General features: G+C 39.9%; 2 protein-coding genes across 2 annotated transcripts; one reads left to right on the top strand and one right to left on the bottom strand.

Annotated features, from left to right (window-relative positions):
- The first annotated feature begins 2,004 nt into the window (after window positions 1-2,004).
- On the top strand, window positions 2,005-89,020 carry LAMB1 (laminin subunit beta 1). Its single transcript, XM_060196405.1, has 33 exons — window positions 2,005-2,216; window positions 3,278-3,447; window positions 6,336-6,471; window positions 9,188-9,261; window positions 16,467-16,655; window positions 16,750-16,813; window positions 21,149-21,351; window positions 24,218-24,338; window positions 26,306-26,494; window positions 26,896-27,075; window positions 27,190-27,302; window positions 29,805-29,884; window positions 40,441-40,576; window positions 43,723-43,881; window positions 46,102-46,229; window positions 46,443-46,566; window positions 47,451-47,655; window positions 49,280-49,423; window positions 49,618-49,849; window positions 54,799-54,962; window positions 56,461-56,685; window positions 57,332-57,546; window positions 58,560-58,656; window positions 72,770-73,139; window positions 77,294-77,478; window positions 79,174-79,415; window positions 80,634-80,837; window positions 82,027-82,171; window positions 84,126-84,333; window positions 85,271-85,412; window positions 87,284-87,460; window positions 88,379-88,538; window positions 88,667-89,020. The coding sequence occupies exons 1-33, from the start codon at window positions 2,180-2,182 to the stop codon at window positions 88,801-88,803; spliced, it is 5,355 nt and encodes a 1,784-aa protein (XP_060052388.1). The 5' UTR covers window positions 2,005-2,179; the 3' UTR covers window positions 88,804-89,020.
- A 1,537-nt stretch (window positions 89,021-90,557) lies between these two features.
- DLD (dihydrolipoamide dehydrogenase) lies at window positions 90,558-117,271 on the bottom strand. The gene is made up of 14 exons (XM_007528304.3): window positions 117,137-117,271; window positions 114,659-114,737; window positions 104,262-104,341; window positions 103,692-103,760; window positions 102,820-102,889; window positions 100,331-100,431; window positions 99,503-99,646; window positions 98,159-98,260; window positions 96,023-96,213; window positions 94,716-94,886; window positions 93,181-93,370; window positions 92,044-92,181; window positions 91,204-91,293; window positions 90,558-91,113 (listed from the first exon to the last, which is right to left on the bottom strand). The coding sequence occupies exons 1-14, from the start codon at window positions 117,173-117,175 to the stop codon at window positions 91,048-91,050; spliced, it is 1,530 nt and encodes a 509-aa protein (XP_007528366.1). The 5' UTR covers window positions 117,176-117,271; the 3' UTR covers window positions 90,558-91,047.
- Between the last annotated feature and the right edge of the window lie 4,625 nt (window positions 117,272-121,896).

Genomic DNA, 121,896 nt, shown 5'->3' with positions numbered 1-121,896 from the left:
CCCCTCCCTCTTGATTTCTGGCTGTCTCTATCCAATACATAAAGATAATAATATTTTTAAAAAAAATTAAAGAAAAAAGTTCCACAAGGGACAAATATTTGTCTTTTAATACTCCTCTTTTAATTAAGCCCTGAAGACCCTTCTTTGTAATATTAATTAAGTTCTCACAATAGTGCCAGCTTCTGGGTGCACTTGGGGCAGTCCAGCCAGCATCAAGGATCCTGAGCATCTGAGGCAAAGTCTCCCCATACTGTAGCAGGGCAAGTGCTGATTTGGTGAATAATTCATCACCAGGACCTGAGGCCCCTGCCTCTCTCAGCAGAAAGGATGTTTATATTATGAACTCATCAGGCAGCTTACTCTCTGGTCTAATGATTAAACTTCTCTGCACATTTTCTCATTGAGCTAAGTTAAAAACTGACCAACTAGCCACTTAAACTCTTCTCCCTGGGGTGAGTGATTAAAAAGCAAGCAAAATCTCTGGACTGGACTAACAACTGTATTTCCCTCATTCTGGGCACTTTTGCCTAGAGCAGAACTAAAGGTTTAGTCCAACCTTTGACTCCGTTCATTGCTAAGGCAGCAGAATTGGGCGAATTCACAGAAAAAAGGGTGGTGGGTAGATACTACCACCAGTTATCTTTTTACCCACTCCACTCCCGTCCTTCCCTTCCCACCCCACCACCCAGTATATCACGTACTTTCTAGAAAGGCTGAGGTGTTTTGTGGGCATGTATGTTTCAGAAAAGAATACCAGATTGATTCAACCCTCATTTCAACGGCGAAATGAGAAACGGGAGTCGCAAATAATAGCATCCTTAGAGAAATTACCCGAACTAGAGTGATCCTCGGGATTTAGGTAGAGAATCAAATATATACATATGGGGCCAGCTGGCTGGGCGTTGCTCCCGGTAAGAGTGCACATGTTGTAAAGCGAGAGGACCCCCTGTTCAAGCCCCGAAGGGAAGCTCCAAGAGCAGTGTCACAGTGCTGCAGGTGTCTCTCTTTCTCTCTCCCTCCCGATCTCCCCATTCTTTCTATGTACTAAGAAAATAAAATTTAAAAAGTAAAATATGGATGGGTAGTTCTATGGTAAAGCGACCTGGGAGGCAAAGACTAGAAGACAGCGCTTGAATAACCAAAGAATGAGCAAAGAGAGTAGTAATAAGTTTCCTTCCCTGACACGAAGGCATCACAGACGCTCAGTGGTCCCCAAGTGTTTGCTTCTTTCTCTGAAACAAACCTGACAGGTAGACCCTCTTTTTGTTACTTATTTGTTTGTTTATTAATTTATTTATCTTTGGGGTTTCATCACTTTTCCAAATAGAGAGAGACATGAGAAAGGTTTCACCACAGCACTGACGCTGCCTCCCAGTGCAGCTGGCTGGAACCTGGGTTGCGCCCACCTCAAAGCAGGCGCAGTCCAGGTGAGCTAGCCTGCCGACCCTCTTTCTAAAGGGTTAATTATCCAACCGCCTCCAAGCCTAGGGTAGAGAGTTGTAGCCTGGGGCACCTTTTCCTGACTCACTCCTAACAAATGTAAATGCAGGAGTGCGCGGTAGATCTGGACCAGCCCCCTCACTTAGGCGATCTGCCCACCTACCTCGGAGATACCCCTACCCACACCACCCCCAAGACCCCCTCCCCACGCACCGCAGGAGACCCACACCCCGTCGCGTTCGAAGCCCCCAGCCCCCAGAGTCCAGCCGGGAACTAAAGAGCTAAACTCCACCGAGGCCAACAGACTCAGCTCTAAAACAAAAGAAGCGCCCCGGGTGGGTGGGACACCCCTCCTGGCCAAGTTGTGGCCTCCCGTCGCCCGCCCCCTCGGCCCCTACTCCCTGTGTGCGCATGAGCAGAGACGCCTCCCGGGGTTCCTCCCTGGGCTAAACTTTCTAATTCCCTTCTTTGGGCTCCGGGGGCTGCAGGCAGCGGCGAGAGCGCTCGTCGCTCCGGGTAGGAGAACAAAGTGGCTGCGCGACTTTCCCCCTCCCCACTCCCTGCTTCCGTGGGAGCGGCAGGAAATGGAAGGGCCTCTCTCCTCTCTCTGATTATTTGCTTTTTTTTTTTTCTTTCCTCTCTCCACCTCTCCAGAAAGGAAGACGGGGGGAAAAGATCCGGCTGCTTGGCGGGTGTGTTCCCCCTCTTCTGCCGTGTCCTCTCGGCTGCAGGGACAGACATGGAACTGCTGCAGGTGCTCGCTTTCAGTTTCTTAGGTAATTCCGAGGCACCCGGGGGATGAGGGAGGTGCGTTGGCATGTAGGGGAGGGAAACCCTAAATCAGCTTCGACAGAGAGCCTGGGGGATCGGGACCAGGGTGGAAATTATTCTCTGGGATTAAGCGTCAGCGCCCTCGGTGGCGGCCGAGGACCGTGCGCCAGGCTCACCGTGCGCCAGGCTCACCGCGTAGCCGCATCCCCAGGCTCTGCGCCTTGGGTTCCAACCTCTGTGCGCTCCCCGCTTTGCCCCTACGGTCTGTTCACGCGGGGGCTCTCCACTGCAGGAGGTGGACAGCCCGGGGTGGAGGGGCTCGCCGCCGTGGGCTTCCTAGGAGTCCATTTCCTAGGAAAGTGCTGGCGCTGAGCGCAGGCTTCGTCCTGGGGACAGATTGGAGCCATGTGGCTTTAATTAGTCTTCGCCGTTTGCCCCCGGGTGGCGCCAGAAACAGCTGGACGCGGAGCTTCCCAAGAATGGCGTGTTTCAGCTACTACGAAGCCAGAGGAGGGGTTGTCCCCTAGCCCCTGGCTCGGGAAATCGGCGTCTTCCAGCCAAGCGCCTGTGACCTTCGCGCGTGCCCGCACACACTCACGCGCCCCCAACCCCCTGCCTATAATTTGCTACGCGCGCTCACTCTCAACACCAAGGATTCTGTGTGCGGTGTACACACACCCACCCACGCGCGTGGATGAGCGGCTTCTGGCCTCAAGTTTCCCTGCGCCCGGGCATGTCGAAGTGGTGGTCTGTTTGCGTATCCACCTTTTTTCTGGTGGGAACTGCTCTCCTGGGCAGATCTGGATTAGCTAGAAGATTTGGGTTTCCCGGGAGTGATGCTTTTGGCGACTGAACAAACCTGATGTGTCTTTCTCTCCGAACCCTTCTCTTAATGTCTCTGCCCTCCTTGGCACATCTCTCCATTGTTTTCTTTTTACTGTGCGTTCTGCTTTCTATTCAATCTGCTGTGTCCCCTCCCCTGCTCGGTCCTCTCGCTCTCCCGCTGCTCCATCTGGTGCCCAACCCCCCCCCCCCCCACACCTCTCCCCTCGCCTGCGCCCTTCAGCCCTGTGCGGAGCCCAAGCTCAAGAGCCTGAGTTCAGCTATGGCTGCGCGGAGGGCAGCTGCTACCCGGCCACTGGCGACCTTCTCATCGGCCGAGCCAAGAAGCTCTCGGTGACCTCGACGTGCGGGCTGCACAAGCCCGAGCCGTACTGTATTGTCAGCCACCTCCAGGTGAGGGCAGAGCGGGTTGCAAGCTCTTTGCGTGCCTCCAGTCCTGACCTTAAGGGCAGATAGATTCCAGGCCCCAGTTAGCTTTCTATCTTTCCAGATAGAAAGTGCAGCCGGCCTGGGAATCCCAGGATTAAGCTGGTAGCTCACCCCTTTGCTCCTTTTCAGTTTGTACTGTTGCATCCGCTAAACATTTCCTGCAGCCACCGGACACAATCTCCACTGCCACAGTCTAGAAAGAGGCTGCCAACTGAACTGAAGTTGGGTGCTCCAGCCTTAACGTGTTTTTTTCTTTCTAGTTTTCTTTAATCTTTCTTCTTTGGAAATGTATAAAAGACAGGCACGCTTGTGTATACACACACACACACACACACACACACACACACACACACACACACACCTGAATTTTCTCCAAATATTTCACTTCTATAAATATGACAGATGCCTTAACTCTAATCACTGAGGCTCATTTGGTGTCTTAAGGTTACTCTAATCACTGAGGCTCATTTGGTGCCTTTTTTGTCTCCATTACTTATCAGGATCAGATGCTTCCTTTTTCAGAATACCCTGGTTGCTATGATACCCTGATAGCAGAGGACCAAAATGAAATTTCAGGCTGTTATCTGCTTCTAAAAAGTATATGCACATTTTAGACTTTACAACTCACATTATTTATTTATTTTTAAGAATTTATTTATTCATGAGAAAGATAGGAGGGAAAGAACCAGCCATCACTCTTGTACATGTGCTGCTGGGGATTGAACTCAGGACCTCATGCTTGAGAGTCTAGTGCCTTAGCCACTGTGCCACCTCCCGGACCACACAAGTCACATTTTTAAAGTCAACACTAATTTTAAAAGAAAATACAAAGAGTCTTCCCAAGTCAGAACCCCTGTCCCTGACTTAAAAAGAAAAAAGGAAATCACTTACTGCCTAAGCAAGCAAAGGTGTGTTAGGCTCTCAGTGTGGGACAAGTTCCAAGCTAAAATTGTTCCAATTTTGGTTCTTTGTGACCTTATATGCTTTGCCTGAGTGGCATAGTACCGAGTTTTGTGTAGTTCAGCAAAGAGAACCCACTCTAGCAATCCTATAAATTAAACCAAAGGAATGTGGTAAAGTAGATTCCATTTATTTGCTTCCAGTTTTATACAGCGATGTCTAGACTGCTTCCTTCTGATTAGGAGGGAAGCTGTAATTAACTTTTTTCTTTAAGCTCTGGTAATTGTTCTCCAGTGTTAGTTTCCTTGACTACAAATTAATGAGGGCAGTTGATGTTACCTTGTCTAATATTAGCATGTAAATTTTAGCTAAAATATAATACTCATGTTTACTTCAGAGTCCAGGACATCCTGCAGATGAATCATCAGATTCTAAAGCCAGGTTTGACTAGAATGAGAACTGAACTTTTTTTTTCTTTTTTGGACTTTTTGTTTTAAAAGCAAATAGAGCCAAACGCTTATATTATTAGTCATGAAATTATGAAGTGATCTTCCCAGATAGTTGAGTCTAAAAAAAGAGAATGGACATTCACTTTTCTAAAAATTTAGTCAGTGTACAAATTGAGGAAACTAGCTTAACATATTTTGTCCAGTATCCAATTGGATTCCTGATTTATGGTCTTTACTTTTCTTGGTTAGTATACCATATCACTCTATAAATCCTTTTGAGAAACAGGTAGGAACTAGTAGTTGACTACAAAAATAGAAATATTGAAATATGATGTCTGGGAGGTGGCACAATGGATAAAGCACTGGACTCTGAAGCGTGAGGTACCAGTTCAATCTCCGGCATCACATGTACCAGAGTGGTGTCTGGTTCTTTCTCTCCTCTTATTTTTCTCATTAATAAATCAATAAACTCTTTAAAAAGAAACAAACATGATCAGTTGATTTATCCTTACAAGAATAACAACAACAACAACAAAAGTAATATATTTGTGAGCTTCCATATAATTCAGCTTTAGGTTCATTTTGTGAAGAAGATGCCAGGGTGTCTGCAGTGTTTTTTGGGAGAAGGAAAATGAAAAGAGAGATTTAAAGCTAGTCTGTAATTAAAGTATATCTTAAATCAAATTGAGGTTTATTTCATTTTTAATGATGGTCATAGTTTATAGCTCCTTAAACAGTGAGACTGCCTGGTATCTCCAACTCAGTATGAGTAGATTATATACATTAACTGCATGTTGTCACCCCTGATTTAATGCTTGGGCACTTTAGAAGTTAAATTTAGTTCTTTTTTTAATTCTTTAATATTTTATTTTAAGGAGAGAGATACAGAGAAGAAGACAGAGAGAAAGACCAGAGCACTGCTCAGCTCTGGTTTATTGTGGTGCTAGGGATTGAACTTGGGACCTCAGAGCCTCTGGCATAAGTCTTTTGTATAACCATTATGATGTTTCCCCAACCCAGAAATTTACTTCTGTCATTTCAAAACCTCTTCAATATTTTTGCCCAGTATTTGCTTTCTGCCTAATGTAGGTTTTAAAAAATCAGGTCAATTGAATTATCTTTTTTTTTCTTTCATTTTCAGTTTACTTTGAGTCAGCAGAAATATTAATACAGCTTGCGCATTTCATAAGCTTCTTCAGCTATATATTGAGATTAAGGCTTAAGTCTAGAAATTTCACTATGATTAAATTAATAGTTGTGGAAACAAAGCTGCCTTTTACTTTTGTCCTTGAATTCTCAAGAGGGAAAAATTTCAGAAGTATTTCATATTTAATAAATTAAAAAGTGAAAAGTATCTGACACACCAGTTAAGTGACTTCACATTTCTTTTTCTTGAGACAAGTAGCTTTCTTTGATAATTACATTTAGGAGAGAAGGAGGGAGGGAGGGAGTTAGTGAGTGAGTGTTTACTACCTAGACTCATGAAACTAATTTTTCTTTCAGGAGGACAAAAAGTGCTTCATATGCAATTCACAAGACCCTTATCATGATACTCTAAATCCTGACAGTCATCTCATTGAAAATGTTGTCACTACATTTGCTCCAAACCGCCTTAAGATTTGGTGGCAATCAGAAAATGGTATGTGTGTGGGGGAGGGGAGGTAAGGGGGGTAGAGTAGATAGCATAATAGTTATCCAAAGAGAGCCATGCTTGAGGCTCCAAATTCCCAGGTACAAGCCCCCATACCACCATACACCAGAGCTGAGGAGTGCTCTGGTTAACAACAACAACAAAAAAATCTTTTGAGACACAGAAAATGGTATGTGGTTGGTGTGGGAACCAGTTCCATGGAATGTGATTGGTCACCTGAAAGGGTTGATACATTCTGGGGTGTTTGTAATTACTTTTGATGTTTCTGTCTTCTAATCATAGACTTCTCGGAGTAAAATCTGATCTTCCTGAAGCATGCATTTTCTGTAACAAAGCAGTATTTCATGTTATAGCAAATGAGAATTTCCTATTACTTTTCTGAAGGAGAAGGAGGGCCTTTGAGAAAGTGTGTATGTGCTAAGGACAGTGAATGGGGGGAGGGTTATGGGAAAGTCCTTTGCTATCATAGGCCCCTATTTCCCATAAAATACAGCTTGTTTCATTTTGATCAACCTCCAAAGGAAGCCAAATGCTTCCTTGCTGATACTACTACCTTCCACTTAGAGGAAATTTAATAATAGAACTGTGAATAGAGACAGTTAGAAATCAAGAGGGAAGGGAGTAATAGGGCGAGAGACAGAGAGACACTTGCAAAACTGCTTCACCACTCGCAAAGCTTTCCTCTTGCAGGTGGGGATGAGGGCTCGAAACCCCTTCCTTGAGTATTGTAACCAGGTGCACATCCACCTGGCCCCCAGCCTACAGTTTATAACAAACAAGGATCAGAAGCATTTTCTGGGTGCTTTTGTTCTTCCACAGAGATAGACTTTTAAAAAAGCAATGCCTCAACATTAAGATCAAGACTATTCCTGTTGTAAGTAGATAAAATAGTTTATCTTTGCTGCCATTTCTAGAGGAAGGTTTTTCTTGATTACGATAGGAGTTAATCAATTCCTACAACTTTATGGGACAAGAGAAGCCAAATACCAGAAAGAAGTGTTGTTCAAAGAGAAGGGCTTGACTTTTCTGTCAGTCTTTAACCAGACATTAGATGAGATTAGACTGGTGGAATTTAGTCTTTAGAAAGTCAGACCAGTTGTTACCAGCCCTTATCTCTCTTTGTCTGATAGTTCACAGTTAAAGGTTTTTTTGTAATCGTGATTTTTATCTGTTTTATGTGTTTTGCACATGTTGAGCTTTGTTTGGAAGCATCCTTTATCAGTGCTCAGTGCTTAGGTACCAAAATGACTTTGGAGATACAGCTGCTTTTAACTTTCCCTCCTAGGACTGACAGAAATCAAATACACCAGAGAAGAATGTTCCTGTTTCTTTTCTCTGCATTTTTCTTCTCTTATTAAGAAAAAAAAGTCTGCAATGCTTAATCAGGTTACAAATCTAAAATGGAATGTGCTCTTGGGCACACATTGTAGCATATGTTCTTATATTGCAAAGTGGTACTAGTCTTGTTTGTATTTTACATTATTTCATTACCTCTTAATTTTGAACAAATAATGCAGGGTTTTAAAAGCCTGGGAAATGAGAGACATATAGTTGCTTAGCTAACCATTTCACTCAAAAATAAATACTCAGAGAAGATTTGCAATGCAGTTCTTTTTAGTGAGTTAGATAAGGTTTGCTAGGGTGAGTATGTTTTTCTTTAGCATTCCAACTAACTCATATCCGTTCCAGTGACCACTTTTTCCCCCCAATTGACTTGGCAGTTTTCCAGAGGGAAAGTTTATTTCATATGCCCTACTGAATTCCTGAAAATACACTGGCGTGTGATGTGATTCATTTTGACACATTCCTATCTTTCCCCATTCAAGATATCTTTTGATGGACCCCAGAAGTATAGGAAGTATACTTCTCAAGTATAAAAAACATGAAAATATCTCTTTTACCAGAGATGCAGACTTTAGGACCTAGCAGTATTGGGGAGGAGTTGCTTTTCCATCCCTGGAATTCTAGCATCCTATTCAGCCCTATTGACATGGTGCAAAAGCTCATTTGTTTGTTCAGGCTTTCCCCTGAAAGGGAAGATGTTAGTATTTGTTCTGGGCCAGTTTATTTATTTGACCCCCCCCCCCTTCAGCATTGTTTTACAGCTGTAGAAATGCATCTAAAGGCTTCCCCTTCAGGAATGGGTTTTTCCAAATTGGAGTATAACTAACCTATGTGGTAAGCCCCTATTTATTTTCTTTGCAGAGGAAAAAGGAATACTTGTGTTTCTGCTGGAAAAGGATTTTATCCCTGGGCTTCAGACTGAATCTGAACCCCTACTGTGCACAGGAAGTGCCCCTTCTCTCTACTTTAAGAGCTGCTTGGTTTTAGAAGTCTGGGAAGATGTTTCACTTTTTTCTAAGTCAAAGATATCTTTCTTGACAGCAAGGAGACACATTCTGGAAGATGTCTTGTTTCAGTGAACAGATTCAATATGTTGAACTCCAGGGTGATTTGTAGAAAATAGAAGAATCATTCTGATTTGTGTTTTACTGCTTAAATCAAGACAAAAGTTTATTGTTGTTATGTTAACTCTAACTTCAAATAGAATGCAAAAAGAATTTTATGAGGAGCACAAAGATAACTTAAGAATAAAGTCCCAGCTTCTGAGACTCAAATTGTATTTAAGTTTCAATAGTCTCAAAACATTCCCTACTTACCTTACCGCTTCTTTTCCTTCTCTTTCCTTTTTTTTAATCTATAGGTGTGGAAAATGTAACTATCCAACTGGATTTGGAGGCAGAATTCCATTTTACTCATCTCATAATGACCTTCAAGGTAAGGCATTCATAATTTTCTTACAAATGACATGGGAAAATACTGCAATTCTCCTTTCAAAATGAATATCTGTTGCGAATTGGCCTAATGAGAACTTAAATATTATTGTTAACATAAATTGGGATAATTGAGAAGCTTTTAAAGCAGGGACATAGATAACAAAGTTTAACTAATAGTCTCATCTTTGTGGCAGTAAGTTGAAAGAGCCACTTTTCTAAGGTAATTCAACTGTAAACTTTTAATTAGGTATCTTTTTTTTTACTTCCCTGTGGGAGAGAGACAGCTTTGACTCCCTCCCAGACCACAATAAAACATCTGGAGAGTAAATCCCTGATCTCTTGTGTTTATGTTTTAATATTGAGTTTGGTAACTGAGAGGAAGTGTATTATCTTTAGTTTTCAAGGTTTTGCAAAAGTTGTGGGAACAGGCTACAGATTCTTGAGAAATATGTATGCCTTCTTCAGTGTAGATTGTTCTCATCCTTTTTCTTTTTAGAGACGTAAAATGATTCCAGGACTAGGGAATGTCCCTGTACAAAGTCTCTTTGTTTCTTCTTTAAGCAATTGGCTAGAAACAGCAGACTTTCTATGGCCTAAAGTACATGTTGGTGCACATAAAACCCATCATTTACTTATTGCTCCTCAGATTAAAATCACTTTTGAACAGTTTTCAGTTGCAGTTGGGGGCATTATCTATGCCTGCCCAGCCTAAGAAAAAGTTCCAGGGATAGATTTACCATGTGGGCAGGCAGCCATGAAAGTTCCACTTGCACCCTCTGCTAAAGCTTGAGAGACTAAGGAGCCATGGATGGGTGGGGAGGTCAGAATATGACTCAGGCATTTTGGGTTCCCAGGCCTGAGCCCCTTTCCCCTCCCCCCTTCACAGGAACCTGCTGGTGGTGCAGGGAAGGGAGGTTTACATTGTGACACCTGATATTGTGAGATGGGTGGGAGGGCTTCCCCTAAATAACTCATTACTTACTCTTTGTACCACCATTAACAGCACACTCACTCAGCTTGGTGGCTAGAAATGAAACTCAGCCAAGCAAGAAGATTATTAAGTGACACCTAAAAGTGCTCTAAGTCATTCTTACATTGGGTTTTGTCAAAAAAGTCATGACGCATTTTTACATTGAAAAACATAGACAAATGGGAGTCGGTGGTAGCGCAGCGGGTGGCGCAAAGAGCAAGGATGGGCGTAAGGATCCCAGTTCGAGCCCCTAGCTCCCCACCTGCAGGGGAGTCACTTCACAATCGGTGAAGCAGGTCTGTAGGTGTCTCTCACCCCTTCTCTGTCTTCCCCTCCTCTCTCCATTTTCTATGTCCTATCCAACAACGATATCAATCATAACTACAACAATAAAACAAGGGCAACAAAAGGGAATAAATAATAAATAAATATTTTTAAAAAGCTTTAAAAAAAAACATAGACAAGGGAGTCGGGCTGTAGCGCAGCGGGTTAAGCGCAGGTGGCGCAAAGCACAAGGACTGGCATAAGGATCCCGGTTCGAACCCCGGCTCCCCACCTGCAGGGGAGTCGCTTCACAATCTGTGAAGCAGGTCTGCAGGTGTCTATCTTTCTCTCCTCCTCTCTGTCTTCCCCTCCTCTCTCCATTTCTCTCTGTCCTATCCAACAACAACAACAAAAATAATAACTACAACAATAAAACAACAAGGGCAACAAAAGGGAATAAATAAATAAAATAAATATAAAAAAAAACATAGACAAATAAATCATGAATTTTCTGACAACCCAGTAAATGTTTATGTTCCTGTTCTTAACTTTGGATAGGGCATTTGCATGCATGGGTAGTTCCTAGGGTGTTTCTATCCAAAATTCCTTGGGACAACTATTCTGGAGTTGAATACTCATTCAAGTGGACACAATGGGCCAAAGATGAAACTCTGCACAAAAATTTAGGAGGTCAAAGAGAGGAGGCAGTAACTGAACTTAGATGTGAAGAATGGGTACAAGTTGTCAGACTTCATTTTTTAAGAGGAAACTCATTGTTTGGACTCTTAACTCATGTAAGAAAAACATCTGTAGCGCTGAACAGACTTGGGCATGGAGCCTTATTCTGCCTCTTTATTAGTGTGTATGGGCAGAGCTTTGGCTTCCTCATTGGTAAAGTGGGAAGACTGATCACACCTTAAAGTTTCATAACATGCCTCTGCCCTGGGAATAAGGCATGCTATCCTGGCGTGTAATGAAAATGTGGTTGAATGATGTTGAAGCGTGGCATGTTGTAATTGATCTCCCATTAAGTGCTAACCAAGTGAGCAAATGGACAAATGAATTCAGCCATTTTCTGTTTGTAAGACTACCCTCGACCATAAGGGAGATATTAAAGCTAAACGTGATCACTGCTCACTGGGAGCTTTGTGTGTGTGTGTGTGTGTGAAAATAATGTATAATTCACATGAGAAGGTGCTAACTGCAGTAGTGGGGATTCAGCTAATGTACATTAGTATAGAGGAGGAGATAAGATTTTAGCCTGGGTTAAAGGAGAAAGCTTCTCAAGAAGAGAAAGGACAGTGTCCTTGACCTGGACCTGGGAGAATGAGCCAAATTTCAGCAGGAGGAGGTAGAAGAAAAGTCATTATTGGCAAAGCTCTTGTGGTGGGAAAGTAGGGGGGGGGGGCAGCATTTGCTCAGCACACACTATCAAATTGTGCATGGAGCTTGGGATAGTTGTTGATAGTTGTGAGTGAGTGCTTCAGTCCTTGCTGAAGAGTGTGAACTTTATAAGATATGGAGGCCATTGACAGGGAAATGATGCCTGTGTCTTAGTGAGGGAGCCCCAAGGGAAAGACCAGCCAGAGCTGAGATATCAGGATAGGAGACAACATTAATAGAGTGATAATGTAGGAGATTGCTGTGTTAATGTAAAGGTGGACTATGATTATCAGGTACTAAGCACCTTCCTCCTGTAAATTAAGAGCCTTAGAACTATAGTCTGAGAAGCATTTTCAAATCACACTAGCCCATGGCTGCCAAATTTTTATACCCTTTGCTACTGCTACCTTTGAGAATCATTGCTAAAAGAGAGGAGCCTTTGTTTTTAGCTCTTCAGAATGGAAGGTTAAACTATGAATTGGAGAGAGTGATAAGAGACAGAACAGTGTAAGGGAGGGGTGGATAAGGAAGGGTCAACTCATAGATTATGTAGCTGAGTAACTTAGAGGATGGTGGCATTATAAACTGAAATGAAGAAGGAAGAGGTTAAGCCTGAAGGAGAAAGACAAATACTTGATCTCACTCATAGGTGGGATTTAAGAAACAAAGAAAGGGAAAACACAGGTTCTATTGCAGCAGATCCAAGGACTAAAGCAGGGAGGTAGGAGGGGGCTGAAAACCCAGTATTTATGGTGGAAGAAGACGATGTTGGTGGAGGGTATGGTATTCTGACACTTAATCATGGAGAGATAAGAAAATGTGTAATAATAACTTGTAAATTTGTTACCCCAATGGAGTGACTTAATTAAAATAAAACAAAAAAAAAGTAGTGTGATCCAGGAGGTGGCATCAAGTGTGATGTCTTGAGTTCAATCCCCAGCATCACATGTTAGAGTGATGCTCTGTTTCTTTCTCCTTTTTGTCTCATTAATACATACTAAAAAAAAAACAAACCAAAAAAACTGAATGAAGATATGTTCCTTTTTATTGTGTTTTCCATAGATATGGCTGATTGCACAGCAGATTGGATTTTCTTAAGCTAGCAAAACTCATTTAGCATATAGACTTAGTAGGTTTTTGAGTAAAGCCAGATGTTTCCAAGCATATAGCTCTTTTATTTAGCATAAATTCTGAAGCAGCTGTGGAGCATTGTAAAGCCTAAGACAGTTGATAACTAAGCAAAGAACACAAACTGCTTCTGCTCTGTAGGTAAATTTGTTGTTCCAGTTTCTAGCAGCTTCTTGATTTCACCGGAAATTGGATGACTCTTTTGAGTGGCCCATTGGGATTCCAGAGCTTCCAGAAGGGAGAGAGGAGGAAGTGCAACCAAAACAGTCTGGAAGGTTCTTTTTCGCGTGTGTGTGTGTGTGTGTGTGTGTGTGTGTGTGTGTGTGTGTGTGTATATCTTCACTGTCATTGTTCTCCAAGTAGGTTTTTTTTGTTTTCTAACAGGGCACTGCTCAGCTCTGGCTTATGGTGGTGTTGGGGATTGAATCTGAGACCTTGGTGCTTCAGGCAGGAGAGTCTCTTTGCATACCATTATGCTATCTTTCCCCACCGCAACTTTAAAATTCTTCGTCTTTTAGTGGGAAGCACTTGGAGGTTTTGAAAACTGGGCCTGTGAAATAGCTCCCAAGTCCATAGCTCAAGCTCCACCCTCAGCACTGTGTGCCAGAGTGCTATTTCTATCTGTTATTAGCATCACTGTGAACTCACGTGCATTTGCTTGCAAACCAAATACTCTTGCTCTTACTCTCTCTTTCAACAAAAATATTATTGTCGGGGGTCGGGCGGTGGCGCAGTGGGTCAAGTGCATGTGGCGCAAAGCGCAGGGACCGGCGTAAGGATCCCGGTTCGAGCCCCCGGCTCCCCACCTGCAGGGGAGTCGCTTCACAGGCGGTGAAGCAGGTCTGCAGGTGTCTATCTTTCTCTCCCCTTCTCTGTCTTCCCCTCCTCTCTCCATTTCTCTCTGTCCTATTCAACAACGAATTGCGTCAACAAGGACAATAATAATAACCACAACGAAGCTACAACAAAGGCAACAAAAGGGGGGGGGGGGGAAATTGGCCTCCAGGAGCGGTGGATTCATGGTGCAGGCACCGAGCCCAGCAATAACCCTGGAGGAGGAAAAAAAAAAATATATATATATATATATTATTGTCAACGTATTTTATCTTCACTAGATTTTAAAATATATTTTATTATTTACTTTCATTTATTTTGAATAGGACAGAGAAATTGAGAGGGAAGGGAAGATAGAGAGTAAGAGAGAAAGACCTGCAGCACTGCTTCACCACTCTGCAGGTAGGGCCTGGGGGCTTGAACCCTGGTCCTTGTGCATTATAATATGTGCACTCTACTTAATTTTAAGAGACATCAATTTCTTTTTTTTTTTATGAGGGAAATAATGATTTACAAGAGAGTTACTGTCACATGGAAACACATGGTTGTTTTTTATGAAGTATACTTCTTTCAGTCCAAGTACAACTTCTAGTTCTACTCCAACCAAGTTCCCCGCCCCCCAGCATTCCCACCCTTTAACTGGGAAATAAACTAGTTTTTATTGTGAGGACATATATGGAAAACTATTGCTCAGCTGCTTTCCCTAGGCCAATTTCCTTATTAACTTACTTTAGAAAGAGGGAGAGAGATAGATACAGAGAAGAGAGGCACCACAGCATGGCTCTACCATCACGGAGCTCCTCTATTTTCATCCATAGTGCTTTTGTGTGGTGCCAGGACTCATAGTGCATGGTAAAGTGTGTGCATTCTGCCAAGTGAGCTATTTCCTGACTCTTAAGATCTAGCTTGATGCCACTTTCTTTTTGAAGTGTTCCTGATATGTGTGTGTGTGTGTGTGTGTGTGTGTGTGTGTGTGTGTGTGTGTGTGTGTGTGTGTAAAATTATACATACCACAAAGTTAGCCATTTTACCCATTAGTAAGTTTGCAGTTTGGTGACTTTAGGAATATTTGGGTGGAAGTATATAGCATAATGGTTATGCAAAGAGACTCTCATGCCTGAGGCTCCAAAGTCCCAGGTTCAATCCCTTGTACCACCATAAGCCAGAGCTGAGCAGTGCTCTGGTTAAAAAAAAAAAAAAAAAAAAAGAATATTCAGAGACTGCAGCCATCTCCATTATTTTCAGATTTCTTTCTTCACCTTGAACAGAAAATCTATTAAAGAATGACTTTATTATCTCTTCCATCCAATTTCTGTTAACCTTTAATATACTTCTTGTTTCTAATTTTAAGACATACACAAAACATCATGTAAGTGGAACATACAGTATTTGTCCTATTTATTTTATTTTATTTATTTATTAATGAGAAAGATTGGAGGAAAGAGAAAAAGAACAAGACATCACTCTGATACATGTGCTGCCAGGGATTGAACTCTGGATCTTGGGTTTGAGAGTCCAATGCTTTATTTACTGTGCCACCTCCTGGACCACGTATTTGTCCTTTTGTATCTGGTTTATTTTACCTAGTATAAAATTTCCTAAGTCCACCTAGGTTGTTGGAAGTATCAAAATTCCTTACTATTTTATGGCTAGACAATATTCCATTATTTATATATACTACATCTTGTTCATTCATTCATTCATTCATCTTTTGATGGACATTTAGCTTGTTTCCACATTTTGGCTATTGTGAGTAATCCCACTCTGAACATTCAAGTACAGATATCCATCTGAGTTCCTGTTCTCTTTTGTTGTTGTTGTTGTTGTTGTTGTTGTAGTAGTTGATGTTGTAGTTGTTGATGTCGTAGTTGTTGGATTGATGTCGTAGTTGTTGGATAGGACAGAGAGAAATGGAGATGGGAGAAGACTGAGAGGGGGAGAGAAAGACACCTGCAGACCTGCTTCACTGCCTGTGAAGCGACTCCCCTACAGTTAGGGAGCCGGGGGCTGGAACCGGGATCCTTAAGCTGGTCCTTGCACTTTGTGCCACGTGTGCTTAACCTGCTGCACTACCGCCTAACTCCCCTGTTCTCATTTCTTTTGGAGTGGAATTGTGGGATTCCCCAGCTTCAGTTAGTAAGTCTTTCCTCTTATTTTCCTAAACACCTGAAATCCTACGGTTATGCTTGGCATATGGTGTATTTATAAGTGATAAATATCTGTATATGTACTGCCTTGCAATATATGATTGATACTGAGTAGCAGCCATTACACCTCCATTGAATGTTTACATAAAAGAAAGTTAACTCTAAGGATCATTATGGGCACGCTGATTATTCCAAAATGTGTTTGCTATTAAGACCTGTTTATTAGTAGCTCCAAAAGGAAACAGCTTACTAGTCTCTGGTAAGGTGGGAGAAAGTATAATCTTAGAGACTAGGTAGATACTGTGCTTGTGAGAAGAGGCTTTGTAGAGCAGCTTGGAGTGTTTGAAATCTAGCCACCATCTGAAATACCAACCACATGCTGTCAGGATTTGTGGCACTCAGTTTTGTGATGTTTTCATGAGACTAAGAAGAAAATACAGATAGGAAATATCAAATGAGCTTTTTTCTCCCTTTCTTTAGACATTTCGTCCAGCTGCCATGCTCATAGAACGCTCATCTGACTTTGGGAAAACCTGGGGCGTCTACCGATACTTTGCCTATGACTGTGAGAGTTCATTTCCAGGCATTTCAACTGGGCCTATGAAAAAAGTTGATGATATCATTTGTGATTCCCGATATTCCGACATTGAACCCTCGACAGAAGGAGAGGTTTGTTTGCTTTTTTTAAAAATTTGCTTTACATTCTACTTTCAAATTTATTTTGTGATAATTACAAATACTAATTATTCTTATTTATTTTTAGGTGATATTTCGTGCTTTAGATCCTGCCTTCAAAATAGAGGATCCTTACAGTCCAAGGATACAAAGTAAGATTATTTTCAAAGAAGAGTTTTGATGGAAACTAGTAACCATGAGAAATTCTTAGCCAGAGCACACTGCATAAAATCTAAATATCCAACGCTAAATTCACCTCATCTTCTTTCTGTGCCCCCCTCTTTTTTCCTATAGTACTCTCTACTTACAGGGAATACATTTTGATAAGAATGAAAGATTTGTGTCATACTCAAAAACACTGTTGACCATAATAAGTTATTGCTCAGTATATTAGAATATAGAATATACTGTTGTAAGAGGTGTCCCTCCAAATACAATGGTTCTAACAAAATAGATGTTTAAGTCTCTCACACAGTCACTCAGGAATTTCCAGAAAAGAAATGTGACTCAATTGCCATAAATAGGCTAATTAAGTAAAAATACAGGGTGATGCCCAGGTATATTTGAAATACAGATTAGCAGCAAATTGATTTTTTTTTTTGTATATCCTATGTAATAGTTGTGACCAGTACGAGAATATCTTATACTGTCTAGTGGTTAGTGTACCTATGTCCCATGCGATTTAGGATATACTTAATAATGATTGCTTATCTGAAGTTTAGATATAACTGAGCATCTTGGATTTTTGGAATTTGTAAATCTGGCAGCCCTAACCACTATGTCACCTTGGTTCCTATTGTCTTCTTCTTCTAGTGTTTGCCCTTCTTCCGTAGCCAGTCAACAGCGTCAGGTTGAGCCTGATGTAAAGTTTCGAGACCTCCTTTGAATCTGGAGAGGTGACAGTCTTTGACTATGTGGGTCATAGTCTGTCTGTAGCCGCAGGGGCAGTTCAGGTCGTCTCTGGCTCCCCAGCGATGGAACATAGCGGCACACCGGCCATGGCCTGTTCGATAGCGATTGAGGAGGGCCCAGTCATAACGTGCTAGGTCAAAGCCGGGTTGACGCTTGCAGGGGTCTATGATGAGGTGTTTGTTCTTTACCTCAGCTGACTGCCAACTCTGTTTCCAAGAGTCTGGAACAGAGAAGTTCAGTGTAGGCGTAGGAGACCAGATTGGATGACGAGATGTCAGGCGTTGAACAGGGTGGGCGAAGATATCTGCGTATATTGTCTTGTGATCTTTATCTATAGGGGAAGTACTGAACCAATACTACCATGTCCTTGTTTCAATTCATGGGAGGATTCAATCTGAAGGAAAAGTGGTATGGAAGTTGCCATATCACTTCTGTTCACACCCAGTTGGCTAAAATTTAACACAGTAGCCACACTGTAGGAGACACTGGGAGCATCTCTAACTAAGTAGCACATGTTCTCTGCAACTCTTGGGTCCAGCTCTTCTTGTAAAAGAAAGGAGAGTAGGATAGTTGGAGAAACTAAGAAGTCTCAACAATGCTCAATATGGTCAGTTAGGTGAAGGTCACATCACCATTCAACTGATGAGTAAACTAAAGCTCAGAGTTGGAATAAAATAACGTGGTGACATGGCTTTTACCCTAGTGAAACCTGAGCCTCTGTGTTATGATTCTCAGTTCAGAGCTCTTTCCAACATTCAATAAGTATTTTTTAAAATCTTTTTATTTTGATTTATTTACTTATTATATAGAGATTGAGAGAAGGGGGTGATAGAAAGACACCTGTAGCACTGCTTCACCACTTATGAAGCTTTCTTCCTACAGGCGGGGACTGGGGGCTTGAACCCGGATCCTTCCACACTATAACACGTGCACTTAACCAAGTGCAGTACCACCCAGCCCCTTCTTCTTCTAGCGTTTGCCCTTCTTCCGTAGCCAGTCAACAGCGTCAGGTTGAAAGCTGTCAGGAGCTGCTTGTTGCTGGCTTTGAAAGTGACTGGGATCCATGTGGATTCAGTCGGCTAGGAAGGATCGTCAGTTTCCCCAATGAATGGGTACTCACGGGATGCACCACGAGAAGGTCGATCCAACCCAGCCCCTAATAGATATTCTTATGTTACTAGGAATTGCATTTTGATGTTCTTGGGAAATGGGATGTATAAAGTTTAAAAGTTAGATTTTTTTTTTTTTGAGAACAGACATAGGTTTAAATCATAGCTCCAGAGTATTGTAGCTGTATGGTTTTGGATGAATAATTTATTTAAACCTTTTACAATGTATCCTCTATTTTTCAAATCTCTCAGGGTTAGTAATGTTGATCTTTGGGTTGCTATAGAGGGAAATGAGCTACCTACCAAAGTGCCTGATATATAGAGACTGCTAAATCACTTGAAACCACTGCCACTACTCTGTTAATATTGCCACTGGCTGTGATACAGGTCTTGTGTGGACCTTGTTCCCATTGCTGGGGTGAAAGGACAAAATCCCCCTTTATGCATAAAGGTGCTATTAGTTGAGTAAAGGGAGAGCTAATTCTTGCTGATATTTCCCAGCTGTGCTTGGTCCTATTTTTAACCAAGGCCATAGAACTTCCCAGCTGGAAGCATGGAAAACTAGAATGGAAGTAGTCCAGGGAGTAATGCCAGAAAAGTGCTGTTTCCCCACTGAAATTAATTTTACATATGGTCCAGACTGTCTCAGGACTGTAATTGGCTCATTCATTATATTGTAAAACTAATATTTAATGACACATGCAGCTCTGTGTTCATTCCCGAGTGAGCAATGTTGAGTCCTGCCCTTCCTGTTCTCAGAGATCAACTGTGAGAATCTTTCGCATGACCAACACCTCCTGATACTCTAAAGGGACTCAGTCTGTTCCTTTTTCAGTGAAATTCATAGCAACTGGGGGAATGTGTTGCCTTTAGAATTCTTGTCATTTGTTGTTAGGTGGCATCAGGAAATCTATTTCTATATTAAAGAAACATTCATTTTAGCTGTTAGTGCTTTTGTTTTACTTTGTGATCAAGGGAACAATACTTCTTTAGTCGTCCCCATTGTTGAGACCCCTGAGACTCACTACAAAAGTGATTTTGCCTCTTAGAACATCAGGCTGTATGAGGCTTGGTTGTTGTTAAATATGGTAGGAGAGAGCAGAGTGAGCATATTTGCTCTTCTAAGGGCTTCCACAAAGATCAGTTCAAGGGTTGCTAAATACTCCAGCTGCTCCTCCAGCTTGTTGTTTGGTTTCTTCATCAATAGGCACTTGTGCTCATTCTGTGCAGGAACATTTGTGCAGGAGGAAATGTCGGCATTCACAGATTCCATTCAGCTCAGTAGTACCACAGTTTCTCTGTTCAGTTTTGGATTCTACAAAGAGCCTAAGTTTAATGCATAGACGTTCTTTCAACCCATAGTGATTTCTAAACTCTTTGATGTAAGCTATGCATGTATTATAAGTATTTAACATTGCATTTGGGCTTTGAAAGTAACTGTTTCACTGGGCCAAGACCCTGTTGTCCCATGGTGTAAATTATAAGACTGCATCAGCAGAAAAGAAAGCAAAGCTGAGCAGTTAAAAGCTGTAGAGCTACATGGGAGGGCAAATGCACTGATCAACCTTTGGGGGGTGTACTTCAGCAAAAGCAACTTGGAAAATAGTGGAAACACTGATGGAGAAGAGAACTTGGACTCTTAGCTTGGCAGGTTACTAGATAATGTAACATATAGCCCAGTTTCTCTAATACACATGTCTACAGATCCTAGAAAAATAAGACAAGACAAAAATAAAAAAATTGATGTTTCAGTGACTGATACTTGGGAAAAGAGCATTTTTGCCTAGTTTATATTATTGTTATAATGTTTACTTCATACATACTAATACTAATCATCTTATTCCTTTGTATTAGAAATTATATTAATAAATTACATAGCATAACTAGGATTAAAAGTTGTAGTTTGGAACACTGCTTAAAAACTTGGCTGAGTTATTCTCTCTTTGAATTGCACTTATTTGGTGACTATTTTAGTAATTTGGATTTCATCAAATGGAGGGGGTTTGGTTTCTATTTTCCTCTCTGAAAGTGGACGTGAAATGTTCCTATTCATTATAATGAAATATCGGAGTATTTTGATAAACCTTTTCCCTCCTGAATGGAATTTTCTGATTTTAAGATTGATGTTAGTTGCTGTTAGAACCAGCTGGTCTTGTATTTTAGATGACGATATGCCAGTGGGTTCTGGAAGTCAAGCATTCTTCAATTTCTTAGCTTTCACATTTCTTCCTGAAACATCATCTGCCAACAAATCATCACAGAAGAGATTCTCTTAATAAAGTGATAGGAAGGTAGTAACCTTTCTTCCAGGGACTACCACATTATGTTAGATTTCACTGTCATAGAATCTAGCCAGTACAAGGGATTGAGGAGTTAAACTTTATTGAAATCATCTTCATGTCGCACCTCCATTTAAAAGAAGCAGTAAAAGAAGAACATTTTTCTTTTCCTTGGTAACCTTCATAGATCTCCTCAAAATCACAAATCTGAGAATCAAGTTTGTGAAACTACATACTTTGGGAGATAACCTTTTGGATTCCAGAATGGAAATCAGAGAAAAATACTACTATGCAGTCTATGATATGGTGGTTCGAGGAAATTGCTTCTGCTATGGTCATGCCAGTGAATGCGCCCCTGTAGATGGCTTTGATGAGGAAGTAGAAGGAATGGTAAGCAAATGACCTGTGTGGCTTTTTCCTTCATAAAGTGATTCTACAAAGCAAAATGAAGCTAGTCTTAACCTTCCACCTTTCACATTTTCTACCAGTTAACTTTTGTAGATCTTTGCTGAGTTTCTTGGATAATTTGGACAATGAGAATGTAAGGACAGCTCATTTCATAGACACTGAATGGATATTCTGACTTTGTGGCTGTAGCTTGCTGCTGAAGTAGATGTTTTAGTCAACAAGGATTAAAAAGTTGTCTAAATAACAATCACATCTTTCAATACATTGGAGAAGATTAAAAACCGCGAACATTCCAGTCTTCATGCTAGACGGCATAACCTAATCTCAACTCAAAGAAACTGGAAATTTGAAGCTAGAACTACAGACTGTCCTCTAGGAATTAATTAATTTATTTTTTCAATTTCTTTATTGGCAGGATTAATGTTTTACAGTCGACAATAAATACAATAGTTTGTACATGAATAACATTTCTCAGTTTTCCACATAACAATACAACCCCCACTAGATCCTGTCATCCTTTTCCAGGACCTGTACCCCCCCATCCCCCCAGGTACAACACACACCAACTCCAGTTCAGGTTCTACTTGTGTTTTCTCTTCTGATCTTGTCTTGCAACTTCTGCCTGTGAGTGAAAGAAGGAATTAAATTATTTCTTTATACCTTCTAGTTTCATTGTTTTCCAACTTTCATATTGTGATTTTTAATTAGGGATTCCTAAAAACATCAAGATTCAGATACTTTGTGAAATATATAAAATAAGGGCATTTTACCAGTTTGGAAATAAATTGGTAATTTTAAAGTTAGACAGGTTTTTACTAAACCAACTCTTTATTAAAAGAGACCAGTGGCTAAGTAGTTTGCCAAAGGATGCTAAGTAACTAATTGGCACTTAGAAATTAATTGACACTTAGAAACTCTTACTTCTTTTTTAAAATTTCTTTCTTTTTTTTTTTTTAGTAATTAGATAGAGACAGTCAGAAATTGAGAGGGGTAGGGATGATAGGAAGAAAGACCTGCAATACTGCTGCTTCACCACTTCAAAAGCTTTCTCCCTGCAGGTGGGGACCGGGGGCTCAAGCCTGGGTCCTTGTGCATTATAGCCTGTGCACTCAACTAGCTGACCCCAGCTCTCTTTAATTCATCCCCAAAGTTCCTTCCACTAAAAACAGGCCTCCTTTCTTGCCTTTACAGAGATTGTTAGTTCTCACCCTACGCTATTGAGTGTATTCAATGCTCTAAAATGTTTGCCTTACTTGTATTCTAGTTAGAACATTGTTATAGAGGAAAAGTTGAGTTTTTAGAGCTTGTAAGGAGGATGATTTTCCAGTCCTGCTGCTCATCTCTCAGACAGTGTGTGATAAATTATATCACACATTGTATTATAAGTGTAATAAGTCTGCTGTGTAGCTAATGACATGTTGTGCTGTCACTGTTACTTGTTTCATAGTACCTTGTGCTGTTTATTCAGACACTGGAGAGTTCTGTAGTATGCTTTGTGGAACTATTTTTCAGTCTAGGTAAACCAACTTGTACTAAGAGAATTTTAATCTTCTACTAACTGCACTCTTGGTAAGGTGGGCCCAGGGTGAAATGTCTGCTCTGAATTTCATTCTAGAGAAACCAGTATTAAGCTGAGATGCCCATGTGCATACATATTTGGAAGATTGAAAGAATTTCTATATTAGTTTTATGCCTCAGGAGCCTTTAGCATGTGTTGCCACAATACAACACAAAGTAGTTCATTAATGGTCCTCTATGGTGTCAATTTATTTTTAAATTATATTTATTTATTTATTTATTGGATAGAGACAGCCAGAAATTGAGAGGGAAGAGGGTGATAGAGAAGGAGAGAGATAGATAGACACCTGCAACATTACTTCACCACTAGTGAAGCTTCCCCCTGCAGGTAGGGACCGGGGGCTTGAACCTGGGTCCTTGTGCACTGTAACATGTGCATTCAACCAGGTGTGCCATCACCCAGCCCCTCTTTCTTTTTTTTATTTCTTACATTTTGTATTTATCTGAAACAAAAATATGAATTTGTTAAATGCTACCTTTTAAAAAATTATATTTATTTTATTTTAATGAGAAAGAGTAGGTACAGAGGAAAAGATATCAAGAGAGAGAGAAAGAGACCAGAACACTGCTCAGTTCTGGTTTATGGTGGTGCTGAGGATTTAACCTGGGACCTCAGCCTCAGGCTTGAAAGGCTGTTGCAGAACTACTATGCTGTCTCCCCAGCCCTAAATGTTACATTTTTAAAATATTATTTTAGCAGGAAAAAATTGCTGTGCCTATAGTTAAAAACAAAGCAAATAAGCAAGGTTGTTTGGATATAGGATTGCGATACAATGGAAAATATATACCGTCAGTTTCAAGATCACTTATATATATATATCATTATATACATGACATAGTTGCAAAACCTGTAGTAGATTGGTCCCCAGATGGTGTGCATGTGTTTAGTTCTGCATTGTAGCTTGTTGATTTTTACCCTAATGGACTTTTAAAAACTCTGAATTACTTGTTTTTAAAAGTTCTTTAGTCACTAATTTTGTTTATTTGAATTCTCAGAGATAACTCTATAAAATATTAAGTTTAGTATCAATGTTGAAATAGGGACAATTCCTAAAGTGGAAGTTGTAGAGCCATCATCAGTAAGAGAGTGAAGCTCATTAGGGGAGTGAACAAAATTTAAAAAGGGAATACAACACCTTAACTATGATGATGCAGAAATTCATTTGAAATGGTGTGGGGGTTTGCAGCATATTTTTCTCCTTGATTGCAGCAAACGCTGGCCATGATTGTCTCTCTTATTTTGTTCTTTCCTGTTTTAATAACTTTCAAGGTCCATGGACATTGCATGTGCAGGCATAATACTAAGGGCTTAAACTGTGAGCAGTGCATGGATTTCTATCATGATTTACCCTGGAGACCTGCTGAAGGTCGAAACAGCAATGCCTGCAAAAGTAAGTTTCTGTCAGAGGGACATTTTGAATCAATCTGGGCTCCATTATATCCATTTTCTGATTAGAGTAGAGGTACTGTAGAAAAGTCACTACCCTTTTCTTTTTTTCTGTCTTTTTTTTTTTTTTTTAGAGAAGAGACTTTTTAAAGGTTTTATTTATTAATGAGAAAGATAGGAGTAGAGAAAGAAGCAGATATCACTCTGGCATATATGCTGCCAGGGATTGAACTCAGGACCTCATGCTTGAGAGTCCAGTGCTTTATCCACTGTGCCATCTTCTGGACCACCATGACTACTTTTTTTTTTAGCTGTGGTGTGATATTCCAGGGAAACCAATACTATCCATTTGATTAAATTAATTGTTCTTACTAAATACCTATACCTTTGATGGATTTAGTAAAAGACTGTACTGTTATCCCTGATGTTATACCTGCTTTTAAAGCAAGATGACCATGAGTGTAACACATAACATGGTAGAGTTTTAAGGCCTAAGAGATGGGGTGGGGGCTAGGTGGTGGTGCACCTTGTTGAGTGCACATGTTACATGTGCAAGGACCCGGGTTCAAGCCCCCAGTCCCCACTTGTAGCGGGAAAGCTTCACAAGTGGTGAATGAAGCAGGGCTGTGGGTGTCTCTCTCCCTTTCTATCCCCCATTCCTCTCGATTTCTGTCTGTTTCTATTCAGTAAATAAATAAAGATAATTTTAGAAAAGCAAACTAAGAGACAGGGTAAAACTTTTTAGCCTTGTTTCTATGCCAGCCCAGCTGCAGTTTCTGGCAGACATCATTCATCCCACTGGAATTTTCTGGGCAGAGGTGTAGTCTGAAACACCATCACTTTCCTCTCCCTCCCCCCGCCCCCCCACACTGACTGATATACTGCCCTCTTGTCAAGGATAAGACCTTTTCAGCCCATATTCTAGAAGTTCAGAAGCCAGTGAGAGCTGGAATGGTCAAGGTTTTCTTAGAAAGGACAATTCAGCCAGCCCTTGATAGATAGTTAAGGTTGCTGAATTAAAAAGAAGAGAAAGGGAGGTGTGGCAAGGGGGTACACATAGTGAGGAGTGAGAATTTAGATAAGAAGTGCATTGTGAAGCACAAAGGCTCAAGGACAGTCTCAAGACCACTGCAAGTCTAAGCTGGGAAATTATTCCAAGGTATCATTCAACCTATGTATCAAAGGTGCTACTCTGCTGGCCACTGAGGACATGTCAGTAGCTAAGACACAGCTCCTATATGCAGAATATTATGTCACAGAGAAAAGACAGATAATGATAGAGGGTAAAGTCTTAGAAGGACTAGGTTGAATTAAGCTTCAATGTGAGAAAGAAACTAATGAAGACTTTTTTGCTCATTAGAGATGATTAAAGCTGGGTTGGATCAAGTCTCTGCCAAATAGGCAGGAGGAAGGACTGATCGCTCTCAAAGCTGGCTAGATAGTTGTTTAACAGACCTTAATTCTAGTTCAACAGACCCTAGCTTGGTGTGATGGGTACAGAGAAAGGGAAGTTAGGTCTTCACACCAGGTTCCTCCAGCTAGGGAACCCAAATAGGTTTTCCGGATAGCATATGCCTAGAAAACCCTCTGGAAGGATATACTTCCATGCATTCTCATCCTGAGCCAGACTAAAGATGGCTTCCACAAATGACAGAATTCCAGTCAGCAAACTTCCAACAGGTACTTCTCTAAAAGTTTGCAGCTTTACAGCCCATTCTCTTCCAGAAAGAACAAACCCTTGAGTGTCTTCCATAAAGTTCACACTTTGAAGGTTCCTAGCCTCATTTAGGACTTAAACTGATGTCATAAGTGACTACTCTGTCCTTTTTCACCATGGTTGCTTTCTCATTAATTTCCATTTTGCTTGAACTTTGTCCCTAGTTTGCAAAATGAGCTTCCCCCTACCAACCTCAATCCTCCATTGGAAAATAGATTTTAAGAGCTTTTCTTGATGTTTGTCTTGTCACACAGAGTGTAACTGCAATGAACATTCCAGCTCATGCCACTTTGACATGGCAGTTTACTTGGCTACTGGAAACGTCAGTGGAGGAGTGTGTGATGAGTGCCAGCACAACACAATGGGACGCAACTGTGAGCAGTGCAAGCCGTTTTACTATCAGCACCCAGAGAGAGACATTCGAGACCCTAATGTCTGTGAACGTACGTGGGGGGAAAAGGCATGAGGTGGGACCAACTATAGGCCAGCTTTGAGTTTGACTCATTTGGAAATTTTCACCCTCTTTTCAGACTCAGCAGATTCCACATTGCTCTTTTCTTACTACCTAGGAAACTCAGTGTGAAATTTACTTTGCAGTGTAATATTTATTTATTTATTTTTACCGAGCACTGCTCAGCTCTGGCTTGTGGTTGTGCTGGGGATTGAACCTGTGACTATAGAGCCTTAAGCAAGAAAATCTTTTTCCGTAGCCATAATGCTATCTCCCTAGACCATGCCCAGTCCTCTTTAGCCTATCTTTGTAAGAATTCAAGGGATGAAAGGAATATGCAAATTTTTACAATCATGATGTATTTCTTGATACATTTTTTTTCATTTTTCTTAGAATGTACTTGTGATCCAGCTGGTTCTCAGAATGAGGGAGTTTGTGATAGTTACACTGATTTTTCTGTTGGCCTCATTGCTGGCCAGTGTCGGTGTAAGTTGTATGTGGAAGGAGAACACTGTGATATTTGCAAAGAAGGCTTCTATGGTCTAAGTGCTGAAGATCCATTTGGTTGTCAATGTAAGTACATTTTCTAAAAACTCTGGGAGTTCTCATGTATACATAATTCCCATTGTATCTCAATTCTAAATCCAGACTGCCTTAAATTCACTTTATTTTATCTTCAATATAAAGCTTGTGCTTGCAACCCTCTGGGAACAATTCCTGGCAGGAATCCTTGTGATTCAGAGACTGGTTACTGCTACTGTAAACGCCTGGTGACAGGACAGCATTGCGACCGGTGTCTGGTAGGTGAACTCCAAGTACATGGGAAGGGGAAAATGTGAATGTGACATGTTCTAGGAGAGAAAGCTTTACACTGTTGTCCTTTCCTTTCCCTTACATGTAACTATTATAAAGACATAAGTTGGCAGATAACAAAGAAGGAATTACTAAGGAATAAGTAAATTATTTTTTATTAATAGAACCAGAGCATCACTCTGATGCATGCAATACTAGGGACTGGACTGGTTACCTCATGCTCACAGGTAACCACCTCCAGGGCTGGCTGAGTAATTTGACAAGATAATCATCAGAGCTGTTAGAACTGTAAACGTGAGGGAGTCGGGTGGTAGCGCAACGGGTTAAGCACACCTGGTGCAAAGCGCAAGGACTGGTGTAAGAACTGTAAACATGAAACACCATTCTTTACAGACATACCAACAAGTTAAAAATAGGGGTGCTTACTATTAGAAGAGACACAGTGAGGGTCTGGTGCTATTCACTGCTGATGGAAATACAAAGTGACTCAGACTTTGTGAGACACATTCTGGAGATATGTATCAGCAGCTTGTAGAAATATGCATAATCTTTGACCCAGTAATCCCACTTCTGGGAATCTGTCCTAACGAAATAATCAGAAAATGGACAAAGACATATTCAACAGAAGACTCCATCTTTTATTAATCATAGCAAAGAATTTGGAAGCGGCAGTGAGGAAAAATTACTAAGTAAATTTTGGAGCACCTATACTGTGTAGTATCTGGTTGCCCTAGAAAATGACAATAGTGGGGGGCTGGGTGGAAGCCCAGGGGTTAAGCGTACATGGTGCAAAGAACAAGGGCCAGTGTAAGGATCCCGGTTCAAGCCCCAGCTCTTCACCTGCAGGGAGAATCGCTTCACAAGCAGTGAAGCAGGTCTGCAGGTTTCTGTCTTCTCTCCACTCTGTCTTCCCCTCCTCTCTCAATCTCTCTCTGTCCTATCCAACAACAACAACAGCTATAACAATAATAACAATAATAACCATAACAAAGGCAACAAACTGGGAAAAATAGCCTCCAGGAGTAGTGGAAACATACAATAACCCTGGAGAAAAAGAAAAAAAAAAAGATGGCAATAGCAGGCAAAGGGTAGATAGCATAATGCTTATGTAAACAGACTCATGCCCGAGTCTCTAAAGTACCAGGTTCAAGCCTCTGCACCACAATAAGCCAGAGCTGAACAGTGCTCTGGTAAAAAAAAAAAAAAAAAAAAAAAGAAAGAAAAATGACAATAGCATGAGAAAGTGCTTATAAGTATCTTGATGATATAAGGAACAGAGTCATCAAAATACATAAAATCTGAAGAGGAATACACTAAAAACCACTTATAGAGATTCAGGGTGGTGGTCCAGGAGGTGGTGCAGTGGATAAAACATTGAGGAAGCATGAGGTCTTGAGTTCAGTCCTGGCAGCACATGTACCAGAGTGATGATCTGGTTATTTCTCTCTCCAACTATCATTCTTAACAAATATGTTAAAAAAAAGAAGATTCTGGATGGAGTAGTTTAAAAGATCATGCCATATTTTTATAGAATCTTGTGATTGCTGTTATAATTTGGGAGGGGGATATCTACTGGCCCCAAATTATGTTTCTCATCAGTAAATAAAAATTTGCATATTTATCGTGATACATTGTTAAATTTCTAGAGTTTGAATTTTCATTGGTGAACCTGCTTTTTGCCTGCTCATTAGGAAAAATATATATATATATAATTTATTTATTATTGGATAGAGACAAATTGAGAGGGGAGGGGGAGAATGAGAGAGAGAGACAGACACCTGCAGAACTGTTTCACCACTTGTGAAGCTTCCACCCTGCATGTGGGGACCAGGGGCTTTAACCTGGATCCTTGCACACTATATGTGCTCAACCAGGTGCACCACTGCCTGGTCCCGGACGTATATATTTGTTAATGTACAATAAGGTCTTCTCCTGAATGTAGATTCTGTGCTGTTGCTTTTTATTTCACTCCCACTGCTTGCAAAACTCATTGATCTTGTCACTTTTCAGTTGTGAAAACTGTCCTTGCTTTATACTATTTCCACACTGATAAGTCCTTGAAGAGCTTCATTGGTATAGCTTATGACAGACAGAACTTAGTGAAATTTTAAAAGTCTGTCAAATGTTTGCCACAATACTCTTACTGCTAGAGTAATTCTAATGAAGAAAATTGGCATCTTTACTGCCTGCTTATACTAATTACTGAGTGCAGGGCACAGAAAGGACTGTGATGTGGCATTATGCAATTATGCATAGCCCTTTGGGACACCAATGACCTACAGCTTGGATTTCTCTGTTTCAGAATATTCACATTCTTTGTTGTTGGCTTTCTGCTTTTGGTGAACATGAACCTTTTGGTGGACATGAACCTTTTGGTGAAAATGAACCTTTTGGTAGACTAACCCAAACAGGCTGTAACTTGTTTCTTGCTGAGTGTGTCGGGTAATTAGAGGAAACCACCTTAAGACATTTAATCTTTTGTTTTGCAGCCAGAGCATTGGGGCTTAAGCAATGATTTGGATGGATGTCGACCATGTGACTGTGACCTTGGGGGAGCATTAAACAATAGGTGAGTCGAGCTTTATTTGCTTCAGAAAGGCTTCATGACCACCAGAAGTATTTTACTGATTTTATTTTAATGAGAGTTACAGAGGTAGATAGACAGACAGACTGACACCAGAGCAGTGCTCAGCAGCTCTGGTCTAGGGGATGGATCTCAGAGCCTCAGGCATGAAAGTCTTTTGCATAAACCAGTATGCTATCTCCCCAGCCCTATGCAGTCTCTCTTAAGAAATATATTCACCTTTGAACACTTGATAATCCCTGTTAACCTATGGTCTCAATGTTTTTAAAGCTTTATTCATTCTAAAAGTTAGACTGGAAGCTTCCCATGTATGCTTCTTGGACTTTAATATTGTTATTTGGTTTTGTACTATTACTTTTTAATACTTTCAAACTGTTGAAACAGCAAATGTTCAGATTTTAAAATAAATATTTAAGCAGTTTATACATATATCTAGGTAATTTTCTCCCCTAGATCTACAACTTAGAAGTGCCGCCATAATCACTTTTATATCTTTAGAAATTAACAATAGTTTTTAGAATGACTATTTCTTTCTTTTAAATTAATATGTGAGATCATTTTAACATAGAAAAAACTGGACCATTATTTCTCACTGAATTTTAGTGACAGTTTTGAAAATCAAAATAGTAAATACATTTTGTACTTACTTCTGCAACTTTTTTTAAATCTAGAAAATCTTTTTTCAGATCAACATGTATTCATCTTCTGTTTTCAGTAGTTTTTGGTGTTCTGTCATGTAGATATGTCATGATTTGTTTCTAGGTTTTTGGTTCTTTTTTTCTACTTAAAAATATTATAGTGAATGCTCTTGTAGATAAATCTTGAGGAGTGCTTGTAGAGATAAAGTGGGTTAGGTTCTCCTGATAGGACTGCTAAGCCAAAGTACAAGTGCATTTTTTATTAACAGATTGTGCTAGTTTATTTTCCTACCAACTAGCTACAAAGTACTTTCCTTCATGTCCCACTGGTAGTTGGTATTATAAAACATTTTATATTTCACCAATCTAATAAATGGAAAGTGGAATCCCATTTTAATTGTAAATATTTTTTCTTTTATTTCTTTAGCTTCTAAATAGTATTTTTCATATCAAATTTGTGAGAATTTAACTATATCTGAGTCAGAGAATATCAGTCTCTGTTCCTGGATCAGATGAAGAACATCTGGTAAAGAAAAGTGACTGCAGATGTTTCCTTGAAGTTCTAAATCTTCACTGAGAGAACATGCTTAATTCATTGAGCAAGCTTCATGTGCTCAAGGGGGAAAAAAAGTCTTTTACAAGATGATTTCCCAACACCATAGCAGTTGGCTGGGAAGGAATGTGATTTAGGCAGGAACATGTTCTGGTTGGCCTCTATATCTGATTTGTTCTACTCCAGTTCGTGCATAAACTCAGTACAGCTTGTAGTCTCTGACACTCTGGGACAAATTACATTCTTAGAAAACCTCCAAAGGGGAGGAAGCACAGAAAAAAAAAAAAGAAACAAAAACCTTCTGATCTACTTCTGGAATCAATTCTCTCACTTTCCTTTGTGACTCCAGAATGTATGTTTTACTCCTTTAGTAACTGATGCTTCGATTCAGAACTGTCATCACTCCTAAAGTCATTGTTGATTAGATGAAAAGGGGGTGGCTTATGTAATTATCCTACATATGTTGTACACTTTGGGACTCCATAGTCTGGAAGGTGGCACAGTGGATAAAATGTTGTACTCTGAAGCACAAGGTCCTAAGTTCAATCCCCAGCAGCACATGTACTAGAAAGATGTCTGTTTCTTTCTCTTTCCTCCAATTTTTCTCATTAATAAATAAAATCTTTAAAAAATATGTATTTAAAAAATTCTGGAACTCCTGGCATTCTTTCACCCTAAAAGGTTTCTGTTTGAGGGCCAGATGGTAGCGCAGTGGGTTAAATGCACATGGCACAAAGCACAAGGACTATGTAAGGATCTTGGTTCAAGCCCCCGGCCCCCCACCTACAGGGGGGTTGTTTCCCAAGTGGTGAAGCAGGTCTGCAGATGTCTATCTGTCTTCCCTTTCCTCTCTCAATTTCTCTTTGTCCTATCCAACAACACCAATAACAACAAGGGCAAAAAAAGGGGGGAAAATGGCCTCCAAGAGTAGTGGATTCATAGTGCAGTCACCGAGCCCCAGTGTTAACACTGGAGGCAAGAAAAAAGAAAAAAAAATAGTTCTGTTCCTTACACTGTCGTCATCTTTTGCTCTATTCTAAGCACACCTCTTGTCTCTACATCCACCCACACAGTTCATGGCCTGTCAGCCCTAGTCTTTCCTGAAAAAATAAATAAATAAATGCCACAAAGTACTAATAAAGAAAACTTGAGAAGTAAAAAAAAAAATAGTGAAGATTTTAAAAGTAGCTCTCTCTAGCGTAACTGAGAAGCCTTATCTTTTGACATCATTGATTGAGGAAGGAAAAGACTTAAAGATGCCTCCAGTCCAGTGACTTCACAGTGTTTTGTAGAGAGTTTATAGAAACTGACTCTACCAGGATAATGCTCACTGCCTAGGAGACACTTAAGAAATACTTGCAGATTGAATGATTTGTTGCAGCCATTTATAAATACCTTGGGCCTGATAAAATTCTTTGCTTTGCCTTGAACATTAAATAACATAACTCAAAGCCAGATTAATGAAGTTTTGCTTATTAAATAACCTGTTTGATGAATAAGAATTAGTGGCAGTGGTTGCTGTTTCAGTGTTATTTTTATGTGTTTAAAACCATTAAAAACTACAGAACACCTTTAGGGCCAGATGGTAACATAACCTGGTAGCACACCTATTACCATGTGCGACAACCTGGGTTCAAGCCTCTGTTAGCTTCACAAGTTGTGGTATAGTCCTGCAGATGCCTCTCTTTTTCTGTTTCTTAACCTTTGCAAAAAGAAAGAAAAAGTGAAAATGTAAGTATATGTGTATGTTTGAAAGATCTGCAGCATACTTCAAAAGCATTCATCAGTTTATACCTGGTGAGCAGTTTGTCAGCTCATCATTTATTTTTTAATTTTTTTTTTTTAAATTTTATTTACTCATGAGAAATGATAGGAGAGAGAGAAAGAACCAGACATCACTCTGGTACTGGGAATTGAACTGGGAACTGGGAATTGAACTGCTGGGAATTGAACTCGGGACCTCATGCTTGAGAATCCAAAGCCTTATTTATCCACTATGCCACCTCCTGGACCACTCAGCTCGTCATTTCTTTAAAGACCCCCCTTTTTTAAAAAAAAATTTTCTTTTCTAAACTGAGGTCTCCAACCTTCCCTTAATATTTCAACACCTTATTTCAACACCTCTCTTTTTTGTTCCTACCTCTCTATTTGCAATTTTTTTTATTCTCTTCTGTACTCTGGCATTTGAAAGATCTCTTGGCTAGAACTTAGGTCTTACTTGCTATTGTATCTCCCGCTGTACGCAGCACAGTGGTCTTTGGAGGTACTTAATAATTGAGAAGTAGACATCAATAGTTACTTTCATCAATACTTTGAACGATCATAGTGAATTTGGGAACCCAGTTAACCTTTGTTGATTATTGTGGTAAGGGGCATGAATGGTAGTGGGGCTTTTAGAACAAAGCCTGCCCTTTAAGGTTAAGTTTCCTAGTTTGATGGGTAGCCCTGAGTAAATTAATGCTGCCTGCCTATCAATGTGAAATCAACTCTAATTTGCGATCAGAATTATGAAGAGGTCTGTGTTAAGCACAGTGGTGGTTCTTATAAATGAGGGTTATCTTATTCTTTCTCTTCATAACAATAGATACTTAATCCATTTTGATTTGTGGTATAACTTGATTGTTTCACTGTTTAGCTGTCCATTTTGATTATAAGATCTTTAGAATTGGATTTTTATCTTTCTCCATTTTCTTTATATTATTTAGAAATAATGAACTGACCAAGGCAGTAAGGATTGATTCAGAAGAACATAGACAATGGACTAAAATGTGAGGGTGCCAGCAACAGGAAGCACAGCTTCCATGGCCAGTGTTTGCTCAGTAAATATTTGCTGAAGAGTATGAGGAGTGTGCTCATCCGTAACTGTAGAGCAGACACCAGAAAGAGAAGCAGTTATTTTCAAATGATGACTTATGGAGAATGCTAGAAATTGGCCACAGTCATCATGATTTGATATAAGAAGAAACAATTGTGAGTTTTTGTGAAATGGTGAAAGATATATAGGGGTCCATGCTCCCAGAGGGATAGAGAATGGGAAAGCTATCGGGGGAGGGGGTGGGATATGGAGATTGGGCGGTGGGAATTGTGTGGAGTTGTACCCCTCCTACCCTATGGTTTTGTTAATTAATCCTTTCTTAAATAAAAAATTTAAAAAAAAAAAAAAGAAAGATATATAGGGAGACTAGTTTGACAGTGGAAGACAGGCAGGGGATAAAGAAAAGTTTGGGAAGTTGCTAGTATAATAGACAGTCTGGGATGATGGCATACTGGGCTAGAATCGTAAGTGATAATGAGAGGAAAGTAAGGAAACTTTTAAAGATTTTTGTCATTTCCTGGGGGTTCACCACTTCGGGCTGACTTTTGAGATAGATAAATACACACACACACACACACACACACACACACACACACACACACACTACAGCCATGGGGACTAGGCTCAAAACTTGGATTTTACATATGGCTGAGCTTATGCAAGTGAGCTATTTTGTCAGCTGACAAACTTCTTGAAATAAGACTTTTGAGGGCTGGGCAGTGGCTCATCCAGTTGAGCACGCACATTACCATGCATGAGGATCCGGGTTGGAACCCCTGCTTTATACCTGCAGGGAAGAAGCTCCATGGGTGGTGCAGCATGTCTGCAGATAGCCTTTTCTCTTTCCTTTATACCCCCTCCCCCAATGTCTATAAAATTAAAAAAAAAAAAAAAAGGAAAAATGTCTGCCAGGAGCAGTGGATTCTTTCTTGCTTTCTTTCTTTTTTTTTTAAATTTCTTTATTGGGGGATTTATTTCTTAGTTTTTAAAAAAGATTTTATTTATTTATTAATGAGAAAGAAAAGAGGAAAGAGAGAAAGAACCAGATATCACTCTGGTACATGTGCTACTGGGGATTGAACTCGGGACCTCATGCTTGAGAATTCGATGCTTTATCCATTGTGCCACCTCCCGGACCACAGGAGCAGTGGATTCTTCACCAAGCCTCAGTGATAACACTGGTAGCAAAAACAAAAGAGAAAAGACTTCTGGTGCTCTGCAGATAGAGCATAGGACTTGCACTTGTGAAGGCCTGGGATTGGTCCTGGCACCATGTGTCAAAATGGTGCTCTGGTCTCTCTCTCTCACACACATACGTTCTCTTTTTTGAAGAATAAGGCCTTGAGGGGCTGAGAGAGTGCTTATTTGGTAGAATGTACACCTTAGCGTGCATAAAGATCTGGAATCGAGCCCCAGCACCACATGGGCGCACCATGAATGGTACAAGGTAAAGTTCCACAAATGGTGGAGTAGTGCTATGCTTTATTCCTCCCTCCCTTCTCCCTTCCCTCCCTTCCTTCCTTCCTCTCTCTCTCTCTCTCACTCTCTCTTTGTCTGAAATAAAAAGAATAAAAAAGTTATCCTGGGAACAGTGGTGCTACAGATTTGCAAGTAAATAAAGAATAAGATGCATGGATATCCATGTGAAGTGAAGAGAAGGTGGGGCAGGGGTAGATAGCATAATGGTTATGCAAAGAGACTCTCATGCCTGAGACTCCAGAGTCCCAGGTTCAATCCCCTGCACTGCCATAAGCCAGAGCTGAGCAGTGCTCTGGTAAAAATAATAATAATAATATGAAGGGGAGGTTATGTTTCATTTAAAGCACAAGAAGAATTTAAAATGTTGGGAGTCGGGCTGTAGCGCAGCGGGTTAAGCGCAGGTGGTGCAAAGCACAAGGACCGGCATAAGGATCCCGGTTCGAACCCTGGCTCCCCACCTGCAGGGGAGTCGCTTTACAAGCGGAGAAGCAGGTCTGCAGGTGTCTATCTTTCTCTCCTCCTCTCTGTCTTCCCCTCCTCTCTCCATTTCTCTCTGTCCTATCCAACAACGACAACAACAATAATAACTACAACAATAAAACAACAAGGGCAACAAAAGGGAATAAATAAATAAAATAAAATAAATAAAAAATAAAAAGAATTTAAAATGTTGCCACAGAAATAGAGTAGAAGAGAAGAAGTCTGTGAGGACAAGGCCATGGTACCCCAGGCTGAGCATATACATTACCATGCACGATTACCTTCTGCAGGGGGGAAGCATCACAAGTTGTGAAATAGTGCTACACTCATCTCTCTTTTTCCCTCTCTATCTCCCTATCTCCCCTTCCTCTCTCTGTTTCTCTGTCCTATAAAAAAGAAACATAATTCTTTTTTTTTTTTTTTTTTCCGTTTTTCCCTTTTTTTTTTTTTTTTTTTTTAACCAGAGCACTGCTCAGCTCTGGCTTATGGTAGTGCAGGGGATTGAACCTAGGACTTTAGAGCCTCAGGCATGAGTCTCTTTGCATAACCATTATGCTATCTATCCCTGCCCAAACATAATTCTTTTAAAAGTCAGTGAAAAGTGAGAAGTGTTTTGGGACAAGAACAATTAGAAGTAGCATCCAGGCAAACCATGAAAATGTCTTATCGATAGCTGGGAATATGTGATCAGAGCACAGCTGAGAAAGAGCTAAGAGCTGTAGATGTGCAGAGCAAACACGATAGGCTCCCAGCTTAAGTTCACCGAGGAGTAGGTGTTACATTGGAGCCATACCTATCAATGACAATCACTCAAGTCTGTGGACACAAAGAGGTGAGTGATGCCAGGGTTGATGTGAAGGGGACTCTTTTCTCATGAGTTGTTTCTTCTCTAGAATCATGTTATAGCTGTAGGAGTCTGCCCACTAACCCTTTGTCGGGTTGTTCTCATGTGTTGGCATGTAAAGGACCCAGTTGTTTTCTTCAGTTGCTCATGTTTGGATATTTGTTTTCTTGGTAAATATCTGCTGGCGAGGAAAGAAGGGTTTTCCATTGTCCATATGATGTAATGTCTCAAGCCTGAATGGCTGAAAATGGCTTTTGTTGCTGGACTGTGCCAAAAGAGGGCTAGGTCCTAATTGGAACAAGCTTTCCTCTGGGAATTGGCTGCAGGATGTTGAGAAGTCATACTTCTTTTGGATAGAACTGATTTGCATGACCTACAGGAAAAAAGACATTAGTTGGACTATTACAGGACTGTCAGGGATTTTTTTTTTTTAATTAACCTGAGTATTCAGTCTTCCTATTAGTCAACTTGCCTTGGTTACTTTGTTTAAAATAGATGTTGGGATGTGATGAAAACAAAATTACTCTGGGTTTAAAATCATAATCCTAAGCCACATTTTGAGTTTAATAGATGCATATAATAGTTTTATCCTGTATGCAAAATTATGATACTAAAGTAAAAGAGAAGCATAGACTGAGGGAAAAAAAAGTGAATATATTATATCAATATCCAGAAACTTTTATTACCAAAATCAATAGTAACTTGTAACAGTTCTATTGTTTATTTCTTATGTGCCAGAGAGTGAACCTACGGTCTACTGCTAATCGACATCCCTGGATCCAATTTTTTATGAGACGATGAGAGAGACAGAGAAAGCAAAGAGAGAGAAAGAGCCAAACACCACTCCACCGTCAATGGTGTTCTGTTTACTTTGTCTTTGTTGCTCTGATGTGGTGCTAGTCTGGAGTCCAGGGCCTCACACATGCCACATGCAAGGGATACACTCTACCTCTGCATCACCACCCTAGCCCACCCATATTTTAATAACCTTAATATTATATATTTCCTTATTTTTTCCTTATTTTTATTCAGAACATTTCTTCCTCCCCCCCCCCCCCCCTTTTCCTCTCTTCCTTCCTTCTCCTGATTCTTCTCCTTTTTTCTCACTAGAGCACTGCTTAGCTCTTCTTTATGATAGTTCTGGGGATTGAACTAGGGAATTTAGAGCCTTGGGCTTGAAAGTCATTTACATAATCTTTATGCTGTCTTCCCAATCCCCAAATGTATGTTCATAACATATTTATTTGTACAAACAATGGCTGAGTATAATCTGTGTGCAGGGCAGTGGGCTAGACCTTCCAAGAAGGGGGAGTGGTGACCAAGGTAAATAAGGCACAGTTGAAGCCTGCATGGAGTTTATAGTCTAGTGGAGAGTTAGGTCTATTAATTACGTTACAAAAGGAAGTAATCTATTCCTTAGCAGTATACATAAGGGGTAGCTGCTGCCTTAGGGAATGAAATTTGTGAATGGTAGAGGGGGGACAACATAAGATTTTTATACTATGTGTGCCTAACTCGGTGCTTTAGCACCCACTCCCAGCATTAAGATTTTTTTTTTTTGGTTCTTTTTTTTTTTTTTTAAATTTTTTATTTAAGAAAGGATTAATGAACAAAAACATAAGGTAGGAGGGGTACAACTCCACACAATTCCCACCACCCAATCCCCATAACCCACCCCTCCCATGATAGCTTTCCCATTCTCTAGCCCTCTGGGAGCATGGACCCAGGGTCGTTGAGAGTTGCAGAAGGTAGAAGGTCTGGCTTCTGTAATTGCTTCCCCGCTGAACATGGGCGTTGACTGGTCAGTCCATACTCCCAGTCTGCCTCTCTCTTTCCCTAGTAATTCCAATTCTCTGGGAAAGCTGAGCTCCAGGACACATTGGTGGGGTCTTCAATCCAGGGAAGCCTGGCCAGCATCCTGGTGGCATCTGGAACTGCAAACTCTAGTGTACTTCTGCTTTCAGGTATATATTTTGCAGTAGTTTATGGATACGTGTGAACATAGGCTCTCTCTCACAGAAACTGGTGTATATCTAGGTTATGGGACTTTGTTAGAAAGTGAACCACCTGAGATGAAATTAGAGTGTACTATAAAAGGAAAGGTCTCACCCGAATAATGAAGCTGAAGGGTTGTCATTCCACACGTGAAGTCTCTGGATACAGTCTGAGGTGAAGCATGTTGAGGTGGCAATCGTTGCGTTGCTTAGGTTGTGATCGGCGGATGCAATATTATTTGGTTTGGATTGGGAGATGCATACGGGAAAGTGGGCCCTATCCAAGGGTTCCAGGACTGGGGGAAGTAGGGGCTCTATAGTGGAGATGTGAGGTTCCTGCTGTCTTAGGGTTCAAAAAGACAATCGATAGTTAATATTATCATCACATTATTTGTTAATTGGGTTAACTTTGAAAAGTTCCTTTGTTATGGTTTGCTGTACAGTATCCAGTATCTTGTATATAGCTGTGCTATTGGATGCTTCTAATCTACTTGGTCTAGGCTTTTGAGAGAGTCTGCATATCAAATACATAGCCTATTTATTAAAAAGATTCAGTTTGTCTTTTGAGAAACTTTGAGACATACAATTGATTTCCCCCCAGCATTAAGATTTTTATGAAGGAAGTTGAGCTAGATTTTGAAAAATAAAACGGACTTGATTCCATGGTGTGTGTGTGTGTGTGTGTGTGTGTGTAATGGTTAGGAAATACCACAAGTCTTTTGTAAGCTGACCCTTTAATAGATAAATCTTTCAATCTTTGCTGGGGGACTAAGGGAGAGAACATCTCAAGCTCCAGAAACAAGAGAAGCAAATGGAAAAGGGTCATGACTCACCTAGCCAGCCCATTTAAGAAATTCTAAGTAGTTCAGTATGGCTGGAGACGCAGGGGTTTACGAGGCTGCAGTGGTAGAGAAGAAACAGATTGTGAAAGAACTAGGGCACCTCCCCAAGGCTGGTATGTCAGGAAGTGGTGTGATTAATGCATCTGAGAAAGGACATTGGGGCAGCTGTGTAGGTGATGGTTTGGGTTGCGAAGCTGGAAGAATACTGTCAACTAGGATCTTGTTTAGAAGAATAACTGCTTTCACTGTAATTGAAAAGGAAGAATTCTCAACATAACATGGATGATGGAAGAAGAAGAGATACATAAGATGCTAATGTGTGAAGTCCCAGAATTTGGTTCCTGATGGGAGGCACAGAAGAAACCTAAGAGACGATACGTTCTAGGTTTCTGACTCTGTTGACTGGGTTGGGGTGGTGTCTTTGACCCTTGTGAGTTTAGAACCTTGTGAGTGTTGCCTTCTTGAATCTAAAGGTTTTCTGGTGCCTGTGAAATAGCTAAAATGGAGCTGTCCTTCAGTTGGAGTTGAAAGTTTAAATCTGAGGCCCAACTACAACCTGAGAAGGATTGTAGTTGAAACACTCACACAATAGAAGATATCAAAGCAAGAATATTTGTGATGACTGATAATCTCATCAGGATGTGGATGGAGGTTAATTGGAAAGAGAAGCAAAGAGACAATGTGCAAAGGCTGGGTTATGGAGAACTTTCAGCTTTGCAGTTTCATAGGCAATATTATTTTTCCAGGTATTGAATACTTCTGAGCAGAATAAGAAAGCCATATGTGAATATTGCACCCTATTTAAGGTTTATTAGTAGTGAGTACAAAACTGCACCCAGAGGCTCATTTATAAATGTGGTTAAGCGCCACTGACCCACACTTTGCTTCCCTCATAGCTGCTCAGCAGAGTCAGGCCAGTGCTCCTGTCGACCCCACATGATTGGGCGCCAGTGCAATGAAATGGAGTCTGGTTATTACTTTACCACCTTGGATCACTACATCTACGAAGCAGAAGAATCCAACTTTGGGCCTGTAAGTAAGGGAGTTCTTGCCAGATGGTAAAAACTATTTGACTAAGCAAACTTGGACTGGAATTGGTCATAAAGGACTCTAGGGCTGGGTAGAGGGTTTAGGTCCTGGAACACCCTGGTGAAGGAGGATCTAGGTGGGGGGTGGGTTAGACTGTTATGTGGAAAACTGAGAAATATTACATATGTGCCAACTTCTGTATTTTTTTTTTGCCTCCAGGCTTACTGCTGGGGATCAGTACCTACACTATGAACCTACTGCTCCTGGAGGCTACTTTTCCCTTTTTGTTGTCCTTGTTGTTTATCATTGTTGTTGTTACTGTTGTTATTGCTGTTGTTGTTGGATATTGGATAGACAGAGAGAAATCAAGTGAGGATGGGAAGGCAGAGAGGGGGAGAGAAAGAGACACCTGCAGATCTACTTCATCACTTGTGAAGCGACCCCCCCCCTGCAGGTGGGGAGCGGGGACTTGAACCAGGATCCTTAATGCCAGTCCTTTGTGCTTTGTGTCATGTGCATTTAACCCACTGCGCTACCACCTGACCCCCTGCAACTTTTGTATTTTACTATCTACTATAAACCATTAATTCCCCCCTAATAAAGAAAAAGAACAAAACAGTGTTTGAGGGGCAATAATGGCACCTACACATTTTGTAAAGAAACCATTTTGGGGCCAGGTGGTGGTGCACCTGGCTAAGTGCACATATTACAATGCATAAGGACTCAGGTTCAAGAATGCTGAAGAAGGGCTGCAGGTGTCTCTCTCTCTCCTACTCTATTTGCCCCACCCCTCTGGATTTCTTTCTGTCTCCATCTAATAAATAATTAAAAAAAAAAAAAAGACCATTTCAGGGAGTTGAGCGGTAGTGCAGCAGGTTAAGCAGGGAGCATTGGATCGACCTTCTCGTGGTGCATCCCGTGAGTACCCATTCATTGGGGAAACTGACGATCCTTCCTAGCTGACTGAATCTACATGGATCCCAGTCACTTTCAAAGCCATTTAACTGGCTACGGAAGAAGGGCAAACGCTAGAAGAGAAGAAGAAGCGCATGTGGCACAAAGCACAAGGACCGGTGTTAAGTATCCCGGTTCAAGCCCCCGGCTCCCCACCTGTAGGGGAGTCGCTTCACAGGCAGTGAAGCAGGTCTGCAGGTGTCTATCTTTCTCTCTCCCACTCTGTCTTCCCCTCCTCTCTCCATTTCTCTCTGTCCTATCCAACAACAACGACATTAATATCAACAATAATAATTACAACAACAAAAAAACAAGGGCAACAAAAGGGAAAATAAATAAATATAAAAAATTTTTTAAAAGACCATTTCAGAGGCATTGTTATAATGAGTAGAAAATTAGCCATAGAGAGATAATACACAATATGTAAATAATATGATCAGCATTATGATCATGCATCACTTAACAATGGACTCTTGCTTTGAGGAATGGTTTCTTAGGAAAGTCCATTATTGTCTGAATGTCCAACCCAAACCTATATAGTATACTACCCTTCCAGGCTAAATGGCCATAGCTTACTTGGACCACTTCCCAGTATATATGCATTGTTGACTAAAGTGCTAAGCAGTTCATGGCAGTATTTTACTGGTGCTGTATGATAAAGTGTTTCCATGATGATCATATGTGGCATGTAAATGTATCAGACTAATATACTATACATCTTAAACTTACCATCCTAAATCAAGAAAGACTTGGAGCTTCATTAAGAGCATGCCTTCATGGGAATAGTCACACTAAAGCTAACTAAATCAGGTTAAGGGTGATACCATATGAAACTCTCGTGCCTGAGGCTCCCATGTCCCAGGTTCAGTCCTACCACCACCAGAAGACAGAGCTGAGTAGTTATCTGGGAGAAAACACACACACACACACACACACACACACACACACACACACCTGTAACTCACAAAGAGACCAGAACATTCACTAATGAAGATTTTAGTGTTTAGAGTTTTATTTTCTTTTCCTATATTCTCTATATCTGGGCTCCAAGTTTTCCTTGATTTAGGAAGATGGATAATCATAGAATAATGTTTCTTTTTTCTATTGCTGTATAAAAATGTTTAATAGCTAAAAATGTGTATCTGGTACTACAGCTGGGATGCCTGAACCAGTTGGGAACACTTTTCTCTCTGTGACATCTCCAGGTCCATCTTGGGTTCCCTCACAGCATGGCAGAGTCAGATTAGCAAGAGTCTCACATGGCCTTTTACTTCTAAGTAAGAATTAGAGATCTAGAATACCACTTCCTCATTTTTACTGGTCACAAGTCTCAAGACCAAAGTATATTCAAGGGCTGGGTAACATATCTTCCACCTCTTAATGGGTAAAACCATACTTGCATACATTAAAGGAATGATGGGATTTGTCTTTGGACATGACTTAGCACTGGTGTTACATGGTAATCTTGAAAACAAACTCAAATACATGCTTGTGTTAAACAAATACCATTCTAGTGGTTATCAGAGTTCACTCACCAGTAATGAACATTCTTGACTGAGTCATTTCTTCACTTGGAGATTGACACAGATACCTTATAGGAAATGTGGGAAATACCTCATCACTCTTAGACCTGTTTACAATAGCATTTGGGATACTTTCTTTCCTTCCTTGGTGCTCATTTTGCTGGTTACACAGAAGGTATATCTTGACTTATTCTCTTGATACTATAAGACTGCCTCATCCACAAAACCAACAAGGATCAGTTTCCTGTTTGCAGGATGCTGAGAAAAATTTCTTAACTGAAAAAATTATGGTAACCTAGTTTGGAGGGAGTTGGCGGTAGTGCAGCGGGTTAAGCACAAATGGCGCAAAACGCAAGGACCAGTGTCAGGATTCCGGTTTGAGCCTCTGGCTCCCCACCTGCAGGGGAGTCGCTTCACAACCTGTGAAGCAGGTCTGCAGGTGTCTATCTTTCTTTCCCCCTCTCTGTCTTCCCCTCCTCTCTCCATTTCTCTCTGTCCTATCCAACAACGACAAAATATAGGGAAAAAAAAAAGCTCATGTGCTATCATTAGTTAAAAAAAAAAGAGAGAGAGAGACATGGTAACCTAGTTTGGGATTTTGAATTTCTTCTATTACTACATTGAATTAAATTCCACTTCAAGTCAAGTCTGTCTGTTTTTTCTTGTTCTCAGGGTGTCAGCATAGTGGAGCGGCAGTATGTCCAAGACCGGATTCCTTCCTGGACTGGAGCAGGTTTTGTCCGAGTGCCTGAAGGTGCCTATTTGGAGTTTTTCATTGACAACATACCTTATTCTATGGAATACGAAATTCTGATTCGCTATGAGCCACAGGTAAAGAAATCCCTTGATGAGTAGATTTCAGGGTGGGTAGAAAAATCATTCTTCTACTGGAGACTGTTTTTGTGAAATTTGGAAGCTAAGAAAGAAAAAGAGAAAACAAGCTAGCTTCTCAGAACAGTGGAGTCATGTAGACAGTAAGCCCCAGAAATAACCCTGGTGGCAGAGCAAAGATGTAGAATTAGGTCACTTTTAAATTTCCTGTACATACACTGAAATGTGCAATTTTATTCTTTGAATTTAATTTCACAGACATTTAGTGATCTCTTGTAAGGCAATCTTGATGGAAACTGAGGTAGTGGTAAAAATGTCTCCCTTGGGAGTCAAGCGGTAGTGCAGTGGGTTAAGCACAGGTGGTGCAAAGTGCAAGGACTGGAGTAAGGATCCCGGTTCAAGCCCTCAGCTCTACCTGCAGGAGAGTTGCTTCACAAGCGGTGAAGCAGGTCTGCAGGTGTCTATCTTTCTCTCCCCCTCTCTTTCTTTTTTTATTTATTTATTTATTTATTTTTTATTTTATTTATTCCCTTTTGTTGCCCTTGTTGTTTTTTTTATTGTTGTAGTTATTATTGTTGTTGTCGTTGTTGGATAGGACAGAGAGAAATGGAGAGAGGAGGGGAAGACAGAGAGGGGGAGAGAAAGATAGACACCTGCAGACCTGCTTCACCGCCTGTGAAGTGACTTCCCTGCAGGTGGGGAGCCGGGGTTCGAACCGGGATCCTTATGCCGGTCCTTGTGATTTGCGCCACCTGCGCTTTCCCCCTCTCTTTCTTCCCCTCCTCTCTCCATTTCTTTCTGTAATATCCAATAATGACGACATCAATAACTACAACAATAAAACAAGGACAACAAAAGGGGAATAAATAAATAAATATTTTTTAAAAAAAAGAAGAAAAAGAAGAATGTCTCCCCTCCTGTCATGACTTGCAGTATCCAGCAATGGACATGTGCCCTGAACTATAGTAAGAAGCCAAAGTGAAAGAAAGTAAAAACAGATAATATTGCAAGAAGATGGAGAGGCTCATACCAACCATACTGGGCCAGGAGCTACCCAAATATTTTATAAGGAATTATATTTTAGAAGGGAAAGAGGGAGAGGGAGAACATGAGATTCAGATCTAGATGTTGAGGTCTTTTTAAAAAATTTTTTTTTCTTATTAATTTATTTATAAAATTATCGACAAGACTGTAGGATAAGAGGGGGTACAATTCCAAATAATTCCCACCACCAGAACACCACATCCTATCCCCTCCCTTGTAAGCTTTCCATTCTTTACCCCTCTGGCAGCATGGATCCAGGGTCATTATGAGGTGCATAAGCTGGTAGGTCTGGCTTCTATAATTGCTTCTCCACTGAACATGGGAGTTGGCAGATTGATTCATACTCTCAGCCGGACAGAATACTTTCCTTGTAAAATTGGTAAGGAAATTTTGAAAGAATAGCAATCAGGGTTTTGAAGAGTCCTCTCTATACATTAAACCTGATGGTGAGCATATATATTGAAGAAATTTTGTGGAAGGCAAGTTAGCAATACACATCTGAAATTGTGCACTGTGATGTCTTTTCTTCACACCCTTCCTTATTTGAAATCGTCCCCAGGAATAATAGATGTTGAAGTCTTGATTGGAATTTTGACATGAAAGAAAATGAGAAGGGTTGTGGTGCACCCGGTTACAATGTGCAACAAATGACCCAAGTTCAAGCCCCTTGTCTTCTCCCTGCCCCCAACGGGGAAAAGTTTCATGAGTGGTAAAACAGTATTGTTGGTGTCTCACTCTTCTCTAACTCCCCCTCCCACTTAATTTTTCTCTATCTCTATCCAATAATAAATAAAATAAAATGTTTTTTTTTTAAAAAAAGAAAATAAGGAATAGTATGAGTAGGAAAGAGATGATTTGAGTTCTCCAACATAGCTAGAGATTATGAATATGGTAAAGAAACTTGGACTCCCTATTAATAGGAAACTATTAGAGGATTTGGAGCAGGGGTTTAACTATGTGTTAAAGCAAACTGAAAGGGTGTTTGAGAAGGTAGTGGAGGACATTTTTCTGTTCAGGTGAGAAGGGACATGGGAACATTAGTAGAGGAAATAATAAAGACAGAAGGGAAAGCAGGCATGTGTTTTCCATTTAAACTTGGCCAGTGGTCAACTGGGAGAAGTTTTCATAAACAGACAAGCAATGTAGGTGGTCTTTTTTGATTGTTTCTTAATTTAGCTACCTGACCATTGGGAAAAAGCTGTCATCACAGTGCAGCGACCAGGGAAGATTCCAACCAGCAGCCGCTGTGGTAATACTGTTCCTGATGATGACAACCAGGTGGTGTCCTTATCACCTGGCTCCAGGTCAGTGTGACTGTGGTTTGCAGCTCAACAGAACTGAACATGCAAATCGGCATCTGTGCTGGTATCTTGCATGGTGCATTGTAGAGGTGCCATTTCAGAAATAGAGCCAGCCCTTGATAGTTGGTTTTCTTGCCTTGGAATGATCTATGTAGAGCTCTGACTGAATGTTTAAAGGTTGATTTCCAGTTGTTTTTCTCTTTTGATTTGTGTTAGGTATGTTGTTCTTCCACGCCCTGTCTGCTTTGAGAAGGGAGTGAACTACACGGTGAGGTTAGAGCTGCCCCAGTACACCTCTTATGATAGTGATGTGGACAGCCCTTACACGCTCATTGATTCAGTAAGTAGAGAGTTTTGAGTTGCACAGACCCCGAGGGTCTGTGGAGGTGTTTTGTTAAGTAAGTAAATGGAATAATGCTTTCTTGTCTTCAAGACTGCTTTACTTATTTTAATAAAAATCTCATCTGGATAAAATTTATTTAAGCTGATGCTTTCTGAAAAAATGAAATTCTTTGAAAGTGACATTTTGGGGCAGGGCAGATGGCTTATTTTACTGAAGCACAAATTTGCTTATCTGACACTAGAGAAGCTGCAAGTTCAACCCCTGGCACTACTTCTATGCTAGAACTGAGCAGTTCTCTCCTTATCTTCTCTTCTCTTCCCTCCCTTCCCCTCCCCTCCCCTTCCCTCCACTTCACTTCTCTTTTTTATCCCTCCTCACTTTTTCTCTCATAATAAATCTTTTTAAAAAGTGCCATTTTGGATGATCTCATTCATAGAAGTTGAAAAATAAAATCAGAAGGGGAAACACTAAACAGGTCTTGGACTGGAGTTGGTGTATTGCACTAAAGTAAAAGTGTGGGGAGGGAGGTCAGGTCCTGGAACATGATGACAGAGGAGGACCTAGTGGGGGTTGAATTGTTACATGAAAAACTAGGAAATGTTATGCATGTACAAACTATTGCATTTTATTGTCAACTATAAACCATTAATTCCCCAAGAAAAAATTTTTAAAAAATTCCATTTTAATTTTATCAAGCTACATAAGATCTAGCTAAATGTTTCAGGCAAGCTTCTCTAAGAATAAAACTTGCATTTTGTTGAATGAATCTAATTTTTTCTTTTAAATGTTCAAAGAAGTATGTTAGTTTTCTATGTGTAGATCACTTTCATTAGTGACATAAGACACCCTCATAAGAACATTTTGCTCTTGTTTCTTCGTAGCTTGTTCTGATGCCATTCTGTAAATCACTGGACATCTTCACTGTGGGAGGTTCAGGAGATGGTTTGGTTACCAATAGCGCCTGGGAAACCTTCCAACAATACCGATGCCTGGAGAACAGCAGAAGTGTTGTGAAAACACCCATGACTGATATTTGTAGAAACATAATCTTTAGCATTTCTGCCCTCCTACACCAGACAGGCCTGGGTAGGTACTACCATCTCTTCTTTCTCAAGCTGAGTTTACTTGGCTTCACAGGGTGTGTTAAAATGCATAGTTTATAGGTGTTTTTTTTTTTTAGTTTTTTTTTTTTATTTTTCCCTTTTGTTGCCCTTGTTTATCATTGTTATTATTGTTGTTGTTATTGTTGTTGGATAGGACAGAGAGAAATCGAGAGAGGAGGGGAAGACAGAGAACGGGAGAGAAAGACAGACACCTGCAGACCTGCTTCACCACCTGTGAAGCGAACCCCCTGTAGCTGGGGAGCGGTGGCTTGAACTGGCATCCTTACGCTGGTCCTTGTGCTTTGTGCCATGTGCACTTAACCCGCTGCGCCACCGCTTGGCTCCCAGTTTATAGTTTTAATTAGGTATTCAATATAAAGAAAATTGTGCTCCAACTACTTTGTCTTTATTATTATTTTCTTTAATAATTTAGTAACAGGGCTAAGTGGAGTCAATAGAGCTGGCAAAAGAACTTGGATAGTGTGCTGCTTTGCCATGCACATGACCCAAGTTTGAGCATAACTCCTGCTATACTGGAAGAAGCTTTGGTGCTGTGGTTTCTATTCCTCTCTCCTTCTGTCTTTTTCCTGTGTCTCTACAAAGCCCTAGAAATGACAAAAGAGGAAAAGAGAAATAAAGAAAAAGAGGAGAGTGGTCTGGGAGGTGACGCAGTGATAAAGCTTTGGACTCTCAAGCATGAGGTCCTGAGTTCAATCCCCGTCCTCACATGTGCCAGAGTGATGTCTGGTTCTTCTCTCTTCCTATCTTCTTCATTAATAAATAAATAAAAATTAAAAAAAGAAAGAAAAAGAGGAGGAAGAAAATGGGACTGCTGTTCAAGCAATACACACACACACATGACTAGAAGAAAAATCCAGGAGGCTGTAGCATCCATTGACAGGATGAGCATTTGGGATGGAGCCAGATATTTGCCATAGCTGAAAATAGGCTTTTTCTCTCCGAAAGGTCAGGCCAAAGGTCTCTGTACTTTTGTTTTAAAGTCCTATGATATTTGAGCTTTGAAAGCAAGGGAAGAAAACCTTAGGACCTCCTTTCTAGAAATTCTGCTTTTGGGGAGTCGGGCTGTAGTGCAGCGGGCTAAGCGCAGATGGCGCAAAGCACAAGGACCGGCATAAGGATCCCTGTTCGAACCCCAGCTCCCCACCTGCAGGGGAGTTGCTTCACAGGCGGTGAAACAGGTCTGCAGGTGTCTATCTTTCTCTCCTCCTCTCTGTCTTCCCCTCCCTCTCTCCATTTCTCTCTGTCCTATCCAACAACGACAACAACAATAACAACTACAACAATAAAACAACAAGGGCAACAAAAGGGAATCAATAAATAAAATAAATATTTAAAAAAAAAAAAAAGAAATTCTGCTTTTATCTGCAACTCTGTCTCTGATGACTCCCTTGCTTTCATTGTGGGGATGATGCTGTTTTCAGTGGAAATTCTGACCAAGCCAAGTTGGCAAAGGAGGAAGGAGCAGGGTGAGTTCAAGGAAAGGGCCAGGCTAGTTCAGAGCCAGGTGGGACATGCTACTCTCATTTCTCTTGTGGGGGGCTTACTGACCCATGCATCAGATTCTGACCTTTTTCTTCTCTCTGCAGCTTGTGAATGTGACCCTCAGGGCTCATTAAGCTCTGTCTGTGACCCCAACGGAGGCCAGTGTCAGTGCCGGCCAAATGTAGTGGGAAGAACCTGTAACAGATGTGCTCCTGGAACCTTTGGATTTGGCCCTAGTGGATGCAAACGTAGGTTTAGGGTATTCATTCAGATTAATTGAGAAACACGGGGTGGGGGTGGAGGTGAGGCTTCTGTAGGCAATGCTTCGCTCTGGAAATGGATCATTTGAACCAGTGAGTGTTCTGAATTGAACACAAGAGTTCTCACGGAAGAGGTATGTTTGTATTTCACGACTTTCACAAGCTGGTTTCTATTTCTTCAGCTTGTGAGTGCCACCTGCAAGGATCTATCAATGCTTTCTGTGATCCCATCACTGGCCAGTGCCACTGTTTCCAGGGGATCTATGCTCGACAGTGTGACAGGTGCTTACCTGGGTACTGGGGTTTTCCCAGTTGCCAACCCTGCCAGTGCAACGGCCATGCCGAGGACTGTGACTCAGTGACAGGGGAGTGCTTGAGCTGCCAGGATTACACCACTGGGCATAACTGTGAAAGGTATGAGGATGTAGTAAAGGGAGTGGGATTGGTTTTTGTTATGTTTTGTGGTTTTTTAATTATTATTTATAAATGCTAATTCTTTTTTAAAAAAACTATTTTTGTTTATTTGTTGTATAGAGATAGAAATTGAGAGGTAAGGGGAATGTAGATAGGGAGAGACAAAGAGTGACACCTGTAGCACTGCTTTACTGCTCATGAAGCTTTCCTCCTGCAGGTGGGGTCCAGGGCTTGAACCAACCTGAGTCCTTGTGCGTTGTAGCATGGGATCAGTTTTTACTGAGCAAATAGTATCTTAGAGCACAGAGTGAAGCTATATCAGACTCCAGATGGCTTATTCATTTCTGACCATCTCTGTGGTGTACTCCTTTATCTAGTGCATGTTTCTTTAGCGTATGCCTTCTGTTTGCTAGGCTTTGTTCTGGCATTGAGGATATAGCAGACAACAAAAAAACTGCTATGACTGCCCTCTTACAGAGTCATCCTATGGGTCACCATTGATTTGCATACAAAGTATCTCCTTCTCAGCAGATTCCATCCAAGAATGAGAGTTGTGAAATCTCCATGCCTAATTTGGGTCACAGTAGAAGCCAAATCCAAATGGGATAAGGCAAATGACTTTGTTTTTCAAAACATTTTACACAGCTGCAGTTTTTTTCTTTTTTAAATGTTTTTTAGTGATTTAATAATGATTAACAAGATTATAAGATAACAGGGGTACAATTTCACACAGTTCTCATCCTCAGAGTTCTGTGTCCCATCCACTCTTTGGAAGCTTCCCTATTCTCCTTATTCTTTTTTTTTTTTTTTTAAATTTCTTTATTACGGAATTAATGTTTTACATTCGACAGTAAATACAATAGTTTGTACATGCACAGCTGCAGTTTCTAAGGGTGATCACATAATATGTACAAAAGTAGATCGCTCTCTACCTAGAAAATATTAATTAAATAATTGCTGTGGATTCAAGGCATTGTACTAGTCAGAATAAGAAGAGGATGTAGAATGTACCTCTAATACCATTATCAGCTCAGCAGATAAGAAACAACCCATGTGAAAAAAACTAATTGTTGATGTATACTAATTATACATTATGTGTGTACATGCATTAGTTGTGTGTGAATTAGTGGTATATCACTAATCCAGAAAGTGGACATGCTAACTATGTGCATTTGCTTAATTTTATTTTATTTGTTTTAGTAGTTGTTTCCTCCTTGCCTGGAAAGAAATTTTCTCCTTTATAATTTTCATCCATTCTGTCTGAGACTATTGTTTTAAGTTCTTCGGTAAATGAAAAAGCTACTCTCCAGAAACAAAAGAAATTTTGAGTGAAGCCAGGCAGTGGCACTGCAGGTTAAGTGCATATATTGCCATGTACAAGGATCTGAGTTCAAGTCCCTGGTTCCCACCTGTAGCAGAAGGTTTTGTCCTATCAAATAAAAGTAAAAAAGAATTAAACTCATGTGTCTTGGAGCCCTGCCTCCCCAGAACCACACCCCACTAGGGGAAGAGAGAGACAGACTGGGAGTATGGATCGACCTACCTACACCCATGATTAGCAGGGAAGCAATTACAGAATTCAGACCTTCCACCTTCTGCACCCCATAATGACCCTGAGTTCATATTCCCGGAGGCATAAAGAATAGGGAAACTATCAAGGGAGGGGATTAGATATGGAACTCTGGGGGTGGGCAATGTGTGGAAATGTACCCCTCTTTATCCTATGGTCTTGTAATGTTTCCATTTTATAAATTAAAAAATAATAATTAATAATAAATTACCAAAAAAGTGGAGGAGTAAAAAATAGCCACCAAGAACAGTGGATATGTTAAGTAGGCACCAAGTCCCAGCAATACATTGGTGGCAATAAGAAGTGAGAAAAGAAAATAAATTCTGAGTAAAAACAAAATGTGCAGTTAACGTATGGCATGAAGATGTGCACAGGTACAAATATAGAACTCTTGGCTCTATTTAAGGGCACAGTCAAGAATTTGAAGGTTCTGGTGACCATACCTTTCTGTCCACGTTCTTTATTCTAATCTCAAAATGATGTTGTAAATATATAAGTAGGGCAGGGGTAGATAGCATAATGGTTATGCAAAGAGACTTTCATACTTGAAGCTCCAAAATCCCAGGTTCAGTCCCCCATAACACCATTAGTGTTCTGGTAAAATAAAATAAAATATGTATATGAAGGAACAGTTATGTACTGTTAATATCTTGGTGTCATCTTTTGCTTTTTGCATTGTCTTTATTATTGATTTTTTCAGTAGGATGTAGAGAGTAAGTATGAGAAACAGAGGAAAATCAGATTTAAAAAAGGGTAGGGACAGAGGGAGAAGAGATTGGGGAACCCAGCAAAGGTGGTACCCCACAATGCCAACTTGAAATCAGGCATACCCTGACTCAAAGTGCAAGCATGCCATGAGAATGGCTTGATTAATGGTATTTATGACTATTTTTAAAATAATTTTTGTAGTTTTTTTTAAAAATATTTATTTCCTTTTGTTGTCCTTGTTTTATTGTTGTAGTTATTGTTCTTATTGATGTCATCGTTGTTGGATAGGACAGAGAGAAATAGAGAGAGGAGGGGAAGACAGAGAAGGGGAGAGAAAGATAGACACCTGCAGACCTGCTTCACCACTTGTGAAGTGATTTCTCTGCAGGTGGGGAGCCGGGGATCCTTACAGCGGTCCTTGCGCTTTGCGTCATGTGCGCTTAACCTGCTGCAGTACTGCCTGACTCCCTTTTATGACTATTTTTAGGCTTCGTTCTTAAAGTGTTTTCAGTTCTTACGGAAGTATGAGAAAGGACATAAAAGGTAGAAAGATTTTTAGCTGTAAACTTAAATAACTACATGAGTTGAAAAAGTTCGAGACTCAAAGCATTCTCATGGGGGAAGCATAAAGGGAGGCAGGAAATAAACAGTGAATTTCAATCATGTTGGCTTTGGAATTGTTTCACCTGATTTCTCTCTGGCTTTCTTTCTCAGAAACCATTGTACAAAATTGCTTCATCCCTACTGATTTTCCCAAAACTTAATTAGGAAACATGTTCTTGTAGTATGTCTGTGTCTAATTACATAGAAGGTCAATTTGCTCAGAAGAATTTCTTCCTTCGTCTTCATACTCCACCCATAAGATATATTATCTATCTCAAAAAAAAAATTTTTTTAGAGCAATAAAACACAAATGGAATTGAAAACTATTGGACCCAAGATCCAGACTCACTTCTGCTTTTTTTTAAAATTTTTTTAATATTTATTTTATTTATTTATTCCCTTTTGTTGCCCTTGTTGTTTTTTATTGTTGTAGTTATTATTGTTGTTGTTGTTGGATAGGACAGAGAGAAATGGAGAGAGGAGGGGAAGACAGAGAGGAGGAGAGAAAGACACCTGCAGACCTGCTTCACCGCCTGTGAAGCAACTCCCCTGCAGGTGGGGAGCCGGGGTTGGAACCGGGATCCTTATGCTGGTCCTTGTGCTTTGCGCCACCTGCGCTTAGCCCGCTGCACTACAGCCCGACTCCCCCCACTTCTGCTTTTAACTGACTTTACATTGGATGGATTAGCTCACCTCTCCAAGAGTTGTTTTATGTACAGAGGACAACTAGGCTGGGTTAGATGATCTTCGAAGTTTCTTTGAGCTTTTATGTTATAGAACATTTAAAAAGTAACCTAGTGTGGGAAGATAGCGTATTGGTTATACAAAAGACTTTCATTTTCATGCCTGAGGCTCAGCAGTCCCAGGTTCAATCCCCACCACCACCATAAGCCAGAGATGAGCAGCTCTGGTAAAAATAAATAAGAAAGGGGCAGAGGGTAGATAGCATAATGGTTATACAAAGAGACTCTCATGCCTGAGGCTCCGAAGTCCCAGGCTCAATCCCTCGCACCACCCACCATAAACCAGAGCTGAACAGTGCTCTGGTTAAAATAAATAAATAAATAAATAAATAAATAAATAAATAAATAAATAAATAAATAAATAAAATGAGAAAGGGTGGAGGGTAGATAGCATAATGGTTATGCAAACAGACTCTCATGCCCGATGCTCCAAAGCTCCAGGTTCAATCCCCCGTACTACCATAAGCCAGAGCTGAACAGTGCTCTGGTTAAAATAAATAAATAAGTAAGTAAATAAATAAGAAAAGTTTATAAAAGTAACTTAGTCACTATTCATATGAATTACCATGGCATAGTAAAAGAATTCTGGCTCATTACTAACTAACTGCATAGGCCTTGTACATTATTTAAACTCCATGGATTCCTTGTCTATAGGAAGAGAAGGTGAGGCCTGTCATATTTGAGAGTTGTTAAATAGCATTCCTTGTCCCTGGGTAAGTGGGAACCATTGGAGAGACAGATAAACAAGATATGTGCAGTCAGGAAAGGTCCCTGTCTACCTTGTTACTGGTAAAGACTGGATAGTAGAATATAGTTTTAGATCTGTACCCATCAAAGGCTTGTTAACAACATCACCCTGCCAGGCAGGGACAGGGACAGGGGCAGACAACCTACTCACCACATCCAAGGACAGACCCTGTAATGCAAGGTGGGAGCCAACCAGAATGTTTAGGGCATGCCAGTGACTGGTAGAATGGTAGAGTTCACATGGGGAGGTTTAATTCTTCCTTTAGGGGGAGAGTGAGAATGGGACCATTGAGTCATGGCACGACACCCTAATGTTCTCCACAAGTGTGATCTCTAGACCACTAACATCAATGTTACTTGGAGCCTACCAAATTAGTCACTCCTAACAAATCTGCCTGGAATATTCCAGTCACTGCTAACATTTGAGGACCGCTGCTCTAATTGAAAGTTTTCCATGTGGAAACATGAGGAATGGATATTTTCAAACAGAGAATATATAGTTACTGAGTTTTTTTTTTTTTTTTTTTTCCTTACAGCTATGGTTCATGTCTCTTTTCTCTCTTCTGTGACTGATACAGGTGCTTGGCTGGTTACTATGGTGATCCCATCATTGGGTCAGGAGATCACTGCCGACCTTGTCCTTGCCCAGATGGCCCTGAGAGTGGACGCCAATTTGCCAGTAGCTGTTATCAAGATCCTGTGACTTTACAGCTTGCCTGTGTCTGTAACCCTGGATACATTGGTAAGCATTATGCAGACCTGGGAGGAAAAGATGTGTGTCTTTGTGAGTTAGTTGATAATGAAGAAAATAAATGGAGTGAACCAGTAATAAAGAATGGGGTCTGAAATATAAAAGATGCACTTCCACCGTTTGGCATGTGAGGTAGAGTAGGTCTTTGAATCTCTGTGATGAGAATTTTATGATATAGAATGGGTTAGCAAGCTCATTTAAACTTGTAAATCAGTATGAACATTTTTCTATTAGGCAAAGGAAAGATTAGTTTTACATTTTACTTGTTCCTTTCCATTTTCAACTTCTGTCAGAGAAGTTGAAACTTTCTCAAGGAAAAAAAGAGCTAGATAAATAAAAGACATATATAAAAAATGTCAGGCTTTCTTAGAAAAAGAACTTGGGGGTTATATTGTTATGTGAAAAACTGAGAAATGTTATGCATGTACAAACTACTGTATTTTACTATTGACTGTAAACCATTAATCCCCCAATAAAGGAGGGGGGAAGAACTTGGGCATTATTGGGACTCTAGTTTTCAAGTTGCTCATGCAGAAGCAGTATATTTACATATATTCTTAATATTTTATTCTATTTTTTACAACGAAGGTTATCACTGGAGCTCACCCCTGTATAAAGAATCCACCATTCCTGGTGATCATTTTTTTTCTTTTGTTGGGCCTCAGTGCCTGGACTATGAATCCAGTGCTCCTGGAGGCCATTTTTCCCATTTTGTTGCCCTTGTTATTGTTTCCATTGCTGTTGTTGTTAGATAGGACAGAGAGAAATCAAGAGAGAAGACAGAAAGGGGGAGAGAAAGACACCTACAGACCTGCTTCACTGTCCATGAAGCAACCCCCTGCAGGTGGGGAGCCGGGTCTTGAACTGGGATGCTTAACCTGCTGTGCTACTTACTGCCTGGCCCCCTTCCTTTTTTTTTTTTTTCTTTTCTTTTCTTTTCTTTTCTTTCTTTCTTTTCTTTTTTTATAGAGACAGGGAAATTGGGAAGGGAGGAAGAGGAAGAAAGAGAGACACTTGTAGTACTGCTTCACTTCTCATGATTTCCCTCCTGCAGGTGGAGACTGGGGGCTTGAACCTATGTCCTTGCACATAGTAATGTCTGCACTTAACTGAGTAGACCACTACTCAGCCCCAGGGTTTTGTTGTTGTTGTTTTTCTTCTGTTTTAGTACCATAAGGGTAACCTTTACACTACTAAATTCTTATTTACTTCCTAATCTGCTCCATCCCTATGTAATTAGAGGCTAAAGCCCCATGTAGTTGAATGTGTGTGATAACTTTCCATGACATCTGTGACCTCTGACTGAGCAGGCTTACAGTGTTACAGACTGAGATCCCCCAAAGAGGATGTGATCACCTCAGGTTGGAGAGGGAACATAAGTGAGGAGCTCACTGGTGCTCTGGTGGGTCTGTCAGTAGGGATATTGGGTGGCTAGTAGACCTTTCAGCCAGCAGGTTAAAAGTATCATACTTGGTTTATTGAATAACAGGTTCCAGGTGCGAAGACTGTGCTGCAGGCTACTATGGCAATCCCTCGGATGTAGGGGGCACATGTCAGCCCTGCCAGTGTCACCACAACATTGACATGACGGACCCAGAGGCCTGTGACAAAGAGACTGGGCGGTGTCTCAAGTGCCTGTACCACACTGAAGGGGAGCACTGCCAGCAGTGCCGATTGGGGTACTATGGGGATGCCCTCCGACAGGACTGCCGAAGTAAGATGCAATTCATTTTACCCACTCCTGGGTAAAATGTTTCCCACCTTTTTCATCATCACCAGGGAGACTTATTCCTTGGGTATTTGTTTCACTTCAGAAAATACAGAGAGGCAGGATTTGACTTTCACCCAAAGATAGATGAAACTGCTATTTTCTGTTGTGGAATGCTGGGACCTGCAGGGCTAGATTCCTTAAATTAAGCCTGACTAGGGCTTCTCCCTGTTAAAGCAGACACATTCATTACTGCTCTTCCCTGCCAAGAATTAGAAATGATTAGATATCTCAATTCCCAGGCCATATTTAATATTTCAATAGTTAAGTCACCAGCAGTTTATTAAATCTGAGGATTTTGAAAATACTGCTGGGTAAAATAAAGCATTGTGTATGTCTGCTTGGGAAACGATAGAATAGTCTTCAAAGAAATTCTTAAATCCTGCACTTTTAGATTATTTTTTTCTTAAATTAAGCCATTACAACTCACTAATGATTTCTATTTAAATTCACTTCCATTCCTTCCCTGGTTTGCATTTCCTGATAGAAGTCCGTAGAGGAAAAACCTGAGCTTCTGGGCTGTAGTTAGCATCTGCATTGTCTGTGTGTTTGTGCTCTAAGTATAATCAAACCTTATGCCATTCTTTTTCAGAGTGTGTCTGTAACTACCTGGGCACTGTGCAGGAGCACTGTAACGGCTCTGATTGCCAGTGTGACAAGACCACTGGTCAGTGCTTGTGTATGCCTAATGTGGTTGGGCAGAACTGTGACCACTGTGCACCCAACACTTGGCAACTAGCCAGTGGGACTGGGTGTGACCCGTGCAACTGTGATGCTGCTCATTCCTTTGGACCGTCATGTAATGAGGTGAGGCCAGGACTGAGGGAGAGGAGAGTACATAAGGAAGATGTCTTTATGGGTCTCAGTGACAGCAAACATACTTGGTTGAAGAAAGATCCCCTCCTAGTGGCAGCAGCCTTGAGCCAGGGCACACAGCATTGCAGACATGGCACCCACTGACTAGTAATCAGCTTTCGTCTCTCCCTTCCTTTGTGGGACTACATAACCAGGCACTTGTGGGGCATCTGGAGTCTTAGTGTTTCTGTGTCATGCCCAGCTTGGAGTTACATTAGAATAAACAGACGTGTGCATTTCTCACTGGTACCTGCTACTGAAGTTGACTTTTTTCCTCAGATGCACAGACTGAAAGGATCCAGGTGACTGCTTCTGACTTTAAAGCGCTTGGGGGCTGGGTAATAAACAGTACACCAGGTTAAGCACACATAGTACAAAGCATAAGGACATGTGCAAGGAGCCTGGTTCCCCACCTATAGGGAGGTCAACTTCACAAACAGTGAAGCAGGTCTGCAGGTGTCTATCTCCCCCCATACACCTCCCCTCCCCTCCCTTCCTTTTCTTTCTGTCCTATGCAACAATAATTGCAACAACAACAGTAACAGCAAAAATGGAAAACATGGCTATTAGGAGCAGTGTATTCATAGTGCAGGCTCCCGAGCCCCAGCAATAACCTTGGAGACCAAAAAAAAAGTTCTGGTTGTCTGACACACATACACATTGAGAATACCCACCCCACGCACATACACACACATACAACAGCTGAGTCACAGGTCACCAAGGCTTGCCAGTGCTTCGTGATGAGGAGAGTGAAGAACTGTTACAGAGAGCAGTTAAGAGCTACTGGAGATGTTGACCTCAGAACCCAGCATTAAAAATTAGCTTCCTTTCTCCTGGTCAAGTGTGCTGAAACCTCTTGGGCAGACAGTGCATCCTCCTTCATCTCATTGGCAGCTGAGAAAAACAGTGCAGGGTGACTTCTGCCCTGCAACCCACTTGACCAAGGTCTATTTTTCTCACCATAGTTCACAGGGCAGTGCCAGTGCATGCCTGGTTTTGGAGGCCGCACCTGCAGTGAATGTCAGGAGCTGTTTTGGGGAGACCCCAACGTGGAGTGCCGAGGTGAGGCTGGGGCTATTCTTGTGCTGGTGTTAGGTCAGAGCAGGGCTGGTGTGGGAGTGAGGGGGAACCAGATGTCTTATAAGGCCTATTTGTAATTCTGTAAAGTGCAGTACAAATTAATTTGCTTCTAAAAATTGAATTTAGGGCCAACAAGAAGTTAACTGCCTTGCCATGAGTGTGAATCTTTTTTTTTTTTAAAGATTTTATTTGTTTATTAATGAGAAATATAGGAGGAGAGAGAAAGAGCCAGACATCAATCTGGTGCATGTGTTGCCAGGGATTGAACTCAGGATCTCATACTTGAGAGTCCGCTGCTTTATCTACTGTGCTACCTCCTGGACCACATGAGTATGAGTCTTAACCAGATTTGAGCCTTTCACCATCACCCCCTCCCACCACCCCCACCCTACACACACACTGGGGGAAACACTGCTGCTGTAGTGTCTTTGTTTTTCTCCTTCTGTTTCTATCTGATAAAGTTAGCCTGGGATGGTGAAACACCTACATTGACAATAGCAGCAACAACAAAACACTGTTTAACTATAGAAGGAGTTTATGCTCATTATTTTAAAACAGTATAGCCCTCTTCAAGTGTTGGTTGCAAAAGTGGACCTGCTTACAACTCCATCCCCAATTCCGCAAGGGAAATAATTCACTTATCTCATTCTCTGCCTAGCGATACCACAGGCACACCACAGAAATATCTTAAGAAAATATTTTAAACTGAAATGTCTCACAAAAACCTTTGCAAACTATTCTTTTTCCCCTCTTGGAACAATATTTTGGGATCAGTGTCACTGTCAGCACACAGAAAATGGTAGATCTAATATAAATGCTTCACCTCATAGTCTATATTTAAAGTCCTGGGTGTGTGTGCTAATGTACTGTCCCCACCGGTGGGAATTAGAGAATGATGCCATAACATCAAAGGGAATCAATATCAGGAACTCCATGACTGTTAGGTGTGAATAAAATGCAGATGTTCACTAAAATTTGTAAGCGAAAACATTCATTTGTCTTACGAGCAGAAACTTGATAAAAAAATCAAGTGTTAAAAATAAAAACTCATATTGCCTTCCGACCTGCCGGATAATTTTTTTTCAGATTTTAAAATCAAAGTATTTATGGAAATGATTTAACAGACCACCATTTTTTTTCTTCTTTCTGAATTTTCAATCATTTGAATTTTAAATCATTTCAATCAAGTGTATAGTTTCCTGTTTGTTCTTTGGTATTTTCCTGAAATTATAGGACTTGGTTGGATCCAAAATTGAAAGATGATCTTTACTCCCTTTTAAGAGAATTGTAACAAGAAATAATATAGATTGTCTAGTTGGCACTTACCTCAGAATCCCTATCATAGGTCAGAAATCTAAGTATTATGTGTTCATTTATTGCTGTCTGTTCCTTAAGATTAAGGAAACTTTACATAGCAGACAAGAACAGAACAAATGGCATATAATCTTTTTTTGAGTTGGGGTTTAGCCAAAAGTATTTGTATCAAAGTCCTAGGTTTTGCATCAAAATCTTGGAAGATTTTTCCAGAGAGGATGTTTGCTGTGTCACTAAACATATGCCTTTTCTACTCATTGTTCTTCAATCCCAAGTGGTTCTTTATGGGATCTCATTGTCTCCCATCTGTTAGAAGGTTTGGGGCTTTCAGTGGATCATTTGCTTTAAGAAGTGATCTAGGTGACCCACTTGCCCCAGTAAGTCTGCAAGTAAAACCTGCTTGAAAAAAAAGGTTTTTCCTATACTTGTAGTCTCTATTTGCTTAAAGTCTTCTACCTTATAATGCCCCAAAGACTTGGTTTTCTCTAGATAATGCTTCTATAATTGCTTATAGCTTGATTCTGTCAGCGTGTGTCACTGACAAAATAGCTCCTTTGCCAAAGCTTTCTGACCTTTTGCTCTGTGTAAGCTTTGTTAGCATGAAAAGCCTGTTACCCCCACAACAGAGTCAATCAGAGAATTATTCACTTAATACTCAGAACTTTACCCCTTGCCCTTTTATCTCCTCTTTAAACTTGCAGCTCCACAAGAGAAATCATGGCTTATAGGAACTGTATCAACATGTTTTAGGTCAAAGTTTGATCATGTTTTAGAGACTTTGCAAAGAGCAAAATCCATGACCTCAGTGTTCTCCAGATTCTTTGTTTCTTTTATCTAGAAGAAAGATCGGCCTCTTACATAAGATACTGACAATCAGGAAAAAACAAATAACCAACACACAACAAAAGCTGAGTTCTGTAGATAGATGGGGCTTTTCTAAGAGAATACATAGAAACTAGACATGTATAATGCCTCTTTTGCTCCTCCCTTTGGTATTTTATTGTTTGCTATAAGATGATCATAAAATGATAGTAAAGCAGCTATAATGATAATCTGGATTTCTAATATTCAAGTTGGGCTTATCATCTTAGTAGCTCTGGGGCAGAAGGCATGCAAGCAGATGGAAAAAGATCCCAAAGAAGTGAGTTTAGATTCTGGAACCAGGCTGTCTGCATTCAGTTCAACTCAATTTGTATGTAAGGATAAAACAAAGTCCCTGATTCTCCCTAGTGTACCCTTCTTTCCTTTTCAGTGTCATCTGAGTCTTTTCAGTTCTCCTCTGCATTTACACACATACGCATAACTTATGAAATGCATGAAGGATTTTTTTTATTTGTTTATCATTTTTTACCAGAACACTGCTCATTTCTGGCAATTAGTGGTGCTGGGGGTTGAACTAGGGTCCTCTTGCATGTACATCCTGTGTACTATTACTGTGCTATCTCCCTGGTCTTGAATTTACTTTAAAAAAATAAAGACTTGGGGAGTCGGGCTGTAGCGCAGCGGGTTAAGCGCAGGTGGCGCAAAGCACAAGGACCGGCATAAGGATCCCGGTTCGAACCCTGGCTCCCCACCTGCAGGTGTCTATCTTTCTCTCCTCCTCTCTGACTTCCCCTCCTCTCTCCGTTTCTCTCTGTCCTATCCAACAACAACAATAATAACTACAACAATAAAACAACAAGGGCAACAAAAGGGAATAAATAAAATAAAATATTTAAAAAAAAAATAAAGACTTGGAGTCGGTGATGGTACATACATTGAGCACACACATTACCATGCTTGAGGACCCAGCTTCCAGGTTCTCTCTCTTCCTGTCTCCCTCTAGCTCCTCCTTCACTCTCAGTTTCTCTCTGTCTTATCGAATAAAATAAAATAAACACAAAGAAAATTGGCTGCTGGGAGCTGTGGATTCATCATGCTGGTAGCATGCCCCAGTAATAACTTTGGTGGCAATTAAAAAAAAAAAAAAACTTAGTCTCCTTTAGGTCTTCTTTATGTATTCATGACCCTAATGTGACTTAACCCATTTCCAGCATGTAAAAAGTCAGTTTCAATTTCTCTAGAGGTATTTGAAACTTCTTTAAGAATGGAACCTGGGATTTCATTCTTTCCTTGCTTTTTCTAATAAATTCTGTCATCTCTCCAAAGGCATCTCTTAAAGAAAAAAAAAAAAGCAGAAACAAAAGCAAACAAAAAAATCATCTTTTGACTTCTTTTTAAGGGAACCAAGAAATTCCTTTCCCCAAACTATTAAAATCTTAGAGGAAGGTATCTGTCCTCCCTGCTAATTTTGACATCCAGAGTTTTAAAATAATGTAGCTTTGGAGATGGTTATGGTGTATACTGTGTCTCCTTTGTGCCTGTACTCACTGAGCTGGGCTGGGGACATTTGGAATCATCACCATGATGAGTGGTTGCAGTGGGCACTTGATGTCCGGCAGTCAAGGATGCTCAATGTCTTGCAAGCACAAGACAGGTTTTTAAAGAATGTGTTGGGCCTCAAATGCTATGATAGCCTGTGACAGATAATCATGACCTTCCAGAGAGAACACACTTAACTTCACAGCAGAGTAATCATTGCCAAGCAGGATCTTGTCCTTAATGGAATGGTGTAGGAACAAGACCAGTACTAAGTGATGAGAGTATTGACAAAACACAGAAGCAGACAGAATTGAGGACTCTAGGTGGACTGGAAGGAATATAGTCATAAGTAGAAATGGGAAGATAAGAGCTTGAAGGGACAGAGTCCAAAAATCAGCAGGAGCAAGAAGAGGTGTCATCCAAAATTAGATGAGACTATGGGCAAAAAAATATGGTTGTGCTTCTCAAGTTATGTAATGAATCGTCAAATATATCTTCAGCTTCAAATCTTTCATCTGAAATGGTTGGTTAGAAAGCACCAATTCAGACTTTGTTGGTGCTTTCCAGCTAACAATATGCTTATAGAAAGATAAGGTCATAGCTAAGTATCCTTATGGAAAAAAAAATGCAGTTACGTAAAAGACAAATGAGCTGAGCTTCAGACTAAAAGTTGTTGAATGTTCCTATTGTCCAGGCGGGTTGGGGCTCTTGGCTGATCATGCCAAATCTGAACAAGCCCACCACTGTGCTATGAGGAGAGATTTTCATCCACCCACCACTAAAAGTGCTAGGGAAAACTTCAGCTTGCAGCTCTGAGCTGTGCCCCTCAGGAGTCAGAGGGTCATAGGAGGAATCGTTCTGCCGAATCACTTAATGCAAAGGGAGGGTAACCTTTCCATCTGGAGCCTCTGGTTCTTGGGGCTAGGGGAGGGGGAGGCCCATGTTTCTTAAACCTAGGCAAACTGGAACTCTAAGGCTATATATAGGTAATAGGCTCAGGCTAATAGTTTTCCCATCATGGTCATCTCTGATTAAAAAAGAAAAAGTGGGTGGGAAAATTAATTGTATTTCTTCGCTTAGATGCATGCTTTCCAAATGTTTACGTTCTTTCCCTGGGCTCAGATTCACTTATAATCATCCACCTAATTTTTTCTTTTCTTTTTTTCCCCCTTTTTTACCCTCCCACTGTGACCCAGGAATCAGATTTGATTCTTTTGAGAACACAGATACTCTTGTTGATAGAGGGAAGACTTGTCTTATATAATCCTAATCACAGAATGTGGTTCTCTCTTTTTTTTTGAAATTTATTTATGGGGGAATTAATGCTTTACATTCGACAGTAAATACAATAGTTTGTGCATGCAGAATGTAGTTCTCTTAAAGTAGAGAGTTAATAAACTACATATAGGCAAACTATGATCCCATTGCTAATCCAGCTAGTTGCATACACTCTTCAAATTTTCTTTCTTTTTACTTATTTTGTATAGAGACAGAAATTGAAAAGCAACAGGGAGACAACGTGGGGGAAAGAAAAACATGTAGTATTGCATTACCACTTGTGAAGCTTCCCCCAGCAGGAAGGGACTGAGGGTTTAAACCTGGGTCTTTGCACATTGTAACATGGGTGTTCAAGTGGGTGCACCACCACCGACCAGCTCCTGCATTCTTCCCAATAGAAAGTTTTGATCCTCGGCTAATGCAAAGTGGGTTGCAGGTTTACCTAGATTGCTATCCCTTTGTCTTCAGAGAGGAGGAAGCCCGTTGTATTTTGTCAGTTACAGCCTGTATAGTGAGTTTATGCTTTTTCAGTGAATGTGAAAGATAACTGGAAATTCTCCTTCATAGTTATTGTGCTGGTTTTAACTTTTATCTTGATGAGTTTCAGATTGTCAGGTGAGACCTAAACTTCCTACTTTAGTCAGAAATACTTTTTTTTTGTAAATTTTTATTTATAAAAAGGAAACACTGATAAAACCATAGGATAAGAGGAGTACAGCTCCACACAGTTCCCACCACCAGAACTCCACATCACATCCCCTCACCTGATAGCTTCCCTATTCTTTATCCCTCTGTGAGCATGGACCCAGGGTCATTATGGGATGCAGAAGGTGGAAGGTCTGGCATCAGAAATACTCTTAAGGGAATCTTCCTATAAGATTATACATGGGGGGGGGGGCCTTTTAGTACTTTCTCCCCAAAGAGGAGCAATTCTGGAAATTTAGTAGGTGAGGAGGGAACCTTGTGACCACAGGAACATTAGCCATTTCCCAGCTTTGGTTTGAGATTAAGACCTGAAGCATTTTAGAGTAGTCATTTGATGCCCTTGCAGAGAATGTTCCAGGCTGACTATTTCACTGAGGAAACTGCACTCATGCCATCTGTGAAATTTGAGTCTTTATTTTTTAGTGGGAGGAAAGGAATGTTTAGTTCAGCTGAACTAGTCCTTGTCCTCTGGAGAGCTGAAGCTCCTTTGGAATGTGAGCTGGGCCTTAACCCCCAACTCCAGATAAGAAGCAAAACCTTGGAGGCGGAGCTACGAGCAGCAGATCGCTTTCTCTCCTCTCCTCTCCTCTCCCGGATCAACTAGGAATACCAAAGGAGACCACCCGGACCGAAACAAGACAGGACTAGAATGACCACAGAAACCCAGTAAATCACCCGTGAGTACAAACACGCGTGGCTGGTGACAGAGAGGAGAGAGGGGCCTAAGGAGAGATTAAGTGACTGCTAACAGTTCGACAGTTTGTCAGTGGAGACACCACCTCCAGTCTGCTCCACCAACAAGGGGACAGCTGAAGGGAGGAAAGGACTTCCCAGAGACTCACCAAGTACAACTCTGAGTCTCCATTGCTACTACCCTCAGAATCTGGAGCAACAACAGGGAGGGACACCAGGGCACAGAGATCTAACCGGGAAACTCAGGAGAAGACCTATACCTCGGTGGCATAGCTGAAGGGCTGTGAAAGTCTCTTTGCATAACCACTGGATTATCTCTGCCACACCCTGCTTTATCTCTTAGTCAGGAGTCATTGATTAAGCCAAGAAGCCTATTGATAGTTTAAAAGCCCTCAGGCTACCATAGCCTACAGGGGAAGAAAAAAAAAAAAGGCTTTTACACCACTGAACTCCAACTCAGGGATTGAAAAAACTGTTAACTTATATAAAATGGTTAAAACAACAAGAAAAAATAATGGAGACTCGAACCAGGACAAGAGTCCAGCTAAAAGTCCTCCAGAGGGCGAAGCACAAAACAACGAGTTCAACATCCAAACATTAGCTAAGGAAATAATAACAGGAGTGAGTAAAGAATTTGAAAAAATTGTAATCAGAACTGCAGGAACAACAAATGAGAATATGGAAGAAAATTCTAATTATCTCATGGTTATTAGAGAGCTGAAAGCTGAAATTGCTGAGCTAAGAAGGCAACTAGCTGAACAAGCTAAAACAGTATCAGAGCAGGGCAACAAAATAGATGAACTCCAGAAAGCAGTAGAGGGCAGAGAGAATAGAATCAATGAGGCTGAAGACAGAATTAGCAAGACTGAGGATGAATTAGAGACAACTAAAAAAGAAGTAAGAGATCTCAAAAAGAGATTAAGAGATGCTGAAAACAACAACAGAGTCCTATGGGATGACTTCAAAAGAAACAATATACGCATTATTGGCTTACCAGAGGAAGAAAGAGAAGGGGAGGAAGAAAGCGTTCTCCAGGCCATAATAGCTGAAAATTTCTCTAGTCTAGACAACACCAAAGACATAAAGATTCAAGAAGCCCAGAGGGTCCCAAACAGAATTAACCCAGACCTAAAGACACCAAGACATGTCATACTTAGATTGGAAAGGAATAAGGATAAAGAAAGGATCCTCAAGGCTGCAAGAGAAAAACAAAGAGTCACCTACAAAGGAAAACCCATAAGATTAGCAGCGGACTTCTCCATACAAACACTACAGGCCAGAAGAGAATGGCAAGATATCTATCAAGTGCTCAATGAGAAAGGCTTTCAGCCAAGAATACTATATCCTGCTAGATTGTCATTCAGACTAGATGGAAGCATCAAAACCTCAGACAAGCAACAGTTGAAGGAAGCAACCATCACCAAGCCTGCCTTGAAAGAAGTTCTGAAAGGTTTCCTATAAACAACCAGACCACCACAAATAGAACATATATCAAAACACTCTAAAACTCTACAAGAATGGCGTTAAAATATCTTCAATCTTTGATATCAATAAATGTGAATGGCCTGAATTCACCTATTAAAAGACACAGAGTAGGAAGATGGATCAGAAAACACAACCCAACAATATGTTGTCTACAGGAAACTCACCTAACGCAACAAGACAAACACAGACTTAAAGTGAAAGGATGGAAAACTATCATTCAAGCCAATGGCCCACAAAAAAGGGCAGGAACAGCTATTCTCATATCTGACATGATAGACTTTAAAATACATAAGATTAAAAAAGATAGGAATGGACACTACTTAATGCTCAGAGGATCAGTCAATCAAGAGGACTTAACAATTATTAACATCTATGCACCCAATGAGAAGCCATCTAAATACATCAAACTTCTACTGAAAGAGCTACAGCAATATATCAACAGTAACACAATCATAGTAGGGGACTTCAACACCCCACTATCTCAACTTGACAGATCATCTAGGAAGAAAATCAGTAAAGACATAAGGGAGCTAAATGAAGAGATAGATAAACTAGAACTATTGGACATTTTCAGAGTCATTCATCCCAAGAAACTGGAATACACATTTTACTCAAATCCACATGGATCATTCTCAAGGATAGACCATATGTTAGGCCACAAAGACAGCATCAGCCTATTCAAGAGCACTGAAATCATCCCAAGCATCTTCTCAGACCACAGTGGAATTAAACTAACACTTAACAATCAACAAAAGATTAGTAACAGTGCCAAAATGCGGAAGCTCAACAGTACACTTCTTAACAACTTCTGGGTCAAAGAGGAAATCAAGGAAGAAATCAAAATGTTTTGAGAGTTCAATGAAAATGAAGACACAAGCTATCAAAATATTTGGGACACAGCTAAAGCAGTCCTAAGAGGGAAGTTCATAGCTATACAAGCACACATTAGGAAACAAGAAAAGGCACAAATAAACAGCCTGATTGCACATCTTAAAGACCTAGAAGAAGAACAACAAAGGAACCCTAAAGCAACCAGAAGGACAGAAATTACTAAAGTTAGGGCAGAAATAAATAACATTGAGAATAGGAAAACCATACAAAAGATCAATGAAAGTAAATGTTGGTTCTTCGAAAGAGTAAACAAAATCGACAAACCTTTAGCCAGACTCACAAAACAAAAAAGGGAGAAGACCCAAATAAATCAGATAGTAAATGAAAGAGGAGATATCACAACAGACACTGCAGAAATTCAACATATCATGCGAGGCTTCTATGAACAACTATATGCCACCAAGTTAGAGAACCTGGAAGAAATGAATGATTTCCTAGATACCTACCAACTTCCAAAAAAAAAAAAAAAGAATAGGGAAGCTTCCGATGGAATGGATAGAATACAGAACTCTGGTGGTGGGAACTGTGTGGAATTGTACACCTGTTATCTTACAATCTTGTTTATCATTATTAAATATATATGCAGTTATAGCCATTAACTCAGGCTCTGGGGACTCAAATATAGGACCAAGAAAAAAAAAAAACACTCGAGATTGGGGGGTAGGGAGTGGGGAGGGGAGAGTTTATATAAAGCAAATGAAGTGATAACCTCTCACTAAGTCCAGGAGGTGAGCTCATAGCTATACTTATAGTGCCTGAGACCAGAGTTGACTCTGGATAGCAGCTGGGCCTGGGCTGGGCCACCCACCCCCCCAAAACTGACAGCAGCTCAGAGGAGGGGAACCTGGGGGCGGGGTTTGGGGGGGAAGATGGAGACAGGAGACTCCCAACCACCAAAGGTCAAAACAGAAGCCAGAGAAGAGACACACCACCATCACCTCCACCATTAGGAATTCCTGCTGCTTGCTGCCTGATGGCAGGTGGTTATAAATAAAGAAATAGGGGCCAGGCGGTGGCGCACCTGCCAGGTTCAAGCCCCTCGATCCCTCCCACCTGCGGGGGGGGGGGGGGGGGGGGGGGGAGGAAGCTTCCTGAGTGGTGAAGCAGGGCTGCGAGTGTTTCATTCTGTCTCGTTCCCTATCTTCCCCTCCTCTCTCAATTTTTCTCTGTCTCTATCCAATAATAAATCAAAAGAAATTTTAAAAGAAAAAGGGGAAAAGAAGGATCACCAAACTGAAAAGATTTAAGATAAATTCACACGTAATTATTTTAAAAGGAAAGGGAAGGAGGGAGGGGGAGAGGGGGAGAGAGAGAGAGAGAAATGAAAAGGAAGGAAGGAAGGAAGGAAGGAAGGAAGGAAGGAAGGAAGGAAGGAAGGAAGGAAGGAAGGAAGGAAAAGATTCTCATTTTGGGAGTCGGGCGGTAGCGCAGCGGGTGAAGCGCAGGTGGTGCAAAGCGCAGGGACCAGCGTAAGGACCCCGGTTCAAGCCCCCGGCTCCCCACCTGCAGGGGAGTCGCTTCCCAGGCGGTGAAGCAGCTCTGCAGGTGTCTGTCTTTCTCTCCTCCTCTCTGTCTTCCCCTCCTCTCTCCATTTCTCTCTCTCCTATCCAACAACAATGACATCAATAATGATAATAATAATAAACAGCAAGGGCAACAACAGGGAAAATAAATAAATATTTTTTAAAAAATTTTTTAAAGATTCTCATTTCAAGCCTGAGAGGGAGAGCTGTGAGTAAGTAATGTGTTGGACTTTCAACCACGAGGTTCTGAGTTCAGTCCCCGAAATCACATGTGCCAGAGGGAAGCTTTGTTTCTGTGTGTGTGTGTGTGTGTCTCCTCATAAATAAAATAGCTATATTTTGCACTGGTAGTGGAGGGGGGACACAACATAGTGGCTCTGTGTCTCTATATAATCTGATTTTAAGTCATTATTTCTTTTAATGAGACAGATACAGAGAAAAAAAAAAAAAAAAGCAAAACCTTAATGGGAGTTTGCCTGTCTTTGAAACCTAGCAGTTGGAAGACAATATTTTCTTCCTCAGAAAGGCTAATGACAGAATGAGAAAAAGCATGCCTTTACCACTGGAACAATAAAAAGTGAGATTCAATATGTAGGCATATTCCTTTCATGGTGAAGAGTCACACTGAAAAGTTACCTATAGCCCACTTAAGCCGCTGCCTGGTTCATGTGTCTAGAAGGAATGTGATGAAGGGGGAGAAATTTGCTTTAGATGTTTTTATTTGCTTACTTGATTTGTTTTGGCTCCAGGGCTTTCCTGGAGCTTCCCCTACAATATCCCACTGTTCCCAGAGGACTATTCCTTTCTCTCTCTCTCTTGCTCTCGCTTGTGCTCTCTCTCTCTCTCTCTCCCTCTCTCTCTCTCTCTCTATATATATATATATATATATATCTATATCTTCAGATATATATATAAGATAGATATATATAGATATAGATATAGATATATAAGATATATATATATAAGATATATATATATATCTTATATATATATATATATCTTCAGATAGAAAAGACAGGAAGAGAGATAGAGAGGAGGAGAAACATTGCAACACTACTTCACCACTTGTGAAGCTCCCTTTTTTTTTGCATGGTGCTTCCATGTCATAATTGGGTGCTTGAACCTGGTCCTTGGGCACTGAAGTGTGCGTTCTGCTATTTCCCAGTCCCAAAGAAAGTTTAGTTTTGAAAACTCAGGTTACCAAAGGGATGCTTTTGTTTTAAAACCTAAAGGTTGTAGACTTAAATATTCTAGTCTTCAGGGGTTTTGTTTGTTTTTAATAATTGTGATTTTATTGGCAAATATGGAGCCATGACCTTTTTTCTCCTCCTCTTTACCCAACAGAAATGTGATCTGGACAGGGGCCACCAGGTGCTAACATGGGCCAAGAAAGTGATAATAATAAAACATTTACTGAGTGCTTATGGGGACTAGTGAAATAGCTCACTTCAACAGTGTATAGCTTTGTTCTGTGCACAACCCAGGTTAGATAGAGCCTGGTTGGAAGTTTTGGTGCTGTGCTTTCACTCTCTGCCTCTCTCTCTCTTTTTTTTTTTTAAATTTTTTTTTAAATATTTATTTTATTTATTTATTCCCTTTTGTTGCCCTTGTTGTTTTATTGTTGTAGTTATTATTGTTGTTGTCGTTGTTGGATAGGACAGAGAGAAATGGAGAGAGGAGGGGAAGACAGAGAGGAGGAGAGAAAGGTAGACACCTGCAGACCTGCTTCACCGCCTGTGAAGCGACTCCCCTGCAGGTGGGGAGCCGGGATCCTTATGCCGGTCCTTGTGCTTTGCACCACCTGCGCTTAACCTGCTGCGCTACAGCCCGACTCCCATTTTTTTTTTAACATATAAATGCTTATTATGGACCAGGAACTTTTCTAGGCATTTTAGAATTGAGTTAATTCATCCTGAAAGCAATCATATGAAGCCAGTGTGATCAGTATCTTTTTATTTATTTATTTATTTAATTATTTTAACAAATGTGGAAACCGTACCTCAGTTTCTTCACTGGTCAGGATAACACATCTGGGGTGTGGGAAAAGTAGGATTCACAACCATGTAATTTGTGCCCATGACTCTCTCTGTAACCACTTTGTTGTACTCTTCATAGTTGTTCCTTAAAAATTGGGACTGTGAGGGCCAGGAGATAACTCACCTAGTAGAGGGTACACTTTAGCTTGTGTTGAGACCTACATTTGACCCCTCAGCCACTGCTCTCTCTGTTGTTCTCTCCCTCTCTGTCTCTCATTCTCTTGGGGGGAGGGGAATTCCACCACAGGTGAAGGAATTGTGCAACTGCTGTGGAGCCCCAACAAAGCCCTGCTGGCAAAAATAAACAATTAAAAATTAAATAATTGGCAGTACTGTTAGCAAGCAAAGGCAGTGAAAAAATAAACTAGAAGTACAAGGCAGGATGATAGGATCAATGCATTGTACAGGCCACAGATGCATCTCTTGAGTTTAGAGGAGGACATCAGTGAAATTAATCCTGGAACATGTTCCATATGAAAATCTTTCAGAGGCAAGTTATAGTGATAAACCCAGGAATATTTTATAAAGATACCTGGGAAAGCATGAATATGCAGTGCTTTGCCACAGTTGAAATGGAGTTTTTAGGATAATTGGCTTCTTCTATTAGGGGTATTAGATGCCTCATGCCTGTAATAAAAATAAATGAAGTAAGTGTCTCACTTGGTAAAGACTATGGCTTCCGCTTACAAGTTAGCCTTGTGTCTAGTGGTGAGATTGGAAAAATGATTTAAGGTATACCCTGCCCTGTTGAGTCCTCAGTCTAGTTAGAGAAATAGGGTGAATTATTTGTCTTTTGAAGACTTTTTGTTGTTGTTGCCACCTCTTTCCAGAAAGGACATAAGATATATGTATAAAGATATATGTATAGGTCTTCTACTATTTAAACACTGTACAAATTAAATGAAATGTCAAGTGTTAGTATAAGAGTGACTTAATAAAACAAGAAAAAGAAAAGTGAATCTGTTTCCTGAAATTTGGAGTTCTAGGCAAAGTTCTATGGCAGAGGATTTGTAAGAAGTAATCTCATTTACAGGCAGTGGCCAAGAATACTGGTTTTACATGATACCACTTGACACTAAGATGCTGACCCTTATGAGTGAAAATTTGGCATTGATGAGCCTCACTTTTTACCATGGTGGACACCCATAAATGAGATTATATTAACTTGAAAGTCTTTAAACTAGATACATAGAATTCCTGTGACCTCTTTCTAATTTAGGGTTTTGTTTGTTTGTTTGTTTGTTTGTGTTTTAAATCCAGTATGTTCCATTTCAGCAATGGCTAGGTATGTTAGAAGCTCCTCATTTGTGTTGTATCTTATGCAAGATGCCTCATATTACGAGATATTTCTTGAATTGTTTGTACCAGTATGATTTAGGGAAATCCCAGTGAGAGTGAGGTAAGGACCATATAGAGCTTAAAAAGATTCTAGAGTTGAAAAGTAGTCTATTAAAATCCTGGTTTGGTCATTTCATTGAAATCTTGAGCAAGGAATCTGGCTAAATGTCACTTCCCACATCTGTGATTATTAAGACATCTACCTCATAGGGTTGTGAGAATTAGATTATATGATCCACATACACCATTCCTAAAATGCCTGTCTCGTGTTCACTTATTACTTGGTGAGCAAAGGTTAAAGAAATGTGTTTGCTGAAGAAGAAAGCTGTTCTACTCTGTGTGTGAACCACTGGTAAATTGTTGGTGGTTGATATTTTCTTATTGTAACAATAACTAGAGAACCTAAATGCTAAAGTCATCACTGAAGTTTGTGATCTAGTAGATCAGCTAACACTATCAATTCCTTTCTAGCCTGCGACTGTGATGCCAGGGGCATTGAAACACCACAGTGCAACCAGTCCACAGGCCAGTGTGTTTGCATTGAGGGTGTCGAGGGTCCACGCTGTGATAAGTGCACTCGAGGATACTCAGGAGTCTTCCCCAACTGCACTCCCTGCCACCAGTGCTTTGCTCTTTGGGATGTGATCGTCTCTGAGTTGACCAATAGGACCCAGAAGTTCCTGGAAAAAGCCAAGGCCTTGAAGATCAGTGGTGTGATCGGCCCTTACCAAGAGACCGTGGACTCAGTGGAAAAGAAAATCAATGAGATCAGAGACATCCTGGCCCACAGCCCCGCTGCAGAGCCACTAAAAAACATTGGGAGTCTTTTTGAAGAAGCAGAGTAAGTATTTAATGAGCCAAAAGTATCAATTTACAGTACTCTTTTCCATTTTTGTGAATTAACAACAGAAATGAGCTGGCATGATGCTTCCATCAAAAAGAAAAGTGTGTTTGGTCTTGTGATTGAAAAGAAATTTTGAGCCATTAATTTTTGAGTAGCCTTTACTAGACCTTTGGCTGAATGAGTAGTGGCTCATCATTGGGGATGAAAATGATAGAGGCTAAGGCATAGAGTGCTGTGCATGCTGTATACAGTGTGCTTCACAGCATTAGAGTAACAAAAACACTGGATTTAAAAACAAACACTATGAGTTTCATTTTGCCTACTTGTGTGGCTTGTGAGTTTGGAAAACTTGCTTCTTTCTCAACTTCTCTTTTGTTCTGTGGATGAAGTGAAGATACATATTTGCCTTTATTTCCATAGAGTACTGAAAGGATTGATCTGTGAACTGATAATATAATTGCAAAGAAAAAAACATTGTAAGTTGTTATTATGTTTAGTTACTACCAGAGAAATTCTATTACCTTAAGTTAGATTCTTTAATTCAGCATTATTTTTGCTGCTCAGCTGTTGGTTCCCTAGAGCAGTGGTTCATTCATCTCATGATAGCAAATTCTCAACAAAGAATATGCCATTTCTTAGCCCTTCTCAGGGTAATCATCTCATTTGCTGGCATGATGTAGTAAAAGTAAGGAGAATTGAGTGATATCAAACTCAAGAATCTATTTTCTAACATTTCTCCTGATCTAACTTCTCCTGTTCTCAAACAGTCCAACAATCTTTGCCAAAAGAGACCCCAAAATAGTACAATAACATCAAAGCTGAAGGACAAAACCAGAAAGTCTATAAAGCATTTGTGCTTATCCTAATTCTGTTGTTTTTATTATAGACTCATAATTTAGGTATGAGAAAGGAAGTTTTTTCTTTTGCTTTAGGCTTTATAATTAGTGATTTAATAATGGTTTACAAGATTATAGGGATATAGTTCCATATAATACTCACTCCTCTAAAAAATGACCACCATAATTCACACAAAAATTCTTTAAAAGATTTGGATACTTTTAAGTTCATGTGTTTCAGTTTTCTATATTCCACATATAAGCACAATAACTGATAGCTTTCACTTTTTTAAATCACTAAGCATAATCACGTTCAGTTCCATCTAACTTTGTCCCAAAGGACACATCTTTTTTAATTGTGGTAATCCCATAAAATCCGTAAACTTACCTGTGCATAAGATCATGGTGATCTTATGACAGTAACATTGCTCTTGTTGCAAGACTTTAATTAGCATCAAAACAGCCAGATCGACTTACATCTCAAACCAAGCATGAGAAACAGGAAGGGAACTGACATTCATTCAAGTACCTATAGAAGGTCCTTCTGGGACCTTGTAGACATAAAGAAACTGGATTTGGTTTCAAGCCTCAGTTTCTGTGCTTAAGGCCATGTAGTTGGAGATGTCTTATGTGGAATGAAATACATTTAGTGAGGAATTTTACCTCAAATGACTTAACATTTTTGGCCTCCTAGCACATAGCAGTAACAAGTTTTAAGATTTTATTTATTTATCAATGAGAAAGATAGGAGGAGAGAGAGAATGAACCAGACACCACTCTGTTACATGTGCTGCTGGGGATTGAACTCAGGACGTCTGATGTTTTATCCACTGCACTAGCTCCCGGACCACAGGAAAACAGTTTTCATTCATCTTTACTCAATATAATATCATAGTATGCATGTTTTAGGGTTCAGTGTAGTATTTAAAAATATGCAATGTTAAAGATTTTTATAATTGTAGCATTTTACGAGACTTTAGAAGAAATGAAAATCCTCTATGAATCAATGATTAATAAAAAGAAGTAATTGGAAAAATTATAGTATGGTTGTCTTAGGAAAAATCATTATGATTATAAAATCTAATTGAAGCTACCAAGTCCTTATATTTAAGTGGGAGTTTGATGTTATTTGAGTCTTAAGTATTTTTTTTTCTAATGATTGTCAGTTTTTCAGTATGACTACACTACCACTTTCTTTTGAAAATTTTTTTCTTTCTTTATTTTTTGGATAGAAACAGCCAGAAACCGAGAAGGAAAGGGGAGATAGGGAGAGAAACACAGAGACACCTGCAGCACTGCTCCACCACTTGTGAAGCTTTCCCCCTGCAGGTGGGGACCGAGGGCTTGAACCTGGGTCCTTGTGCACTGTAACATGTGCACTCAACCAAGTGCACCACCACGTGGCCCTACACTATCACTTTTTTAACATATCCTTCTACCACCAAAAAGAGTTATACTTATATAATTATACTCAATAATTCCAATAGTCAAGGTCTTTGTAATTATTTCTTTCTTTGTAACACAGACATACACCTTTGGAGATAGGAAGATAGGTAGTTGGGTTTAGATGCCAAATGAATATGAAAGCTAAATGTTTATCATAATCCATTCTCACTAGATATTACCTTCCTTTTTTTTTTTAATACTCTTTTGTTGCCCTTGTTGTTTTATTGTTGTAGTTATTATTGTTGTCGTCCATTGTTGGATAGGACAGAGAGAAATGGAGAGAGGAGGGGAAGACAGAGAGGGAGAAATCAAGATAGACACCTGCAGACCTGCTTCACCACTTGTGAAGTGACTCCCCTGCAGGTGGGGGCCGGGGCTCAAACCAGGATCCTTACGCTGGTCCTTGCTCTTTGTGCCACCTACGCTTAACTGGTTGCGCTACCGCCTGACTTCCTATCTTCTTTCTTCTATTGATAGAAGCAAAGACTCTTTTAGTGAGACTTTGCTTGAAGTAAGGGAGTGTACTTAGGTGGCTCTGTGCGTTCCTGGTAGTTCTGGGGTTTGCCTTTCTGCACGTTCCATCTTGATGGAGCTCACGTAGATTCAGACAAGAACATTTTCGGCAAGTGACCAGGAGACATAATTCTGCTCTTGAATCCCTTGTGTCTTTTGAGTTTATGGGATTTTTGTGGGCCTGAAGCTGCTAACATATGGAACTAGAACACTCTTGCACCTGTGCTTGTATTACAACTGATACTTAGAATCGTTAAGTGGCCACCTGCCCCAACACAGGTCTTCTTTTTTTAAGATTAAAAAAATGTTTTTTTTATTATCTTTGTTTATTGGATAGAGACAGCCAGGAATTGAGAGGGAAGGAGGAGATAGAGAGGAAGAGAAACACCTGCAGCCCTGCTTCAGTTGTGAAGGTTTCCCACTGTAGGTGGGGACCAGGACCTCAAACCTGGGCTCTTGCGAATTCTAACATGTGTGCTCAACCAGGTGTGCCACCACCCAGCCCCAACAGGTCTTTTTAAAAAATTATTATTTAATCAATTATTACTGTTATTTGGGAAGTATTTTAAAAGTCTGTTGCCTCAGAGGCACACCTAACATTCTGCCCACTGTCCTCATCACAGAGCCCAAGATATCCTCCTTACTTATATTGTCTTCCTTAACATCTCTGAGGAATTCAAGTTGTTAAGTTTAATACCATTGTTTTAAGGTAAGGAGAGAGGCTGTGTTGTGGTGCACTCTGTAGACATTACCAGGTACAGAGACCCAGGTTCAAGCCCCTGTCCCCATCCACAAAGGGGAATCTTCACAAGGAGGGAAGCAAGGCTGCAGGTATCTGTTTCTCCCTGTTATTCCTTCCCCTTTCAATTTCTCTCCATCCTATCAAAATAAATATATATATTTTAAAATAATAAGGTTAAGGAAAACCAGTACTTAGTTACAAATTGGGAGTTGGACAGTAGTGCAGTGGGTAAAGTGCAGATGGTGCAAAGCACAAGGACTGGATTAAAGATCCCAATTCAAGACCCCGGCTCCCCACCTGCAGGGGAGTCGCTTCACAAGCTGTTAAGTAGGTCTGCAGGTGTCTGTCTTTCTCTCCCCCTCTCTGTCTTCCCCTCCCTTCCATTTCTCTCTGTCCTATCCAACAATAACAACAAAAATAATAATAACTACAACAAAACAAGGGCAACAAAAAGGAATAAATATTTTTAAAAATTGTTACAAATTACTGAATTTCATTTGGAGTCACAGAGGGTAGTAACTAGTATTTGGAAGCTATTAGTAGGAAAGATAAAAACTTCAGCGTTTTCCCTTGGTTATATTTTACTATGCTTAAATTTATCCTTCTCTTTTTAGGAAACTAATCAAAGATGTTACAGAAAAGATGGCTCAAGTAGAGATGAAATTATCTGATGTAGATTCACAAAGCAACAGCATAACCAAAGAACTAGATGCCCTACAGACTGAAGCAGAAAGTCTAGACAATACTGTGAAAGAGCTTTCTGAACAGTTGGAATTTATAAAAAATTCAGATATTCGGGGTGAGCCTTTTTTCTTTTTTTTATTGATTTAATAATAATGATTGACAAGACTGTATGTTAAGTGGGGGGCACAATTCCCACCACCAGAGTTCTGCATTCCATCCCCTCCATTGGAAGCTTTCCTTTTCTTTATCCTTCTGGGAGTATGGACCCAAGATCATTATAGGTACAGAAGAGGGGAAGGTCTGGCTTCTGTAATTGCTTCTCTGGATATGGGCACTGGCAGGTTGATCCATACTCCCAGCCTGTTTGTCTTTCCCTAGTGGGGCAGGGCTCTGGGGAGGTGGGGTTCCAGGACACATTGGTGAGGTCGTTTGCCCAGGGAAGTCAGGTTGGTGTCATGGTAGCATCTGCAACTTGGTGACTAAAAAGCATTAAGATAGAAAGCAGAACAATTTGTTTTTAGGGTCTTCATGTTGGAAGAAGGTAGGAAGTCTGTTTTAAGTATATTCCAAGGGGGCCCATAACTTTACTAATTTTTGCCTGAGCCTGACGGCTAGCATGCAGGTGGGCTAAAGTATTGTCTAGGGAAGATGCTGTCAGAGTTGGAAATAGAACTAGAAAGCTGTATCAGAGAAGAGAGTAGATCCCAAATATGGGAAAAATATATAAATACCATTAACTGTAAACTCCATTGATCTGACTTAGGGCCCATGTCTATTTATATTCAGCGTAGGTGCCCATGTAACCTCTGCATCCTTGTCAGTCTGAGCTTGCAGCTAGCAACATCCTAGGTTGCACTCATTTCAGGATCAGTCTTCTTCGAGTGGCAAAGTATTGACCCAGCCTCCCTTTGGAGAGTTGGGGCAGTTTCTACCACTGTTGCTTTACATTGTGGGCAAGGTCCTGTAGAGAGGCCCACAGAGGGTAGTTTCTAAGATTTTTAAGCTTTTTTTTTTTTTTTTGTCTCTGGCATATATGAGCATTAAAATCCCCATTTTACAAATGTGGTTTACCAAGGCATAGAATGACTAGTAGATATGGCAAAAGAGCAGCATTTATTGCATTAGGATGCATTGCTTCCTCATGCTTCCAATTAGTTTGCTTTTCTTGGAAAAAGGAACCTTTTGAATAATTAAGAGATGAAGTTGATACTTGTTTAAATGTTGACTTTTACATTCAAGAGCATTGCTTGGGCAGGAAATAATTTCTGCATCTTTTTCATTTATTGATATTCACAGGTCACATATAGGAAGGACCCTGTCCTCAAAAGCAATGAAAGTAGAAATATATCAGTTTACACTATACAACTTGTATTAAGTGTGGTCCTTGGGTTTTTTGGCTAGATTCCTAAAGCCAGAACATGGCATGTTATTTTATGTATACAGTACTAGCCACTTGTGTGGATCTAAGCAGTTAATAGCTGAGAAAACAGAAAAATCTGGACATAAATAGCTGCCTAGCACCAGCTATTTGGAAAGAACTGGGTACATGCCATTATGTAGAAACAAGATCTGCATGATGGACTTAACTTCATCCAGATATTTGGCATCTTCCTTACCCAGGAGAAAGTGGTAACAGAACAAAGCATATTCACTTACTATGAAAGAAAAGTTATACTTCTTTATAAAGATCTAATTCCTTGTAGAACAAAACCGTACCATAAATTTAGGACCAGGTGACACCAAATACAGTCATTGCTCTGCCAAAGGCAGTTGGGCACTGAGGGATTGAGCCATTTCATTTATGCTCTAGGTGCCTTGGATAGCATCACCAAGTATTTCCAGATGTCTCTTGAGGCAGAGGAGAGGGTGAATGCCTCCACTACAGATTCCAACAGCACTGTGGAACAATCAGCTCTGACTCGAGACAGAATAGAAGATTTGATGATGGAGCGAGAGTCTCAATTCAGAGAGAAACAAGAGGAACAGGCCCGCCTTCTAGATGAACTGGCAGGCAAACTTCAAAGTCTAGACCTTTCAGCTGCTGCAGAAATGGTAAGCTTTGAGGGTTTCACCTCAAGTCCAGGGTACTATAGGAGAGAGGAAAAAAAGATCTTCACTACTTTAATACTGTACAGTGCAAATGAATCATCAGGAGTGATATTCCCAGGCTCAGATTTCTAGACTGTGGTTTGGGTATTCATGCCCAAGCTAGCATGTGTGCTTCCAGCCATTCCCTTCTTCCAGTGGTTTCTTTGTGGTAAAGCCAGAGAAACACTATTTTCTCAGACTGCTGTACTGACTCAGTGGCACTTCCTAAAAAAGAAAATTAAATGGAGCAGAATAATTTTTCCATGCCCTGTTAAAATGTGCCTTTGTTCCAATTACTTTACCTGAAGATTAATCCTGAGATCTGCCTAGAAAGTAGATCGATTTCCAGGAAACTTGTTAAAAATGTAACTCTAGAGACAAATGGAATTTAGTAGTGATCTTAATGAAAATAAAGCCAAGGGGGAGGGGGCAAACTAAACCTGCTTCTTTTTCTTGCTTTTTTTGTTTTTCATGGAAGTCTGAGAGAATTTGTCTATGATCTTGTCTATATATCTTTGCCCATTTTTTTTTCTATAGTCCTGCCTTCTCTTCCTAAGTCACACTTACACTTGTTACTACTTCCAAATGTCTTTTTTTTTTTTTTCTTCTCTTTCATCTTTTCCTGATGAAATTGGGCTTCAGAGCCCTCTGCAACTACTAAAATGTTCATTAGTCTATCTGCTTTCCCTGTTGCTACTGTGTCTCACCTATTTTGGGCTGTGTCATAAAAAACAATCCTGTCTTTATAATTACTAGAGGTTTAGATTGTTTTCTCTTTTTGTTTATGCCATCCTACTGACCAGAACAGTTAAGTTACTAACCATAAAAAAAAAAAAGTCTAAGATTTTATCTAACTGGTTATAATAAAGAGGAAGTATTCTCTGGTTCTCATATAGACAGTTCAACTTGATAGAGCAGGTATTATTTATGTCCTGGGCAGAGTTTGTATATTTACTAAAATCTTCATGAAGGGTTATAACGATTCATGATTATATTGTCTCCTTGGGAATAATCAGATTAGTTTATTCCCAAACTATGTTCCTCTCTTCATTCTGAATACTATGTTTTCAAGCACCCTTACTGAGGATCACCTACATATTCTCTGGAGCCACCCAGGCCCTGCACAGCTGTTATGCTGCAGTACTCTGAACCATTGTGCCTTTTCCCCTTGACTTGTTGCAGACGTGTGGAACGCCTCCAGGGGCTTCTTGTTCTGAAACTGAATGTGGTGGCCCAAACTGCAGAGATGATGAAGGACAGAAAAAATGCGGGGGGCCTGGCTGTGGTGGATTGGTCACTGTTGCACATAATGCCTGGCAGAAGGCCATGGACTTTGACCAAGATGTCCTGAGTGCCCTTGCTGAGGTGGAACAGCTCTCCAGGATGGTAATTCAGCAGATATGATTTTCATTATTCACTTAAACTAGAACTGGTGGGTAGGAAAGGGACATTATCTTTTTTTTTTTTTTTGCTAGGACAGTGAGAAATTGAGAGGGGTCGGGGAGATAGAACAGGAAAAAGTTACCTGAAACACCGCTTCACTACTTTTGAAGCTCCCCCCTATAGATGGGGATCAGAGGGTTGAACCTGGGTAATGTGTATGACCTATCAAGTGTACCACCATCTGGTCTGGCCTGAGACATCAATTGTAATTTTTTTTTTTTAACCAAGCACTGCTCAGCTCTGGTTTATGATGGTATGGGGACCTTGAAGCCTCAGGCATGAGAGTCTCTTTGCATAACCTTTATGCTGTCTACTCCCCCCCCCCCCCATATTCTAAACTATTTACCAAATTGAAAAGCAGCATTTCACAGTCAGAAATGAAAATTTAATTTTTAGGGAACCAGATGAGGTTTTTATTCATAAATTATTTAGGAATTTGTTTCTTTCCCCTGGTGATAATTTGAAATAATGATGCTGCTTACCATGGTTCCAGGGTTATAAATACATCCAGCTGTAAAATTTTAAACAACTATGCACTCATTAATTGAAACATGTGTCTTGGCACCTGAGGGTTGGGGAAAGGTGACTAACAAAGGAGCATTATATATGCCACCAGTTGTTTTGGAGGAGTTAAAAATAACTTGAATGGGGGGAGTCGTGCAGTAGCACAGCAGGTTAAGTGCATGTGGCACAAAGTGCAAGGACCAGCGTGAGGGTCCAGGTTTGAGTCCCCGGATCCCCACCTGCAGGGAGTCACTTCATAAGCAGTGAAGCAAGTCTGCAGGTGTCTTATCTTTCTCTCCCCATCTGTCTTCCCCATTTCTCTCCATTTCTCTGTCCTATTCAACAACGGCGGCATCAACAACAATAATAACTACAACAACAATAAGGGCAACAAAAAGGAAATATTTTTTTTAATCTTTAAAAAAATAACTTGAGTGTATATTAGCCCTGTCCATATGAAAATACTGTATTCTGGATAATTTCAGTCTATATAAGCATATTGAGAGAAATTTGCTACTAAAAGCCATGATTTTAAGTGTTTATTTCTTTTCCAATATAATTTTGGATTTAAATATTTTCAGTCTACTTTTAAGTTAACTTGTGTGGCTAATCTATTCCTCATATACAGGTTTCTGAAGCTAAACTGAAGGCAGATGAGGCAAAACAGAATGCCCAGGAGGTTTTGCTGAAAACCAATGCTACCAAAGAAAAAGTGGACAAGAGCAATGAGGATCTGAGAAATCTGATTAAGCAAATCAGAGACTTTCTGACTCGTAAGCAGTGTTATTTTCATTTTACTTTTAGATAATTCTTGCTATCTTGGAATATAAAACCTAACTTATAGAAGATTCTATGCTTGAGAAGTTATAATTACATTTTTAATTTCACATAAAGTCAATTTCCTACCAGGGAAAAGCAGCAGCATTTACAAATAAGAAATATTGTCATTTCTTAAGAAACTCATGCATATGTATTTTAATAATCTTGTCTTATTATACAGATAAGACACACAATACACCAAGTAGCAAAGCAAGGAATCAAAGATAGGCTGGGCCAACTAGATTTTGAATTTACTGCTCTACAATATATGTAATTTAAAATGTAGGCCAGATAATAAATGTTGCTGGGTATGGTTTGAATATTACCAGTATGATTTTAGCTGTAAGTTATAGAAAACTCTCAACCAGAATGAACTTAATAGAAAAAAAGTGTTATATCACATGTCAGAAGTAGGGTAGTTTCATGGTTCTGGGACTTCTTTTTTATTTCTGTTCTGCTATGTTAAACATATCTTGGGTCAGGCAGTGGCACACCTGGTTAAGTGCACATATTGCAGTGTATAACAACGCAGGTTCAAGCCCCTGGTTCCCACCTGCAGGTCCTCCACTAATTCTGAAGCACGGCTGTAGGTATCTGTCTCTTTCCCTCTTCTGTCTCCCCCCTTAATTTCTGTCTCTATTCAGTAATAAACTAAAGAACATTTTAAAAACATTAAGCATATCTTCTTGTTCTCTGGCTCTCTGGTTACAAGGTGGTTGCTAAAGTTCCATACTTCATAGAAAGATTCACTATCTAGTGTAAGAATCCTATGATTTTTGTATTAATTTTAAAGGGAAATCTCAGAAGACTTTGAACATTGATCTCATAGGCAAGAAACAAATCACATGCCCACGCATAGATGTCACTGACAAATATATAAAATTACTGTAGTTGGAAGACTAGCCAGGATTTAACTCAAAATGATAAATTTATATTACTTTGTAGTTGCATGGGCAAAATCAGTATCCTCTTAGCAAAAAAAAAAGTGGGGAGTGGCCAGTAAGGAATCAATGGTAATTTGTTATAGATGTATTCTGCAATAGTGTGCAGAAGCTACCATTAAATCACCTATTTTTCTGCGCTTAAAGCCTTATAGAGAGATCTAATTTGCATAACTTCTCAAACACAACTTTAAAATTCATGACACATTTAAAAATCAACTTCTTTAGCATTTTTTAAGGATTTTATTTATTTATTAATGAGAAAGATAGGAGAGAGAAAGAACCAGACATCACTCTGGCACATGTGCTGCCGGGGATTGAACTCAGGACCTCATATTTGAGAGTTCAAAGCTTTTATCACTGCGCCACCTCCCAGGACCACTTCCAACAGTTGTCTCGCTATTTTCCCAACCTCTATTGAGTATTTTTGTTTGCCTCTTAGGATCAAACTTTTGTTTTGTACCTAAGCAGGGCTCAGCTATTGTTTATGGTGGTGCTAGGGACTAAAGGTGGGACCTATGGTGCCTCAGGCAAGAGAGGCTTTTTGCAATATGCTATCTCCCTAGCCTTGAAATTTCAGTTTTAAACCCTGAACTGACTACCTACAACCTGAACCATTTACTCTGCTGGACTTTAATCTAACATGCCTGTAAACCCCATGCTGTCCATCCGTCTCAAGATGTCATTCTTCCAAATCCTGTTATGCTTCAAAACCTGATTAGTTCCTCATCCTCTGAAGTCTTCAACCTTCCAAGCCTACAAAAAACTGCAGCACCTATTCTTTGTAGTATGTTTTCATGTGTGTAGGTCTAATTTCCCACTCAGTTAGACCATAAACTCCTAAACCAGAAGTGCAGTATGTCTTGGTGTAACCCCACATTGCCATTTGTCAAATAGCTGACCAATAAGTGATTGAATTGAGCAAACTTGCTCTGATTTCTACCTGTTGGGCACCATTGCTTTTTAGAAGACAGTGCTGATTTGGACAGCATTGAAGCAGTCGCTAACGAAGTGCTGAAAATGGAAATGCCTAGCACCCCACAGCAGTTACAGAACTTGACAGAAGATATTCGTGAACGAGTTGAAAGCCTTTCTCAAGTAGAGGTGATATTACAACAAAGTGCTGCTGACGTTGCCAGAGCTGAGATGTTACTAGAAGAAGCTAAAAGAGCCAGGTATCTGGAGAATTATGGCATTTAGGGGCTTATTTACACACTGTATAAAACATTTCTTTAACCAGTGAATTTTAAAATTTTTTTATTAGTGATTTAATAATGATTGACAGGACTGTGGGATAAGAAGGGTAGAATTCCATACAATTCCTATCACCAGAGTTCCATATCCCACCCCCTCCTTTGGGAAATTTCCTATTCTTTATCCCTCTGGGAGTATGGACCAAAGATCTTTATGGGGTACGTGGGAGGTCTGGCTTCTGTACTTGCTTCTGCTGGACATGGGCATTGACAGGTTGATCCTCAGCCTGTTTCTATCTTTCCCTAGTGGGGTAGGACGCTGGGAAGGTGGGGTTCCAGGACACATTGGTGAGGTCATCTGTTCAGGTAAGTCAGGGTGGTGTCATGGTAGCATCTGCAACTTGGTGGCTGAAAAGCATTTAGATATAAAGCAGAACAAATTGTTTAATAATCAGGAACCTAAAGGTATGAATATAGCAGATGGAACTGAGGATCTTCATACTAGAAGAAGTTAGGAAATCTACTTTAGGTTCATGACTTTACTACTATTTTTTGCCTGAGCCTGATAGCTAACATGCGGGTAGGCTAGTAGTATTGTCTGGGAAGCTGGTGTCAAGAGTTGGGAATAGGACTAGAAAGCTGGCGGTTCAAGGCAGAGTAGCTCCCAAATATGGGAACAGAATATAAATACGGTTAACTGTAAAACCCCATCAATTTTTGCCCTAGGGTATCTATTCATATTTAGCATACAAGCCTGTGTAGCCTCTGCATCCATCGATCTGAGCTCCCATTCAGCAGTGGAAATTTCTAAGAATGACTTCTGAATCTCTCTGGATCGTTCTTTAATCGAAAAGTTATGTAGTTTGATAGGGAGTAACTTTTTTCATCTTAATATGTAATGTTTTGTTCTTTTAATCAGCAAAAGTGCAACAGATGTTAAAGTCACTGCAGACATGGTAAAGGAAGCTCTTGAAGAAGCAGAAAAGGCTCAGATTGCAGCAGAGAAGGCAATTAAACAAGCAGATGAGGACATCCAAGGAACCCAGAACCTGTTAACTTCGGTACAGTATTATGTCATTACTATATTACTATATATGAAAACATACTCTATTAGAAAAATGCATTTGATAGATGTCAATGAAAATGCTTAAAACTGAACATTCAGAAGTCTAGGCAGTGGTGCGCATATTACACAGGCAAAGACTTTGATTCAAGTCCCCACTCCCCACTTGCATGAGGGATGCTTAATGAGTGGTGAAGCAGGTCTGCAGGTGTCTTCTCCCCCTCCTTTAATAAAAATTAGAAAGGAAAAGAAAAAATGGCCACCAGGAGTAGTGAATTACTCATGTTGGCACCTAACCCTAGTGATAACCTTGCTGGCAGATATACAAACAAACCAGAACATTATAGGATTTCTTTAATTTGAGGAAGTCAATATGATGTCGGGACATCCCCTTTCACTTTCATCCCCACAAAAAGCCTAAGACTAAATGCACACTGTCTCCTGTGCTTTAGGGGCAACAGCAGAAACTGTTAAGTAGTACAAAGTATTCATTTGAAAATCCCATTTTCAAAAACTACTCTTAGAGCTCTGCAGTTACAGAATAAATGGCTCTTAATATTTAATATTTGTATGCTTATTGAATAAAGGCAGAAATCAAGAGTAATGGGGAGATAGGGAGACACCTGCAACACTGTCTTCATACTCATGCCCTGCAGGTGGGGACCAGGGAATAAAACCATTCTTAAGGAAAACGGTCATAAGTGCTCCATTAAATTGCTTCTTCTGTCTAGGTTAAGCTGCTTGCTCTAGCTAACTCTTGAATAAAACTATGTATTTTTTAATTTATTATTACTATTTGCCTCCAAGACTATTGCTGGGGCTTGGTGCCAGCACTATGAATCCACTGCTCCTGTGGCCATTGTTTTTCCCCTTTGAATAGGACAGAAATTGAGAGGGGAGAGGGAGGTGGGGGGGGGAAGAGATGGACAGACACTACCACTTGGGAAGCAACCGCGCTGCAGGTGGGGAACCTGGGCTTGAACCAGGTCCCTGTGCTTCATACTATGTGCGCTTAACCCGGTGCACCACTGGCTGGCCCCCTATTATTTTGATAGGACATAGAGAAGTTGAGTGCTAAGTAGGACAGACACCTGTAACACCAGTTTACTGCCAGCACATAACCTATCCCATCTCTGAACCCTGATCCTTGAGCATGGTAATGTGTGTTATTCAACCAGATGCACCACTACCTGGCCACTAGATTATATTTTGAAAAGATGAGTTGTAGATCTTTTGTATCAATACATAGCTTTACAGAGTTTACTACTGTAAAGTTTACAGAGTTTAATACTGAGACTTGATTTAAAAAAAAAAAATGAGAGTCGGGCGGTAGCACAGCGGGTTAAGCACAGGTGGCGCAAAGCGCAAGGACTGGTGTAAGGATCTCGGTTCGAGCCCCCGGCTCCCCACCTGCAGGGGAGTCGCTTCATAGGCAGTGAAGTAGGTCTGTAGGTGTCTTTCTCTCCCCTCTCTGTCTTTCCCGCCTCTCTCCATTTCTCTCTGTCCTATCCAACAATGACGAATGGCATCAATAACAAAACAAGGGCAACAAAAGGGAATAAATTTAAAAAAAAATCTAGGTGTCTTTAAAATGTGGGTGTCTTTAAAAAAGCTTCTCACCACATCAAGCTGCCTGGGCACGGGTGTTAGAAATAGAAAAAACATGAAATTTATCCTGCATCACCAGTGTATTTAAAAAATAAAATTAACACGAAGTATAACAAAGACTAAAACTGGGTGCTTTCTATAAGCTTTCTTAAAGAAAATTATCTTTTATTCTTATATGATCATACAAAATGGCATTCTTTTAAATGTCCCTTAAAAATGTTCCTATAAATTTGTGTTCACGGTATTTCCTATCACTTTTAGATTGAATCTGAAACTGCAGCTTCTGAAGAAACCTTATTCAATGCCTCGCAACGCATCAATGAGCTAGAGAGAAATGTGGAAGAACTGAAACGAAAGGCTGCCCAGAACTCTGGGGAGGCAGAACATATTGAAAAAGTAGTATATGAAGTGAAGCAAAATGCAGATGATGTTAAGAAGGTAAGTAAATCGTTTTATGGCTGTATTGATTAAAAAAAAAAAAGCAAGTATTATATTTCACTGCCACCTTTGACATGTCCATTTATAAGGAACATAGAAAGAAAAAAAGCATGTCTCTGGAAGTACCCACTAACTCTGAACTAAGAGTTTAAATCTGAATTTGGATAAAAGCTTAGAGAGGCTAGGCAGGGCGATGTTGCACTAGGGAAGACTAGGCAGGTTTCAGACTCCTGGTTCTCCGTGTTGTGTGTGTGTGTGTGTGTGGGGGGGGGACAGGTAAGCTTAGTGTTATTGGTCATTCTCCCTCTCTCTACTCTCTGCCATGCTCCAGTGATAGCCCTAGTGGCAAAAATATAATATACCTTGTAACCATTTTTTTCCTAACCGGTACCAATTTCTCCTCATCCTTTCCCCTCACCACATCTGCTACCTACCTTACCTTTCCTTTAATTCAATTTGCCTTTCCTAACTACCTCATCTGTATAGTTCACCCTCAAGAACGCTCAGGTACTATAGTGATCGTTCCCTCTATGTGATAACAAATTAGCTCAGTAGTGAAATTCTAGCACCAAAAAGAAAGAAGGAAAACACTATCTTTCCAATTGCATTTCCTGGTCTCAAGTACTCTGTTCCTTGTTCCATTTCCTTAAAATGGACCTTTAATATCTAGATGTGTGTTGGATCTCACTCAGCATACCTACTTTGACCTCTACAACTCAAGAATGTCTTTGTGGTCTGTTCATTTTCTTGAAAGTCATTTCAATGGCTGTATTTAATTTACCACTGGGTAACTTAAAGCCTTTTTCTTTTTTGCAAACCACTGGTGGTGACCCTTGAACCAAAATGCATGTTGTCTAAGTTACTGATAATGTTCTGGCTCTAACATTATAACCTTTATGTCTAAAATTCAAACTGCAGACTCTGGATGGTGAACTTGATGAAAAGTATAAGAAAGTAGAACACTTAATTGCTAAAAAAACAGAAGAGTCAGCTGATGCCAGAAGGAAAGCTGAAATGCTACAAAATGAAGCAAAAACACTTTTGGCTCAAGCAAACAGCAAGCTACAACTACTGCAAGGTATGTCTTTATTTAGAAAGACACCTTCATAATATTCACATACGCCCTTACAGAAAAAAAAGGACCAGTACAAGATTTTGAGATCATAATATAAGCTTCTGTCTTTTTTTTTTTTTTGTCTCCCATAGATTTAGAAAGAAAATATGAGGACAATCAGAAATATCTGGAAGATAAAGCTCAAGAATTACTAAGATTGGAAAAAGAAGTACGCTTACTTCTAAAGGACATAAGCCAGAAAGTTGCTATTTATAGCACCTGCTTATAACAAAGGAAAGATTGTTATATGGCTGTGACCAAAGTAAAAAACTGTTCCACTTAAATTGACTTAATGATCTTCAAAATAAACCATTACCTATTTAATATTTTTAATCATATTTTGTATGGAGTTAAATAAAATATAGTGTTTTGTATAAATATATATTTAGTATAGCTCTTAAATTCATTGTTACTTGTACTGATTAAACCTTTAACAAGGAATGGTACTTTCACTGTAAAGATGAATTTATAAATAAGTTTACTGCCTCTGTAGACCCAATTTTCTGAATGAGTGTGTATATACATATATATATATATGTACCAAAAAAAAAAAAAAAAAGGCCAAGATTTAACTAGAGCAAGGGGAGAAAAGGCATGAATCAGATCATCACTCTGACACATGGGATGCTAGGGCTCAAACTCAGGACCTCCTTCTTGTTCCAAGTTCAGCAGTCTACTCCTCAGGCCAGTTACTCATCAATATCCTCCTTCAACTCCCAAATCAGTGGAATTTCTAGGTGGGAATTAAGAAGTGAAGATTATAGCCTTAGCTACCTCCACCATTTTCATGACTATTTATGCTGATCTCTTAAAACTCCCGTAACTATTCCTTACTTTAAGCAAGAAGTAAGAGCAGTTTCCTCAAAATTAAGAGTAAACTGTGTGGCTATAAGTATTGTCAACTACAATTATGTAAAAACACAGGATAAAATAGATGGAATACAATTGGCAAACCTGAGTCAACTTTATAGATGAGTTAGCTGTCTAGCTGGCCAAACCCTAGTGGATTTTTCACACATTCTTCTTAAAGCAAGAATACTCTGTACCACTTAACAACCACCCACACATCCAACACAGCTGCATTCAAAGCTGGCTCTTAACAAAAGTTATGTACACAGATGTAATTTAAACAAGGCAAACTTCTCTTTGATCCATTGCAAATATTTGCCACTTTCATTTTAGGTAGGAAGCTTAAAAGCAAAATAGCTATACTTTAATGTCTACTAAAGTAACAGCCCTATTTTTTTTTTCAGCTAAACAACTAAAGGTATCCATGATAATACATAGTGCTAGAGATAGAACAAGAGTCTATCTCTAGCACTATGCATTATCATTTTTTAAACTTTGAGAGTAAGCATATATGGAGGTGATCTCAAGTCTCTGGAATGGAGAATCCCAGTGCTTTAATTAAGCTTGCTAGACAGATGTTCTACCTTTGAGCAAGCTCCCAGCATATGAGTATTTTAAACATGCTTTATTAGGGCCAGGAGTTGGCTCATCCAGTAGAGTGCACACTTGAATGAGCATGGGAATCAAGGTTTAAGACCCTGGCTACTTGCACAGGGGAAGTTTCACAAGGAGCAGAGTGTTGCTGTGCTTCCCCCCCCCTCCCTTCTTTAAATCTCTCATCCTGTCTCATAGGATCATGAGTGGTGCAGGAAGTGATAGGCCTGAAGGAGGGGAGGTTGGGAGGGGTGGCAGGAAATTATGCCTACTACTTTTTCCCCACTCTATACATTTACATTCTCACATTAATTTACTACTTCCTAATTGAGAAAACATGTTTTAGGTTTAGAAAAATTAATACTAAACATTATTGAAATTTCAGAATTTAAACATACAGTGCTTGGGACTGGGTGGTGGCACACCTGGTAGAATGCACACATTACCTTAATTTGAATAACTTATAATTCAAATTGTAGAAACCTTAAAAATCTAAACATACTATACTTTTAAACTGCAAGAACTGGGGAATTCAATAAGTGAAACCATCATGTTTATTTACATCAGTTTATACAGATCTGAATCTTACTCTAATGATTAACCTGTTTCCAATATGAAAACCAAGTTTAAAATAATGCAATTGCCTTGATTCAAACACAGCTGTCCATATACCATAATCTAGCTCCATCCATATGCGTATATACAGCTTCACTATATCAGAGAAAAACAGCTACTTAACAACTCAGTGAAGTTGAGTCTTTTATAAACAGCATGAAAATGTGAGCTGATGAAAAGTTTGCATTTGCTGTAACATTAATGCACTAAAACATATTAAAATTTATTTTAAAATATATATATATATATATAGGTATAGTTCCATTCTATCCAAGCCTATTAAATATCTTCCAAAAGTTTCATAATTCAGTCCTAGAAATTCTTGGAGCTGTGAACAATTCCTGTTCAGAAATGTCACCTCTGTAAGAGCACACAGGAAATTCCAGAAAAAAAAAAAATATTAAAGTCTTCTAATTTAAAAGTTGATTGGCTTGCCAAATGATGCAGCCAGGTTTGCTTCTCTAAAAGCTTCTGATAAGGTCTGCAAGAGAAGAAATTTAAAATTTAAAATCAAGTATTTTCAGGTCGGGTAAAAATACAGTCATTAATTCTGTATGTTGTTAACAATTACCGGGTGTGCATGGCAGACTCTTGCTATATCTTCACAGGATGCTCCATATTCCAATGCAAGAGCAGCTTCATTTACCATTTCACCAGCACCCTATAAAATAATAAATCAAGAAAAATTTTCCCAAGATAGAAACAACTATACCCCAATAAGATAGACTTGTTAAAGAAAGAACTGCCTCCAGTTCAGGAACTGGGAGGGGAAAAAAGTGGTGGTACACAGGGCTGATGCTAACAGCTTAACTCCAGAGTCAGACTGTCTGAATTCAAGTCCTTCCACTGCTACCTCACTCACTGCTCTGCTTTATTCAATTTACTCAAAGATGGCAACATCAACACCCAAGCACTTTAAATATCTTATCAGATTTGTATGAAGTATACTTTAAACTTAGTGACAGGAAAAGCTTCTCATTGAAGGTGAAATCTGAGCTGAGAACTGGATAATAAAAAGAGCCAGTCATGCAAAGACTTAAGAGGTAAATAGAGCATTTTGGGCAGAGAATGCTTACTATAAGCACATAGGTCTTAAAATGGAAACAGGTTTGGCCTATTATAGTAAAAGGTTAAGGTAGGAAATGTACTAAGGGCCAGATTTAAATGCATCCTTGTGTGAGAGCTGAAACTGAAAGGGACTACTGTTTAAGCAGGTATAAGAGGTCCAGTGTATGATTTGAAGAGATAATTCTAGTTAAACTCTGAAAATACGGAGAGAACATTGTTATTATCTTGCTAGAAATAATGCACACGCTTAAATCACAAAATATAAGTAATAGATGGTTTTAATCTACTAAAGGCAATGCTTTCCAGAAACCCAAATGGGAGTATCTGGTATTACAATACTTACTGGTCCTAGGATATGTGCTCCCAATACTCTGTCCGTTGATTTATGCCCAAGAATCTTCACCATGCCATCTGTGTCAGCATTTGTCTTAGCTCTGCTGTTAGCAGCAAATGGGAATTTCCCAACTTTGTAGTCAATACCCTTAAAGAGATAATAAAACTCAAGTTCATACCCACTAGTGAAATCAGAACATTTCTTAAGAAAATAAGTTCCAAGAAGGCAATTCTTCATCAAGATCAGCAAATTTGTCATCTGGAAGGTAGACCAGTGGATAAACTGTTAAGACTCTCAAGCCTGATGTCCCAAGTTCAATCCCCATCAGCACATGTACTAGAGTGCTGTTTGGGAACAAACACAAATATAAATACTTACTCATCTGACTATATTTATGTATTAATATTATTTTTACAAGAGACCACAATATGACTACTCATCTCTGTGGCCTATACTAATGTCATATATTAAATGTGAGGACTATGGAGCTTCAGGAATGCAAGTCCTATGTTCCTTTTTTTTTTCCTCTGAGGTTATTGCTGGGCTCAGTGCCTGCCACCATGAATCCACCGCTCCTGGAGGACATCCCCCCCTTGTTTCCCTTGTTGTAGCCTCTTTGTGGTTATTATTATTGCCATTGTTGATGCTGTTCATTGTTGGATAGGACAGAGAGAAATGGAGAGAGGAGGGGAAAACAGAGAGGGGAGAGAAAGATAGACACCTGCAGACCTGCTTCACCGGCCGTGAAGCGACTCCCCTGCAGGTGGGGAGCTGGGGGCTCGAACTGGGGTCCTTATGCCAGTCTTTGCGCTTTGTGCCACATGCGCTTAACCTACTGCGCCACCGCCCGACCCCCAAGTCCTATGTTCTTAACACTGAGTCACTTCATCCAACCATCTGGATATATTTCAAAGCCATTATTTAATGCCCTGAAATTCTGTATACCATTAATCACCAGTAAATAAAATAAAAAATAAAATTCTGAAATTACTAATATTTGAATGAATCAAGTAGATAATCCTTATTATACTAACAAAAGAAAAATATACTTTACAGGATACATCAAAACAATAAAAAGTTATTCTCAGCCACAAATGTCACTAACTTAATTCCCAAAGTGGAATAAAATCACTCATTCAGGATTACCTCTTCTTTCAATTGCTCTTCTGATTTGCCAACCCAAGCAACTTCAGGGTGTGTGTAAATCACTGATGGTATACAATTATAGTCAATATGCACAGCACCACCAGCCATTCCTTCAACACAGATAATGCCTTCATCCTCTGCTTTGTGAGCCAGCATTGGGCCAGCAACCACATCACCTATGGCATAAATACTACAACAAAAATCAGAAGAAATCAAATGAGCTTCTGAAACACTCATCTTCAATTATGCAAAGGCAAAAACATTTAATTTCTGGTTTATAATTGATAAAAATTAAAAATATATCAAATACAGTTCAAATCTGAGTTCTGGTTTTTGAGTAATGAAGAAAACAATGTTTCAAATTTTATATAAGGTTTATTACTCTTTCCCAAAGCTAAAGCATTTTTCTAAAGCATGGCAAGTCTTATTTCCTAAGAGATGAAAGACAACCACCCAATGGTTTCACTTATATGTGAATCTAGAAAACTGATACACATTAACTTGAAAAACAAACAGAACCTTCCAAACACATAAAACAGTAGCAAACAAGCTTTTTTTTTTGTTTTAAAATTTTATTTATTTTCCTTTTGCTGCCCTTGTTTTTTACTGTTGTAGTAGTTATTATTGTTGTTGTTACTGATGTTGTCGTTGTTAGATAGGACAGAGAGAAATGGAGAGAAATGGGAAGAGAGAGAGGGGGAGAGAAAGACACCTGCAGACTTGCTTCACTGCCTCCCCTGCAGGTGAGGAGCCGGGGGCTCAAATCATGATCCTTATGTGGTCCTTGCACTTCACAACATGTGCGCTTAACCTGCTGCGCTACTGCCCAACTCCCTCTTTTTAAAATTTATTGGATAAAGTCAGAAATCGAGAGGAAGAAAGACAGACAGACACCTGCAGACCTACTTCACCACTTGTCAAGCTTTCCCCCTGCAAGTGGAGACTGGGGCTTGAACCTGGGTCCTTGCATACTGTAACGTGCGTTCAACCAGGTGTGCCACCACATGCTCCCCCCCCCCCCTTCCCAATCTGTTCCTAAGATTTTGTGAGAACTATGGTGGTTATCTTTGGGAGATAAGAAAGTGGGAACAATGAACCTTGGTGGTGGGTATGGTATGGAACTACATATACACTGTAACTGTACAACCTTGTAACCCACTATTAAAAATTTTCAAAAAAATCACATTTTCAAAATAACATTTGAAATAATTTCCTTGGGCGGAGGGTAGATAGCATAATGGTTATGCAAACAGACTCTCATGCCTGAGGCTCCAAAGTCCCAGGTTCAATCCCCCGTACCACCATAAGCCAGAGCTGAACAGTGCTCTGGTTAAAAAAAATAATAATTTTCTTCTGAAAACAGAGAATAGGAGGTAGGAGTAGGGAGACACCACAGCATCAAAGCTTCTTTCAATGTAGTAGGGACCAGGCTCAAGCCTGGGTCATGGGCACTGCAAGCACACTAAGTCAGTTATTCCACTGGCCCTGAAATAAACATTTATATTATTAAAAATACAAATAATTATCTGACTTACTTTGGAACTTTAGTTTGGAATCTGCTATTGACTGGAATTCTACCTCGAGGATCTAGCTCAATTCCAATATCTTCTAGTCCCAAATTCTTAGTAAACGGTCGTCGGCCAATACAAACCAAAAGCACATCACAAGTGATAACTTCATTTTTATCACCAGAAGCAGATTCAATACTAGATAAGAAACATATATAGCTGTTAAACACATACCTACATAAAGGTGCTAGACTTGGAAATATAAAAGTGTTCATGCTTTATCTAACAGGTAAGTTACTTTTACTGCAAATATAACAAGTCAGATAATGAAAAATTGTATGTATCCTCAAGAGGGCTATCACTAAAACCTCACAATAACAGGTAATATAAAAAGGTTAACACAAGGTTTTAAGTCAGAAAGAACCAAGTTGGCGCAATGGTTCTGCCCTGACTAGCCCTGTGACTTTATGAAAACTACTTCATTAGGACATATTAAATTAAATCTAGAAATCAAAAGCAATCTCTTATTTATTATCACTAATTTCCCCCATGCCTGCCTAAAATTACTTTGATAATTTTACTGATAACGGTTCTTTTAATGTAGTACTAAGGAAATGAAGGTCTTGTGCATGCACTTCATTACTGAGTCACCGGGGTATTATTTTCCTTTTTATCAGATCGCTGTTAGTTCTGCTTTATGGTGGGAATGGAACCTGGGAGCTCAGAGTCTCAGGCAATAAAGTCATTTATATAATTATTATACTGAACCCCCAGTTTATATATATATTTGGGGGGGTAATGTAAGGAATAGGTGGGAGAAGAACATCAAACACCACTCCACCATCCATGGAACACCACCTGTCTGTCCTTGTTGCTCTCATGCAGTATCAGAAATCAAATGAGGGCCTCACACATGGAAGGCCAAGTTGTGGTGCAGTGGAGAGTGTACTGGACTCTCAATCATGAGGTCTGTGAAAGCCCGTGTACTAGAATGATGTCTGGGTTCTCTCTCTCCCTCTCTCCTTCTATCCTTCTAATTAATAAAATCTTAAAAGGAGGAGGAGAAGATGAAAATGGAGAAGAAGGAGGCAAGTACTCTATCTGCTGCTAAGTCACTTTGTAGCACCCTGGTTGTTTAAGTTTTTCTGAATATATACTATGAAAAATGACACTAATGATGAGAAGAGTGGACTGATTTTTTTTGTATCATCAACTTAATCATGATTTTCAATGAACTAATTTGATAAGCAATACTGAAAAATATTTAATAAAATAGTCAAGTCAAAATAATTGTTCTCAAAAAAATATAGCAAAAACAAATTCAGCATACTTACGAAACATCAATTTTTCCATCTGACTTCTTAGTAGCACCAGTAACTTTCATATTCAATCTAAATTTAAATCCTTGTTTCTGAAGGATGCGTTGAAAATTTTTAGATATCTCCATATCAATTCCGACTCCACCAATATGGCCCATAAACTCAACAGCTACCACATCTGTACCAAGTCTTTGCCAAACAGAACCCTGAAAATAACAGCAATAAATAAGTCATAAAAACAAAGGTTTCTATGATAGCTGTTTACTAAGTCATCTGATAATTCAAAGGTATTTTTTTTCTTTTACTGCCACACTAAGGCATGAACTGAGAACTTAACACACATGGCTCCTAGCCTTGTACACAGAAAGATCCATGTTCTGCTATAGCAGTCCAGACTAAGAAATCATGTAGTCTAACCCTGCTAAGGCAACTGCAGGCAGGGCTAGAAATTCAAGGTTGTTTTTTTTTTTTTTTACCTTTATCTTTTGGATAGAGACAGTCAGAAATTGAGAGGGAAGGGGAATGACAGAGAGGGATAGAGACCGAGAGACATACCTGCAGACCTACTTCACCCCTTGTGAAGCTTTCCCCTCGCAGGTGGGGAGCGGGGTCTCAAACCTGGTACCTTATGCGTGTCCCTGTGCTTTATAACTATGTGCACTTAACTGGGTTACCACGCCCCAGGTCCCCGAATTTTTCTAAGCAGGTATGACAGAACAGCCAAGGCAAGAGACTCAAGAACTATAAAATAGTTAAAATAATGTATAATCATGGTCCAGGTGATGGTCCAGTGGATAAAGTGTTGAACTCTCAAGCTATGAGGTCCCGAGTTCAATCCCCAGCAGCACATGTACTGATGTCTGGTTCTCTCTCTCCTCCTATCCCTCTCAATAAATAAATAAAATATTAACAATAAATAATGTATAATGGATTTCTAAACTATTCAGCTAAGGAATCTGAGGTGATAGCATAATAATTATGCAAAAAGATAGTCAAGCTTGAGGCACCAAGTCCCAGGTTCAATGTGCACTCTAGTGATTAAAAGAAAAAGAAAAGTCAAAGCAAAGAACAGGCAACAAAAGTGACAGACCTACCAACAAAAAGTCGTGATCACTATTACAAAAGCCTATGTACTATGATTCACCAAGTAAAAGAAAGGGATATATAGTTAGAGAATAAGATGTCTGGATTTTTTATTTTGGAAATAGAGCACTTTTGCGTGGTTATATGGTACAATGGTCCCTGGAAAAGATAAGTAAAATAGAAATATCACCATCTGAAATATATGAAAAGTTTCCAGATAAGATAAATAAGGAGAACACAGTAAGAAGGTATGAGAGAGCATGGTACACAGTATAATACTTAGCATTCCCTTACTCCCTCAAGAGAAATGAAGATAGAAGGAAGACACATTATGAAAGCCATGGTCTATATAATATATCAATAATTTGCTCAGAGTAAGAGCTGCTTTTTAAAGAGCTGTCACAATTTTTAAAATGCAGTCTGGTCCTAAAGATCAGGACTAATGAAATGTACACAAAAACTGATTTAAAAATAAAAACTTTCTTTTATTTCTTTCTCTCTTTTTTCCCCTATTTTATGGAATAGGACAGAGAGAAACTGAAAAGGGGAGAGGGAGATAAGACACCTGCAGACCTGCTTCACCACTCTGAAGCAACCCCACTGCAGGTGGGGAATGGGGAGGGGGCGAGAAGGGGAGGAGTCCTTGCACATAATACTATGCACTTAACAAGGTGTATCACCACCCAGCCTTCATAAAGAACATTCTAATGACTAGCATATTCACAAATAGATTGTCTTGAAAAAATGATTACTATAAGTATTTAAGAAAAGCTAAATGCTGGGTGAGAGAGATAGCATAATAGCTATGCAAACAGACTCTGATGCCTGAAGTTCTAAGGTCCCGGGTTCAATTCCCCACAATTACATAAGCTAGAGCCAAGCAGTACTCTGGCAAAAAAAAAAAAAAAGAGAGAGAGAGAGAAAGAAAAGAGCTAAATGCTGATTTAACTGAAGCATTACACACACACACACAACCACACCACACCACACCACACCACACACACAAAAAGGTTGAAATTCATACATTCCTTTCAATTCCAATGAGATCGTAGGAAAGATGTCACTTACCAGTTCTAAACCTATTACTCCTGCACCAATAACCACCATCTTTTCTGGAACTTTTTTTAAAGACAAAGCACCTGTGGATGACACTATTGTATCTTCATCAATCTATAGTAAAAAAAAAAAAAATTGCATTTAAGATTCTTTGGAAAAACCTGCTGATTAATAGTTTTATCTCAGTGTAATCACAAACAATCCCAGGTCATTTGTTTTTCTGAGATATTTATGACATCCATGCTTCGCAATTTTATCAAATCACATCATAAATGTCACTTAAAAAAAATGATCAAGTTTACCCTCATACTGAATTTAAGCAGACCTTATCATAAAGTATTCTACCTTTTGTTAATATCAGTGCATAACAGGGTAGGGAAATACCATAATGGTTACACAAAAAGATTCTCAGGCCCCAGAAGCCAACGTCTAGTTTTAATACCCACCACTACCACCAAATGCCAGAACTGAGCAGTGCTCTGGTAAAACAATGATAACAATGATATATATATAATTTAAAAAAAAAATCACTGCATAATAAAGTCAGGCCACCCAGGTGTCCAACAACAGATGAGTGGCTGAGCAAGTTGTGGTATATATACACAACGGAATACTACTCAGCTATAAAAAATGATGACTTCACCATTTTCAGCCGATCTTGGATGGACCTTGAAAAATTCATGTTAAGTGAAATAAGTCAGAAACAGAAGGATGAATATGAGATGATCTCACTCTCAGGCCGAAGTTGAAAAACAAGATCAGAAGAAAAAAAAAAAAAACCAAAAAACAAGTAGAACCTGAAAGTGGAATTGGTGTATCGCACCAAAGTAAAAGACTCTGGGGTAGGTGGGTGGAGAGAATACAGGTCCAAGAAGGATTCAGAGGACCTAGTGGGGGTTGTATTGTTATATGGGAAACTGGGGAATGTTATGTATGTACAAACTATTGTACTTACTGCTGAATGTAAAACATTAATTCCCCAATAAAAAAAAAAGCATCATTAAAAAAAAAAAAAGGAAAAAACTCTGGGGTGGGGGTGGGTGGGTGGGAAGAATACAGGTCCAAGAAGGATGACAGAGGACCTAGTGGGGTTGTACTGTTATATGGGAAACTGGGGAATGTTATGCATATACAAACTATTGTATTTACTGTTGAAATACATTAAACATTAATTCCCCAACAAAGAAATAAAAAAAAAAGGGAAAAAAAAGGTCATTTCCCAAAGCTGAATGACTGTTAATAGCACAGTGTTTCAATCAGAAATCTTTCATTCAAAATTCAAAGGCAGCATGAATAAAATTTTATAAAATGTACTTCAGAAGAAAGGTGATGTGTTTAAAATAAAATAACAAATACCGTGATTCCAGGAAAAGGAGTAACTTCTGAACCTGTAGCTATAAGGATATTCTTTGTACCAATAATTTGAGTGCTGCCATCAGCTTTTATAGCAGTAACCTGATTTTTGCCAGTTATCTTTCCATATCCATTAACATGAACAACCTTTATAAAAGAAAAGTTTATATATTCAGTTTAAGTGATTTTGTGATAAATGACTAATAGGAAAAATACTTGAATACACGTATTTAGAACATATATTTCCTTATTTAGAAATGCTATACTTGGGTAGGGGAGACGCCAGGTAGCAGTGCACAGGGTGGAGCACACATATAACCATGCTCAAGGACCCAGGATCAAACTCTAGTCTCCATCTACAAGGGGGAGAGCCTCACAAGCAGTGAATCAGTGATGCAGGTGTCTCTCTTTCTATATCCCCCCTTCCCTCTCAATTTCTTTTTGTCATAGCAAATAAAAGGAAAAGGAGAGGGGGAGAGGAAGTGGCAACCACGAGCTATGACTTCATGGTCCAGACACAAAGCCCCTGTAGTAACCCGGCTAGAAATAAAGAGAGAGAGGAAGGAAAGAAGGAATAAAGATGGAGGGAAAGATGGAAGAAGAGGGATAGGAGGGAAAGACAAAGGAAAAAGGAAAAAAGAAAAAGGGAAGGGAAAATAAGCTTATATATGGAAAAGCAAACATTTTGTTGTATGCATGCCAGGAAAATTTGATCCATGTTTGCATTGTTTTAAATAAATACCCCCACCAGCCAACTCTAATAACATGACTCTATCAGCATGAGGCAACATTCAATGTATACAAAGAAAGCAAAAATCTGAAGTAACTCACTTTATTTTGTTTGAATAAGTGGGCAATTCCACCTGTTAAAGCTTTCACTGCAGAATTCTTCTGCTCCATCATTTTTTCTAAATTCAAGCGAACTTCAGACACTATAATTTTTTAGATTAATCTTTAGTCCTTAGTCAAATTAAACATTGTGGTTTTCTTTACTAATCAAGGTCTGAAAAATATCACTCTAGTTGTATACATGGCAGCATTAGAATGTTTCAAATTAATGACTGGTATAATTACAGCTAGCAAAAGTCTAATAACACCATATCACAATAACTGAACCTATCAAATACTATAAAAAAAAAATCCACCTCCAGAAAAAATGCAATCCAAAATAAAACATTATATCCCATTGTGACAATATATTTACCAAATTCATCTTATAATGAATTATAAGCCTGGAAAAAAATTAATAGAAATGACCAAGTGAAACAGCACCTGGTTTTAAATAAAAGGAAACAGTAAATTTCATAAAACAAAAATACACATCTAAAATTGTTACACAGAAAAACATTATAAAAGAGCTAACCAATTAGATTTTTCTCTCACTTTTTAGTCACTAATTCATCTTTGATCTTGCTGATTGTGCCTTCAGCCTCATTTGTTCTATTCTCTCCCCCCTCTACTATTTTCTGGAGTGCATCTATTTTGTTACCCTGTTCTGATATTGTTTTAGCTTGTTCAGCTAGTTATGTTCTTAGCTCAGCTATTTCAGCTTTCAGCTCTCTAATAACCTTGAGATAACTAGTGTTTTCTTCCAGTCTCATTTGTTGTTTCTGCATTTCTGATAACAATTCTTTCAAACTCTTTACTCACTCCTGTGATTATTTCCTTGACTAGTGTTTGGATGGTGACCTCATTATTTTGTGATTCAACCTTCGGAGGGGGGGGCTTTTAGCTGGACTCTTGTCCTGGTTCATTTCTCCAATATTTCTTCTTGTTGGCTTAACCATTCTATATAGTATATTATGAATTCCCTCTCTCAGTACTTTTCAAATTACTTATCACTCTTGCCTGGATTGATTTGTGTTTAAGTAAGGTACTTAAATAGTTCACAGTTGTGGAAATTAACAGTTATTTCAATATTATTTCAGTCTCAGAGCTGGAGTACAGTGGCTGTTAAAACCTCTTTTGTTCTTTTTCTTCCCTGCAGGCTACAGGAACCTGAGGGCTTTTAAACTATAAGTAGGCTTCTTAGCTTAGTCACTCACTCCGATGATTTGAAGTCATTATAGACCTGCCCTGTTGAGGTCCCAGGTGATCTTCTTTGGTATTCCTCTAACCAATTAGATTTTTAACTATTCACTTAACTCAAAATAACTCTGAAGCAACAGTATAAGAATATTTTTATTTTAATGAGAGAGATACAGACACAGGGAGAAAGACCAGAGTATTGTTCAGCTCTGGCTTATCATGGTGCTAGGGATTAAATGTGGGGCCTTGGAGATAACACTTTTTAAAGCTCATCTCACTATGGACTCTGAGGGATAAAGGGACAAGATGGGGTGAAGAACGTGTTGGGGCCCAGATGCACAATGATAAAAAGACCTAAGTTGGAAATGAGTGTGTTTTGCAGACACCTATCATCGGGAAGATGAGAAACTGTACTGCTAATAGTAGTATAACCCCTTCCCAATAAAATTATTTAGAATAATAATAAGCTCATCTCACTAGAACAAGGAAAATGGTTTAGCTAAGAGGTGGCTTGCAAGGGTGATCCCATGTTCCACCTCTGGTATTACATATGCTGGAGAAGTGCAGTGTTCTATTCTTTATAATGTATGTGTTCATGCTCACTCTCTCTCTCACACACAGAGTAAATAAATACAACTTGTAAAAAAAATAATAATCTTAAACACACACACACAAAACCAACAGGATGTCAGAGAAATCTATTTTTATGATCAACCAAACAAACAGCAAAGCAAACAGTGCCTCAGGGATTCAAGTCACAGAGCTACAGTAGCCTTGCCTACAACTCAGGTCTTTTGACTTAACACTATCTCTTCCTTTCATTGTGGGTAAAAAAAATGGACTCTTTCATCTATGCAGTTTTCACCTAGTTTAATATTGCATCTGTTTTAATGTACATACATCACCTCTACATCTACCATTTGTGTAAACTACAATTATCCTTACAGAAACCTATCATTTTATGACTTCGCTCTAAGGTATGTGTCACCTACTTAAAAGACTACCCTTTTGGGTAAATAGTTCCACAATAGTAATTGAGAAGCACACCCTCCCAACACACACACAGCTATGTGTAATCAAGGGCAATGAAAACTGATCAAGGAATTGAAAACTAGAGACACAAAAGCTGGCAAAGAAGCAGATGATGTCATGGTACATATCTGAATTTAATTTTTTCTTAAGCAAATTCCCATTTCTTAAAGATCCTTTCCTCACTAAGCATTTATTATACATGTATATATCTTTAACTAGAAGAGCCAAGTACAGCTAGAAATATCACTAAATACACTTACTTTCAATTCCCCTAGATGCAAAATCTTTTCCATGGGCCAAATGGTAATAATGTGAGTTATTTAGCAAAGCCTAGAGGAAATAAAAAGTTGAAATTATCAAACTCTTAAAAATAAAAAACTACAAAAAAAAGGACTACAGATAATAAAAAATCTTTATTAAATTAAAATATTTATTAAATACTGCATGGCAGACAGGACTATAGCAAATAAATGTTTTTATGTAATTAATGAAAGGCAAAAATAACAGTCAACAAATAAGAATGAAAAACAAAACATTTATATATTTCAGGGTGGCAGGTGAAAAGGCAGTTACATTTGCATACAAAAAAGGTCTAAAAGAAGAATTTACTACCATTATGCTTTTCAAAAGCTAGAGAAAAAAAGAAACATCGGGGGCTGGATGGTGGCACACCTGGTTGAGCGCACACAGTACAGTGCACAAGGACCCGGGTTCAAGCCCCCAGTCCCCACCTGCATGGGGAAAGCTTCACAAGTGGTGAAGCAGGGCTGCAGGTGTCTCTCTCCCTCTCTATCTCCCCCATTCCCTCTCTGTCTCTATCCAATAAATAAATTTCTGGCTGTCTCTATCCAATAAATAAATAAAGATGATAAAAGTAAAAAAAAATTAAAAAAAAGAAACATCATAATCTGTTTAAATGAAAAGGTTATGTATTATAAGACAAGCTGTTTTAGGGACATACAGTAGAATTATAGAAGAACTGTTAAATATTACCAAGGAGAAAAAGTTTTTTTTTCATCTTGCATAAATTGCTCATCTTTTAAATAACTGCATGTGTCTAATACTCTAGTCTCAATACATCCTTTGAGAAGTGGTTAATAAAGACAGCTTTCTGTTCAAAATGAATGCTCACCTTTGAGGGAATGCAACCAACATTCAAGCATGTTCCACCAAGTGTTTCATTTTTCTCAATGCAGACTGTCTACAACCAAAGAAAACATTATTTAATTACATACAACCCATTGTTTTACTAAAAATTTAAATAAAATTGTCCTAAATTTTTTTATAAAAATGAACTACTCAAACTGTGTTGGTAGACAAAATAATATATATGTGATATATATATATCACACACATATATATTCCTTTGAGTAATACTAAACTAAGGTTAACTCAAAAATGTTAAAAATTATTCCATGATATTTTTATTTTAACATTACCAAATATATGCTTTCAGTTATAGATCTTCCAAAGTATGATTAGAAACCTAAGTAAAAAGGACTACTAGGAAAATAATGGCCTTCACTTACTATTTTTCTATTTCATGATACAACTGAATCAACCTTCTTATTACTGGTTTCCAGCTTATGTAATTAACAATTAATACACTAGTTAGTAATGTTACCTGTGAAGTTTTCTGTGAATCTGGTTAATTCTTTCTAAGTGAAATTGAATTAACAACTAGTTCAAGTCTAAACTTTACCTTGAAGCCTAACTGGGCAGATTTAATAGCAGCAACATATCCTCCAGGACCAGAACCTATCACTGTTACATCAGCATCAACTGCAATAAAAGCAAATTGATATGTCAGATACTTAATATTGACACAAAATAGCACATTACAAAGCAAACTAAACGTTCTATATTTTATTCCTATCTGTTGGATGTTCTCTGCAGTAAGTAAATATGGGACAGAGTAAACTTCATTTATCTGTTTGTTAATTATGTATATATAAACACAAATGAGTTATGTATCCATTGACCTACTTAAATTCCATTTGGTTTTATTAGATGATAATGGACAGGCATCTAAGCGGCACTAGAAGAGTCTGAGTTTTGTCCAACTATAAAAAATGGTGACTCCACCATTTTTAGCCGATCTTGGATGGACCTTGAAAAATTCATGTTAAGTGAAATAAGTCAGAAAGAGAAGGATGAATATGGGATGATCTCTCTCTCAGGCAGAAACTGAAAAACAAGATCAGAAGAGCAAACACAAGTAGAACCTGAACTGGACGTGGCAGATTTTTCACCAAAGTAAAAGACCCTGGGGTGGGTGGGGGGAGAACACAGGTCCTTCAGAGGACCTAGTGGGGGTTGTACTGTTATATGGAAAACTGAGAAATGTTATGCATGTGCAAACTATTGTATTTACTGTCAAATGTAAAACATTAATTCCCCAAAAAAGAAATTAAAAAAAAAAGAAAGAGTCTGAGTTTTGTAATCTGACATACCTGGCTTCTCATCTCAGCTGTCATTTACCAGTTGTTTGACAGTGTGATCTAACTTTTTCTTTAAAGTAGGAACAAAACACTATCTTAAATGATTAACATTAAGATTTAAAAAGACCATTCTATTAGCACTGTGAATAAATTTAAGAACAATTTTAGATCCTTCACTTCAAAGATATCAAGGGTAAAAACAGCTTTTCACTAATATACGGAAAATATATTTTAAACTTTATTTGAACACAGATATATTTTATATAGTTTAAGATAACAGGCAAGCCAGAGTATTCAATTAATAGCCAGTATTCTGGCTATTTAACATACAAATAAGAAAAACTGAAAATTAACTTTGATTAGCAACCTTTGGAATATATTGATTACAATGCAAATGTATAAAGCAAGTTCAATCATTCCCAGTCTTCTCAATCTAATTTCAAATAAAGGAACAATGATTTTTTTTTTTTAAAGACTCAAGAGTTTCCCTCTCCTCTTCCGTCCCTGTCCTTAAAACCCAATCTGTCAGGAGTCGGGCGGTAGTGCAGCGGGTTAAGCGCAATGTCGTGCAAAGCACAAGCACTGCCGTTAAGAATCTCGGTTTGAGCCCCTGGCTCCCCACCTGCAGGGAAGTCGCTTCAAAAGCAGTGAGGCAGGTCTGCAGGTGTCTATCTTTCTCTCCCCCTCTGTCCTCCCCTGCTCTCTCCATTTCTCTCTATCCTATACAACAATGATATCAATAACAACAATAATAACTACAACAATAAAACAAGGGCAACAAGAGAATAAATAAATATTTTTTAAAAACACAATCTGTCTAGCATTTAGTAGTATCTAAAACTTTTAGATAGGAAACACAAGGCTCATTTGAATGAACAGGCACACATTTTTTTTTACAACTTTCTTTTTTTATGTATTTATTTATTTTCCCTTTTGTTGCCCTTGTTGTTTTAGTTATTGTTGTTGATGATATCATCATGGTTGGATAGGACAGAGAGAAATGGAGAGGAGGGGAAGACAGAGGGGAGAGAAAGATAGACACCTGCAGACCTGCTTCACTGCTTGTGAAACGACGCCCCTGCAGGTGGGGGAGCCGGGGGCTCAAACTGGGATCCTTACGCCAGTCCTTGAGCTTAACCCACTGCGCTACCGTCCTACTCCCCAGGCACACATTTCAACACAACCCACCCTATAGACCTCACAAGGTTCAGAGAGGTTAATTCACCTAAGGTCTACTAAACTTTTTGTCCCTATTTTTAGTCGTCTTTATGCAATCAATGCTCAATACCATTCAACTCTTTCATGTATGAGGTCCCAGTTTCTGTCCCTGGCACCACATAAGTCAGTGATACTTTCATTCTCTTATTAAATAAATAAATCTTTTAAAAAAATTATTGGCCTGAGCAGAATCTGTGTTGGAAATAAAAAAGATTTTCAATGCAAATATCTACAAAATCTAAGAGTTCTTTCTTCTGAATAGGTGAAAAGAAGGATTGCTTCAATTTTTACCCATAGGTACTTTTTGGTCACACCCTTAAGACACAGATTTTTGGTCAGAAGTGTGTGTGTGTGTGTGTGTGTGTGTGTGTGTGTGTGTGTGTGTAAGACAAATACTTCTAGTTTCAAATACTGAACATAATGATATTCTAAACAATAATTTGGATTTTCATTTCTAATTCTACAGTACTATACATTCAAAAGTGTCCCTTTGCTGAATTTTATTTAATAAATTTAAACATAGGGACTCCCCCCAGAAAAAAAAAAAGAGTTCAATTTTCCAATTTACTATCTGATCTTGTAATATTTTTATTAACTGTAGAAAATACTCAATCTCAAAACAGTTTACCTCTCACTGATAACACATGTGCCATTCCATCATAACAGTGTTGTTAGGATGCAAGAAAAGTCTTAAGCATTTGTCAGCATTTGAGAATATTTAACAGAACTTCTGGAGGTGGAGCCATCGTTAGTCACATGCAGACTGAGCTTCCTAACAATCAGTATTACAACAAAACATCACAAGAAACCTTATTCAAAGCACAGTGGAAATTTCTGGGAAAAAAAAAAATCTGAAGGTGGAAGAGTGTGCATGGCCAATGGCAGAGGAGAAGAGAAGGAAGGACATTTCAGGGCAGCTAAGTAGTGCCCAGCTGCCACCAGGGCTATCTTGGCAAGCATTGTAGCAGGCTTTGGAAAGAAAAGACTATAGGCAGTAAGATCTTGCCCCATGGATCTTCCCAGGGGAAACCAAAGTGCTCTAAATTGTCCCAAAGGATCTGCCTGAGTGGGTTCACCTTCAACCACCACCACCACCATCCCCCAGATTCTCCTAAAGAAAGGAAGAAGTTAAGCTATTACTACTTGCAGGTGACAGGCTGATATACATAAAAAACACTAAAGACTACTAGAAATTTTTAAAATCCAGAAAAGTGGCATACAAAATCAATATACATTAAGTGTGTGGCATTTCTATATTCAAATGATGAGTCAGAGGAAAAGAAAAAATAATCCCATTTAAAATTGAACCAAAAAAGAAAAAATACTTTAAAGTAAAAGTAAATCTAATAAGAAGTGGCAGACTGGGGGGTGGGGGATAGCATAATGGTTATACTAAGAAACACTCATGCCTGAGGCTCCAAAGCCAGAGGTCAATGTCCCCACCATCCCCCTACCACCACAGCCCAGAGCTGAGCAGAGAAAGAAAGAGGGGCAGGGAGTTAGCATAATGGTTATACAAACAGAATTTCATGCCTGAGACTCTGAAGTCTCAGGTTCAATCCCTTGCAGCCAGAGCTGAGAAGTACTCTGGTAAAAAAAAAAAAAAAAAAAAGAAAGAAAGAAAAAAGGAAGAGAAGCCAAAGACTTCTGCAATGAAAACTATAGGTCACTGTTACTAAAAAGGAGGAAACAAAATGAAATGATGCCTGTGTTCATGAACTGGAAGAGTAAGTATTGTTAAAATGGCCATTCAGCCCTGCAGGTGGGGACCGGGGGCTTGAACCCGAGTCCTTGTACATTGTAATGTATGCTCAACTGTGTACACCACCACCCAGTCTCCATAATTTCCTATTTGAAACCAGAATGATCTTTCAAATTTGATCCTGTCACATCTGTTTAAGATATTTCAATGACTGCTAATTGCCCAATATAAAAAAAAGCTTCTGGGAGTCTGTCAGTAGCACAGCTGGTTAAGCTCACGTGGCACAAAGCACAAAGACTGGCATAAGGACCCCGGTTCGAACCCCCGGCTCCCCACCTGCAGAGGGGTCGCTTCACAGGCGGTGAAGTGGGTCTGCAGGTGTCTATCTTTCTCTCCCCCTCTGTCTTCCCCTCCTCTCTCCATTTCTCTCTGTCCTATCCAACAGCAATGACATCAATAACAATAACCACAGCAATGATAAAAAAAACAAGGGCAACAACGGGGAATAAATAAAGATTAAAAAAAAGATTTTTTTAAAAAGTTTATTTTGGGGTCAGGCAGTGGCGACCTAGTTAAGTGCATACACAGTGCAAAAGGTTCCAGGTTCAGGCCCTGGTCCCCACCTGCAGGTGGAAAGCTTCACAAATGGTGAAGCAGGGCTGCGGCTGTCTCTATCTCTTTCCATCTCTATCTCCTCTCCTTTCTCAATTTCTCTCTGTAATAAATCTGATAAATACTTTTTAAAAAAATATTTATTGATTGATTCATTCCCTTTTTTGCCCTTGTTGTTTTATTGTTATAGCTATTATTGTTGTTCTTGGATAGGACAGAGAGAAATGGAGAGAGGAGGGGAAGACAGAGGGGGAGAGAAAGACACCTGCAGACTTGCTTCACTGCTTGTGAAGTGACTCCCCAGCAGTTGGGGAGCCGGGGACTCAAACCAGGATCCTTACGCTGGTCCTTGCGTTTTGTGCCATGTGCGCTTAACCCGCTGTGCTAACGCCTGACTCCCATACTTCTTTTTTTAAGTCTCTTTCCTAATCTGGAGAAATCAACACTTGATTTTCAACAACAGTGGCCATTTTTCAAGTTCCTCATGCACACCATGTTCCATCAAAATATTCTCACATGCTGTTCCATCTACTGAAAACACCTCTTTTCTCATCATCCAGTTTGACACCAACCCTTCCATGTAGCAATATTCTGTCAGAATTCTGTCACCTGAGGGCCAGGAAAAGGCAACCCAGTAGAGTGGACATTTTGCCATGTGAGAGGATCCAGGCTTAAGCCCCTGATCACCATGTGGACGGATCACCCAAAAGGGAAGCTTCACAAGTAGTGAAGCAGTGCTGTGGTCTCTCCTTTCAGTCTCTTGGGGAAAAAAAAAAAAAGTCCACTAGGGGCTGCAGAGTTGTACAAATATAGAACCCCAGTGATAACCCTGGTAGGAAAAAAAAAAAAAAATTCAATCCCAACCCATACACAGATACCACAGTGTCCTAGACTTAGCAGGTGGATCTCTCATCACTATTCTATAGCAAGTGGATCTTTTATCACAATTCTAACTAATCATCTGCTGAATGCTTGTCTTCTTCCCAATTAGACTATAATCTATAAGATCTGCACTGCATGACTCAATAGGTGCAGCAAGCAAAAAAAAAAAAAAAAAAGCAGCAAGCAAGTAGAAAGACCTAAAAAAAAAAAAAAAAAGGCACACTGGAACTGAGCAGTAGTACAGCGGGCTAAGCGCAGGTGGCACAAAGCGCAATGTCTGGCATAACGATCCCCCGGTTCCTCACCTGCAGGGAAGTCCCTTCACAGGCAGTGAACCAGGTCTGCAAGTGTCTTTCTTTCCCCCCACCCCCCCCCCCGTCTTCACTTCTCTCTGTCCTATCTAACAATGACAACATCAATAACAACAACAATAACTACAACAACAATAATAAAAAAAAAAGGACAACAAAAAGTGAAAATAAATAAATATAAAAAAGGGACATGTGGTCTGGGAGGTGGCATAGTAGATAAAGCACTGGACTCTCAGGCAGGAGGTTTTTGAGTTCTATCCCTGGCAGCACATGTACCAGAGTGATGTTTGGTTCTTTCTCTCCTCTGTCATTCTCATTAATGAATTAAAAAAGAAAGGACACATTATTAAGTACTTAATCAAATAGTTTCTACTTAGGACCTAGATACCCTCTTCACCTACTTCTTGTTTCATTTCCCTCAATTACTCCAAGGCTAACCTTGTCAGACAAGGTAAGGACTATAAAAGCTGGATTAGGGCAAGAGACTGGCATACTTTTTTTTTATTTTAATTTTTTATTTAAGAAAGGATTAATGAACAAAACCATAAGGTAGGAGGGGTACAACTCCACACAATTCCCACCACCCAATCTCCTTAACCCACCCCCTCCCATGATAGCTTTCCCATTCTCTAGCCCTCTGGGAGCATGGACCCAGGGTCATTGAGGGTTGCAGAAGGTAGAAGGTCTGGCTTCTGTAATTGCTTACTTTAATGATGGCTTTTTTGGCCATTACCAGGCCACCCAATCATCCAGGGCCCTTGTCAGGGAATCTTGGGATTCCCACATAGACATGATGAGCCTAGACCTCTAACAAATCCCTCTCCACTGTCGCTGGTCATCTCCATCAGAAACAATATAGTGGACCCTCTTGTGGACCTCTACAGGACTTGGCCTCAACATGGGTCAACTGCCCCATTCTCCAAAGCGAGGCTGGGTCAGCATACTGTGCCACTTGAGGAAGACGGGTCCTAGAATGAGTGCAGCCTGCAATGTTCCTAGCTATGATCACAGAATGTGAGTTCACACCTACGGGGATGAAAAGATTACACAGGCTCCTGTGCTGAATGTGGGCCCCAAATCAAATCGATGGGGTTTACAGTATTTGGGAGCTACTTTCTTCCCTGATACAGCTTTCCAGTCCTACTCCCAACTCTGACACCATCTCGCCAGACAATACCTGTAGCCCACCTGCATGTTAGCCTTTGGGCTCAGGCAAAAACTAATAAAGTCAAGGGCCCCTTGCAATATACCTAAAATTCACCTACTAGCCCTTTCCAAAATGGAGACCCCAAGTCTCATCTGCTATATTCTAACCTTTAGACTCCTGATTATTAAACAATTTGTTCTGCTTTGTATCTTAATGTTTTTTCAGCCACCAAATTGCCAATGCTACCATGACACCAACCTGACTTTCCTGGGCAGAGGACCCTACCAATGTGTCCTGTAGCCCCGCTTCTCCAGAACCTGGCCCCAGTAGCAAAAGAGAGACAGACTGGGAGTATGGATCAACCTGCCAACACCCTTGTCCAGAGAAGAAGCAATTACAGAAGCCAGACCTTCAACCTTCTGCACCCCACAATGAGCCTGGGTCCATGCTACCAGAGGGATAAAGAATGGGAAAGGTTCCAATAGAGGGGATGGGATGCGGAACTCTGGAGGTGGGACTTGTACCCCTCTTGTCCTATGGTCTTGTTGATCATTATTAAATCAATCAATTAATCAATTAATTAAAAACAATAATAGGGAGTCAGACGGTAGCGCAGCAGGTTAAGCGCAGGTGGCACAAAGTGCAAGGACCAGCATAAGGATCCCAGTTCAAGGCCCCGTACAAGTGGTACAAGTACAGGTGGTGAAGCAGGTCTGCAGGTGTCTTTCTCTCTCCCTCTCTGTCTTTCCCTCCTCTCTCCATTTCTCTCTGTCCTATCCAACAACAACGACATCAATAACAACAATAATAACTACAACAATGAAACAAGGGCAACAAAAGGGAATATCTTTTAAAAAATAAACAAATAAAAACAACAATAATAAAAGATCTGCACTGTACCTTGTCTATGTATCTATCTCAAGTGGCCCAATAGCTACTGGGTTGTCAGAAAAGTCATGACATTTATTGCATATAAAAATATGTCATGAATTTTCTTTCTTTCTCTCTTTCCTTTTCTTTCTTTCTTTCTCTAGCCAGGGAACCACTCAGCTCTGGCTTATTTATGGTGGTGTATGTGATGGAAGATGGGATCTTTGATGTCTCAGGCATGAACCTCTTTTTGCATAACTATTATGCTGTCTCACAGCCCTGTTATGACTTTTCTAACAACCCAATAGTACATTGTAATATTTCCATTTCTGTTGAGATAAGGCATTAATAAAAAAGAATGAAAATAGCAAATGAGTAAGTACTACAAGTCATAAAAATGCAAGATTATAGCAATAATACTAATATTTTTCAAATACTGATAAACTTTTTTCATAGAATAGGCATCTCCCAGATATAATAAAGACTATCATAATAATCTCTGAACTCCTCAAATGGGAATAACCAACTCACCTAAGGGGGTGAGAAGATAGCATAATGGTTATGCAAACAGACTCATCTGAGGCTCTAATACCACAGGCTCAATGTCCTGCACCACCATCAGCCAGAGCTGAGCAGTCTTCTGGTAAAAAAATAATAATAAGTAAATAAAAGAAAAAACACTCAACTAAGAAAGTAGTGGTTAAGAGTGTAGGTACTACTTTCCTGTTTCTATCTAAAATTAAAAAAAAAAAAAAAAAGGTCTGTCTGAGGGGCTGCTCATTAGTGCATATACAAGGCCCTAGATTCATTCCCTAGTGCCACTAAGAGGGGAAAAAAAGAGAAAAAGAGTAAGCTCTAGAGTCAGAAGAATTTTCCCAGCTCTGTCTTTGTTTCCTAAGAAATTTCTCTAAGACTCAGCTCTTCTATTTGTAAAATAAGAAACATAGCATATTGTCTAACAGGATAACTATAAAGATTAAATACTATGCCCAAGAGAGAGGCCCTCCTCAATGTATCACTTAAGGTTACTGTTGTTTTGGATGCTTATTTTGTACCAGGTACACAATGAGTATTTTTGATAGAACAATAACTAAAGCCATGGTCCCAAACTTCATTTATTCAACAACTAAGACTGAGTACCTACTGTATTGTTTTAGTTACTAAACAGTCACACACTTTGCCCTAGCAAAGAGTGCTTTCTAAAGGAAGACAATCATTAAGTAAATGTTTCAATTGAAAATATATGTATGTAAAATAGTAATTTCATACATACAAAGGCTCCTCTCCTTTCTCTCTCTTTTTATTTTTATTTATTTATTTATTTTTACCAGAGCATTGCTCAGCTCTGGCTTATAGTGGTGCAGGGGATTGAACCTGGGACTTTGGAGCCTCATAACCATTATGCTATCTACCCCTGCCCCTTTCTCTCTCTTTTAACCATAGCACTGTTCAGCTAAAGGATCAAACCTGGGAGCTCAGTAAGTGGATACAGGTAGCATAATGGTTATGCAAAGAGGCTCTCTTGCCTGAGACTCTGAAGTCCCAGCTTCAGTCCTTCAGAAAGACAAAACTAGGGCCAGGTGGTGGCAAACCTGGTTAAGAGCTCCTATTACAGAGAGACAAAACTGATCAATGCTCTGGTAAAAAACCAAACCAACCCTGGGGCATGTTAGTCCCTTTTGCATAGCCATCTCTCTGCCCTCATCCAAGGATTTTGCATACTGTCTCTACCTGGCTGCTAAGGAATTTAAAATGTACTCAATATTAAGGGATCACTAAACAGTTTAATTAAGAAGCACTCTGGAGTGGGGGAGATAGCATAATGGTTATGCAAAGAGATTCTCATGTCTGCAAAGTCCCAGGTTAAATCCCCCCTCACCATCACAAGCCAGAGCTGAGCAGTGCTCGTGTTTCTCTCTCTGCATCTCTCAAAAATAAAATAAATAAAATTTTTTTTTTTAAAAAGGTACTGTTAGTCTTTTTCTAATGACACTTTAATTCTTGCAGCAAGGAATGTAGCTTAGCAGGTAGAGGGCATTTCCCCACATGGATGGGGTCCCGCATTTTATCACAGGCACCTTGAATTAGGGAGTCACGCGCTACCCCCCCCACATACACACACACACAAGTAAGTAAGTCCTTGCTCAGGGACTACCTGGCAAATAGGAGGTACTGGGTGAATCTTTGTTGAAAGGTCCCAAACATGTAGTTAGCCACAAGTTTTTATATGCATTTAATGTGAGCTGGAAAAAAAAAAAATACTAGCACTCCATCTAACATGAGACAAACAAGGTTATATGTTAATTTTCTCACTAAAGTTAAAGTTCAGGTCCTTCCTCAGACAGAATAGCCTCAGAAAAGCTGACACCTTACCTAAGTCTCTTTGTCTTCCCAACTGCCTATGTTAATTTTCTATCTTCCCACTATTCATACTGTTTGACTCTTATGAGCAGATTATAGATTTCCAAAGAGCAAGATACGGAACCAGCAAGACAGCTCACCTGGGAGGGTGACTTCTTTGCCATATAGAACCCAAGTTTGAGCCCAGACCCTACCACAATGGGGGCAATGGAGCCATGATGGAGGAAGTGTCAGTGCTATAGTAGTATCTTTTTCCCTTTCACTCTTGTCTCTCTTATTCTTTCTATCTGAAAAAGTCGCCCTGGAGCAGAGAAGCTCCAGTAACCACAAAAAAAAAAAAAAAAAAAAAAAGAGAGAGAGAGAGAGAAGAACTGTGCTTTGTTCACCACTTGGACATACTAGGTACTGAATAAACAGTTAAGGAAATATATGAACAATTGACCACTAAGACATATGACTGATTACTATTAGTTACATAATATTCACTAGCTTTTATATTTAAACACAAAGCATAAATGAATCAATTTAAGGAGGAAAAAAAATTCTATTACTTACTAGCTTGATCTGTGTAAGTCCTCAGAGACACTGCTGAAACTCCCTGTAGGCCATGAGATATTCGACTGAAATGGCCTCGCTGCAAGAAAGAAAATGTTTGTCTGTGATATGAATTCAAAATAATTATTACAGGTTAACAAAATCATGATTTGGGGTCAAATGAATTAAGTCCTTACTACTAATCCATTGCCCCACAGAACTTAAACATCTATTTTTCCCATTTGGTAAGAACATTTGAATTCTTCAACCTCAGATGCCACCCTGTTATGAGTTTTACAAACCATCAAATTTAACCCAATAAAAATACATTCAATGGTGTTTCGTTAAATCTTCAAAAAAAAGCATGGGTAAATTATAGTATCAGGGATCATTTTAATGTCATAATGCATGTTCTTAATTTTTTTTCCTACATTAAAAAATATTTTGGTCGTTTATTTATTGGATAGAGGCAGAAAGAAATCTAGAGTGAAGGGTTGAAAGAAAAGATTCCCCAGTTGGGGTCCAGGGGCTTGAATCTGGGTCTCAGTGCATTGTAACACAGGTGCTCAACCAGATGGGGAGGCAGTGTGATAGTTATGCAAATGACTTTCATGCCTGAGGCTCTGAGGTCCCAGGTTCAATCCTCAGTTGGGCAGTGCTCTGGTCTCCCTTTCCTCTCTTATCTGTATCTCTCATTAAAAAATAATAATAAAGCTTTAACCTCAGTACTTACATCATCTACATCACAACAATCCTCCTACCTGTAAGCAGTTTCTTAACTATAATCTACCATGTATTATTTATTGAATCTTCAACTAGGATCAGAAAATTAGGTAAGAGTGGTCCAGGAGATGGAGAGGTGGATAAAGCACTGGACTCTCAAGTGTGAGGTGTCCTCAGTTCAATCCCGGGCAGCACATGTACCACAGTGATGTTTGGTTCTTCCTCTCTCTCCTCCTACCTTTCTTATTAATAAATAAATAAATTTAAAGAAAGGAAGGAAGGAAGGAAGGGCCGGGTGGTGGCACAACTGGTTGAGTGCATGTATTAAAATGTGCAAGGACCTGGGTTTCCCCCCTCTCCCCCCACCTGCAAGGGGGAAGTTTTGCGAGTGGTGAAGCAGTGCTGTAGGTGTCTCTCTATCACCCCCTTCCTTCTTGATTTCTGGCTGTCTCTATCCAATAAATAAAGATTAAAAATAACATACTAATGTACTCATAGTCATGAACTACAGTTTTATAGACGCCACCATATAATCTTCATAGCAATCTCTAAATATGCATGGCCACTGCTTCTTAAAAAGCACTCTAAAGGACACACAGCAAGCAAATAGCCCTGTTACAGCAGGGAGCTGGGGAGGCAGAGACAAAAACTGCACTGGCGTGTAGTTACTGTATGTTCCCTTTCCCAAGGCACTGCTTGTATCTGAACAAATTAGCAGAATGTCAGTTCTGAGTTTCAGCCCAAGCCCCGCCTCTCCGTGAGAGGATGACTTCCAGCATGATATATTCCATTTAGGAACACAACTTTTTTTTTTTTAATCGCTGGGGCTCGGTGTCTATAGGAATCCACTGCTCCTGGAGGCTTTTTTCCCATTTTGTTGTCCTTGTTATTATTGCTGTTTTTATTGTTATTATAGTTAATCGACAGAGGAGGAGAAGACAGAGGATGAGAAAGACACCCGCAGAGACAACTTTTTGAAGTTTTTTTTTTTTTTAATTTTATTTATTATTAGATGGAGACAGCCAGAAATTGAGAGGGAAGGGGAGACAGGGAGAGAGAGACACCTGCAAGCCTGCTTCACCACTTGCAAAGTTTTCCCACTGCAGGTAAAGGCCAGAGATTTGGACCCTGATCCTTGTGCATTGTAACATGTGCGCTCAACCAGACGTGCCACCACCCGGCCCCTTCTTCTTTTTTTTTTTTAAATACGTGTAACACAGGAATCTAACCGCAGTACGGTCTTTAAGATTCCATCGTCTACACAGTACTCCAGCTATGACCCTCCCCTCATAGGCCATCGGGCAGCATTTGGCAGGTCGGTAAAAAGGAAACGTCTGACCTGCTGCAGTTCAAGCTGCAGGCCTCTGGGAGGAAAAGCAATGGACACGAACTTCCAGTCGCAAATACGGGGCTCGGCCCTATGGCCATGGGACTCGTCTGGATTCTTGCAGCAGGTTCCAAGGTTGCCTGCCCATTGCAGAAAACCAGGTCAGTCGGGCGGGGTAAGGAGGATTAGAATGAGAAAGGACGCAGGAGGCTGGACGTTTGCAGCAGGCTGGCGTGCACGGCCCGCGTTCAGGAGCGCGGGGCGCCGGTCAGGCCGCTGCAGCCAGGCGCTCTGCCGGCCGCGGCCTAGTCAGCCAGACACCGCTCCCCCGGTGCCAGGCCACCAGCGTTCACACACACCGCCCCCCGCACCCACTTGGCGCGCCCCCACCCCGTCAGCCGGATCTCCGAGTCTCCGGGTCAGCACGACCCCGCGCTGTGGGCGCCCACCTTGGCCAAGGAGCAGTACAAGCGACTCCAGCTCTGCATCTTGCCGCGGACCCAGCCTCTCAGACTCAACGTTCACCTCCACTAGACAACTCCACCGCTTCGCCAAGGTCTCCCCGCCCTGCGCATGCACAGCGCTAATATACGTCACGGCTGGGAACGAAGCGATTGGCCCGCGCGCCCGGACGAGGCTCTTCCGGTCGGTTGGGTGTCGTGAGTGTGTACACTGTCGTAAGGAGCGAGGTGCTTTGTGGCTACAAAAGAAGTAAGGGAGGTTGTGTGGGGTGGTGCAGTGAAGATGAGTGCGGTCGCAGGATGGATTTATACTTGAGAAACCGAATAAAGCTGCCAGTTTCGTAAGGAGCACTGGCGAAATAAAACGAGTTCTTGAATATGCCAGGCTGTAGAATCTTAACCCTTTCCGGCCATTTCCGCACTTCATGCTTGAACTATATGCAGTAGTAATAGTATTTCCGTGTGACTAGAATATATGCACATATACACGTATGAATACATATATGTCCACACACGCACATCCTTGACGACTCAAAAAAGAAAAGATATCTGCAGCCCTGCATTTAAAGCCATTAGTTTTATTTTTATTTATTTATTTTTTAAACCTTGCATTACTTTTTTTACTATATTTATTTTCCCTTTAGTTGCCCTTGTTGTTTTTATTGTTTCTATTGTTATTGATGTTGTCGTTGTTGGATAGGACAGAGAGAAATGGAGAGAGGAGGGGAAGACAGAGAGGGGGAGAGAAAGATAAACACCTGCAGATCTGCTTCACTGCCTGTGAGGCGACTCTCCTGCAGGTGGGGAGCCGGGGGCTTGAACTGGGATCCTTACTCCAGTCCCTTGCGCTTTGCGCCAAGTGCGCTTAACCCGCTGCGCTACCGCCCGACTCCCAAAGCCATTAGTTTTATCTACTGCTTTATAATCTCTCCGTTCAAGTCATATGCCACACATGGGTATAAAGGATGGAACCACAGACTGGTATTCCCAAAATCCTGCTCTTAGTAAGTCGCAAAAACCAACCAAACAAACAAAAACTGTCTCCTGGATTATGAAACACACCTTCCTGGTAGAGCAAATGAGAATGAGTAGAGTGGTGGGTAAGATGTTACTCTTCCAGGGACCAGGCAGTGAGTGGCGCACCTGGTTAAACTGCACACATTACGCACAAGAACCTAGGTTCAAGCCCCTGGTCCCCACCTGCAGGGAAGTGGTGAAGCAGGGCTTCAGATGGCTCTCTCTCTATCTCCCTTCCCCTCTCACTTTCTCTCCGTCTCTACCAAATAAATAAATAAATAAATAAATAAATAAATAAATAAATAAATAAATAAATAAATAAAGGGGCTGGGCGGTGGCGCACCTGCCTAAGTGTACACAGTACGAAGCACAAGGACCAGTTCAAGGGTCCGAGTTTGAGCCCCTGGCTCCCCAAGTGCGGGAGTGGGGGGGGTAGTGAGGAGGCACAAGCGGTGAAGCAAGGCTACAGGTGTCTTTCTCCCTCACTATCTCCCGCTCCTCTCTTAATTTCACTCCAGGAGTAGTGGGTTACGGGTTCGTAGTGCAGGCACGGAAATAAATAAGTTATTCTTCAAAATACATAAGACTGAAAAATATTGTCTTCAACATTGAGCAGGGAGATGTAGGGTGTGATTATTGCTGTGCAGTCGCTCTACTAGCTAGTGTGGATAAAACTTGATTCTACAATTGTTGGTTTACTGCCCCAGACACTGTGCAAATTTCAAGACATTAGAAATTACTTCCTGCTTAGCTAAGCTCACTTTTAGGGGAGAATATATGAATGATATTTAGTGTTTATTATAGTGACAGCTAGACACATTTTCCGTTTTTTACTCTGCACATAAGTATTTTGAGTGAGGGAGATAGCATAATGGTTATACATACAGATTTATGCCTGAGGCCCTGAGGCCCCAGGTTCAATCCCCTGTAGCACCATAAGTCAGAGCTGAGTAGTGCTCTGGTAAAGAAAATGAAAAATATAAAGACCATAAGCATTTTTTAAAGATTTTTAAAATATTTATTTATTACCCTTTTTATTGCCCTTGTTTTTTATTGTTGTAGTTATTGATGTTATCATTGTTGGGTAGGACAGAGAGAAATGGAAAGAGAAGGGGAAGACAGAGAGAGGGAGAGAAAGATAGACACCTGCAGACCTGCTTCACCACCTGTGAAGAGACTCGGCTGCAGGTGAGCAACCAGGGGCTCAAACCGGGATCCTTACGCCCATCCTTGCTCTTTGCACCACCTGTGCTTAAGCCGCTGCGCTACTGCCCGACTCCCTAACCATAAGCATTTTAATTGTGTTAGCTACTTTCATGACTTTATCACTCAAGTGCACTTATAACTCCTAGGCCCTTATTTCTAGTCTCTACTCCTCTCCTGATCGCTAATTTCACATTTTCTTTTTAAAAAATATTTTATTTATTTATTAATGAAATGAATAGGAAAAGAGAGAGAAAGAACTAGACATCACTCTGGCATATGTGTTGCCAGGGCACCAAGCTCGGGACCTTATGCTTGAGAATCCAACACCTTATCCACTGTGCCACCTCCCAGACCACTAATTTCACATTTTCAAGTGTCTACTGAACATATCCAATAGGGTAGTACTATGAACACCTAAATTTCAATTATCTGTTATCTATAACATAAAATGCATGTTTTTTTTCCTTAGAATAATGGTTAATAATAGTTCCAAATAGCCAGCCCTAATTAGTACACATTTTGCTGCCATTATCAGCACTTCCCTTTACCCCAGTATCTAACTGACTGTTGTTTTATTTGACTACTCCTAGAAACATACACAGAGACAAGCATTTGAGCACAACAATTTTTTTTCTTTTTCTTTTTTTCTTTTTTACCAGAGCACTGCTCAGCTCTGGCGTGTGGTGGTACTGGGAATTGGACTTGAGACTTTGGAGCCTTAGGCATGAAGAGTCTCTTTGCATAACCATTATGCTATCTACCACTGCCCTGAGGACAACAAATTTATCTGAGAGATAAATCCAAGAAAATACCAACAGCGGATTGACAAGAGATGGAAACTTTCAGATGTAAGAGTAAGTAGATTACCACTGTGAGCAACTGGGGAGTCAGACTCCCGGGAGACCTCTGGGAACCAGCACACAGCAGACTTCAGAGTTGTCATATCCAAAACATACCCATCAATTTCTAGTAACCACTGGTTGAAGACATCTCTCCTGAATTTTAGCTCACTTCTGTCTGTCCCATAAACTTGCTGACTGAGCACCAAAACCAAAGAAATTTCTTTGGCAAGGAGTTCCTGGGCATGCAGTGAAAGAATAACATTGAGTGGAGGGTAGATAGCATAATGGTTATTCAGACAGAATCTCATGCCTGAGAGTCCAACGTCCCAGATTGAATCCCCCCGCCCCACTACCATAAGCCAGAACTGAACAGTGTTCTGGTAAAAAAGAAAAAAAAAAGAAAGAAAGAAAAAGAAAAAGAAAGGAAAGGCTGGGGAGATAGCATAATGGTTATGGAAAGATACTCCTGTTAGATGCAGTAGTTTTAAAGTTTTTTTTTAAATTTTTTTTATTTAAGAAAGGATTAATTAACAAAACCATAGGGTAGGAGGGGTACAACTCCACACAATTCCCACCACCCAATCTCTACATCCCACCCCCTCCCCTGATAGCCCCCCCATTCTCTATCCCTCTGGGAGCATGGACCCAGGGTCATTGAGGGTTGCAGAAGGTAGAAGGTCTGGCTTCTGTAATTGCTTCCCTGCTGAACATGGGCGTCGACTGGTCGGTCCATACTCCCAGTCTGCCTCTCTCTTTCCCTAGTAAGGTGTGTCTCTGGGGAAGCTGAGCTCCAGAACACATTGGTGTGGTCTTCAATCCAGGGAAGCCTGGCCAGCATCCTGATGGCATCTGGAACCTGGTGATTGAAAAGAGAGTTAACATACGAAGCCAAACAATTTGTTGAGAAATCATGGACCCAAAGCTTGGAATAGTGGAGAGGAAGTGTTAGGGAGGTACTCACTGCAAACTCTAGTGTACTTCTGCTTTCAGGTATATATTTTGCAGTAGTTTATGGATACGTGTGAACATATGCTCTCTCTCACAGAAACTGGTGTATATCTAGGTTTTGGGACTTTGTTAGAAAGTGAACCACCTGAGATGAAATTAGAGTATACTATGAAAGGAAAGGTCTCACCCGAGTAATGAAGCTGAAGGGCTGTCATTCCACACATAAAGTCTCTGGACACAGTCTGAGGTGAAGCATGTTGAGATGGCAATCGTTGCTTTGGTTAGGTTGTGATCGGCGGATGCAATATTATTTGATATGGATTGGGAGAGGCATACGGGCCCTATCCAAGGGTTCCAGGACTGGGGGAAGTAGGGGCTCTATAGTGGAGATGTGAGGTCCCTGCTGTCTTAGGGTTCAAAAAGACAATAGTTAATGTTATCATCACATTATTTGGTAATTGGGTTAACATTGAAAAGTCCTTTTGTTATGGTTTGCTGTACATTATCCAGTATCTTGTATACAGCTGTGCTATTGGATGCTTCTAATCTACTTGGTCTAGGCTTTTGACAGAGTCCGCATATCAAATACACAGCCTATATATTAAAAAGATTCAGTTTGTGTTTTGAAAAACTTTGAGACATACAATTGATTTTCCCCCTCTCATATTAATTAGCTAGTGATTAATATGACTACATTTGCTAGGAGTGTACATAAACACCATTCCCACCACCAAA

The sequence above is a fragment of the Erinaceus europaeus genome, chromosome 8 (assembly GCF_950295315.1).
Source record: "Erinaceus europaeus chromosome 8, mEriEur2.1, whole genome shotgun sequence".
NCBI lineage: Eukaryota > Metazoa > Chordata > Mammalia > Eulipotyphla > Erinaceidae > Erinaceus > Erinaceus europaeus.
Note: the sequence above shows the minus strand (reverse complement) of the source record. Positions and strands in the feature narration are given on the sequence as shown.

Excerpts from the sequence above, each read along its gene's own strand:
- LAMB1 (XM_060196405.1), top strand. The coding sequence starts at position 2,180 with ATGGAACTGCTGCAGGTGCTCGCTTTCAGTTTCTTAG. Across the intron at positions 43,882-46,101 it reads TGATTCGCTATGAGCCACAG|CTACCTGACCATTGGGAAAA; the intron begins GTAAAGAAATCC and ends TTCTTAATTTAG. Across the intron at positions 49,424-49,617 it reads TGGCCCTAGTGGATGCAAAC|CTTGTGAGTGCCACCTGCAA; the intron begins GTAGGTTTAGGG and ends CTATTTCTTCAG.
- DLD (XM_007528304.3), bottom strand. The coding sequence starts at position 117,175 with ATGCAGAGCTGGAGTCGCTTGTACTGCTCCTTGGCCAAG. Across the intron at positions 114,738-117,136 it reads TGTACTGCTCCTTGGCCAAG|CGAGGCCATTTCAGTCGAAT; the intron begins GTGGGCGCCCAC and ends TCTTTCTTGCAG. Across the intron at positions 99,647-100,330 it reads ACTTATTCAAACAAAATAAA|GTTGTTCATGTTAATGGATA; the intron begins GTGAGTTACTTC and ends TCTTTTATAAAG.